Source organism: Oryzias latipes, chromosome 24, assembly GCF_002234675.1.
Source record: "Oryzias latipes chromosome 24, ASM223467v1".
Taxonomy (NCBI): Eukaryota; Metazoa; Chordata; class Actinopteri; order Beloniformes; family Adrianichthyidae; genus Oryzias; species Oryzias latipes.
In genome coordinates, this window is record NC_019882.2 from 11,158,124 (window position 1) to 11,281,863 (window position 123,740).

The following is a 123,740-nucleotide window of genomic DNA, read 5'->3' on the forward strand; positions in this document are numbered from 1 at the left end:
AGGCTGACTGTGCAGGACTCTAACGTAAGATCACTGGATTCTCATGAATTTTAAGCCAGTGAAAGTCTGATGAATCTGGAATGACGTGTGCTCTTTTGCTACTGTGGTTTAGAAGATTAGCAGCAGAATGACAATGTGACCAATCTATTTTTTATTCAAATATACACCTTGTGTGCTGGAAGATTCATAATCCCCATTGTTAGTCAAATCTGTCCAACACAAGAAGCCTTCAGCTCTGATCTGTTTGCTCAGCTGTTGGACAGGACGAGTAAGGAGTCAAAAAATCTACGGGATGTCAACAGTGTATGTTATTTAGACCTCTCCAGCGACAGCTCCGGTGTTAAAGCTTTAATATTTAACATTATGACCAAGCAATATTCCACAGTCTGATGGCATGAAGAATACCAAGACTGGGATGGACAGAAAGACCAAAAAGAACCAATGCTCTTTTTCTCAGGAATAGTGACTGAAGTCTCTGACTTGTCTGTGAGCTGTAAAATTCACCACATATCTCACATTTAATAGCTCTACATAAAACAGGTTTTCGACTCTTTTTACAGGCTCTAATCTGTTTCCCTGCCTGATCAACCACAGGATCCTAAACAGACGAAACCGTCTTCTAAACTCTTTGAGACTTGAATGTGCTCGAGGCGTCATTATTGTAAGGAGCTCCATTTTTGCAATGCCTTTACATTTTCTGGTACTTTGCCTGAGGCAATCGTTACAGTTTGCATAATAACCACTAGAAGTCCCAGTAAGCAGCTGAGACATGTAGAACAGGTTTCCCTGAAAAGCCAGTCTTTAACTTAACCCTGTCTATACAGCCAACCACACCATTATAACACCACTACTGTGCTTCACTGCTTGATCTCTTCTTCTCTGTTTTAGTTGCAAAAATGTAAACTGTCTCTAAACATAAACTTGTTTTGACATCAGGTTAGAGCCAAAGAACATTTCTGCCTAAATGTCTCCTAAACTAGTATTTTATGAACATGCCAGTTTTTACTGGAAAACAATGAGTCATTTTAGTTTGAACCTGCAGACGCAGATTTTGGACTTAGTCCAACCATAACTCTAGCACTTCAATGGCACATTTATGTTGGAGTAATGGTTCGTTTCCTTCACCTTTCAATATGTCAACTGCTCATTAATTTTTTCAATTGCTTCCTCATTTGATTGTTTCACGTCAAAGAAACGCACAAATAGGGTCCATGTACTATGTTTATATGAGTTCATATAATACTTTTTTTTTCATAAAACCGGTCACCCATTCACACACACATACATGCACATACATGCACATATATGGGACTAACCTGTAACCACCAGGAGCAATGTGGGGTTCAGAGTCTTGCCCAACGACACTTGGACGGACCTCTGCACCACAGCCTCACTGTGTTCTAGAAAATATAAAATCATTTTCTGGCATTTATGTCACTATAAAACTTCAGGTTCTATTTGATCTGATTAAAAATGTGAAGATTGATGTGTTTTCATTGTTTATATTTAACTGATACTATCTTGTTTTATTCTTATTTTGTTGCTATTTTATTTATACTTAAGTAAGTTTTTAAAAATCTCACCAGTGTTGTAAGAATGCTAATAACAAAATATATATATATATATATATATATATATATATATATATATATATATATATATATATATATATATATATATATATATATATTTTTTTGACTTGTGGCTTTTTTTCTTGGCTTTTTTTATCTCTCATGTTTGCTTATGTTTTTGTTGATCTTTTATAGAAAGACCAATTTCTTGATTTTTGAATCCTTTATGCTTTAGTTTACTAATTAAATGTGCATTAGAAACAGAAATATTTTAGGAGAGCATTATAAAAACAGAATGTTCACTTACCTTTTTCTAATTGATGAAGCTGCTATATGGCCTTTGTCCAAAAGCCCTGTGCAATTTAAAAATTGGTTTTAGCCCTCACCATTTCAGTAATCTTAAACTTGTGATGGGATGTTGGTGTCACAGCAAACTTCCACCTGAACACGTTTAGTGTTAAATGAATGTGAGCAGCAAACTCAGTCACCTCTGTTCTGTTGCTCCGCCTCCTTACAACCAAAAGCATCCCAGGAAGTGTCTGTTCATATTTGAGGACCTGCTCTGGTGGTTTCTCTGAAAATCGATCCTTGAGAAACAAGTTTTGAATGTGAAATATTTTGTATTGCTTGGAAGATTTGTTCAAATTTTAGTCCAGATTTTCAAACAGGATACAGTTTCAATAATAAAACCAAGGGATTCTGTAGGTTTTTTTTTATTTTGGATTTCCTTTTTTAATCAAATACGTTCTACATCCGGTGTAAAACCAAAACTTGTGACATCTTTAAAGACAGTATTTTGGTTTTCAGTGAGTCACCCTTTTACAAGGAAAGAGCAGAGCTGCAGGAACAGAGTTTTGCTGCTGCTGGGTAATACTTAACCCTTGTGCTATCTTAGATGACCCAACCCTTACATTGATGTGTTCTCCCTACAATGAGAAAGGTGGATAAAGGTGAAAAGATTTCATGTAATCCATGGACACCAGTGAAGATCACAAATCATTGAAGAAAATAGGTTCAGAGCACTGTCTAGTGGGTCCAGATGACCCAACTCCCAATTTTAATGTCATGGCACGGCAATGCTAGACAGACGCAGATGCTGAAACCCGGAAGGAAGACAGGAGGTATGTAAAGGTAAGTTATAGGGTTTATTGTTGCGGTGGTTGAATTGTCCTGTTGTGGCAGGGGTCGGCGAGAACGAAGCACCGTCGGCGATCCGAGGCGAGTCTTTGGACTCGGTGATGGTACCGGAAGAGTCGGACGGCTCTGCAGCTCCTGACGAGATGGTGGATCTAGACGTGGCTGGAGATTTGACTGTGGCCCGTGGCGTGGCTGGAGGTTCGGCAGTGGCTTGAGCTGAGGCCTGATGTACGGATGGAGCGTGGAGAGGAGGTAGGTAACTCCGGGAAAACTCCGCTTGGGCAGAAGTAGATTCAGGCGTCCACTTATGGGGTATAAAGGTCCTGGACATAGAAAGACTAGAGTTCAGGCGAGAGCAAAGATTCGTAATAAAGAAACTTGAAAGAGATCAGACTAGCACCATCAGGGGCAACAAACTGGCGTTGAATTCTGGTCCTGGCACTCCTTAAGTAGAACTGGCAGGTTGATGAGGTGAGTGGACGCAGCTGGAAGGAATCAGTGGCCAAGCAGAGAGGGGAGGGGGAAGATAGCTGACAGAGGCACCATGACAGTTAAGGTGCCTAGGATAGCACAAGGGTTAAGCATCATTAGGAGAACACTGTTGTAATGCTTTGATCAATCCCAAACTTCTAAATATGAAGTCATGGCACCGGTATCCCAGAACCAGAGAAGATCGTTAGTGACAACAAACACTCTGCAAGTATTTTTGTAGAATCATTTTAAACTAAAAAGTCAATAGTCTTGTTTACCTTTATAAAATCTGAAAATAATTTTTAGAAGAACTAGCGGGCAAAACAATAAGATGAAAGTTGGGTTTTCAAAAAAAGACCAAACTTCTGTTTAAAGCCGTTTTCTTGTTTTTATTGTTCAAATCAAAAAACAATTTTTTGATTTCTATTTTTCAATCTTTCAATGCATAAATGAGGCTCATGCTATAGAGCAGGGGTCGGGAACCTTTTTGGCCAAGAGAGCCATAAACGCCACATATTTTTAAATGTAATTTCGAAAGAGCCATACAATAATGTTGTGTCCCTTTCCCACACTGAGGCACGGAGACTTAACCTCTTTTAAGGTTCTTTATTCTGGTTACTGCAGACCGCAACAAACGCCGTTCAATTAATTCAGCAACTCCTTATTCTCTCCCGCCGAGACGAGAGCGCTTCTCCCAACTTTATATTCCCCCCTCCCGCTCCAACCCCCCCCATTTCCCTTATTCGGCCCATAGCTGAACCCCATTGGTCCAAACTCCCTAACAACAGGCTGAGCGACAGAACTGAGGGCCAATCAGATCTCTGCCTGATCGATGCGTTCCATGAACTCCAGAACTTTTAACGCGGCCCAACAGCCAAGTTAAACTCAGTCCGCGACAATATGTTTAAAACTAAATATTCAAGTGAATGTGTGCATTTGATGTAATTTCAACACTTTTAAAGTACAATAGGTCTGTGAATTCTTTTTAATAACATTGTTATGCTGTTGCTAATAATGATGAGTATTTCTCGTGGTAGTTTTGCTGATGATCTAGTCTGGTTGATACGTGGTGAGTTTCTGCTTCATGCAGGCGTTGAGACTTTAAACGGGATCTTAGGTCTGAATGTTCTTTAGATGTGAGACAGACATGGAACCAAACCAGTGGCTGATTTTGATATGGGCGATATGGGCGGTCGCCCAGGGCGGCTCTTCATAGGGGGCGGCATTTGCCGTGCCTGATGCGTTACACATAATGTGCTACATACTATTTTCAAAGAGGAAGCTTAGAGCTTTTAATTTGAAATTGCTTCAGCAGCCGACACTTAACGCTTTTATGTTGACACATCAGACTCTTAAGAATGTCTTCCTCCTATTTCCTCTTCACACTTATGGCGCAAAAAAAAAAAAGATGAAATAACTCAGGGTGAAACAACGTAAAACAGGCACATGAAAAGGAATTAGGCAGAACAAACATCCGTGCTCAACCCAATTTCGACAAAAAATTGGTGGTGGGCGCAGACCATTTTTTATGGATTGAGGTTTTTTGGAGGATTTCTGCTGTTGGCGTTGCACAAATTTAGGGAAATGCCAAATATTTTTGGAGTAATCACACTGATGAGTTCTAAGATTTAGTCTTTAATGTTTTATAAGACCTAAACATATTAATCACAATAAGTTTTATTTTTTAGATCTAATCCTGATATGTTTCACAAAGACACACACAGGACGTCACACATTAAGAAATTATTGCTAAAAATGAAACAGGAGTCCAGCTCTAAAAAAAAATGCTCTAAAAAATGATGAAAGAGCAAAAAAAAAAATGGAATTATTTGATATGTAATTTCTTATTAATATTTCCAGGCTTTCTTTGTTTTGTCCTACAGCATGTTCATATTTGTATAATTTTGACAGAATATATTTCTATGGAGAGAAAAATATTACAAGTTATTTAGGGTTTAACTTGTGTTCCTGTTTTTATTCATATTTATGTTCAAAAAGTTCAGTTTAAAAGGTTTAAAAGTTTAGCTTTAGTGTGTCCAGTCCAGTAAATGTTTATCTTCTTCGGCCCAAAACCTTAAGCGTGTTTTTAACTTAGGCCCCTGTGTGACTGAGTTTGACCCCCCTGTAATACGAGTCTAGAAAATTAATGCATTTTTTGAGTAAAATGGCTAACTATAAGATAGGGAACACAACGGGATGTTGTCAAATTTTGTATGTGTGCGGGGGGGGGGGGGGGGGGCGCTGGTGGGGTTACTCGCCCGGGGAGTAAGTTAGTGTAGAACCGCCACTGAACCAAACACACACTCACACTCTGCAGTGAGTGACGGGCAGCGGGTTTACGTTTTTACCATCCCTGCGCGATTCACCTGCTGCCGGTGCCCCGTCCCCGAAACTGCGCGCTCTTTCTCAGAGACGGGAGCGCGCAGTTTTAGGCACGGCAATTCACAGGTTTCCGGGTGGTACAAACTCTGTGAAATAATAGATAATTGTAAACTGCAAGCACTCCAAGCACCGCTACTACTGCGCGCCTCTGGCATCCCATCGCGCCCGAGAAGGACTGGTCTAATGAAAAAAAAAAAAGTATAATTAAGGATTTGTCTGCGAGTCACATGTGACCATCAAAAGAGCCATATATGGCTCGCGAGCCATAGGTTCCCGACCCCTGCTATAGAGACAGATGCTGATCCTTAAAAAGAAATATTACTAAACTTAACCATGAGTTATAAAAAATAGTACAACTCATTCTGATCAGATGGTTCAGGTTGTGTTCCAACATTGATTGTATATGAGAACTGGAGTGAGTGTGACGTCACTGGTAGAAAATAGCTTAGTTCTGGTTCCAATTAAACTCAGTCAATTCAGCTACCATTATTTGTGATGTGGACACAGACATGTTGGAGCCAAACGAGGACAGTAAGCAGTGATTCGTCCGAATCTGTCTGAGTCATCATCTCAATGGCAACCATTCTCACCAATCAGGAGAGAGCTTGTTGGAAGGCCACACCCCTTCCACTGAAAGCGGGCTTGGAAGAATCTGTCAATCAGATTTTTCTAATGTAACAGCGGGCACCGCCTACTTTTATTGAGGCATCCAATTGGTTCATTTATAACTTGGATTACTTGCAGAAAAATATCATGAAAAAAATCAGCATTAGAAAGAAAATGTTAAAAAAAATGTTGCAGAACAAGAACTGCTATTCAGAGAAGTAAAATGCAAAGCTGTTTTTCTCTATAGATGTTTGGCTGTTTAAAACATAATAGATCATTGGGTTTTACGTAAACTTTACAAAATGTAAAACACTACAGAAATGATGTAAAGTAAAAAAAAAAAGTCGATTCCAATCAAACTTATGACAATTTGTTGAACTTTAATTTGTTGATCTGAAGAGGTTACATAGTCAACATACTGGCTACATGTGAGAAACTCAATCATCCACTCCACAATCACAAACATTTCACGTCCCACCGTCATCCTTCTACAAATCTTAAGACCTTGCAGCTAAGGCGTTCTCAATTTTTCACAGCCTTCCTTGCAGTCCACAGGTTGTTGCTCTTCTATTTTCTTAAATCCTTAAACAGTCCTTGGTAACGTCATCCTCCAGCCGGTGACAGTTCAGACCTAGCACCAGAGTAGCTGGTGTTTTGCTGCCCAAAGTGTGACAAAGTTTGTGAGTTCTCACTCGATGAAGCTTTTAGAGGATGCTGGATATCGAAAAGTTGTACCATCTTCCTCGTACACAGCTGTGGAATATGAATGTTTATCCTAACTAGTTGTTAGGCCAAACAAACAAAAAAAGCTAAAAGTTAGCGAGAAGTTAGCAAACAGTGTGACAGGGCAGAAGAAGAGAGGAGTGGTGCATCATAGTTACATTTGAATTTTTAATGTACCACTGAAGTAATCAGACATCCTCATCTGACAGGAAACTAAACCAACATGAAGCTCCAAAATAGAATGGAAACACTTTTTCAACTCTACTATTGTTGAGGCAAACGGATGCTAAGTGTTTCTGTACCATTCCAATCAAATCAGGAAGCAGACGCTCCTCTTGCTTTGCTCAAAGAAAAACCGTGAAAAATAGTTCAGAATTTAGACGCACATTGTAATTTCTACTGACTTACTCCAGGATCTTTTTGAATCATAAATTTTGTTTTGGAGCCAGCTAACGCTACAACTTGCTGGTGGTGATAAATGCTTCACGTTCAGACAGGCAAGGAAAGAAAAGAAAGCGCATACATGAATAGGATCAAGTTGAGGCACATTGACCTACAGGTCAGTCCACGTCGGGACAAAACTATCTGAGAATGTGGTTTCCAAGAACCTTAAAATCAAAGAATCCCAGTGTCATCGTGAGTTATAGCTTATTTACCACTGTGTTTCTTTAGCTTCCTTTCATGCAATCAGGAATCACTGACTGTTGAGTTTCTGTTTTTCAATTATTTTAGTCATGTTAGAGGCAAGAAGCCTGGATGATTGGCACAAAAAACAAATCAAACAAACAAAAAAGGGAAACACCGGTATTATCCTCTCAACACAAAGTCATTGGCCCTACAAGATAAATAAAGTGCTATTCGTGTGGAGTCAATACATCTTATAGATCAGCGTTTCTTAATAGTAAGAGTCTTAAGATCACAGTTCATATTTGTTATGTTGACCTTGTTAAATGTGTAGAGGACAGGATGCTGTGAAGGAATAGACACAAGACCATTGAAGTAGTTTAGATTTTACAGACTCCTCATTGAGAGAAAACCTAAGCTGAGATCATGTTAGAAAATGACATGAAGACTCAAACTTTATCATATCACAGATCTGAGCTAAACTCCAATAAAGCTACTTCAGATCTATCTGCCCCCACTTTTGCATGCTTTGATTCCTTTCCGGACGTGCTCCTCCTCGTTCCTCTACTATAATAGGTCAGGGAGGTGGCTGTAGACAGAGTCCAGCAGCGTCTGGCTGGCCTCTTGACTCTTGGTCCCAGCAATCTCAAAAAGTTGGTCTAGCTTGTCCTCAGCCGCTGGGATCTTCTCAAGAATGTGCAGCTCTTCTGGGTGCAGAATGTGCAGCATGTCGTCAAAGATGGGCTGCAGGTCGCACGGGTCCAGACGCACCTGTCGTAGCACCGTGTCTTTTTTCTCTGTTGGGAGTTAAAGACCAAAGCCTTTATTGTCATACTGCCTATATTACTCAAACAATTTTGATAATGAAGTACTTTGTCATGCCAATTTAGCATCCATCTTTTGTATCAGCATTTGTTTAACATTATTTGAAAATCCCTTTGTGTCTCTTTAACCCTGGTGCTATCTTAGATGACCCCACCCTTACATTGACGTGTTCTCCCTACCATGACAAAGGTGGATAAAGGTGGAAAGATTTCATGTAATCCATGGACACCAGTGAAGATCACAAATCATTGAAGAAAAAAGGTTCAGAGCACTGTCTAGTGGGTCTAGATGACCCAACTCCCAATGTTAAAGTGCCTAGGATAGCATAAGGGATATAAAGTGGTCGCGGTTCACCTTCTGCTGTCTTACTGTTATTCATACAGTAAGGACATTCTAATGGTCGTTAAGTTGCTAACCTCCTTGGAAGATTGCCAATAGGACAGCTAGATAAGAGAATTTCATTGGGACTGTAGTCCATGGTTTGTTAGATATGTTAGTAACTTCTCTTGACTTCTGGAAACCATTACAGAAAACAAAATCCTTTTTTTTAAATGAAAAATATCCTTTACTAAAACTTCAATTATGTCTAAGTGAATTTTCCAAATTGTCTATAACAATGCAGAAATGAAATAAATGAGGGCAAATTGGTATGATAGAGCAACGTCCTTTTATTTTTCTGATCTATAATTAAAGAGAGAAACTTTATTACTTTAACTTTTATACACTAAATGTAAACTGTATTTTAGATATGATGCAGTATTTTCTTTTTTAGTTTGACTTTCATTCTTTTATTAACATTAAACTTTACCAGAGGAACAAAAACATTTTAAAATATTATTATAATAGTAAATTTTAAAAGAGCTTAAAATAAAAACATCAGAAAGCAAGATAAAGAAAAAAGAGGGATATCAAGATTGACCACCTGAGGGCAGTAAAATCTACATGCGTGTTCAGATCACTACTTAAATGTTGAGTCATGGTATCAGACCTCCTTTGAGGATAATGATCTGTTTTATCCTGAACAATTCTCATATGGATAAAATACTTTTGAAGATCAGCAAAAGTAACACATTAGATTTCTGTGTGTTTCAATGCATATGGTGCTTTCAACAGAAACTGAGAGGTTTGGCCGTAACATTTTACTTCCGCTTTTTGGAGGCACAAGCACCCCAAATTTAAGTAGTTTAATTGCAGCAGTGTCCTGTTTGTGCATGATCAAATTCCTTCAGCTACATTCCTCTGTTGTTAAATGCAACCATTAGCATTTAATTCAAATATTTTTAACTTTAAAGAAAATGATCTAGACTGTATTCACATGCAGCAGATATCTAGTCTTCCTGTTTAATTGTTATAATTTGTGATTTGCATGTTGTATACAGAGCAACAAGACCTTAAAGTCCACATATTATAACTTCCTGAATGTAGCATGTTACAAAAACAAAGTATTTGGAGCCAGGTCCAACTACAAATACTTACCCCCTGGTTTTAAAAAGGGTTTTCACCTGCTGTTAACTTTCAAATCTAGGAATTTTTTGTTTTTTTACATTCATTTTATCAAGATGTAATTACATCCTTTTAAACAGAGTAGAAATGAAAATAAAAAAACAACAACATGTTTCTGCTCTTGCCTTTGGTAATGAAGGAGCCGTTCCTGCTGAGGGCGGAGTCTTTGCTGGAGGTGGAGTCACAGCGAAGGAGGGGCTCCGATTCGTCGGGAAAGAAGCCTTTAGTGCGGTCAATTGGCGACTGCTCCATTCCTATGCCGCTGACTCTGCCAACGCTGCCGATGCTGCCAACGCTGGTGGGAGACTCCAGCGGCTTGTGGATGGGACTCAGGCTGTGGCTTACATTCACCGAGGTCATCAACTGGTTTGTGTAAAACTAAAGAGAAGGTAGCAGAAAAAAGACGTTAAATAGATGTAAATTAATCACTTTAGCCACTAGAACCGCTTTCTCGTTTATCAGTTATTGATCCTTACACAAGAACAGATTTAGAGATTATGAAACGCATTGTACATCTATCTAATGTATATCTTCTGGTGAAGATAATGAAAATGAGATTTCCAACAATTGCCAAATCTTGTAAACCCTGAGCCGTCCAAATAATTTTTTTAATAAATTATTGGGATATTATTGGAAAATATACTGCATGTTCACATTTAAAGTCCATCTTGAAGTGGAAAAATATGACAATACAGAGGTCCCTGGTGGCAGTTTTACTGTTGCACAGAATTTTTTCGATGCAATTTTGCTTTTTTCTTTGTTTGTTTACAGTTATTCTGTTCTGCATCCTGATTGGCTGTTGACATTTTCAATCAATTTCCTCCGTGCCATGTCTGCTGTGCCGAATACGTTCAGCTTGATGAATCTACATAAATATTCTCCATCAGATCTTTGTTTTCATTCTATAATACTGGACTTATTTGTCTGTGAAGGTTTGAACTTTTGAAAGTTTATACAAAAGATAAACGTAAAAATGTTCATGTCTGCCTGAGAAAAGTATTTACAGTGTGTAGTGAGGGGTTTTACTCCCTTAAAGCATCTGTAATTCTAATGCACAGATTTAGTCTATTACGAGTTATTTATAAAACTAACAAGGGAAACTGTCAATGGAAACTACCTACTACTATTAATCCAATTGCTGATTGAGATCTTTGAGAGGATGCGTAAAGTGAGCTCTCTTAGACATGGTTAGAGAGGGAATAATGAAAAATGTCTTACTTTATTAATCTGGTCTGCTTTCACACTGCACTTTACAGTAAGAGCTGCTCGTTTCTAAAGGTGTTTTACCCAAAACAAGCAATAAATAAATTAGAAAAGCATGTTTTGTCCATAAAGTCCGTAATCTGACCATCAACGCCCACAACTGTTCTCCTTTTTTTTTTTTTATGTTCACTTTACCAGTTTCAAGCTGTGGGTCTATTTCTTCTACTTAAAGAGCCAAACAGCTCTTCTGTTAAATGGAGCACACCACAAGATGCATGTTGGGTTTTTTTTCTATCATTTTGACTCATTTCTTCATCATCTAAGATCCATCTTAACTGCAAAAGTGTGTGTGTGTGTGTGTGGGGGGGGGGGGTCAACTTTATTAAGTGACTCATCGCCTTCTAATGGAAGAAAAAGTCTGAGAGCTCCAGCAATTAGAGAAGCTAAACTGGCAATCCCCTCCTGTTGGTCAATCTATAGATTTGTATTGTTTCCAGTCATTGAATCCTCTCAGGTTCTCTCAGCCTTTGTCTCTCTGTTGCTTGAAATTTGCTGCTTTAGTTTCTTCCCTCTGTCCCCCCCTCCCTTTCTCTTGGACCCCCCCCCCCCCCCCCCTTTAGTAATGAACCTGTGGTTTGAACCAGTAGCAACTGGTTTGGGGATGAGCTCATGAAAGGACGTCTTGTTTTTCACTGCCTGAGTCCAGGCGCGCTGAAAGACCGCAGCACGGGTCATGGCTTTATTAAAAAGTTACAATGTAAAGCTGCACATTAGCAAAGGTAAACATGTTTAATCTATAAAGAAACATCTTATGTCGCTGAAAAAGAGTCTTTTACTGTCTCTGTTTCCTAACGGCTGAACTGAACGAGGCTGATCCTAAAAGAAGGATCCCTCTGTGTCACAAACAAAGACGTCCTCACATACATGGACATTGTGACTAGCACTGTTCCTTCCACAGTCCATGATGTGACTGGAACAAATGGTAATGTGGCTTTTTTTTTTATTCAGGACAAACAGAACCACCAAGGACACTCGAACCACCTGTGTGGCTCAGACGCAACAAACAAGAGCCACTTCATCTCTATTTGTCAAATTGCTGTCTCACTGCACATATAGAAGATACAATACACAGTTAGCAAAACCCATGACACAAAATGGACCCATTTTAATGGATTTCTTTTTGCAAAAATTCTAAACACATTAAATTTATAATAAATATGGTCAAAGATCAAAATCCTTATTTGGTGTTTTGCTAAGTATATAAGTATCATTTGCAACACTCCCAGTTTAATAAATGGTGTCATTAAAGGTGTTTTTAATCCTTGATGGCAGGAGATGTCGGACTTTCTTAAGCAAAGGTTGACCACAGCGGGGCGGTGCAGCATGCAGCGGGGTTGTTCGTCACACCTACATCATCTACTGAAATTCATGGTGTGGCTGCTGTACTGCTTAGAAGTAGCCCAATAAGCGTTTCTGTCTAGTCAGACAGATGACTTCGATTTTTTTGGTTTATTTATTATGAGAGTTTCTTAAACAAAACCCCAGTAGAGAGCTTTATTTTACCACCATAGGAAATGTCCAGGAGTGTTTAATCTGGCCAGGAATCTGCTGAAAAACTGTTGCAAACAATTTACGAATAGCTGTTTGTAATGGAGATAACTGTAAGCTGCTTTGATTTTCTACATATACAGTACAGACCAAAAGTTTGGACACACCTTCCCATTCATTTGAATGGGAAGGTGTGTCCAAACTTTAGTCCAAAATTACCACTAAGAACATCTAATAATAAGGTGTATAACTTATTTATAATAAGCTACACTTATCTCTAAAGTCTAAACGCTAAAGTGTTTCTTGATCTTTCCACAAAGCTGTGTTCTATGTTATTCTCATCATCAAAGGTAAAACGATACTTTAATGCTTTACAGTGGGCCTTTTGTCATTTAATGTCGTAACGCCAGCAGTTTTTTACTTAGAGAAAATATTTGGACCTAAAACGTCTGAACAGATCATGGCCTCAGTCTGTCTGTTTACAGATTTGCCCCCAAATGTCTGTGTGTCTGTGCAAACAGCAGCTCGTCCCTTCAAGGAGAAAGACACGACAGGAAGTCGGTTTATAGTGAAACGTTGGTTACCAAGCAAAACAGACATAACACTACGCAGACAGGGAACAACTGCATACGTGATGAAAACGGCCAAAATCAAAGGACATCGCTTCTACAGAGTGGCAGAAGTTCATACGAAATTGATTCATTACTATTTGAATAAAGAAATAAGAAATGCAAACACAATTTTATTTGCAGTGGGTCTTTAAAAACAAAATGATGTGGCCTCTTCTATCTGTGTAAAGATAAAAAATGAAAATAATTTGATGACAACTCTAATATTACTGTTGTTTATGGTCTTTTGTTTGCGTGAAAACAGTGACACACCCTGTTTTTTTGGTTTAGATAGACTGGCAGCTGCGCCTCCACAGAACAAAGAGCAGAACACACCTCCGGGGCAGAGGAGGGTCTTTTGCTATCATGGATTTCTGCTGTAGTTTGGCGTGAGGTGACCCATGAAAGCAAAGCGTGTTCTCCTGTACAGAGCCCTTCTTTTATTGCGATCTCTTTGAAGTCTTCTTCTGCCACTAACCTCCCACAGAGCTGCTGAGGACGGAGCCACAGTGAAGGGGTCACCGAGAGGAAGAGCTGATTGTTCCAGAAAGTCCCACTGCTTAGTCATGAGGGAAAAACGCGAGTTGCTGACGACTCCTGTCAGCAAAACGCAAAGTGCCTGCAGCCCGTTTATTGGAAGGCCCACATTTAAACTGAGCCAGCCAGCCTTACTTTGGCACAGCTGATAGACTGCAGCAGTATTAAGGACACAGGGGACAAACACTTTGGGAATATTTCCAGTGATTAGATTACAGGAAAGAAACGTCTGTAGTTACTGGGAAGAGAAAGAGGCACTGTGGTTTAAACCAAGCAGCCCAGACTACACAACGTCCAGACCTATTGATTAAATGATATTTAAAAGAATCAAAACTTTATAAGTAGTCTATGTTCTTTTCTAGAGAAGTTGGTTTATGTTGTATCACTTAAAGGGTCTATATCATGCAAAATCAACTGTTTTGAGCTTTCAAGTATATTATAATATTAATTCTGCAATATTTTGATCTGTTCAGGCATTTCTGAATCTTCCTCTAAAAACCTGCGCTCTGAGCACCACCCCCTCCCAATCCACGAAAACGTTGTGATGTAGATAAGTGAGGGACAGCCCCTTCCAGGAAGAGTCTGCGCTGTCAGCACCGCCCCCAGGCTAACACACACCCACTTTATCTACTGAGCTAGCGGTGATCAGCTAAACTGTTTCCTTTTATATGCGCAATATGCACCTGATCCATCTTTGCAAAAGTTCGGATGTTGTTTGTTGACCCGCTGCCGAGGCCAGCTGTAGGTTGACGTCATGACATGGGCGTCACCCACAAGGGGCGAAAGCCGGTGCCTCAGACATTGAGCCGTTTTACTTCCGGGTAGAAATATGAGCTGTGAAAATAACTTATATTTCAGAGGCTTAAGAATACCATGATATAGAACCTTTAAAGGAGTACAACCTGAAAGCCTCTTCTAGGTATAAACTTGTACAGACGGGATTAGGGCTGCACGATATGAAGAAAACTTGCGATATGCGATATGAGGGATTAATATTGCGATAACGATATAATTTGCGGTATATAAACAAATAGCGAAACAACCAAAAACATTATTCCCATTTTATTGCAACAGTTTAAGAATTGTACTCCAAATGACCCTCGTTGACATAGGATGGAACATCTAACATAAAAGGGCTCCATCTGATTGGTCAACAACGCTAAAGAGTCTATCCGATTGGTCAAATGCTTAAAGGGATTAATTTGATTCGTTAAATAATTTAAGCTGCCATAAGATTGTTTTAGCACATTTAAGGTAACCATTTATTGCAATTTTTGCTGTGTTTTGCGATATGCATATTGCACAGCTTGATCTTGCGATAACGATAAATTTGCGGTATATTGTGCAGGCCTAGACGGCATCATCTCTGTTTTGTGCTTCTAAAATGAGGAAAGTCTTCATGGCTCTGATTTGCTGACAGTCGCACAGGAACTCCATCCGCCGCAGTCTCCAACATCACTCATCCAACAGCAGCACACCGCCCTTTAGTTGGAAACAGTGTGGCTGCTCTTTGGTCAACCTTTATCGATCAAAAAAAACAAAAACGTGCCCTCACATTTAATTTTAATATTAAATAAATAATGAATGAATGAGTTTTTATGATGGATTTTTCCATGATCAGGTGTTAAATAGCAAACTAAATCTATTCCTTTGTTGTGGCTTTTTTTCAGACTTTCAGACTTTGAAGGAAACCTAAAAAGTTGATCCTTTAGCTAAACAGAAAGAAAAACAAAAGCGAGAAATGTTCTGTCCTGTCTCAGATCTCACAAGGCAGCGGAGCCAAAAATAAATGCATCTATCAAACAGCTGATGCTTAGATTTATTCCAAGTGGGAATACTGCTGATACTTGACGATGCAACATGCAGTCTCAGATTTCGTTACATAACAGATGAATTGACAGGCTTCCCTTTGGTGAGTTCACAGCAGCTGAGACTTAGGACAAATAATCGACTTTTTCCTCCGTACAGGGATATGAATTTGTGGCTGTTTTTTAAGACTGTTTGTTTCACCATGAGATGTTCCACAATACTGATAGACATCTCCACTGAAACATTAGCGCACTTTCACACTAGGCTGTTTGGTCTGCTCCAGCAAATTTGAAAGGTGAAACATTTGTTTGTGTGTAAACTTGGCGTAGTGAGAAGTTCAAGGTGCTTAACCTTTAGAACTGGAGCTTTACTGCCAGTGGTTACATTCTTTGTAACTGTAACTCTTCAACCGTTTGTGCAATTTCCCCCATTCCATATGATTTAGAAGCAGAGAACAGCAGCTTTGTGCTGAAACAAATAAAGTATTGACACAACCAACGTAAATCAGTCATGAAGAGTAGTGGTTTTGCACCAATACGCAACAGTTAGTAATGTATTGAATATCGGTGCGAAGCCAAAAAGAAAAGTCTCTTTCACTGCATCAGAATCCGCTGATTCACATTGATCGCATGTTATTTAGGTGTCACCAGCTACATCTCCAGTGTTAAAGGATTCATCGTTTTCTGTTTTGTCTGAGTCGGTGCTCATTTCAGACATTACAAACAGTTTTAATATTTGCAGTCTTGTCTTCTGTCCTGCAGATCTGATCCATTTCTTTAGAGGGTTTAATTAAGTGGTGATGAAAATAAATGTTATATCACCAATGTTCCTGTAGCTGAAATGGAGTACTGTTGCACAGGACTGACCTTGACACAGCTTTCAAAAACACTAATTTATTAAAATGTAATGGGAGACGCAGCAGGAAGTCAAAGAGGGCTGGAAAGTAAATGTTGATGAAGGATCTAGTTTGTCCTCGTGTGATTACACTGTAAGGTTAATACCACAGTGCTCTCCAAAAGTCCATAAGTGAAGATGAACATAGTCTGTTGTCTATGTGCTACAGACTGCATCACATCACAGCATATGTAGAAGGTTTGGGGAGGCTGCTCACAATTTGATCAATCTCTCCTTCTATAAATCAAACATAAAGGGAGGTTTTAGTGGTTTTTGGTGATTTTAACAGCACTGGGTTTGGTGATGTGTCCTCATCCTCAAATCACGATCACAGTCTTGAACTTTTTTTGTGGGTGTTTCATTAAGCAGGACAAGTGGACTGCCACAGCAAATCCTGGGGTTTAACTTGAATCTGATATCTCCAGTGACCCCCTGTCGCTGTCTCAATCAAACAGAAATCTGATCTTATACACTTCTATCTTACTGATTCACTTATTCCAAAAGCAATTTTCTAAAACTTTGAGGTTTGAAAGGAACGAAAAACCTGTAAGTCTCAAAATGAATTAGTGTTTCATGGAATGAGTGCTGCTATAAGATTCTGTCTGAGATTAAATGTCTGAGGAAAACGTCCCTGTGATGCTGACAGATCTGTTAACCAGAGAACAGCCAAGGTCACACGCTTCTGCTGCGTTTTCTAATTAATAACCATATTGACTGAAAGAGAAGGTTTCCAATCTACCTGTGGGTGGTCCTCCATGACGCAGCGGATCTTCTCCACCACATCGATGCGGCGCTGCCGGTGGAGGGCGTTGATCAGCTTGGCTAGGTTGGCGTCGCTGTCCCGGATGGTCCAGTGCTGCAGGGCGGCGTAGGCTCGCTCATGATCTGACGAGTAGCCATTAGAGAAGGCGGCCACCTCGCGCTCCGTGGCGTTGGCCAATGACTGATAGATATCGATCCACTGGGCGCCAACTTGGGCTGCCACCAGCTTCAGGATGTCCACACCTGAGCAGAGACAGAGATATAACAGAAGAGCATAAATTTAGATAAACATTTAGCAATAGATCAGTTCTACAGAATCGGTATGTTATTATTATTTATCTCGCTCCTGTAGGTAAATAACATTTTAAATGGTTTTCTGCATCAAGCTCAACAAATAAGTGTTGACTTTCTTTTTTCTTTTTTTTTTCGCTTCTTGGCCGGCTGATGTGGGATTACAGCTGATTTCCCTTCATGCCCTGACCCCGTTATTTCTAGCGATGCATAAATGTTCCACTTTCAAGCCCTCTCTAGCGAACGCGCACCTCATGGCATCTTTCATCTGTAATACATCCCAGAATTTTCATAGTTTTTTTTTTTTTAAGGACAACTATGCCAACCATCCTCCAGCCTGTCCCATTTCCTCACAGACTGTTACGCAGCTTTACTGACATTCTAGTGGCTAACATGCTGACTCATCATTGTGAAACAGAAAAACACAGAAGCTCCCTTGTTCTGCTGGATGATGATGAGTGTGTGTTTTCTTTTTTTTTCTTTTTTGCAGGCTTGTTTTTGTTTCACAGTTTCAGTTGTGTCACAAGTGGAAAGGACAATTGAACAATGAGGTCAGAAAGCCTCCCCCGAAACAACAGTGCATGTTTACTGACACGGCATTTCCAACTAAACGCTACTTATATTTCAAGGTTCATTTAAAAAAAACATTGATGTATCAAATATATCTAGCATTTCAAGCAACAATAGGGCGGTGTTTTGTTGATACTAACCTTCTAGCTATGGTGGTAATTCAAAAAAACAAAAAACTTCTCAGAATCCTGTAAGGTTTCATGAATCTCTGATTTATAAAAGAGAGTTGACTGAGGAAGGTGAAAAACTAGAAATTTGCATAAAACAGAAATAAAGGAAAAACACTGCTGAAATCCTTCCCCTAACGTGGTAACCCCTTTTTTCACCTGAATTACCGTATTTTCCACATTGTAAGACGCACTTATTAATCGTATTAATCGTTTTCAGAAAACTATGTGTGGAAAATACAGTAACATTAGTTTCACCAGCGCATTTCACATCCATATAAAAATGATGATTGGCAGAATCAACATTGTAGCTCTGGACATCATTTACTACACTGGCTGTCCACTGATTTAGTACAAATAAAATGATTGGAACACAATGACTTTAGTAGTAATCATCGATCTGTTTATTGTAGATTAGAGGGTCACCTGTCATTTATTCCTCTTTTAGAAAACAACAACCCAACCAGGTATGAAAAGTTTGACTTTTCATTGTCATTTTATGAAAAAGTCACTCCTAAATTAAAGCTCTCCACCATCTTTAACATATCATGGTTAAAGACTGTTTAAGTGCGTCTCTAAAGATATATTAAATAATGTTTAATTCACCAATGTTTTAACTATCTTGTAAACACCATTTAGGTCTTCCAGACTATTTTTTTTTCCCAAGGGAAATCTAAAACGCTGGTCTTAGTTAAACCTTTGACCTAAAATCCTAACCTAAAACTTAGCAATCTCACTGAAGTCAAAAGCCCTTATACCAACAAGCTTCATCTGACCTCCTTTTACTAAGCATTAATGCTCTATATGGCGTCAGGATCAATCATAAAAAAAGTGTACAGAAAATCCCCTGTGTCTGGCCAGCCTTAGTAAAGCCGTGGGATTCTGCAGGAGGCCAGAGGTGCTCGCGTGCCAGCCTTCTGGGCTGAGAGCCTGTCTAGTATCATCCACCTCACTGGCCCCAACACATAGCGACAGTGGAGAAATCCCTCAGCCCTGCATGCTTCAGCCAGCTGGGCACATTAATGTGACCTATATAAGTCTAGTGATTACTCAGTCTGGTGATTCATGTTTAAATTCTTGCCTAGGGTAGTAGCATGACAAGTGAACGTATTTCTGGGTATCATTTCATCTGACTTAAAAACAGTATGGATTTTAAATATTTGCTGCATTATATCAATTAATGAGTTTGTGCTAAGTTAGGCGAAATGTCACTCAGTTGTGTTGCGTCCTTGACTCACTGTGTGCTAAAAGGATTCATGCCTCTATGCAAGAGAAATGATTCGTGCTATGGTGATATTTGCTTATTAAAGTCATTTACATCGATCATCCATGACTGAAAAAAAGCACAGCGCCTGTGTAGAACTCTTTTGAACAAGCAACAAATGTCCTACTCTAGTTTTAAATGTATCCTCAGTGTTGCAGAGGTCTAAATAATGAATACTATAAACTGTACAATGTTTAGAGTTATAGAAATAATATCTAGTTGTTTTGAAATCTAGAAAAGGTTGCTTGTAAAATAAAAATAAAAGAAATGACCCTAAATTCTCCGTCTACCAACATTCTGATAAAAAGCCATTTCAGTTCGGCTTTGATACCTGAGGAAACCCCAGGTATAGCTGGGATATCGTGTCTCCTTTCCATCTAATGCTGCTTGTCGCCGTCACCATGGAAACCCAATGTGCAAAGCATCTCCAATTTCTTTTAATCTTGGAATGATTTCCCCTGCGTGTATTCTGAGTAAATGATGTCTAGTTCAGCTTATACAGATGGTTTAAGTAAGAGTTGAAAGAGATGCGTCACAAGTGTTTGTGTTTGTTGTATAGACCCTATGGGCCACCGCCGTTGAAAATAGCAAGTCAAAAAGGTGAGCAGTTTCAAAATATATCTTGATAAATAAGGATAGTTTGAACAACTTAGAGAAATAAAATTCTACAAAAAGAGATAGCTTCTATCCAAACTCTGCACCAAAAACAATTTCTAAACAGAATTGTTGTATTAAAGCCTTTACCATAAATCAGAAAACGTATGGAGGACCACTAGAACCTATGTTGACCAGATGTGAGTTACAAATGCTCTTATAACTGAAGAAGTACTTTTATCAGTTTACTGGAAACACAAACCTTGTGGATAAATTATCAATATGGCTTCATTTTTACAGACTTACTGCCTTCTTCATGCACAAAGACATACATAGGTGGGATAGTGAACATACCGACACCATGCTTTAAGTAACGCATTGTCCTAAAGTGTCCACACACACAGACTTTCAGCAGACCCCTGGAATACACCTGTGGCTAATCCAGCTTCACATTGGCTGTAACTAAACAGGTCAAGCAGTTGTCTGACAATTGGTTGGTCAGTGTGTCAAATTTAAAGCTTAGTATGAAATCTTAAATCAAAAGCTTAGACAATGTACCGTTGGCCAAGACACTTAACATTGCCCCTATTCATAAGAAATATGAGTCCCTTTTGAGTGTTCATGGCAAAGTTGTCCACCATGAAATAGAGCAAAAAACAAAACTTCCAAAACATGAAAAATAAACTGCATCCACTGCTTCCTGGCATAAATACCCCTTTAGAAACAATATGACACTTCTGTTTTTCACAATTCAATTCAGTTCAGTTTTATTTGTATAGCCCAAATTCACAACAACAGTCGTCTCAATGGGCTTCGAACCAAAGAATTTAACCTATGAATTTCACCAAGTAAATACAGAAAGAAAAAGAACTGCTGTGTGTTGCATTACAGATTTATTAGTTGCTTGTCTGATATTTTATGACATCAATAGTTTAGATTGGACCCTGGAAAAAATAATTTAAATTGAAACGAGAGAGTGAGGGGAATACAATTGTTTTACTCAAAAACACTACAACTTTAGATGTTTAATTTTTGACTTTACTATTAGTCAGAAGTGAACCCCTTAAATAAAAGTTTTCATGTGAAACATAAAAATTCGGGCTCCAACAAGCAGTCCCATCTACCAACCCTATTATTGTGTGTAGCAGGATGTGAAACAGTTGTGTGCATCAGCATCCTAACAAATATCTTTCAGTTAAATGGCATGACATCGTCCTCCCAACATTCCTTCCAATTAAAGAACATACAAAGTTAAATTAATGAAATGTGTGCGTGGATCTGTGTAAGCGCAGCAGGCGCCTTGTACCTCCAACCAAGCAACAAACCCCTTTCACATTCTGGGCTTCACAATCAGTCCCAGGCTGTAGTGAGAGCAGGCTACCCCAGCCCACCCTGATACAGCAAAGAGCCGTATATTTGAACACATGGCTTCCTGCTGGGCTTGGATGTGGAACTTGGCCTTATTAAAGGTGTAGATGTTTAATGAGGAAGGATGGTGGGCAGGTACATTGTTGTTTTCCCAAATGTTTTCCTCTACACGCTGCATCTCACTTTGGAAATATATGTTGTAAATAATATAGCTCTTAATCACATTGAGTGCAATCTGCTTATACGCCTTAGTATGCTTATATTCCCTTAAATCCACACAGTGGTGCTTATGGCCAAAGCCAACAAGGATGCCTATATGGTAAAACCAAGTTTGTGGGGTTCTCTTTCTTTTGTTCTTTAGTGTTGAAATATAGATGTAGATGAAAAAAAAGATTTTGTCATTGAGAATAGGAGTATAGTATCTAGTTAGGACTGGATCAGCTATTAATCATTTACACAAGACGGCGTAAACATTCAGACGATAAAAACAGGGTGGAAACCTGTTTTGGGAGTTCTGCGAACTTGCTATATGCTATGTTGTGCTCTACAAGATGGAGGATGGAAGAAAATGTAACATGTGTTCTTTGCATTTTGAGAGTGATTGATTATTTTCTAAACAATGATTGCACTTTTACCATTCTTTGTTTTTTTCTTACCGTCAGATAAGAAAAACCAATCAAAAAAATGTATGCTGTTATCTGCTATATTAGGGTTATTAAAAAAAAAAAAAGTGGTAACTAGAGCTAAATTTTTTTAGCATCAGTGAGATATTCCATCTGAGAAAGCCATACTTTTGGGCTTTCACAAGAAAATGTGGCTCAGACTACAGTTGCGGGGCAACTGTGGCGAAGAACTTGAGTGGCTGACCTCTGATTGCGGGTTCAATGATACCAATGTGTGTCTATGTGCCCTTGGGTGGGACACTGAAACCCATATTGCTTCTAGTGGCCTGGCTAGTGTCTTCAGTGGTAGTTCTGGTGGCATTGGTGAATAAAGGTGCACATAAGCAGGTGAAAGGTGTTTGATTTCTCAAGTGCTTTGGTCTATGAAAATGGTGAAAGGTGACATTTACTATCCTTATGATTGACCAACAAGGCCTCAGGATGGAAGACTAAAGGTTAGGTCCTAGACAGAATAGATTGGTGCAGAAAAAAGAGACCTTGGACCATTGACAATACCACCGATGGTGGTTGACCGTTTTAGCATGCCCTGTTTAACCAAGTTGGCTGTCTGTACAGTGGTGGCTGCCTTTACCATGTAAGTTTCACAGCTATCTAATGAAGTACCTAACAAAAGAAAAATGTATTGCTTCAATTTGTATTTATATGTAAGGTAACTGATTCCCAAAAGACCCAACAGTTCATATAGCTATCATAACTGTACAATATATATCTAAAAATTTCAAATTCAAGTCAAACTGAACAAGAAATGGTTGAATCTGGCTGTACTGGAGAAACCTGCAACCAAAGGATACCGATAATACTTTCAGGAAGTGTAGCATGACAGGTAAAGGACAAATTTAAAATTATAAAACGGAAATTACGGGGGAAAATGGATAGCTAAACCCTCAGTTATGATGTTTTAAAGTTAATTTATAGTAATTTGCCCCTAATAACATTTTGCCCCCTCAAACACATAGTAAAATGAAAATGTATCATCTCTCTCCCCAATAATCTGCTTTAACAATAGTGCTATTCTTTAAAAGAAAGACATAGATTTTGGAACTGGGTAAAAAAATCCAGAGGGTCATTTTACTTCCAATAATCCCAAATATTCTACTGTTTTGAGTCTTTTATTCCGTCAGCTGCATCCTTCTTTAAAAAGGACTTGCACAGGTCACATAAAGGCTTGCTGTGTCACCCTGGAAAGCCCCACTCAGCTCTGATGCAGAGGAGTAGCAGTTTTCACCATTTCCTGACCGGCTCTGTGCGATTGCCAAACTCTGCATGTGTGTGATCTCTGCTTTGACGTTTCCCTTTTTTTTCTCGTTTATTGCCCAAGTGCTTTAACAGCTCTAGTAAAGGGGCATTACAACCTTTCAAGAGGAGCCAGGCATGCACCTTGGAAGGATTAAGATGTGGGCTTTTTTTATGTTCCTCAGAGTAAATAGCAGTGTAAACTAGCTATTTGAGTTGCATTCGCAAACATACATCCACACATAAATGCATACACATGGGCAAAGGATTCCTCACACGTGAATACAACAAATACATCTACAGGAGTTTGTAACCAAAACCAACCATTTGTCAACGCTTATTTATTTTAACCCAACAAAAGATTCTATAAACATTTTATTTCCACCTCTGTTTTGGTATCTATCAGGTTTTCTCTTTGGTGTCAAGCTAAAGCCTATTTTATCAGGAAATTTAGACATCCAAGCTTAAAAAATATTGCATAGTAACAGCGATGCCACACATACTTCGTCAACAAGACCTTTAAGTTCAACGAGACAACCCTGTCCCGCACACACACGTCACCCTAACAGTTTTTCATTCCCTCTATGTATCTTTTTCTGTCATCTTGTAAGGGATCCGACTGACCCACTAGTGCACCTTGCCAACCGAACAACAACCGGGATGCAGCTGAGACCAGATTGTTCCAGTTCTCTGTGGCCACATAACAATGAGAGAGAGAGTGGCTTAGCTTTATCAAACATGCGTAGTCTGAATTTCAAAGTGAAGACTTGTGCACCTTCAACAGATGAGTCAGCATCTGTTTCTCTGATTAGCCTGTAAGGAAGAGTACAATATTAATTGTTGTTGGACAATGACAGCAGGGTGGGGCTACGGAACGGTCATGTCGATCTTTGTTTCACCACTACTCTCCACACCATGTGTCCTGGGATAGAATTGATTGGATGAGAGGCCAACAGCAGTTCAATGCCATCAACAGATGGCTCTCTGCAGCTCAGGTCAATCCAGCATCAGAACACAGCAACAACCTTTATGTAAACTGCAGATGTAGAGCACATCCACCCTAAAGCACAAAATGTTTTGACTGTTTCCTACATCTGTGTGAAACTCAAAAGACCAATGACATGCACTCATGGAGAGTTGTTTAGAGGAAGAATTTTCTGTTAAAATTGTTTTCTAAAATATTTGCCCCTATACAACACATTTGTGAAGTTAAACTAGCAGAAAACAGTGATAAGAAAGGTTTAAACAAATGCCTTTTGCAGTTTGTTCTATTGGTCTGCATTGATGTGATCTGATGGCTAAACTATTGGTCAAAATCAAAGGCTTACCCTGTCCATTGCAGCAGTAGATCCACTTTTCTCTGATTTGTGTCGGGGGTGCAGAGGATTTCTTCTGGATTGACTTTTCCATGATGCTGCTGGGATCCTGCACGGGGCCTTTCTTCAACACCCTGGAACTCCGCTTCACGCTACATACTACAATTACCACCAGCACCAGCAAGAGCAGCAGGACTATCATCCAGGGCAGGTGCTCGTTGATGTCAAAGTGATCGTGGATCGATGGCTTCGGGGAGCCTCTGTGAGAAGGTCTGTAGTAGTTGGAGACCCCACCTCCACTCCCCTGGCCTGCTGTCTTACTTATACCAGCCCTACCTGTTTCAGAACTTTCTAGACCTTCCATTGACTGCTTTCCAGGCCTTGGAATAGAGTCAGAGTTTTCTTGCTCAAATTCTGACCCCTGATCTTTGGGCTGCTTGTGAGCTGAAGCTAGCAGAGTCCATAGAGGATCCTGATTCGGCGGGGTAGGCGTGTCAGGTTCGTTAAGTAGTTCTCCCTCTGATTTTTGGTCTTCCCCACTCCAAGATTTTTGCTGAAGGGATGCCAACTGGCTGTAGGTCCCTACGAAAACCAAAGCAATTGTTTAAAAACAGCTAGAAAATTTAAAAGACAAAAAACAACCAAATTAGGTTCAAGAGCAAGCGTTAGGCAGGAACAGAGACTCATTTCAACTCACTCAGTAGACCAAAGTACTTAACCCTGGAAACTTAAACAGAAGGCAACACAGGAGGGAACACTAAAACTTTAATCCATGCGAGCAATCTGCTACACAAATCGTAAAAAGACCAACCAGCCGTTATGTAGGTTAAATAGGTTATGTTTTTTTATTGGCTAAAATAGACTTGAGTCTTTCATAGCTAAAGAAAAAGATGATTTTATTGACTAATTATTTTTACTAACTTTTTCTAAAAAACCCAAAACAGAGAAAGATTTAAACATATGTTCCTGTTACAAAGTGACCAAAAGGAATGTTAATTAAATAAGGGAAGAGTCTCATTTAATTTATTAAAGGACTTGATATTTTTCCTTATGGAGTTGAAGTCGGACTAGCCAAGATTTTACTCTTGACACATTCTTACAAAAAGTTAAGATCCGACTAAAAAAAATACAAACATGTAACTTTAACATGATGCTTTAATACAAATAGTATTGAAATTGCCCTACTGGATAGAATTGTGTGTGAACAAAATTATTATACAATAAAAGTAGTGTACCAAAACTGTAATAACTTTTGATGTTAGGATCCATGTATATTCAACGATAAATTATTTTGCTGTAGTGTGTAATGTAGCTTTTGTGTTTGTGGTGATAAGTCATCCAAATCTTATTGTACATACAACAGTTGGGTATTATCTGAGAATAAGCAAATTGAGCTAATTTTAGACGCATCTTAAAAATTAATTAATCTGTTAGACCAAAACCCCAATGATCCACATAATTCACCCAGAACATGAGCTAGAGATACTTTGTCCAGAGTACTTTAAATGCAGTTGACTTTAAGACTAGAACCATCAATTTTTAAAAACATGGACAACTATAAGTATCGTAATTAACATTTGACTTTGTAATAACTTTTATGTTTGCACTGGTTTGAAAAAAAGGCGCATTGTCAATGAATGGTCTATTTTCATACTTCTGCCATATAAAAGTCACACCGAACTATAAGACGTATTAGACAAGACAACAGAGCACACTCCTTCAGCACAAGACTGTTGCACCCACAGTGCAAGAAGGAGCACTACCGCAGGTCATTCCTCCCCACAGCCATCACACTACACAACACCGTGTTACAGTGACACACTACCGTCCCACGGTTTTTCTTTCTTTCACTCATTTATTCATTTACTTTTGTTGCAGTTGTTGCTGTTTTCAATTGTTTTTGTTCCTAAACGGTTGCTTGTTTGGCGTGTACTTTATTACTTACTTGTATTTGTATTTACAGTTGATCACATAATTGCAGTGGATCACATGTTTCTTACACTTTCGCAGGTGTATTTATTTAATATTTATTTATTTAATATGAACATCATTTGTGATGACCTTTTTTGATGTTATTTCTGAATGTCATTATTGCTGCCACAGATAAATGAATTTCCCCATCGTAAAGTCATCTAATCTAATCTGAAAAAAAAAAAAAAAAAGAGTCCGAAAAAGGTCTGTCAGTCAGTCAGACTTTATTAACTGTTTACAAAAACTCTAGAATTTGTTTTTATAATGCTATATATTTGCCACGTTAGCATGTTGACAATACCTGTGACTCCCAACCTTGTTTGCAACAAGTGCAAGACAGACTGATATTTTGATAGAGCGCTGTGTACCTCTCGAAATCACTTCTACATCAGTAAACACAACCAGAATAAATCTATATATAAGGCGCTCTGTCTTTTTTTCTTTTTTTTTTAAACTACAGCGCGACTTACAGAGTGTAAAATGCGACACAACCAAGTTCAAATGAGGTTTTGCAACAATTCTTAATCTCCGTCCTCATACTGCTTTGCTGCCAGACCCAGCTGTTCTCTTCTTAATCTCACAGTAGATCTCTGGATTGCTCATCTCTCAGTCTCCTCCTTGATTATGTTTGAGCTCAAGTGAAATCTCTAAAGATCTGAACAAAAGCGCTAAATTTTACAAATGTTTTCATCCGCCGTGCTGAGCAATGGGCTGTTCAAACTAAGTGACAGCAAACCTGGCGATGGCAGAGATCCTCAGCTGCATTGTAGCTTCTGATACTTCAGGGCTGCTTGCTCTGTGCTTTTTTCCTGTAGTTTATAGTCTATAAACATCAATGTTTCTCTGATAGTTCTTTTGGTGAGTAAAAACAAAGCCAAGTGGTGCAAAAACTATAGAACTGAGAAAAGAATAGAAGAGAAGTGGATTTTCTGATCCTATAAAGCATTCAAACAATGCCATCTGTTCAGAAATCCTTGTTTGGTTCAGAGTTTCTAAAGACAGACATGAACCAATTCAATTGTTCTCTTTTCTGAAACCTTAACTGATATAATGTAATGACGCAGGAGCAACAGATAGGGCTTGATAACCCAAACAATGTTACCTCACAGCTCAGATATTTTCACTCCCTTTGGGTTTTTTTCCACTGTCTGCTCTTCGGAAAGTTTTCCTGTGTTCATAATGAAGGGAAGTGCATCAGGGTATGTTTGCAAGTGATCCAACCACCATGGTCTCAAGAGGACTAGGGTTCTCTTTCTTGAGTTCTGGTGGGGTTCCACACCCAAAACTAAACAAAACTATCCCAGGAAACAAACCCTGGTGCAAATAAAACCTCCCAGTCAAAAAGTGACACAAAGTGCATTTAAAAAATGTATCTTGTGCACTTATGCCACTGCGCTATTAGCATAGCCACAGTAGCTGAAAAAGACAGTCTGATCGTTTATTTTAATTCTTAATCTGACCATCAGCTTTCAGTTTCTTTTGGTAAATAAAGAAATCTTCAATCTTTAGGATAATATTTTCCTCAATACTTTAAATTTGCTAGAAAACAACATTTTTCCAGATCTTTTTTGTCTTTCCAAGATTTTCTTTATAAAAGCTTAAAAAACATTCATCTTCTGTTCTAATACATGTTTGTATTCATGCTTTGCAATCCAGTCCCTATTTAATTTCTGTCCAGAATGCAGCTCACAATCTCTCATGCCAGTAAATGAAAGTATGTAGCCCCCCCCATCTCCTCAAATCCACCATACCCACACACAACTCACATGGGGTCAAATTAACTGTCTGTGCGGCTGTAAATCCCACAGCACAAACAGCTCTGACAGAACAGTGTGTGGAGGCGTCTTTGTGGGAAGAGAGAACACGCTGGCCATGAATGGTCGATTCTAAGAAGTGACCCGGAGACTGAATGAGACAGTGCTGACGTGGAAACAGTACCAGAGGTCAAGGCAGAGCGAAGGCGGATACAAACAAAGGGAGGAGGCAATGTTTCTCATGTTGTTGTTTGAAGAGAAAAATAATCATGTGATTTTTCAACATTGAGTTTTCCTGAACTAATGTTATAAACACACGGAGCAGGTACCAGAGCTTCTCTCTTTATTTAGGACTTTCCCAAAAGAAAAGTGCTGAGGTCATGAACCAAGAACAAAGTGATTGATTAAGCTTAATATTGGGGCATCAGTGTAATACAATACAAAAATGATATACAGTATTGATTTGTAAGGCCAATTACTTTCCTAGGGATGCATTTGCTACTACGTTTCTTAGTAGATCACCTAATATTTTTTGCCAAATTTCATTTTTACCTTTATAATTAAATAATACACTAAGAGATTCCATTAAAAACAAAAAAAATTACTCTAGAAAGTTTCAAACTTGAGTACAAAGAGCTTATTTGTCTTATTGTGGTCTCACCTTTATGAGCAGGTCCATAGAGTATTGATGTCAAAGTTGAGGAAATGGGTTCCTGTTTAATTGCAGCATGTTCAGGGCCAAATGAAGAGGATGGGGGGAACAAAGATGGGGTAGTGGAGGGAGGTCCACAGACATTATCAGTTTCTCTAGTCCCTGTTGATAGAAGCACTAACCCCAGAGCTCGACAGTCTGTATGATTCCTACACTTTGTTGCTCTGGATTCCACGCTGGAAAATGTCCCCTTGGTACAAGGTCTGCAGAGGACGTCCTCCGTCTGAGTCCCCCGCTTTTTCACCCGAGTACCCGGAGGACAAAGGGAGTGGGGTTTACACCCTCCGTCAGCACCCCTTGGAGAGAAGCTATTGGGTGGACATGCACAGACCCGGTCCTGGGTGGTCGTGCAGGGCTCTTTCTCGGTGAAGCCCACAGGGCAGGGAGCCCGACAGCGATGGCATTGCTGGACTCCATTCTCACCCCGTGTGAAAGTACCCTCAGGGCAAGGAGTGCACTCCCTCACAGATGATGGGGAACAGTGAGTTGACACATAGGTGCCAGCTGGACACTTGTCACATGCCAGCTTGGTGCCCGAGCTGGGGTCAGTGTGTTGATAATGGCGTGCAGAAAGGGTGGGCTGGTCTTCTACGCTGGTTGCAGTCAAGGCCCGAGCTGAAATATCAGCCACCATTGAACATAAGAGCTGAGGGAAAAGAGAAGAATAAGTTATTATAGGTAAAACTACAAAGAATGATACTCACTAAAATATGCTCTGGTTTAGCAACCATGAACCATAATAACACAAAATGTTGGTATGAATTAAAAAAGCGCAATAAATCCTGAGGAGATCCTCAACATCAACACACTACTGTTAGTTTTGTCAGGAACCTGGGCCACGTCCGACCCCAATCCTGTAGCATCCCAAAATGACACTGTTGTATCCTTTACAACAGCAGTGGTGCAGCGGTAGGGCGGTCGACCCATGATCGTAATATTGCAGGTTCGATTCCCGCCTTGCACGCCCATGTGTCGAAGTGTCCTTGGGCAAGACACTGAACCCCACCTTGCCTCTGGTGGGAGGTTGGCGCCAGTGTTTGGCAGCGGAGCCGCCATCAGTGTGTGAATGTGTGTGTGCATGGGTGAATGGGACTGTGACTGTAAAGCGCTTTGGGCCTTCGTAAGAAGGTAGAAAGCGCTATATAGGTATACGCCATTTACCATTTACCATTTATCTGCAGGTCATTCTGAAGTTGTGTGGAAGTTAGTCAAAGTTCCTCATGTTGTCACTTTTCATTCATTTTCCAATTCTATCCACATCCAGGCAGGTTAGCTATGCTCCTATGGGCTGGAAATCCCTTGATGATACATTGATGGACAGTGGACACAATAAAATCAAGACCTCTGAAGATGAACTTTTGCCCTTGAGATTTTCCATGTTTTTTTCATGTTTTTCTCCCAAATCCCCAGATTTCTCCATGCTCAGTGCAACACTCAACACAAAGATTCACAGGAGCATGGAATGCTTGAAAAGGAATTATTTATTTCACATTTTTAAAAAGGTGCCAAAAATGTTGTCCAGTCTATTTGGTAGTTCTGGATGAATTTGTGTTGTTTCCCCTGCTGACAGAACCCCAGCCAGCTGGTGCGTTTGGTTTGCAGAGTTTTTGAAATCAATTCATCGTAACAAACCCCTTTTTACATTCAATAATGGTAATGGCGTTGGAAAAACTGTTACTGAAAGATGGATCAGTATTTGGTAATGTCCCTACATTAAACAGTATAACTACAAACACTGGTATGAACTCACTACTGCATGGATAATGGAGCAGAGCTACTTCATTTAAGTTTTTCTGTGACTGCTACATTTCCCCCTCTCTTACTATTGATGCTAAATCCAAGAGTTTATCCAGAATCAGTAAGGATTTAGAAGAAGGATGTAGAACAGATGCAACAATTTGATTTTGCTGCATGCGGGGACTTTCATCTGTTATTGGAAGCTTGGGAGAGGAGGATAATTGACACTGCCCTGATGCCTCCGAGACTCTCTGACAGGGCAGAAGGGGCAGATCTGAGGGTGGAGGCGTCAGTCTGGCAGCTCTTGTTTACATCCTGAAGACAAAAGTGTGGCACCACTGCACCAAAACTGCAGAGCTGCTTTCTGTTGAGCACACTCATCTACACACACACACACACACACCCACACACACACACACACACACACAAAGCCAGCTCTCTACTCCTTTGACATTAAGTCTGTGAGCAGAATGTAATTCTACCTTCATCTGCAGCGACAGTGTAGGCTGTCTGCTGACACGCCCAGAGACCCATCTGTATGACCTGGTGAAGGACTTCTTTAGGAGACAGGTGGCTGAACATGTAACATCACCTCTGGTTGTTAGTTCTGTGTGCGTCCATTTAAAGCGTGTAACGAGCTGCTGTGGCAAATTTTTATAGGATGTTTGATTATGGTTCTCATTTGTAAAACAACCCAGACAGACAGACACCCGTACTGATTGATGGATGCTTTTGGTACTCATAGAAACATGTAGTTTGAGTTAAGGCACAGAGTATTGAAGACTTTAACCCTTGTGCTATCTTATGGGGACCAGATGACCCCACCCTTACATTGACGTATTCTCCCTACCATGACAAAGGTAGATAAAGGTGAAGAGGATTTCATGTAATCCATGGACACCAGTGAAGATCACAAATCATTGAAGAAAAAAGGTTCAGAGCACTGTCTAGTGGGTCTAGATGACCCAACTCCCAACATTAAAGTGCCTAGGATAGCACAAGGGTTAGACAAATACGCAAAGCCATATAATATTCATAAATATGAAACAATAAATACTTATCCAAACATAGTCCTAGAGCAAGGATGGGCAGCTCTAGGCCTTAAGGACTGGTGTGTCAGCATGATTTCCAGAAATCTTAGCCCTACTCATGACGGATTACCTAGTTCAGGTGTGTCCAGCCAATTAGAACATGGAAGAGCAGGGGATGTCAGTAAACATGCAGTAATGTCACCCTAAAGGCCTGGAGTTGCCCATCCCTGCACTAGAGCAAGTGAATAATAAACAACACGGATGAAGCATGCCACCATGGGGTAAAATACTCTGTATTGGCCTCATGTGGAGCCAGTTTTTTAGCTCTGTGGTTGTTGCTAGGGTTAGGCCTCAAGCTAGGTTCACACCGAACATGGTTAGTGCATCAAATTTGGGTCCACCGCCTCTGTTTTGATACCATCAAATTCACTGCTAGAAGCTTTTTATTAGGGTGTGTTTATAAACCTGACCTGACACATGTGGGAGGAGCTACTGTCACTGCTACATTGTGGAAGACACGGATGATGTTGAGAAAGAAGCTTGGCTTTATTTATTCTGGAGAGCACTATAAAGGCACCGGCAAGCATGTTGCTATGTGTGGCTTCATGATCCCGTTAAACGGACACTCCCAATATGGTGAGTTTACCATCAATGTCTTTGCCACTACAAAAACTGATTCAAAGCTGAGTTCCTGATTGGTTAACAGTCTTCATCAAAGATCAGCTTTTTAAAATATGGACGCACCAAGAAATTCCCACAAACCTCAGAATTGTTGAGACCCTGTACTGCCTTTCCATGCAGAAAGCGTCGTTTCACCAGCCAGAAAGCACTACCTCTTGAGAATCACGACGTTTAAAAATGCACCGCAGGACCTCCCACTTAACAATGAAATTTGACATGCAAATCAGATTTGATGTGAAGGTAGCTCAAGTCAAATCCAACTTGAGGTATAAACACAAGTTATTGAAGCCTTGTTGTTCACAGAGTAACCACAAGGTGGCTTGTTGTGCAACTAAGTGGTTCCCCCATTCACGCCAGTATTAGTTGATCAAACTGTACAACACCAGTAAAGTGAGGTACAGATCATCTGTTAAGATTTGTTCACCTCTTTTGTTACATTTATTCACAATTTGATGTCAAAATTGCACTTAAGCTGGAACATTAGCTTTAGATTTAACCATTGAGTCATTAGCTTGGAACAACCTTTAGGCAACTGTGAGGCCTGCTTTTCCTGTATGTTTGATCCTTTTCATACAGTAAAAGGAAATATCTTTGCTTGTGTAACAACCCGCCTACTTTACATGGATGAACAACCTTCATCTACAATTGTTCTGACACGGACGGCCAAACAGTAAAAACATGCACTCCCACACGGACTGTAAACTTGCATCAGCACACACTCACGCTCATTCAGTACCTGTTGCTGTGTGGCCCCACCTCAGAGAAAGAGAGTCTGTTTGGACTCAATCGCGCTAAATTTATTTCAGACAATAGCCTGAAATGATTGCTGCTAATGACTCGAGCCGGGAGGGCTGTGGGTGGGACTGAGGTCATCTTGAAAGCATCAGCCTTTGGTGGCTTGGGTGGTCTTTGATGTAACGTTCTAATCACAGTGAGTTTTGTTTAGCGAGACTTACAGGAAACCTACACTGAGTCACAATCAAGAAAATAATTATAAGTAAAACCAAAAACCATAAACTAGGCGTGGAGGTAGCCGTTTTGATCTGGTAGCTGGTAAATTAAGCAGCTTGTCCAACCAACAATTGGGTGTTTTCCAAGTTTGAGACAGTCAATTCCCAAAGTTTTTTAATTTGAATTATATCTTAGATGTCTAGAACATCCACTTTGATAGAGAGTCATTCAAAGACATTGAACAAGTTTAGCTCCTTTTATTGGTCTGGATCTCACTGAACTATGTCCTATAACTAAGCTAGAATGAGAAGGTTGCTACACTTTTGTTTGTTTGAAGGGGAACTTTATTTACCTTTATGAAAGCATCTATGGCTCACGCGATTGACGCTTGGTTCAATACAACCCACTTTCAACATCAAAGGTCATTTGACAGACCTTCACAAAAGTTTTATTATATCTGTGACCAATAGTTCCAAAAATGAAGGATGCAATGTTTAACGTTCACTCAGATGAAAACCACTGGAAACATAAAACTACAAAATTCTGCAAATGCATTCCAACTAACTCACAATATAGTAGACGATAACGTGCTGTATGGTCTGTAGAAATACTGAACACACTAGCAATGAAAAAAGGAAATTAGATATGATCACAGGTGATGAACCTTTTCGCGAAAATACTGCAGCTGTCGCCAAAATAACCTGCATATTTCAATCTGCAACAACTCTTCCACCGCTTACAGAATTCATGTAGTTCCAACAGATCCTGAGAAAAAAAGCTCTGAGCCAACATGCAAAAATATGCTTTTCTCCACATCCAAGTCGGTTGGTTTACATTAATCGTGATACCACTTTACTGCTGTGAAGAGTTGCATATCAACACAAAGCAGCGTTTCTCCTCTTCAGAATTTTTTTGGAATTGCGTTAATAGCGTAAACATTTGAAGAGTTAAGGTAGTTCAACGCCAATGGCAAAGAATGACTAAATATTGGTCGTAGTGACTTAGTTGTAAAATATTTTAGGTTAATGATGCCTAAAGACCCGTATACACTGGGACGAATATTCACCAGGCGTTATTCACCAGCGTTTTTCGCCACGTTTTTTGTGTTCACACCCAGGCGATTTTCGCTGACGATGAGCCGAGCGAACATGCAATTTCATTCATTAATGTAAAACAGAAATACTCCTGTACACAAGGTGGCGCTGCGCAACTTTACGCTTCTTAAAGTCGCTTTTCACTCAAAAGAAGAGGGCAAGTATTTACGCGCTTGTCAGAATAATACAAAGAAAACATGAATATTTCAAGCACCAATAGCTCCAACTGGTGCTTGGTTCGGGGATATTTTAGAATGTCCGTCATTATTTCTTCGCGGCAGTGTAGACGCTACTTGGCGTATATCTTCTTCGCTGGTATGTGTGCTCAGCAAGGCAGTTTTGTGTTTGAGCGCCCCCAAGTTGTGTTTTACTGTAACTTCAGAAGCTCCAGACACGTGTGCAAAAGCGCCATTCTCATTGGTCGAATAGATTTCGACGCGAGACGTCAAAAAAAAAAAACGAACCCGAGGCGTTGTTTTTTTTTTGACGCGTGGCGTTTTTTCGCGTCGGTGTGCACACTAACATTGGTGCCCTGTGTTTAGTCACGAGGCGTTAAATTCGTCCCGGTGTGAACGGGCCTTAACACTGGCTTACTAGCAGTTGTAAGTTGTATATTGTCACATGGCCCAAAATTTGTATACCCATCTGACAAATCTTGAACAAATCACTTCTGGTGAAAATGTAAATAAAAATTATGCTTTCAGTGCTTTGTCATGTTATCTTCTAAAAAATCTTTTATATGTTATGCCATTATAGTGTATATAGTCTAGATTCTTCTTGTTGTTAAATGTTATTATCTTTGCATTTTTGCACATTTTAAATGCCCTTTCATTCTTTTTACACATTGCTGTTGTTCTTCTTTTTTCTCTATTTTGGACTGAACTGCTGTAACAATTGAATTTCCCCAACGTGGGATCAATAAAGAATAACTTATCTTATCTTCTTTCAAATGAACTTGCTGGTTAGATAAACATAACTTTCATTAAACATTTACAAGGGTTATGCATATTTTTAGACTTGACTAAGTATAAAAAAATGCTTTTTTTTCCTCTCTTTGTTCAATCAAAGTCTATTCGTTTTTGAACATCACATTTGAGTTTGCACTTTAGGAGGTATAAATCTGAACCTCCTGCACAGAAACCACAACTTTGCACTAAAGTTTCCCGGGTACTATTTCCAGACCGAAAGACTCTATTAGGGTGAAATTTAAAAAAAATCTAGAAAGCATGGAGTACTGTAGGTCATCTCATGGGATAAGCTCCAGCAACCCTCACGGTGACAAGGCAGGTGTATGTTGGATGGATGGATGGATGGATACAGATAAGCCGCACCTTCATATTCCGTGCACATATGTTCACTGTCTGCTATATAGGGCTGCATGTGGACAGTGCATACAGATCAGTCCTCATAGACATAACCGGTTTGGAAAAATGAATTCGATCAATAGAAATGCATCCACAATCTGCAGTTATTCTGCATTTCCTACTGCAGTGGACTAACCGTGTAACTTTAAACCTATTCTGCAGATTTTTGAGGATCTTGTCACTTAAGTGTCCCTTAATGAAAAGGATAATCAGTACAGTTCTTGGTTAAATAGATGTTTTCACTGAGAATTATCAGTTCCACACGACTTAAAGACAAACAAACCAAAAAAAATGGAGACTGGCCCTTTAACTGAAAAACCTCAATCAAGAATACACAACAGGCAGGGAGTTGCATGGAAATGTCAGACTCACCACTGCAGACACACACATGACAGGCATCATCCTGATTTACAGAAGATGTTGAAGGTTCGAGCAAACGAGGTCCAAGTTGGCTGCTTGAGTGACACTTTTCATCTCTGGGTGTTTGTCATCATCATCATCATCATCATCCTCCTCAGTTGGGAGGGAAGCTGAGCTCGTCTGTGGAGCAGCGGCAGCCTCAACTGCAGCGTTTTATAGTCTGTGTGTTCGACTGACGCGCTCTCAGACGGAGGAGGGCTCGCGCAGCTGAGCACGCGGTGGTAATTCCCATAGCGACGAGTGATGAGGACCGCCGCCGCGCCCATGTGCAGCTCTGCCGGTGTGCAGTGCTGCCTGTTCACTGACCGCTGCGGACCTCCTGACGGCGCGCTGACGTCAGCCGAGTGGGCGCGGCTTCTCGCGGCTTCTCGACCAATGGGAGCGCGAAGGTGGCGTGTTTGTTAGAGGTGATCCAGACTGATATAATAATGTCATCATGTCCTGAAAGAGCAGGGAATCTGAAAAAGCCTGACGTTTACGCTCTTATTTGATTTTTTTTTTAATAAAAAGAACTTAGAATTAGGGGTTTGTCATGAGAATAAGAACATTTTAAAAAGTCTACATAATAGTATATTGATGAGATATTTTTTTCTGAATGAAAACACAAAAAAGCATGTTTTGCTGTGTTATGATTTTACTTTTCTTGCTTTATCTCACACTAGATTATAAAAACTACGTTCTTTTTTGGAGATTATAATGGATTTACTCTGCTAAATCATCTGCATTCTGTCAACCAAGTTTTATTCTGCTAAAATTTGTTGACAAATATTCTATTTCATCAAGAAGAATCACCATAAAAGTAATGTTTAACTAAAAAGAAAAAAAAAAAGAACTGAAGTCAAAGACTGCTTTGATTATGGTAGTGGCCATTTGTTGGCAAGATTTGTTGTTTACTAGTTGGTTGACATGTTCATCCGTTAGTCAAAAAGTATTTGATTGTTTAAACTTTTCAGTGTAAAATGAGTCATTGATAGCAGCATTGCTAATTCTCCTTTAGTAGTTGTTTACTATCGTTAAAGACCCACTTGGATGAAAATTGTAATTTAGGTATTTTTATTATGTTGTTGCATTTTTCTGATGACAAATATTAGGAAAACTAATTCAAAATTGGATTTCTAAGTATATATTTATTCAAATTGTTTTAAATATTAATTTTTGACTACTAGCGTCATGAAAATAAAGATTTTTGCCGATGATAGTGAGGAGGGGGGTGTATAGTACTCACTATACTCACTACACTTCATCAATAATTTCAATTTTGACTAGATTTTTACTTGTTTTTTAACCACTTCCATCGTTTCCAGACAAACTGTTCCCAAAAAACATAAACATGACCTTTCAGCTTTTATTTTTGTTTTGCGAAAAGTTAACATTGTCTAATTCTTCTGTTTTACCAGCCAACGAGAATGTGTGGCTGAAAGATATCTGAACATCTGATCCTACTAAGTTTGTAATTCAAAGCCCTTAGAGTGACGAATATATCTTATTTACGGTAATATTGTTTCATTTCAATTTGAAACCAAAGATCAACACAAGTAACCTGGATATGATGAGTTTCAGGAGCCAAATAAACTTCCTCGCAAACCTACATAAGAACCTCAGCCCATTTTTTAGTGTGTTCATGTCTCTGGTTTGGTGAAACCAAGTCATAATGTTGTCCCAGTCAGATCATCATTTTGACTCTATCCTTATCATTTATTTCAGTGCTCTTTATGATCCAAACTTTGTTTGAATGCAGAGTTTTTATAATAGAGCTGAAGATCCGGATTGGGGTTCTTCCAGGAAAGCTTGCTTCTGGTAGTTGAGGTTGAGTAGATAAATATTGTCATCAAATCAGAGGACTTGGGATCTCCGGTCTGAGAGTCATCAAGTCCCAACATGTGAGTAACATCTGTCTGACCACACTGGAGGCCTGCTAGTGGGACAGCTGCGCTAATGAGTGTCACGACGTAAACTTCCATCCAAAACCTCTGAGGACATGTGGACCTTGTTGGTTTTTATTGTGCTTGTGGTTTTCTGTTGAAGCCTGCATTTAGGTATTTTGGATGTAAACAGATGGGATTCAACAACCGCTTGATTGCCGTTTTTTGTTCATTCTAGCTTCTTTGCAGGGTTACTTTGATTTCCTCACTATAAGCTAAAGAGGTGTACCTTACATTAATAACAACAATTTAACAAGTTGCCTCTGGGAGACTTGTCATCATTTTTGTGTTTTGGTTTCCAGTAACGTTTTAACAACAAACACAATCTAAAGGTCAGAGTCAGAGTTTGCTCTGACTCAGCAGCAGTTGTCCACCCCCAGTTCCCAAAAGTTACCTTGTTTTAATCAAAAATGTTTCTCATGGGGTCTTTAAAGGGAAAAAAGGCTCAAAGAGTGTATTTGTGGTTGTGAAAGGCTATAGAGTTTTATTTTGTTCTCAAAGGATATTTATAGTTGGCAGCAGCGGATGCAGTTTATTTTTCTCAAACAGAATAGGGGCTGTGGAGATTTTGTGTATTTGGATTACATCACAATTCAATTCAATTTGATTTATATAGCCCAAATTCACAAACAACAGTCGTCTCAATGGGCTTCGTACTGGTAATTGTAAGGTAAACATAAATCTGAAAGGATCATAAATGCATAGAATTCAATAAGAGAATACTAAACTTTAGCTAAACAGACTAAACCAAACTGGCATCCCTGCCCTTCGCAGAGGTCATTGTTGTGTATAAAAATTGATTTGAAGCTATATTAGTGTACATTTTGCTTTATTTCTGTGATTTGTATCAAACATGTAAAATATTTCTAAATTCTGTGGCACAAGAACACATCATTACCCGTTAAGAACAACACAATCTGACCCAATGAATCGAATTTTACATAAAAATCTTTTGTGAATTTAAGCGCTTTTAGTTTACACTGTGTTTAGTTTCTGTGTCACACTTTGAGGTGAGTTTACCTACACAGGACTGTAAATGAGTTGTTGTTTTTCCCCATTACTCTTTTGTGAAATGACCCTCACAAAGTCCAAAAGGCCTTTGTCATCAGATTTGTGACTCACTCACCCCTAAAGTCAGCATAGACATTTTTTTCCGTCTTATTTTTGTGAGGAAATGCTTACTAATGGAGTACGGAGTATGAATAATTGAATAGGCCTTGTTGCTCACAGATGAATCCCAAGTTTTGATGGCTTCCAAGCTTGTGTTTGCCAAGAAAAACATTTGTACTACATGAGTAACACATGTGGGGATCTGCTTTCTGACATGTTTTAATGCTATTTCTGCAAGCATAAGGAAAAGCAATGAAAATGACTGATAAAGAGGTTGGTGCGATTCTACAAAGCCTGTTGGATGACATACAAAAAATAAAATAAAATAAAATGTTTCCTCGAGATAGTTAATTCGTACTAACAAAATATTATTTTGCGACCAAGAAGTAGTTAATTCATATGATAAAAATTTTTATTTGTGCCCAAAAAATAGTTAATTTGTACAAACAGAATGTTAATTCATGGCTAAGAAATAGTTAATTTGTATGAATGAAATATTATTCGGGATGAATAAATAGCTAATTTCTGCGACTAAACTCTTAATAAGCAGCTAGGAAATAGGTAATTCATATGAACAAAATATTATTTGTGACCACAAAATTCTTCATTCATAGAAACAAAGTAAAAGAATTTATTGTGTCATCAGAGTCTGCACATTTATAAATAGATCTATAACACAAATTAAAGCCTTAATAGACCAGAATCATGGTAAAGGTGCAGCAATAAAATGATTTAAATACCAGAAAACATTGTTTTTTAATATTTCCTATTTGAGTGGGAAATGAATCTGATATGGTGCCTCTGTCAGACTCCTCCCCCTCTCCTCTCCACTTGGCTGCTGATTCTCCCCAGCTGCGGCCACTTACCTCATCACCTCATCCACCTTCATGAGGAGCTCCAGGATCATCAGTCTTCGCCAGTCCGTTGCCCCTGATGGTGCATAGTTGGTCTTATTGTCAAGTTATAGTTTGTCAAGCTCTAGTTTCCACGCTACGTCAAGCTTTGTCTAAAACTCTCTTTCTGCTCACCTCCAGGAATGCCACGAGTGGTCGCCAGAATCAGCCTCAGCCCGGAACCCCCACTCTGTCTTCTCCTGCGGTCACACCTCGAGCCTCTGCCGTTGCCTCTGTTCTTTGGACCCCCGCTTCAGACGGCTGCTCTTTCCTGTGGAGGAACCCACCAGTGACGCCACCAGCATCTGCCTCTCGCCAGGGACCTACCTTTTGTCCTGCTCACACTCTGTCTCCAGAAACTCCCATTAAATCTCTTACCTGCCACGCTCGTCTCCCGCTGTGTTTCCTCCGGGTTCCAGCATCTGGGTCTGAAAGTGTTCTCTAGCCATGACAGAATGTTTACATCTTTTGTTGGTTATTCTGATTTTTGTTTTTAGACAAATTGTTTAAAGTACACATTTGTTTTCTTTTAGTACATCTTGTTTCATTACATTGTTTCATTTAGAAAGAAATGTAGATACAAGTTTTTTTTTTCACTTAAAGTATTGTAAAATAAAAATTTACCAGATTTTTACCTAAAAATAGCTTTTATCAGGGCTGCACGATATGAGGAAAACTTGCGATATGCGATGACATGACGACATAACTCGCAGTACATGAAAAAATAGCAAAACAACCAAAAACATAATTTGCATTTCAATGCAATAGTTTAAAAAGGACATTCCAAATGACCCACATCTACATAGGAGACGAACATCTAACATAAAAGGGCTCCATCCGATTGGTCAACGATGTAAAGGAGTCCATTCGATTGGTCAAATGTATAAAGGGGGTTGTTTGTTTCGTTAAATACTTCAAGCTACCATAAGACTGTTTTAGCATGTTCAAGGTAACCATTTATTGCGATTTTCGCTGTCTATTGCGATATGCATATTGCACAGCTTGATATTTGAAATTCTTGAAATTTGCGATTTATTGTGCAGGCCTATATTTATGTATATTTCCTGCTTTGTAGGGCCCATCGAGTTTGATCACCTGTTCATTTAAACACGCCAACTGTTTCCACGCTCAGTAGAAACTTTGGGGAAGTGCAGTAAAATCAAGGGGTTGATGGGAATTTTCCATTTTCATCTTTCTATTCTCGAATGATTGACCTGTATAGTGCTCAGTCACCAAGTGTGTCAGAGCAGCACTTTTCCAGCTCAGCTCAGCCACCCAGTCACCCGTCCTGTAATCCATACGTTCACCAGGTCGCTCCAGACAGCACGCATGCGGCGTTATAGGCCCCGTCAGGCAGCCAGTTAGTATGCAGTCTGCGTACATGCACGCCCAGCGGGCTTGTCCCCTCAGACGTTTCTACAAATAGCAGCAGAAGACAGCAGAGGGGCCGCCATCTGCCCCACACGTGCAGAATACCAGAGTGGTCTTCTGCAGAGTATGCTTCTGCTTTTGAGATTAGGCGAGCCGGTTAAAAGGGTTAGCGCATAATCCCTCAGAATATGAACCCAGAAGGAAAAGCAGATGCGGGAGCCTTTAGCGGAGAGCATATGCTGCACATGCTCTGTTCAGTGGGTCAAACAGGCCTACAGTTAGTGGGTGAAGCCGCCTTATATAGAACTGAAGTAAAAACTGTACATAGTGCAGGGTAAGGGGATTTGAGTGTTGCAAGCAGAAAGACTTGGCGAGAAGCAATGAGCGTATGCTTCCAGTCATCTCCCCGTTTGCCTTTAATGAGTGCCTCATGCATCCACACATGCACAAAGCCTCAAAGCATGCATGCAGCTATTTACTATCAGCAGCCACAAACCAGCAGCCCACCCGGCACAAAAGCGCGCCACTTGGCAAACACTTTAATCACAGTAGTTGTAATTACTTTAAAAGGCTAATTCCGATTTATGAGCCTGCAGATTTATTATTCTTTTAGATTTAGCGACATCTGAAAGAGATGACAGGTGGGGAAAGGAAACAAACAGGGGAAGCAAACGTTTTTTTTATTTTATTTAATGACCATGACATCATAGAGGTGTACTGCTTGTTGTGCTTTTGTTCACAGAATTGACTGGTTTAAGAGCAACAAAGCCTGGATTGCTATAAACTACTCTTTGCTACTAGCTAGCTATAACTAGTTCGTAGCAAACAAATCAAGGTCCAGAATAGTTAGAAGAAGATTTGAAAAGAGCCACTAAAATAACTTTCAAGTAGTTAGATTAGAAGCACGTAAACTAATACATAATATACTGTTTCTGTTTCTTGTGGTAGCGCCCTCTGATGGACTAACCTGTCCAGGTGTACCCCGCCTTCGTCCGACGGTAGCTGGGCAGACTCCGGCAACCCCGTGTTGTGTTGGCTGGTAGTAATGCCTTAGTCATCACCCGCAGGGGGATTGAGCCCATACGGTTGATGAGGTATTACCATGACTGAGGCATTGCATTCACAGTAGGATTCATCACCAAATTCCCCTGCAAAAGCTCACATTAACCTTACCAAAAGGTCTGAGTGCAGACAATCACTGCTTAGATGTTTTCAATTTTGAATTTGATCATGTATTTTAGAAATAATAAACCAACCTGGGGTTGCACTGTGGTATGGTCGCTAGCACTTACACTCCAAGGTGAGAAGGCCCTGGATCAGGGCTGCTCATTCCTGGTCCTCGAGATCTCACCACCCTGCCTGTTTTCCAACTCTCCCTGCACTGTTTGCTGCTGATAACCTGGACCAGGCGTGTTCATTCAATTAGAATGTGGAGACAACTTATTGAGCTAATGGGCAGCTAGCAGGACTTGGAGATCTGGAAAACAGTCAGGGTGGTAGATCTCGAGGACCAGGAATGAGCAGCCCTGTTCTGGATCAAATCCCCCTTGGGTTCTTCTACTTATACATGCATCAACATTACTACTATTGGCCTTAGTAGTCAAGGGCATGGTGTCAGAAAAAGTTTATTCCTTTGAAAATATATATACAGTACAATTGTCCCACAATACATAGCGGTTAACCTTTCGCTCTCTCCCTGTTTCTTCATGTCTTTTTTTGTTTGTTTACAGTTACTGTGTTCCGTATCCTGAAAATCTTCATTTCTGCCTGAGTAGGCTATAAAGTGTGTAGTTAGGGGTTTTACAGCCTAAAAACTTTAACTGATCTCTAATTCAACTTTATGGATTTCACCTATTAGAGGTTGTTTTTAGAACCTAAGTCTCGCAATAAAAGCGAGAACACTGTATTGTCAATATTGTGGGGCAGGAAGATGAAGTTGAGTATCGTCTGCAAAGTAGTGTTATGAGAACCAATGTGGGTGGAGGATCTGATCCAAAGCAAAAAACACAAACAGAAGTGGCCTGAGGAAAACAAGCAGGTACAAATTCTATTAAATGAGAAGCCTGACTGAATATTACAAAGTTAAGAGGCACATTTTAAACCTGCTTTACAACTGTGAAAACCTAAGTGAAACCATTTTTCCAATGTTTCCCTAGGATGGTCAGGTTGAGTGAACACGATTCCTGTGGTGACTTTTTACTAGGAAACTGTGCAAAAAAACACTTTTCAACTCCACACCTTAAATTCATCATCACCATGAAAGACAACCTATTGATAACTTTATTTATTGCCTGTTGAAAGTTTCAGCACATACTGTTCTGTTGACTCTGTGAACCTACTCAGTAGTCAAACAAAGCACAGGGACAGTCTTGCACCAAACATGCATAAAACTGTTATTTACAAAAGAGAAACATTAAGCTGCTTGTCAAGCCCTCCGTTTGAGTATCAAGGTTGGACCCACCTGTGTGAAGGTTTTTCCTTTTCTTGTGATTCACAGATTTGCTATAGACAAGTCTTTACTCTTGTTTCTGATTTCAAAGTCAAGCAAACACCAATGTTTCTCAGAGCTAAACCTGATTTTTCTGAGGACTTACTCTTTGACTGTTGACTCCCCACTTTAGAGTTTAAAGTCTTCCCTCCAGCAGTTACCTGAAACACGACCCAAATCAGGACAAGTTGTTGATTTCAAAAGGTTCAAAACTTCCCAACAGCCGTGTTTACTTGTACTTGAATGCCACACGGCAATGATTTATAGCCAACTACTGAATATAGACGGACATGGGGTGTGTCACATTACCCATTGGTTTGCATTGGCCCATTTTTCAACCCTGTGCTCATCCCAGCTTGATTTGATATGATATAACAGAACCCAAATTGAAAATAAAAAAGGGCAACGCGGACATTTAGAAGATGCCAAGTAAAAACAATCTACAGCCAAAGATTAAGCTGTCAGTCAGATTGTTAAAGCCTAATTTTCACCACTAATATTAAACAAAATAGTCAAATTTAGTCACAGAAACATTTTATTGAAATCTGATAAGGTGCATAGTAAAGAGTGAATGCAGAATGATATGTTTGTGTTTCATGAAGCCACCTAGTGGTTCTTTGGTGAACTGTAGAAACCTTTTTTATTTTAAACCGCTTTAAACAGTTAGTGAGTGTTTTTTGTGAGTGTTTATTGATAAATTAAGCAAAGTTTCTTTTTGAACATCTATCCATCCATCTCTTAAATCCTTCAAAGCTTGGTTACCATAACTATGTTTACCTGCCAGGTGAATTCTTACCAGCAGATTTCTGCCAGGAAAACAACATTTCTCCAGCAACACCTATAGGTGTGGCAAACACTTTCAAACTTCTAATAGATAAAGAGGGCCAATTGCTTTTGCACGATTAAAACAACCAACTGCTTAGGTTACCACATCTTTGGCTTTTACATAAAAAAGAGTTCAAACAGCCAGGATTCTGCTGAAAAAGCAGGTGAGTCTGTTTGTAGAAATGTACGTGTAGATGTGCAGAATGACAGAAGATGCTTGCTCTTTGTTTTACTTGATTGAGAGAAAAGCTTACCTTTGCTCATGGAAACAAAAGAAAAGGATTCCTCTGGTGGCCAAGTTATCCCTCCCTTGGTTATTTGGAGAAGCAGGTGAACAAACACCAGTATCACAGTTTTGTGGCTTCAAAGACCCACCCATTGTTTTTTGGTGTTTTTAACATGTTTTTGTGGTATTTTTCTCATGATGGAGGACGTCATAGATAAAAAAATAAAACTTATATTGTATTTTCAAGTACTTCTTTAGGCAAAATTGAATCGGTTAGTGCAAAAGGGGCCCAAGTCCAATAGGTTTGTTTTTCCAGGAAATTATTTTAATTGCATAGCTTAAAGGGAGGCTACACCAAATGGTTAATACTTTACCCAGATTTAGCACCAGTTCATAGCTTACAAATGCTATAATATGAAGCACCTCACTTTTATCATTTCAAAGGACTAGCAAACTAAAGTCTCTGGACTTGGGCCCTTCTTGAATTAAACAGGGGCACTGCCATATTGGATAACTAGTGCTGCCATCTATGGGATAAAGCAAAACCCGCAAAACCCACACAAAAGAGGCCCAAGTCCAGGAATTTTGCACTTTATGCATTTTAAAATCAAGCATAGTCGATACATTATAACGGACTTGGGACTTTTTTGCACATAATCAGACATCTTTTCCCTTGAAGACCATTAAACATATAATATCTCTTTTTTGAAAAATTGTGGATTTGGGCCCTATTGTACTAACCAATTCAATAACTCAATTGTTGTGGATTCATAGCAGACATAGTAACAGATGGAAAAAGCGTGATGTGCGAGCTACAATCAGCAGCTCGCAAGCTCCAGCTTCCTTCTGATGCATCCACCTGTAAACGACTAGATCCATGTGTGTCTTTGTTTTCCTCGTCCGAGCTGGCATCTGGCTCTAAACTGTTCAGCTGGATAGCTCTGATACTGCTTGCCACTTTTTGTTGCACTGGAAATGTTAGGTTGGGGATGTGAGGGGCTGTAAGCTAGCAGGAGAGAGTGTAAACAGAGGGATGATGGGAAATGGCCGCATACTTACTCCATGCCAATATTTCCACCACAATTCAGAGGTGAATTTCTAATAAACTTCTGCCTCTGCAGAAACTATGTCCTAGAAAATGGCACAGATTATTTTTTTCATTTTGGCTAAAAACATTATAATGAAAAATAAAAGACCACTGAGTATGCTTTGAATATAGATCAAAGGATGATCGGAGTGGGAGTTTAAGCTTTTTAAAATAATTAGGAGTTCGTGTTTGCTGAATTTGTGGATGTTGACAATGGTACTGAATATTTTGTTCAATTTAACAATCCTTCTCAATATAGAATAAAAATCTTGCTTAATTTTCCCACTAAGCTCAACCAGAGATGCCACTTGGACCATGGTTATAATATGTGTACATGTTTAGATTTTCATAAAGAGTGTGTTCAGTGTTTCTCCGTACCGGATCCCTTTGTGAGCTTCATTTTACTCCAGAGAAACTCCATCAGAAAGTTCACTACGACCTCTGCTGGACAGACTTTGCAATTGGAACTAAAATAATCATAAAATAACCTGCTGTGAAAAAGACAATTTGACACATACACACACACAAAAATAAAAAAAAAACGTTATTGTTGGTATTTATTTTTCGATTTTTTTTCTGATGTCCTGTAGTAGAAAACATGTCAGGAGGTCTTGTCTTAAATATTTAATGTTCAGTTAACCTTTTGACTGAAACCTTAACTGAAACAAGAGCATTAATTTGACATTAGTGTGTGTCATAAAGTGCTGCAAACGCTTTAGTTGCTGGTTACGTTGTCTATAAATATTACAAAATAACAAGCCATTCATTTCTTACCGTCATACTTTGTAACATATTCTTTGGCCAAAAAAAAAGTCAAGCAGATCAGAATGTGTTTAGTAATGAACTGATACCAGGAAGTTGCTCAAATCAGCACTAATGAGATATTTATAGCAACTTTGACAGGAATAAGTGAAGAGGAAGTAAGAACAAATTAACATTTTTAAAAGTACAATTGTTTGTATAAATATACAGATTGTATACATTTGAATCAAACTTGCAGCAAATGACTGAAACTGGGAAACAGTTCAGCCCACACAAATCACAGGCGCTAACTGTTTGCATTTGCAGCAGGAAATCCACTGGAGAGTCAGATTCATTCAGCGGATCCAACAGGCTTTATTTGTGTGTGTGTGTGTGTGAGTGTGGTCAAACACATTTGCATACAGTTTGTGTTTTCAATTCCCCTATGAAAGCCTGTTGACAGCTCTTCTGGCAGGTTTCCCATGTGGAAAAACCTTTCCTCCCAACAACTTCCTTTTTTTGACGGTTCACTCTGCGGCAGCACAGAGATAAGTAGCAGACATACTGCACTGCATGCTGCAGCCTCAGCTGTGCAGCTGCATGCAGGGAGGGGGGGGGGGGTTGTTGTCAAGCAATCTAACAATGCTTATTAGTATAGCTGAAAAATAAATAATGCAAAAAATATTTTTTTAAATCTGAATTTGCACATGAGTGCACATGATTATTGAACTGCTTTTTTTTCCAACACATGTTTACCTGTAAGCTATAGATTAACTTTCTTATTTCCATTTTGACCTTTGTGTTGTTTGAGTTGTGGCCTGAATGTATCAGTTATTATTAACCTTTTCCTTTTAATAACATGAAGGGTTATTACTATTTTCTTAGCTTTTGTGGCTCCAACTGAATTTCACTAATCCGGTATAAATGTTGCTTTTATGTTGTAAAGATAATTTCTTTAAAATTCTGTGTGGTCAAGAGTAATGTTCTCCTCCCAGGAAAAAATGAGAGTTTTTTGATTATGTACAAACGGAAACTTACCTCAAAAGTAAAGAAATGTGTCATTGGTGCTCTTTGTTGATCTGGATTAACTCCAGTTTTCAACAAAACCAAGTTGGAGTAGAGTTTTGGAGTATTATCTCCACACTGAAAACTAACCTCCACTTTTCAGCAGATGTCAACATCAGACCCAAAGGCGACCTTCTATTGATTTACAGCTATGGTATTAATGCATGTTATGATTGACAGCTCCCTACCCTTGACAATACAGAACAGAATGCATGAAGATGGCCTCTGACCCACCATAAGTGCTCCACTGTCCGTCAGCTCAAAACGTGAAATAAAAAAATCCGGATTCTGTAGGATGGTATGTCAAATGAGTCATGTGTTCTGGTGAAGGAAGGGTGATGGTTGGATTAGCTTTTTACATGCCTGAGTGACCAACACAAACAAAACAAAAGTCATGTGATCAAGCTGGTGAAGGGAAAGTGCCAGGCGGCCAAGACTTTGTAGCTACTAAACGTCTCAGATTAATTGTTGCACTATTAGAATGTCTTTGCAAACTTTAGAGTGGTTTTTTTTAGCAGATTTTTCACAGAAATATACCATGTTCTCAGTTTTGCTGCCCATTCATTAAATGTATATTCTTTACATATAAAAAGGTAATAAAAAGCTTATAAATGCACACGATTTATGACCAAGGAGCGTCGTTTTAACCTAAAAAACTCATGATTATATTCTATAATTTGATTTGCTGTGCTAATTTAGATTTGAAGAAAAAAAAGGTTGGTTCAGTCCACATTCCTCTCGCGGGACTCTCTCCTAAAACCTCGCGACGTTTCCGGCTGTTTTGGATTTCAGGCAGCTGGAGTCCAAGAAAGGTGGAGACTCCCGATGAACTTCCTGCACGGCAATCTGACTTCAAGATTCAACGGAGGAGGCTGCCGCGGATGCTGCTGGATCTGATGGATACTCGCCTTTTTCCCCGGCCGTGAATCAATCAAAAATAGGACTTTGTGATTGCCTCCTCCTCGTACCCTCCCTCTTCTCCCACACACCTGACTGCTAGCGGCGAAGATTCCCGACGTTTGATCGCGCGGCGCAGCGCAAAGGGAGGAATGGGTGAGTTTTCCATGATGTGGCACTCCTTTCCGGATTTTCTGCTCCATATTTTTTCCAGGTTGTGGAGGCTGACCCGGGTGAAGCTTTACCCCGCATGTCGCCACCTGAATCCCGGTCATTCTTTTCGGGATACCGTCTTTTAACTTAGCCTCCCCGTAAGCTAGCTGGTTAGCTTAGCGTGCTAGCTCCTGGGATAACAGGATAACGCTACCTCCATACCTGGATTTAGTTGACTATTGAGCTCATTTTGATTTAAATTAGCACCTTTTTATGACAGTTTTCCTGCTGGAAATCAGCTCTGTGACCTGAAGGCGCTGTTATACGATAGTAAAGGCGGTATTTCCTTCAAAACGAGCTCGCTGTTGACTAACTTCCTAAGAAAATAACTCACCAGAAAACTTAGACTTTTTTTATTTTTAGGAACGTAGTCTTGACAAAGAATTTTAACTTCCGTTTTTTTTATTTTTGTGGCTTTTGTGGTTTTTGTCATTGAACTTCTTGGTAGTTTAGATTTCAAAAGTGCTGCAAAAAGGCAAGCGCTCCAGTCAAGCAGCACAGGGAGGGAGGATCACCGTTACTGAGGAAATGCTGAGCCTCCTCTAAAGATTGCCAAATTCTCTGCTCTGAATCATGACCCTGGCGCTTGTATGCAGTGGGACTAGTTCAGGCACTCTTATGTTGTAGAACAGGTTCCAAGCTTATCCTGGTTTTACCTTCAGGCGTGCTTCAGCTACAATTTTACTTGTGGGATCCTCTTGGATGAAAACTTTGATCTATTTTCTGGTGATGAGTCTAAAAAAAGGATCATGTGGGAACCTGTCCACACACACACTCCTTTGAGGGGTCTGCTCAGTCCCACCAAATGAAAAAGCTCTGTTCTTTGGGTTCTGCAGCCAGGGCCGTGTTCAAACATGTTTGTTTGCTCTCTGGGAGTTCAAGCCTCACACACAGGAGCAGGTTGTCGAGCTGCATTCCTGCAGCTGAATTCTGGTCTCAAAGGCCAGCATGTGGTCCAAACAGGTTCCCACCTCTGAACCAGAAACTGCTTCTGCCGCCGTCGGCCTTTTATACTTGGAAGTTAAGTAAAAAAAAATAAAAAATGGAAGGATATGCAATCTTTTTGCCACTAATTCCCTTGCGTAGGAGTGTTGAAATTAGTCGTCTCATAGGAGTGTGCGCATTTTTGCCCCGTTTCTTTTTTTTAAAGGCAAAGTCACAGCTGGGCTACAGAAACTAAATATAATTGTGTGTGTGTGTGTGTGTGTGTGTGTGTATATATATATATATATATATATATATATATATATATATATATATATATATATATATATATATATATATATACATACACACACATAGTACACACAACCGTGAGTGGTGACAGAATTGTTTGTTTTGGGTTCGTTTCAAATCTTAAAACTGTTTTTTGCCTGTAGATTTGTCTTCTTATCAAAGGTTGAGTTAAAGATCCACTCCTGCAAAGTGTGTTTTTCACATATTCTTGTGGCATTTTTCTGATGGCGGAGGACACGTGTAAAGAAAATTCAGCTTCAAATAGTGTTTCTGAGTATTTCTTTATTCATATTGTTGTGATTCAGGAGCAGACAAAAACATTGCTGTTTGTCACTTAGAAAACACACTGGGTGGGCACAAGCTCCATTCCGATCCATCAGCTTGGAGAGGACTAGACACATGCACGTCTTCTTTGTCCTCGTCTGCGCTGGCTTAAAAGTGTTCGGCTGGAAAGCTCTGATATTGCTCGCCATTTTTCTTGCACCGCTTATATTAGGTTGGGGGTGTGGGGGGGGGGGGGGGGGGGGGGGGGGGCTGTACTCCTATGAGAGCGTATGCTGCGCCAACAGTTCAGCTACATTTTTAAAGACATTACTGCTGCAGAAACTGTCTTAGAAAAGGACACAAGTTATTTAATCTTGGCTAGAAACGGCATTCGCAGAATTCAAAGACCATTGGAAGCGCTTGGAAAATGGATGAAAAGATGTTCGGAGTGACACTGGAGGCAGACTCTCTTCCATGAGCTGCTGAGCAGACGTCTGCTACATAGTTTGAATACTTTAGTGTAAAAGTCTGCACAACCATTTAACTGTGATTGGATTCATGCCCAGAAAGGGGGTTTAAATAATAAACCAATTTCCCAGTGACCTCAGACAGGGGTCATTTTCTTACTATTGTTAATGGAGCTGATGAATGTCAGTTTAAAGCAGGGCTTTCATTAATGCTTAAGCAGGGGTATTTCTAACTGCCCCGTGCAAACGGTTAGCAATCAAAGAAGCTGTTGTGCTGCTTCTGTTGAGGAGGTTCTTCTGTTCCAGGTTTTATCTGATAGACGCACTTTATCGGCCCGTTTAACGGCTTACAAACAACGCACCGTATAAAGCTCGTCAAAGTGAGTTTGTTTGCTAAAATTGTACTTTTTTGGCTGTTTGCAGTGAACAAAGTCTTAATTTAATTCGGTCTTGATTTTGAAATAGCTGTTATTTACTTGGAAGTCAAATCTATGAACAATACAAACATCCATGCAACGATTCTTTAAATGTAAATAATCAAAAACAAATTGCAGAAATTGTGAGAAAATAAAGCAGGGGGAAAAAGTAATAATATTGTTCAAATAAATAAAATAAAAAGCAGTTATAGTGGCCACAAATGCTATCAAGATGATGCAGAAAATTGACTGAAAGTAGCTAAAAATGCATGTCAAAAGCGTAAACCTTAGTCGCATTCACCTGTACGGGTGCTTCATGTTTTTGGGTTGTCCAGGCCCATGGAGGGTCGTAGAGAGGAGTGGTCACATCTTAAGGTCAGCGCAGGTGTGTCTTGCAGTTCCCTTAAGGTTCGTAAAGCCACCTTAAGGGACGCCACGAAAATGGAATAGAATGTTAGGCGTGTGGTAAGTGTATCGAGAAGTATTTGTCAGGGTAATGTGTGTTGCAAGCACTTATGACGTACGGGTGATTGTATCATACGGTGATTGTGCCTTACACCACACTGTAGTCCTTAGTGAGGTGTGTGCACTGGTTCTTTACTGACCGTGTGCAAAAGCTGCACGCACAGGGAGTACAGATAATGCTAAAATACCTGTAGGACGCCCACACAAATTACTCTCTGATTGCTTCACAGTCAAGCTGCACACAAGGACCACACATGTATCACATGAACAGCACTAATGGGCTCCTTGGGCTAGGTTTGGGGGATTAAAAATCTGTGTGATGTATCTGCGTCTCGCCTGTTGTTCGCAGCATACCCATACAAATGTGTATGAACGTTTTGGCTTCATGGGCTTACTGAGCACTCCACAATATTGACATGTCTTGCAGGCCACCTGTATGCCCCGTACAGGTTTTTCCATCTTTTACCTGCAGACAGCCCCTATCCACATGTAAGGGTAGTTGTGACTAAGGTTGAACTTTCTCACTGCATGGCGTGAAGAGAAAGTGGTCTTTTACAGCAGGTACGTTTATGATCAGATGAAGCATTTGAATGCTTCCTTTTCTGCTGCCTCTGAAAGGGGCGATGCCTTCAATGCCTCGCGTTACATTCTAGGCTTATGTGCTGTTATCTGTTTTTTTTATTGTGCTTCTGTTCACTTGCATGCTGAGGTGCAGTAACAGTAGAAATGAGTCTGCTCTGAAGGTTTTAAAAAAACCAACGGGGCTTTTAAAGATGGCACCTCTGCCAGAGAGAATTTGAACCTTTTCTGTTCTTACAAACGGAGCTAGCTTCATTATTGATGTCTTCAACTCTTGAATATTTGCTTTTTTTATGTATCTCTTTGCGGTACGAGGGGAAAAAAGGTTACAAAGACAAAATGATCCTCTTCACAATTCAGGATAGTTGATTAATGTAGATGGTTAACATGCAGATCTGGTGGAATGCCTAAGTATTCTATTATTACCCTGAATTAGCATAATTCTCAACATGGAACAAAATTTCATAAACACAACCAGTTGACCTGCGGGAAACTCAAAAGCTGTTCTTTTTTCCATTTATTTACTTTTTAATGGTAAACCCACAGGAGGAAGCAGGTCTAGTGTTGGTTTCTCAGAAGACTGGACTGCCCCACCCTGATTCTCCTTATCCACCCCCCCCCTGCTCGTTTTTCAGCTCTCCCCGCCCCACTTGCTGCTGATGACTTAGCTCAGGTATGTTCAGTCAATCAGAACCTGCAATCACCTGACCCAGCTGATCAGCAATCAGGGTCGTGGTAGACCTTGAGCTCCAGGTGGTGGGTCGGAGGCCTGTTACTGCTTCTGAGATGACCCTCTGTGGGGCAAAGGAGGGTCCAGCTCTTCCGTTATTATCGAAGGAATCAGATCTTCACTCAATGAAACGTTTCTGCTCATGTCAGCATGCAGAGCAGAACGTGACTTTCAGGAATTAAAGTCAAACAGACGTGACGGTGTCTTGCTTGAAAAAAAGATCCTCAAGAGCATTGCCTCAACAGCTTTTCCCATGATGCATTTCATCCTACTGGAGCCGGTAACCTTCAAGTGAGGACGAGGAAGTGTTGGTGTTGTGTTGAAGGTCAGCACAGTAGGTTTCATGTCCCAACAGGAACTTGTTTGTGTGTCAGTTGTGTTTGTGCCGTCTCTTTAAATCTGTGCAGGAGTTTTTAAAATATTCCAGCTTGTTACATAAGCTGAGGCCTTATTAGGATGCAGAATGTAAATCACATGATGGGTAGAAGAAGCAGAATATGTTACAGTTCGATGATGCATGACTCCTCATACAACTCTGGATTCTGATGCTAAACTCTCCAAAATAATGGCATTTAACTTTATATTTCCTCCTTCTGTTTTTATAACTTTGATGCTGTTTGCTGAACAGACTGATCCTGCTGGAAAAGGTCCAAACGCTGGTTCTGACCAGACGAGTGGGCCCGAAACCAAGGGTCTTGATATACATACATGTAAACATTGGTTTGGGGACATAAGAGTTTAAAGAACGGCAAATGATGAGGCTTTTAAAAAGAGGTGTAAAGCTGTGGTGAGGCGGTGAAGGTGTATACCACAACAGGGCTCCAGACAAACTTTTTTAACTAGGAGCACAGTGGCCCCTAACTGAAAATTTTAGGGGCGCAACCAGAAAATTTAGGGGCGCATACCGTAAATCAACATGCTAACCAAATCTACTAATTTCCACTGTATTACGAATAAATACTTTAATAATAGATGCAGAAATTACAATGCGCTTTTTCTAATTCAGTGTCACATTTTATTCTTCACTTATGAAAATGCAACAACAGGTAAACTGACATCACCATCGCTGTCATGACAGTACAAATAAGTAAAGAAAACGGATGGGAATTTATCTTAGTGACACCAAATAGGTGCAGCCAAGATGCACAATAACCGTGTTTGAGATCACCCAGGTGGACGCAACGCTGCGCAGATCACCTGGTGTGAGATGTATATTTTTGTTTTTGCTCCAACATCACCTGTCAATCAAAAAAAAAATATCACGAGAAAGGGGTGGGAGCAAGGGGCAAACCTACCAGGACACAGCTGAAAACTGAACTGACTGAAAGCTGCCCTACAGACTACAAAACAATGCATTATGGGACATGTGTCCTGATGGTTTTTGTAGTTGAGTGATTAATTAAAATAATTTAAAATACCAATTCATTAAAAAAGGCTGCATACATCACAAAACATTAAAATAATCATAAAATAAATATATAATAACACAGATCACACTAAGGGGGAGAGGAATATTAAAACTAAATTGAATTTTAAGGACAACTCCAACTTCCTGTTGTCCTTCAGTCTTGCTGCAGATTCGCCTTCATCTCACAGCCCCCCATCCCACCCCCGGCCTGGGGGGTGGGGGGTGTGAGATGGTAGGGGTTCATCTCAAACACGTCTATCGTTGCATTTTCCCCACGTATTTTCAGTGAGTCTAAAACTAATGTTGTTTTTGCTGGCACGTGTCTAAAGTTTAAGCCCCGTTAGCTGTCACGCACGTACGTGGGGGACATTTATTCTCCTCAGCTGACCATCTCCCGCGGGAGCGGTGTGCTGCCGTAACAGCCGTTCATAAACCGTTTGATGCGCCGCCGTAACCGTAACCAAAACTTAACCTTCCTCCGGGTCTGTGTGACCCAGAGAAAAGTTCTTTTTTTTTTTCTTTCTAACTTGTCCTGTCCAACAGCTGGGCAGACAGATGAGAGCTGAGGGCCTCTTGTGTTGGACATATTTTACTTTAACAAGAGGGGTTATTAATCTTCAGACAAACCAAAGGTATGTCTGAATAAACCCCTTTTGTAATTGAGGCCAAACTTTATTAATTTCAATCATGTCTGAAAATCTTTGGTGTTGGACCGGACGGAAAAGGAAAGAGGGGAAGAAGAGAGAGGGACGTTAGAGAGAGCGGGGGTAGGGGGTGATAATAGGAGGGGAAGGGGGATAAGACCATGAAGCAGCATAAAGCAACAAGTTTACTGGTTGTTAATCATTATGGTAAGGTTTAAATGCAAAAAAAAAAAAAAAAAAAAGGGCGGAGCCTGTCCACACACACACTCAAATGTTATAAACACACCTGTTAGTTGCAAAAATGTCCACCTGTCCACATGTACACAAAACAGATAGTGTTCACACGCATACTTATGCCTTAAAACCAACTAGTGTGAAATATTTCAGTCATTCAGTCTGTTGAGCCAACACTTGTGCTCAGGTGAGTGTTTATGTTCTTCTAAAATGGATGGTGGAACGTGAAAAGAAGGAGGGAGAGTGCCCAGCCAACCCCACCCCAAGACCCCCACCGCACCAGCAGCGGCAGCCGGAATCCCCCCAACGCCACACGGGAACCGGCAGGGAACAACCGCCGCCCGGGCGACCAAGCCCGCCACCCAGGCCAGGGCCAGCAGGGCCGCCGCAAGGCCCCCAGAGCCAGAGAGCAGGGAGGCACGGAGGGAAAGAGGGCGCCGCCCCAGCCCAACCAGGAGAGCAGCCCCCCCGCCGCGCCGGGAGAACCCAACGCAGGGCCCCACCGGAGAAGGACGCCCACAGCCCCAGACGAGCACCCCACCACCACCCAGGAGTTCCGGGCATCCCCCCGCCCCAACCCCAGGTACGAGCCAGGACCCCCCAAGGGAGACCCACTCCGCACTCCAGGCAGCCATCCGCCCGTCCCACGGTTGGTCCAGGGAGGAGCGAGGCAGGGGCCCGCCGCCCCCGCCCAGGAGGGGGGAACCCCGGGGAAAAAAGAGGGCCCACAAGGGGTGTTGTAAATATACCAGTGACCCAGAGAAAAGTTCAGCACGGACTGCATGTATTTAGAAAATTACGAGCGAATAAATACGTTCAGAAAGGAAAGTAAGGAACTCCTTCATGTGGTCTGGGGAGGGGGCTGTCAGGTGTCCTGCTTTCAAGCCCTGTCATTGTCCCGCCCCCAACAGTCATTTAACCCACTGTGATTGGTTGGTCATCTCCGTGCACGACAATGAAAAAGTGTCATTCATTAAAACTGGCGGGCTGCAGTAACATTAAACCTTCATATTAAGGCGGGGGCCGCAAAATATCATCTTGGGGGCCGCAAATCGCCCGCGAGTTTGAGACCCCCGCTGTACACTTTGGCACTGGTACACTAGCCGCAGGTCGGAAGAACGGATCAATAGTTCACTTACTCATAGCTCAGACGGACATATCAGGTTGTGATGATATTTGTCTCCATTTCCTTCCCACAGATGTTTACGCGCGCGCAAATATCTCTAGGCCCCGCCCCCTCCACATATTTTAGCCACTTACAGTGACTTATTCTTCTCACAGACGGGCATCACGCGAATGTCTGTGCTCGCGTTTCCTGAGTATGTGCGCGAGTGTGTGTCTGCCTGCGTGTGTGTGCGCTCGCTTCTCAGATTATTTCATTGATCATTAACGTGCCCCTTCCACATTTAATGTATAAAGAAATACGTAGGGTGGGGGAGGCAAATTTACTGGATGTAAAATTTAGTCGCACACTCTCAAATTTTGGTCGCAAAATGCGACCAATTGCTCGCAGTCTGGAGCCCTGCACAACCAGCAGAGCTATCCAGTTGAGTTTTTCCTGTTTAAAGACCCCCTCTGCTAATCGTTTCATCTATTTTAAAAGCTTTTCAGTGGTGGTTTAGTTATGATTGTTGGTTTTAGCCAAAAAAAAAACTGTCCTTTTCTAGGACATAGTTTCTGCAGAGCGGCCGTAGTTCATGAGAAATTAGTGTTTAAAAATGCCAAAAATCCAATTTTCATGAAATGTTTCTGTCCCGCTGGAGTATTGAACACCAACAACCTGATTGATGTGTGTTAAATAACATCAGAAGCAATAGATATGGGTTTGGATTGTAAACCTTCCTCACATTTCTGCTATTAGAAGTGTGTTGGGTCGGCACGGAGGTAAAACGCTTTAGTGTCTCAGTGAGAAGGCGCTGGTTTAAATCCCAGCTGAGGCCTTTTCTGTGTGTGTAGTGTATGTTCTCCTCGCTCATGCGTGGGTTTTCTCAGACGCTCTGGCTTCCTCCCACTGTCTAAAAGCATGCTTCAGGAGTTAATTTATGTTTGGAGATTGTCATGAAAAATGAATGTGTGTGTGTGTGTGTGGTTAACTAAATATAAACACAGCAACAGAGCTGTGCATTGATTTCATACAGCAGACTTCTGCACCAGCCATACTTGTTTGTTGGTGAAAACATTTTTTATTTTCCTAACTGGTAACAAAAAAACAAGCTAATTCTTTAGTATTCTTGGATTGGATATGTTGTTACTTTCTTAAAGATCCATTTCAATGAAAACTGGGTTTTTGGTGTTCTTTAACATGTTCTAACATTTTCTCAAGATGGAGGACATAACAGAATTTCAGATTAAAACTGTGTTACAGAAAATGTATTTTTCTTTATTCTTATTCATTTTTACTCAAGCTAGCTAGCTTCTAAAACATCTGCTGCATTGCTCTACAAACATTTTTACAACTTGTATTAGTAAACCTTCATGTTGGAGCCCATTTCCAAATGAGATGTTAAAATAAAATAGTTTTTGTTAAACATATTCCATAGTTTCTCGTATTTGGTAAAGAAAGGAAAAGCGGGGAGAAAAATCTCAGATTAAATTTTTTTGGTCATATCTCCCAGCTGTAAAAGCGGGAGAAAATGTAAACAAAGGCATGATGGGAGATCAACGTAGGGTTACTTCCACGCCAGCAGCTCCCCCCACTACTCGGATAAGAATTTCTGATGAACTCCTGCCGTGCTGCAGAAACTATGTTTTAAACAAATGACGTGTTTTTGGATTTTGGCCAAAAAGGACATTATTACATTTAGGATCTCTGGGAAGGCTTTTACCATAGATGAAATATTTACTTGATTGGTCTAATATTGGAATTTCAACATGATTCAAAAGCTGACTGAATAGAATTCTCTCTGATTTGATCTTCAGCCAGCAGAGGAGGAAGACTTCAAGCACAGGTGTCAAACTTCAGGCCTGGGGGGTCGCTTTCCTGCTGTTGCTATTGTAGCAGGTTAGATAACCACACCTGTTCCAGGTATTCAGCTGCAGAGAAGGCTGGGTTTCTGAAAGACTTTGAGCTTTGAATGGATACAAGTGGCTTCACTGAGGCTGCTCTGCAGGGGGGCTGGCTGGATGCTCCAGGGTGAGGAGCTGGAAGGAGCCACTGCTCCTCCACAAGGAGAGAGGCCGGTTCAGGTTGCTGGCTCTGGCGTCTCTTTTGAGTGCCTCCTGAACGCCTCCCTGCAGAGGTATTCTGAACCTGTCCCACCAAGAGAAATGCCCCAGCGAAGACCCAGAGGTGCTGGAGGGAAGTTTCCATGGAGAGCATCTCAGTTTTAAAGGCTGCCCCTGTGACTTGAATCTAGACCAGGGGTTAAAGATGGTTGTTCAGACCGGCCCAAACCCAGATTTCCTTTAAGGTGGCTGGACCCATTTTAGTTCTATATTTGAACCTGAGCTTGTGTTGTTTTCTCTTTTTTGAAGATTAATTTCATCCAAGGAAAAATAATTGTTCAATTTAGTTTGTTTCAAATGTTGCTTTAACCCTTGTGCTATCTTAGATGACCCCACCCTTACATTGACGTGTTCTTCCTACCATGACAAAGGTGGATAAAGGTGGAAAGATTTCATGTAATCCATGGACACCAGTGAAGATCCCAAATCATTGAAGAAAAAAGGTTCAGAGCACTGTCTAGTGGGTCTAGATCAGTGCTCCTCAACCTTTTTTTCACCGCGGACCGGTACAAAGCAAGACGCGTTTACTGCGGACTGGTTGGGGCGGGGGGTTGTTGAGGTGCAACGCAAGACACGTTTACCATGGACCAGGGGTGGTATTTTCTCTTTAGTAATAATAATAACAATAGTAATAATTGGACCGTTTCCCCTTGTCAAAGCAACTTTCTAAAGAAGCTTGTTTTTTGCTCATTTTGTTTTTTTGGGTATAATTATAGCGGGGTGGATCACGTGATGTTTGGTGTTGCGACTTTGACGTGCGTTAAGTGTGACGGATGTAACAGAGAGAATCCGGTCACTTTTCAAAATAAAACGTTTTTTTCGGGGGGGGGGGGGGAAACAATAAAATGGAAATTATTTTTTTCTTTCTGTGCGTCCCGGTGCCAAAATTTCCCGCGGCCCAATACCGGTCCGCAGCCCGGTGCCAAGTGTCCCACGGACCGGTACCGGGCCGCGGCCCGGTGGTTGGGGACCACTGATCTAGATGACCCAACTCCCAACGTTAAAGTGCCTAAGATAGCACAAAGGTTAAAGACAGCTGTTGCCAGTTTTTTGTCTCCATTGAGACGGATTAGATTGGTTGGTAGTTTTGAAAGTTGAGTATTTATTTCGGCTTTAATTTTTTTAGGCTAAAAATGACATAATCATAATGCAAAGACCACTGGGGGTGCTTTTACAATAATAGATCAAGTTGTGATCAGAGTGGGACTTAAAGTTTTTTTGTAGTTTTTGCACTTCTTACACAGCTGTAATATGTGTTATAACAACCGGAGATGTCGCCTGCGACACCTAAACGCCCTTAGCTGCTCTTTGACCATTTACGCGTCAGAATTATCAGCCGATTCTGATGCGGAGAAAAAAGGCTTTTCGCATCGGCTGTCCACCAATATGCATAAATAACTCACAAAAAATGTTGCTTAACGGAACAAAGCTGCTTTTCTTTAGCTTCAGAATCCGCTGGAATTACGTTAATTGTGTACAGTTACGGTAGTCGAAAGAGGGTCAACACTGGGTCTAAAGCACCGGTGATAACGGGTTCAATGAACAGTTATTCTCCGCACTGTGCGCCTGGTAACTGAAAGACTGACGGTGAACTTCTTCTAGTGCCTGGATATTTCATAGAAACCTTTCCTCTCATCATATCCAGAGCCTCTGATCAGTGGAAAAGGAGGCAGATATGAGTTTCCTCCACACTGATAGTGTGTGTGAGGAAACTCACATCACACTTATTCAGGCGGACTGCCTGGCAGTTTACTCGCCTGCATAGCCTTGTGGAAAGCCCCCCCCCTTCCTCCCACTCCCTTTTCACTGCAACATCCTCCTGTCTGTCAGTGGCTTATGTAACATCCACTCCATGTTGCAGCCTCTACCACCCGGAGCCGTCGACAGGAAACCCAACAAACCCAGCAGCTCTGAAAATGAGAGATCGAGGGCTGCTTTCACACCGGGCCGCTTAGTTTGGACTGGAGATGGCTTTTTTATTTGCCAAGTACTTAAGCTACAGCCAATCAGGTTGCAGAAACCATGTACTGTAAACAGAAAAAACGGGAAAAAATGGCATCTAGAATTGTACAAAAAAATCAGCCAAGCAGCGAAACCGCAATAAGTGAACCATGTTATTTATTGGAAGAAAGCTCTATATTGATAGACCATAAATGTTTTCTATCGTTGTCAGCAGATGCCAATATTATTGTCCATCCAAACCCAATCACTAGGGCCCATCTGACAGCAAAGGTCAAGGTTCATTTCCAAAGCAACCCTGGTGATGGTCCCTGTGTCTAAAGTGGACTGTTTTTCCTGAGTGTCAAAGAGAAGACACAAGCCAAACCAAACGCTGTCTGATGAGAATGTATTTTGCGTGCAAATTTAGGGGGGGGGGCACATTACTAACATTACATTAAAATTACTAACTTCTAGCCACAAAGTATTAATTGAAGGAAACTTTTTTTGTTGTTTTTTGAATGCAGAATCCTAAGAAACCTGTTTAACACGTCTCTGTTGGACTGTCTATTGTTGGAGACGGCTGGAACATACCACCTTGTAACTTCCACTTTACCTCCTCGTTTCCTCTTTGCACTTATAACCTTTACGTCTTTGCATACATAGACTATTGCACACACTTTAAACTGTACTTGGAGATGAAGTGCAGTATTTTTGTCACTAGATTTTTCAGCAGTTCTCCAGGGTACAAAAAAAAGATCACGCTGCAACCTCAACATTTATGTAACCTGACGCATCAGCTGGTGTTTGTCTCGCTGCAGATACCAGAGGATGTGGTCTGAGCATGTAGAGTTGACATGCAGCACATCCAGTCTTGACGTACAATTGGCAAGATGAGGAAGTTTCACATGCAGTGTACTGTTTTCATTTTTAGATTTACTGTTCCATGCACAAGTTTTAGGCAGGTGTAAAAAAAAAAAGATTGATTCTTATTGTTACACCTACAAAACATCGGGATTTTTAGGGTAATAATCAGATTTGTGATTGACCAATTCTACCTAACAGGTGCTGATGATCATCAGTGTCGCATGCAGGCTGAACCTCAGCCATGAACTGAAACAGAAACGGCTGTTTAGGAGGCTTTAAACTCTGCTTTCAATGTGAGGTTGTGAAATACAGTTTCATGTCACGGCAAGAGTGACCGCAGCGACAAGACACAAGGTACTTCTACTTTATGGTCAATTTCAGACAAAGATTTGAAAGCAGATTGGTTTTTCCAGCTCTTCCAAAGCAGCACAAAGAAACGAGAAACATGGAGGATCATAGATGTTGTTCCGACACAGTCTGTTCAGTTTAGACGTTGTGGTTGGCTAAGGAATTTTGTGTAGTAGATAACACACATCAAACTGATTATCTTTCAAAATAGTCCAGCAATACCATCCAGCCAGAATTGGCATAAACCAGTGGGACTCTGGTACACTCATTTACCGTCTGGAGAAGTCTGGACAGAATGTTCTTCTTGGAAGAGTTGCAGCCAAAAACACCAAACCTTTGACGTAGAAACAAAGTCTTTCTACTTTCAGTTGAACAAGGGTGCAGAAAAATAGCAGCAAGAGAAAGAAGGGCAGTTGGTAGGTCAAAGGGCTGGAGGGCTGTACAGTTGTCTGCAGGCAACAGTGAAGCATGGTGGAGGTTCCTTGAATGTTTTTCTTAGTAAAATTTTAGTAATGCAAGTAAATCCCAGGTTGTCACCATTCGTGTTTGTAAAGGCAAAAATAACTTTACAAAGGAATAAAACAAATGTTGGTTTCTTCAATGTAGACCTACAACAGCACTGATGCTAGCGATGCTAACAGCAGGTGAATGCTACATGGATATCAAACCAGTCTTTACTGCATGGGTTCATCAAATCCATGGCATTGTTTTTTTTCTTTAAATTAATTCTGGTGCTTTCTTTAAGGTAGAAACATCTTTCTGTTAACTGCTACAGAGAAATGCTATTTTTAAACACAAAAGTGTTAAAAAACAAAACAAAAAAATTTAGTTAAAAAATCAAAATTGGTTTTTGAAAGAACGATTTTAGACTAAATCAGTCTAAATGTGTGGGAAAGTGAATCGAAAAATTATTTTTTTAATTGAACCATTGACCCTCCCCCCTTGTTCCAAACAGGAAGTATCTACTGGCTCCAAGAAGCCAAAATCCCATAGACTTCTATAGAGAAATAAATAATAAATTACTCAGTTATTCTATTTGTCAGAATAATCATTCTTACTCTGCTAATATTTTTAAACAGTCTATTTTTTTCTCTAGTGCAAATCTTCCAAGTTAAAAACTGGCCAACCAGATGCCTCAATAAAAGAATGTGGTGTCTGCTGGCCCCCATGTCAAACATTCAAAGTGTTTGACAGATTTTGAGTAGCCCCCTTTTAAGTGGAGGGGAATGGACTTCCAATAAGCTCAGTCCTGATTGGTTAGAGTAGTTTGAGCCAGAGGTTTATCATGATATACGAGTTACATCACATTCACTCAGTCCAGTTCTCATATACAGTCAATGATTTGAATTGGAACCAATTCAGTATTTTAACAGTGTAGCCCAGTCCTGATCCTAATGTACCCTCTGACCTTTTCTTATTATATAAATGAGGTCAATCTTTTTCTTTGGCGAAGGTCTTTTAAATATTTGCATATTTTTCCCATGTGAGCTTTGGAATGTAGTTTCACTCATCTAGATTGTTTTTTTTTGCTCTAAAAGCAAACTTGCTTATCGTTTGATCATAAACCTGAAATTCCAGCCGTTTCAGAGGTTTTCCATCAACTGAACGAGGGAGAACACTTGCGTCAAACAAAATGCTGCAAAAAAATACCCAACAACTGATTTGTTTGGTTAATAATAGATTGGCAGCATTTTATTTTTTGAGAACTTAAAATCAAGCAGGATTTTCAAAAACTTAAACATGAATTATTTTGTTTCTATACAGTTTTCTTACCTTATTTTCTTTTTTGTGCCATTCCTATCCTTACTGCCTCTTTGACTTCTTCCATTTATCCCTATCATCACTTCTTTTGTTTATTCTTTTTTTTTTGGTCATCTGTCCGGTGTAGAGGTGCTGGTGGAGTTCGACTACGAAGCGCTACATGATGACGAGCTGACCCTGCGGCCGGGGGACGTCATCAGGAACGTGCGCTACATAGAGGAAGATGGCTGGATGGAAGGGGACCTGAACGGGAAGAGGGGAGTTTTTCCGGACAACTTCGTTAAGGTGGGATAAGAAATGTCTGGAATGGAGAAATGCATTTTGCCCGCCGGTTGTTTATGTGGACTTCTGGCTTGTTGGCTTGATTTTCTGTGTGGGGCTGACTACATTCCTGCTGAGGCTTTGAAAACTCGTCTGCTGCCAGTAAGAGTTTCCTTATCTTAAGTCAAGCTAGAGTTTGTTGGTGTTCTTTAAGGTTGTGTCTGAATTCCCTCCCTGCATAGTGCACTATGTGGGGCGTTTGTTATTTTTTGGAGTGTCCGAATCTACAATTCTAAAATCCAGTGCCCTTGAAATTCCCCAGAAGTCTCTGTGGAAAAGCTAGTCTGCATTGTTCCTTAAAAGATTAGGGAATATAGACCACAATGAAATGTGTTTAAGTAAGTTTTGTATTTGTTTTCATCATCAGGAAACAGTGGATTCATAAAAAGTATTTGTTAAAAGCTCATATTTATTAACTTTTTAAAACTATGTTTTTTTAACATTTTTTTGCATAAAGAAATGTCAACATTTTACCACATTTAGAGATTTCTACAATGTCCTTATGTGTATTTTTGCTCTAAACATCTTTAGAATTACATTTTATAATAATAAATAATGTGAGGATGTCAGCCGTATCTTTTGAGACCCACTCTCATCTGCAGACTGTCTGAAGAGGCTTCTGGTAGCTCACTTGCAGACAATAAAACCCATGTGTCTTCGAGGATGTGTCATTTGTGGTTGTCGAGATGAACCGCAGACTGCAGGCGGCTTTGTTCAGTCTGTTGCTACACACCTGCCTGCTAAGGCTTGATTAAAAATTTGAGATGGTGGCTTGATTGTAGAGGTTCAGTAGAACAGCTGGAGGAAGATCATTGTTAAACATTCATTTCGTTGAGTTTCTGCAGGGTTTTATTGGTCTTCTTTCTAATGTGTGGAACATCTCAACATTACTTCCTTTACTTGTACTTAAAGAAAACCAGTTTCCTCTGAATTATAAGCTTTATTACATTTGCCAAACCTTCCACAAAACATTTAAAAGACTTAAGGATAAAAATAGGCCACTCAAATAAGTATAAGAACAATGCCATAAAAGTATAAAAATCAATGACGTAGGAATATAAAAACAATGACATAAAAGGATAAGAACAGTAACATAAATAGGTATCATGAACTTAATAAAAAGACTAAAAAGATTCTAAGCATCTTCCTGTTTCTTATGCTTCTTCAGGAGAGGAACTAACTGTTTTGGCTCTAGCATTCACACCACATTTGCTCTAAAGTATATTGTATTTTTAGAAGTGATGACCTCCTATGATCTATTTAATAACATGAATAATAATGAATTGGCTTTATCTCCGCTTTTCCAGACGCTCAAAGCTCTTCCAGTGTGTCCATTATTCATGCACTCCTCATTCATACTTGGTGATGGTAACTACTGATGTGGCCACAGCTGCTCTGCGGCAGACTGACAGAGGCATGGCTGCCAGTTTGCGTCTACAGCCCCTCTGACCATCAACGGGACATTCATACGCATCGCCGCACTGGAGGAGGGAGGGTGAAGGGTCCTGCCCAAGGACATGATGACAGCTGGCTGGGGGGAGCGGGGATCCAATGCTGACCCTTTGATTGTTGGCCTACCTGCCCAAGCCCCCCCAGGTGGTTATTTAGAGCAGCAGTTACCAACCTCTTTAGCGCCATGTTGTCGCGGTATGACGTCACACAAAGTTGTCATGGACCGGTCTTTAAGATGTAGGCGGAGGATTATTGTGGCAACGCTACGCTGAAGGAGGAACAGATACGTGACGAGACAAACCCCGAGCTTTTATTTTGACACGGAAAACATCGAACATCGCGCAGGTGTCATCATCGTCTCCCCTTCCGACACTCATCATGCAAAAAAGAAGTACCGGTACTGTCTATTAAATGTAGCTTTCTTTTTTTGGTACTTGAAGGCTCCTTTTCTGTCTCCTGGCTGGGCGTTTTCCCTTTGGCAAAGAAACTTTCCAAAGACGTTTGTTTTTTACTCTTTTTGCTAGCTCCTGGTTTTATTTTAGCGGTAATCTATCACATGACTGAGAAGAGCGCCTTGGCCTGCGTCAAGACTGACATGCGCGGATTTAACAGAGAATCAGGCAATTTTTCAAAACAAAACATCTTTCAGATTCCGAAATAAATAAAATGGTATTAATGTTAGTTATTTATTCTTTCTGTGTGGCCCGGTACCAAATAACCCACGGACCGGTACCGGGTTGGGGAGCGCAGATTTAGAGTAATAATAAAAGAAAGAATGCAAAAAAGAAAAACCATAATGACATTGAAATAAAAAAGCAGCCACGAAACATATTTTCTACTGATGGCAGTAAATGTTAAGGTAGCAAAAAGAGTCTTGATGAAACTACCAATGAATTGACAAAAGAAAGTACATTTAAAATGATTTTGGAATTGAAATTTCTTAAACCGCAACACCAAAGTTGTATTTAAAGTACAACTTTTTTACTTAAAAAGAAATATTGACGAGAAAGTGAAGTGAAACAAAAAGCAGTTTGGTACATACGTCAAATCTACAAAAATTCGGTGCTTGGCAGTTGGCAGCTTTTAAATGTTGAAACCATTTTTAAATGTAATACATCCGTGTAGCTGCAGCTGGTCCGGTTTGTAATGACAGTGGAATGCCATCTCCTCTACCTCAACAGTTTCAGTTACAGACCAGTCACTGGTGCAGGAAACTCAAATGCTGGTTTCCTTCAAATTTTAATGACAAGATTACCTTTGACATTGGCACAAATTGTAATTTTTTTTTCTTTTCTTCTTTTTCTTCCAGTAAACCAGATAAAGGTATAATGTTTGGAATGAATACCGATTCAAACTGAGAATACATTCTAATGTAACAGCACTACATTGGTGTTGTTTTGAGTGTTAGCTCACCCCCTTAGCCATTTTTTATGTTCACAGGTGTGGGTTGTAATCTACATGAACTGATGTAATGCCATCACATAAGTTTACTGCTTTTGAAGCCATGGCTGTTTTAAACTGCTGTATTTTTGTATATTTTTTAAACAGTCCTTGCATGAAGTGGAGATTTTTTGTCTTATTTGGTTAATGGAATATTCTAGATCAATTCTAAGATTGCAGTTCTTTTCCATGATGATTTCATGTTTATAATGGAAGTGCTGAGAGGGCAGCTGGAGCTTCATTTTTTTTGATACTTTCTCCTTTGAGTCCTCTGTCCTCTATGGAATCTAACTTACTTGGACACACCTGATTCCACTTGGCCAAATCTGAAGGGCGCTGAAAATGAGAAACTGCTATTTCTCATTTCTTTTTCTTTGGTCAATTTACTGAAATGTCCAGAAAACTTTGGACTTTTGACAACAGATGTCCCTGGCAACACCTAAATAATCTAACATAGCATAACTCTTTGATTGTTTATGCCTTTAACAAGAATCAGCTGATTCTGACTCGGAGGACAACGACTTCATATTAGCTGTGCAACGATATGCAACATATTTCTAACATAAAATAAAAGGTAATCGTATCATAAAAGTGTGAAAGAAACCAGTATTTGTATTTCCTGCACCAATGACTGGTCTATAACACACACTGTTGAGGTAGAGGAAATAGCATTCCAGTATGATGAAACACACTACAAACATAAATTGTTGCATAATGCCGCAAAATCGCTTTTCTCTGCAACAGAACCAGCTGGAATTATGTCAAGTGCATAAACTTTTTAATAACTACAACAGTTGAAAGAATGTAAAGACTGAATGTAAGGGTGTATTCAGTCTTGACGCACTTGGTCCGCTTAAAGTGAACCAGATAATCCAGAACAAATTTTCCGTCTGAATACACCCAAGGAGACCCTGGTCTGGGACCAGGAACTGCTCTCTGACCCATCTTTGGAGGAGGTCTCAGTTCGTTTCCAATCAGACTGAGCTTTGGGTCGCTCTGAGATTCCTCAGTCTGAATACAATCCGTCTTTTGAGCGGAACAACTGAACCAAAACGTCCAACGTAAACAGAGTAGGAACAAATGAGCCGCGGACAAATGTAAATCGATTGTTGTCTTATTAAACAGAAAAAAGGTCCAACTGTTAATTCATTTATTTAATCATAGCTGAAAACGCTTCTTACATGCTGTTCTGTGTCTCGATGTGCAGCACGCGCGCTGCACTGCTGTAGCATCTTCCTAAAAGCTACCTTGTAGTTTCGTTGACAGAATTCTGTGTGGAAACCCTTTGAATTTAGCAAAGACATGTGACCATACAGTGTGGTAGAATGTTCTAATAATTGATTATTTTGATTTAGAAAAACAACAGTGGGCTGAACTTTAGGAAACTATAATGTGAATAGATATGTCATCAATTCTTGTTTACTTGTTTGTAGGGCTGCACGATATGAGGAAAACTCGCGATATGCGATATTGGTGATTAATATATTGCGATAACGATATAATTCGCGGTATATAAACAAATAGCAAAACAACCAAAAACATAATTTCCGTGTTCACTGCAACAATTTAAAAATTATACTCCAAATGACCCTCGTCGACGTAGGAGGCAAACATCAAACATAAAAGGGCTCATCTGATTGATCAACAACGTAAATGGGTCCTTCCGATTGGTTAAATGCATAAAGGGATTTATTTCATTTGTTCAATATTTCAAGCTGCCATGAGATTGTTTTAGCACATTTAAGGTAACCATTTATTGCGATTTTCGCCGTCTTTTGCGGTATGCATATTGCACAGCTTAATGTCGCGATAACGATAAATTTGCGGTATATTGTGCAGGCCTACTTGTTTGTTTGTAAATATATTTTATTTACACTGGAAAACTTCTCCAGGGGGGTATTCCAGGAAGCATGTTTAAACTACCCTGACTTTGACCCTGAACTCGGGCTGAAATCCGCCTGAACTTGCTTACTCTGGGTATGTCGGTTCCAAGAGGCCGGATATGAGTTAGCGTAATTACGCTCGACTTGGTAACCCTGGGTTAATGCACGTGGAGGGCAAGTACATAAAGACATTCTCAATGGATCACCGATTTCCAGAGACGCCATGGAAACGCGTGGAGAAAATAAGGGAGCGCTATACTTTAGTGAGACGGAGTCAGAGATTTTAATTTCGGCGTATGACAATTATACGGCCATAAAAAAAGTAATATGGCTGCATCATCAGAAGAGAGACTTTCTGCTTGGAGAATAATCACGGACAATGTAAAAATAAGAGTTTCTGATCTTATTTTCATTGCGACGCATATATATATATATATATAGAACAAATTCAATTGGTAATAAGTAATTGAGTTTAATTTATTCAACCTAATTTCTTACGTCTGTCCAACTCAATAGTTGTTTTTACAACTCAAATTTACATATTTATCTAACTAAATGAAATATTACTCCAATTCAATTATCTGTTTTTTCATAGTAATTTATTCTACTTCTTGAACTCTCATATGTCTAAGTTTTACGCCGCAGATGTTCTCATTTTTATAACATTAAAATAAATCATTCAATGTGAATTTACAACATGAAGAATATTTTCATATATCATGACTCTGACTTTAACTTCAGTACTTGCAATATAATAAAGCACTTGGGGTGCTAAATAAGTTCACCATCCTCTCCCTCCCTCTCACCCATGATGCAGAAAGAATGAAACATAACAAGACAAAATAACTCGGTAAAACTCAGTAAAACAGCTACAACTAAACATATTTAGACAATACCTACACTTCCCAAATCCGTCCAGACAGGCAAAGGGAATGATATCCCACAATTCCTTGTGCTGCCAATCTAACAGCAGCACCAAAGTTACACCTACTTAATTGAATTAATTTGAATGAAAGTAAAATAAATGTCTGATAACTGTGTTATTTTTAAGATGACTGAACTAAAAAAATGATTTATCTTAACTGAAGCAAATATTTAAGTTAGATCAACAATGTAAAAAAGTTTATTTTTCCAACATCCATACGTGGTCTTATCACCCTGTCATGGTGGAAAAAGTATTATCTGAGCTTCTTCATCCACTAAATCATCTTCAAATGGACAGGCCATGCTGCTTCACCTCTCTGAAAACAAACTAAGCTTCAACTAAACCTGCTCCAGACCAGGTTATGTTCAGAACATGAGTTCCTATGGGAACTTGACATACTGTGAAACGTACCTGTTTTTGGAACCGAAAGCTGAGGTTATCCGCTTCCTTAGCCTCAAACTTACCGTGGTAACTCACATAACCTCCTTTTTGTAATACCCCCCTGCACTGTTCAGTTCCCATGTATTTATCTGAGTCACACTGGTTGATTATTTACCTTAAAGATGTCCTGGATCTATTTTAGATCAGTGAATCGGATTATTCAAAATGAACCAAGATCCACTGAGTCCTTTTGTCAACCACAAATGATGATATGAAACAAACTGTTGTCGACATGAATCATTACACCCTGCCTGCAGACTTTTCCTCTCATCGTCCTCCTTTACTTGCTTCTCCCGACCATCCAATCCTGTTATCCCGCGTAGTGAGATAGGTAATCTGCTAATCTGCCTGGCCCTGTCGCTGGATGGATAATCCTGTAAAAAGCCGGCTGTTGAACTTTGCTCCTTACAACCGGTCATCTGACATGTCGTATTTCCTCTGTGGCTGAGTAATTGCGAGACGGGAAGCATGTCCAGGAGAGACGCGGTAAGACTGTTGATTGAATCTCTGACATCACAGTTTAAGTGTATTTTCTTGATTGTTTTGCATTTCTCAGGTTTATGAGCGTCCATGTGGCATAGCTTCACCTTTCCAAAATTCTCTGGAATCTGTAGGACTTTTCGGTGTTTGTCCAGTTCAGGTTTTCAATGCTGCTGTTTTAAAAGTCTACCAATGAAGGAAACACCCCACATTCTAATACTGCACTTCCGAGTTTGAAATGATAGAATAATGATTTGGTCTAAATCTTCTAAAATTTGAAAGGATAAACGTTGTCAAGGTGGCTCAGGTTCACCTAAACTAAATGTGAATGCTTGGTTGGAGGACCATAAAAGCCAGTGCACTAAAATGATTTGGATCTTAGCGTTTTTCTTGAGGGATTTTTCCTGCATCCATTGGAAAGCTCACTTAAATTCTGATATGGACCAAATAAGCCAAGTGAACTTGTAAAATCCCACCCCTATTTATGTTTTTTATTTACATAACATAGTTGCCATAATCCGGTTCTTTGCATTAATTTAAAGTTATTAACCTTTTTTAGTCTTAGTGCATCTTATTTATCAATGGACAAAGATGATGCGCTTATTATTATTGGAAACTATAACCTTAATCCAGGAATCAATATTCCACGTCATGTAACAAAAATGGATTTGTCATTATTATCAAGTAATAAATATGGAGTGCCGATCAGTCACGTTCAATTGTTTCTAACAGCGGACAGTGACGTGGAATTGGTTTGAATGGAATGCTACACACCCTGGTTTGTTTTCTTTCACATGTGGCTCTCTCATAAATAAACTAAAGACTGAAAGATTCCAAAGTGGCTGGAAATATCATTCAGTACAGTAGTTAATTCTGCTCAATTGGTGGGGGGCTGGGGGTATGTACTAGACCAAGATGAGGGGGTAAAAGCAGAGAAGAAGAAAATCATCTCGCTAAACTACTGGTAATCCTCATCATCTATTGACGCTTTTGCACCGGACGTTTAGCTCCACTGTTGATATGCTTTAGACTACCGTAACACTTCATATTTCAAAAAATTTGACTATTTTTTAATAATAGATTTTAATATTGTGTGTTTTTACGGTTTTATTCTTTTTATTGTGTGGGGTGTGAATGTAAGCAGCTGGCCGTTTTTTAATTTCTATTGGGATTAATAAAGCTTCTTCTTCTTTTTCAACCGTTAACAATATTGACGTAATTCCAGCGGATTCCGGCGCTGGCAAAAGCAGCCTTGGCCTGATCTGCAACACTTTAGCAAAATGTTTATGCAACCAATCAGGTGAAAAGTGCGTTTCGCACAAAGCTCCTTTTCTCTGCATCAGAATTGGTTGATTTATGTTGATGGCTTTAACAGTCAAGGTGTGATGGTTTGTGCCAGCGCGTCAGCAGCAACATTTCTGGGGTTAAAGGGGAAATAGGAAACCTTTAACTCTAGAAATACACCTCATTAACCCTGAAACTATTGTTTGTTTGATCCTTGTAGCTACAAACACTCAACCACTTTGCATAAATGTTGGGTTTGTTCATGAAATGTTTTTTATTGATTGTGTATTTTCTACATTTTTGGAAATTTGTCAAATTAGTATTATTATTAGAAATCTTCTGTTGAAACATTCAACCACGAGTTCTCTGAGGATGACTTGACTAAAAGTTGGAAACATTGTGTGTGCAGTTGTGGTCACTGAGCTGTCGATTCTACTGCGTCTCTTAGAGGGAATTGATTTATATAGATCTCTTTTAGAGCCATTGATCCGTCTAAATGGTTTGACACCCCAGGCAGCATTCGGCCACTCACCCTGCACTTACTTTTTCCACAAACGGAATGGTAAACCCGTGTTTTGAGTCTTTGTTAAAAGCTGTAGATTTACAAAAGAGAAAACTGGAGCTTCAGTAAAAGTCTATCAGTTCAAGCATCTTCCTCTTAACAGGCAGTGAGAGCTCAGTCCAAACCTCACATTTAAATTTCGCGTTCCTCTTTCAGATGACTCCAAATTTGTCAGCAACAGTTTCCAGCACAATATTTAATTTACATTTGTTATTTTGAGCATCACTGCTGTAGTTTGTGCTACGATGTTTAATATAGTTCCATTTTGTAATAACATTTGGCTTGAAGGAGCAGATCTGAGGTCATTCACATTTCCTTAACCAAACTATTTTAGGGTGCATCTTCCTCTTCACTACCGCAAAAGAACCCTTTTTAGACATTTAGGTAGTTTATAAATTTGGAGATTTTGAAACCTTACACACATTTTAAAACAAACAAAATGTTTATGAAAGAATTGGAACTGATGATGATCTAGAATAATGATCATTTTGTAGTTTTTTTTCCCCCCTAATGCTTTAAATACTCTTCAGTAAAGGTGTGTGGTGGACTTTGTTATCATCAGGGAGTTTCCCGGACCTGAGCGGAGGTGTCGTCGGTTTTACTGCCCGTCTGGGTTCATAACAGAGAGCTGCCTTTACTTTGAGTGGCTGTAAAGTAATCGCTGCAGCAACCGCGCCTTGTTTGGTGTCTTTCAAGATGTTTAGCTTTAAAAAAAAAAAAGTTCATTTCTGTTCATCTATAGCAACACTTAAATAAAGTAACTCATTAGCTACAACTGTTGATTACATTCAAACATGGTGGGTCTGAAGGTACCACAGCCAAACTGCTGATTTGACTTTGATGAATTAATTCACGTTTCAATGCAGTTCGTTTAAATATTTATTTATGACTGAATTTTCCACTCTTAAAGCAATTTTTTTAAAATATAAAAAAATAGTTTTCGTGTAGCTAGTGATTTTAATAAAAAATGTTAGAACTTTTGTCAAAGTTATAGATTTGTCCGTTAGAATTCTAAAAGCGATACTTTATTGTTTTTGCTTTAAAAAAAAGCTTTTAAGCAATAATTGCTTTGCATGTAATTTGAAGCACTTCAACATGAGATGTCTCCAACAACGCCTTCATAACACACGCTCTTTTAAGTACCGGAACTCTTCAGCCATGTCCGCGGTCAACGTGAAGCAGCCGATTGATGCGGAGAAAGGTGACTCAGCATATCGACACGACGCTGCTTTTCTCCGCTTCAGAATCCACAGGTTAATAGCAGAAACGGTTGAAGAGTCTTGGTACTTCAAAGATTTTCAACACACCGGTATAAGAAGTTAAGCCGATATAATCCCATGTGTGATAAACAACCACCAAAACGATTGATCATAATGACAAATAAGCCCTACTTTTGAGTTGAAGTACTTTAAGTTGTGAAAACAGTCAAGTTAAATATGTTTTAACAAACATTGGCCCTTGTTTTTTTTATTATGTTCCATAGTTTTGGGATTATGAAGCACATTTGGCGAATCAATTGAAATATGACTCCACCAGGGTCCTGACTACAGGAGCCATAAAGGTCCAACAAGCCATCAAGCGATAGGACTTTATAGTTTACCAAAGTTGTACTGAAACATTTGGACGGATTGCTGAGCACTCAGATCCACAGAAAACTAGCTCCAGGTCAGTAAGCACATCCAGAATGAGTAAATCATTTGTGAGAAAATAAAAAGTTGTATTCGTGCCTTATGGTCTGAAAAAACTGTAGTCTTTCCTTTTTCCCTCCATTTCCATTCTGAATCAAACTACAACAGATTTTTTTTAATAGGTACTTAAGCATTTTATTGTTTTTCACAATATAAAGCTTTTTTTATGTACTAGTATTCATTTTTTTTATATAATGAAGGTTGGACTTAATTGAACTAATTTTTCTTTAAAACTTAACTTGCAAGGTTTAAAGGTTTAAAAAAAAAAAACATTCTTATGTTACCATGGCATTTAGCAACATTCTGAAAATAGCTAGGTTAGGAAGGTAATGTAGAATTTGGGGCGTTGTTATAATTTTTCAAATTCTTATAGCTTTCTTTAGCTAGCTTAACATTTACCAAAACAAATTTGTTAGAAAACCCAGGAGTTATTTTTATTTCTACTGGATTCTATTTTGATTTCTCAAGCATGTTTTTTGTGTGTGCCTTTTGTTTATTTTAGAGTTTTTCATTTTTCATGTGTGTGTCTAGAATTGATCTTTTTTTTTTTTTTTTAACTTGTCCTGTCCAACAGCTGGGCAGACAGACGAGAACTGAGGGCCTCTTGTGTTGGACATATTTTGCTTTAACAAGAGGGGTTATTAATCTTCTGACAAACCAAAGGTATGTCTGGATAAACCCCTTTTGTAATTGAGGCCAAACTTTATTAATTTCAATCATGTCTGAAAATCTTTGGTGTTGGACCGGACGGAAAAGGAAAGAGGGGAAGAAGAGAGAGGGACGCTAGAGAGAGAGAGGGGGGGGGTAGGGGGTGATAATAGGAGGGGAAGGGGGATAAGACCATGAAGCAGCATACAGCAACAAGTTTACTGGTTGTTAATCATTATGGTAAGGTTCAAATGCAGTACAAAAAGGGCGGGGCCCGTCCACACACACACTCAAATGTTATAAACACACCTGCTAGCTGCAAAAATGTCCACCTGTCGATATGTACACAAAACAGATAGTGTTCACACACGCATACTTATGCCTTAAAACCAACTAGTGTGAAATATTTCAGTCATTCAGTCATGCAAGCTGTTAGTGCAAAGGTGAGCTAACACCAGTGCTCAGGTGAGGTTTTATGTTCTTCTAAAATGGATGGTGGAACGTGAAAAGAAGGAGGGAGAGTGCCCAGCCATCCCCACCCCAAGACCCCCACCGCAGCAGCAGCGGCAGCCGGAATCCCCCCAACGCCACACGGGAACCGGCAGGGAACAACCGCCGCCCGGGCGACCAAGCCCGCCACCCAGGCCAGGGCCAGCAGGGCCGCCGCAAGGCCCCCAGAGCCAGAGGCCAGGGAAGCACGGAGGAAAGAGAGCGCCGCCCCATCTAGAATTGATCTAATTCATTGCTCGACATTTCTCTCCAATCCTTCAGCATCTTTACTGATGAGCTTTCACATGTGGATTATTATGACATTTGCTTCTCACTTCTAAGTCTGGTTCCTGTAATCGAGGTGGCTTGACCAAACTTTCCAGCAGCATTGTGCAAGTGTGGTCAGTGACATGTCAAAGCTGCTAAATGGCGTATACATGTATAGTGTGTTCCTACGTTCCTCGGAGGCCCAAAGAGTTTTACAGTTCACCCACACATTCACACACTGATGGCGGCTCTTCTGCCAAACACTGGCACAGACCTATAATCACCAGAGGCAAGGTGGGGTTCACTGTCTTGCCCAATGACACTTCGACATACATACAATTAACACAGCGCACTGTCCTGCGTCCTGATCGGTTGTAGACAATTATTGTCGAGTCTTTTGGTCTCCTCCAGCTCCCGTCTGACTCGATTGACCATGTTTTCCAAAGGACATGGAATCAACTCCATCACTCATCTACTTTGGCAGATAGTTGTCTGATAAATGATGAACATGACAGGTTGAATCCCTTAAAAGACATAAATCAGAATTTTAATTGAACATTTCCAAAAAAAACTTAACATGTCGAACACATCTCAAAATGATCTTAAATTTAACTTAGAGCATTCAACATCAAATACATTCTTAATTCATTATTAGTCCATACCGGTTGTGTTTTTGGTTTCTGGAGCTGGAGTGGAATCAGACCAAACAAACATGCAGGTGTAAGTTTTTTCAGTGATGAATGAAATGGGGTAGGTCTTTGTTGTTTTTACATGGCATGTCTGGCCCGGGTGGAGACGTTCCCAATTGCTGAGATGTTGAACGTCACAATTATCAATCTCCTCCATGCTGTGTCAGAATATACTATACAGAATAAGCTCAGTTTACAAAATAGATACATCTTCTACCACAATCAGAGCTTTACTTTCTCCATATAAATCTGGATTTATTTTTCTGAGAAGGTTTGAACTTTGTGAATTCAATCAAGAGAGAAAACTGTGAAAATGTTTGCCTGAGAAAAGTAGATAACGTGTTTAGTGAGGAGTTTTACAGCTGTAAGCATCTAAAATAATTGTAGAAAGTAAAGTTTACTACTTTGCGAATTTCACTTATCGTGGGTTATTTTTAGAGCTTCTTGCGAATAACGGGGGATACAAACTTTGAAACAAAACGGAACTCTTCAATTTCTTCCCCTTTTTTTTCTCTTTGGTTTTTGTTTCCTTGGCTTTATTTGTTCATGGTTTTTTCTTTCCATTTGTTGTTGTTTAGGAAATAAAAAAGGAGAAGGAGCCCAAAGAAGTCAAGGAGACGAAACATGAGCCGAAAGAAGAGACCTCCGTGCCTCAGAAGAGGGAGAAGAGTGCCCACGTTGCCAACCTGGTCCAGAGGATGAGCACGATAGGCTTCCCCACCGGCGGCTTCCAGCCTCCCACAACAGTAAAGAGTAAGAACAGTCTCTTGTCTTTCGTTTTCTCGAGCTGTCTGGGAGATTTGGCTCCAAATATCGCCTCATCTCTGTCTTCTGACGTGAACTGCGGCGCCTTTACAACCTCAGACGTGTCCATTCCTGCTGAAAGATGTCAGCCGGAGTTTCCCCTGATGCGAGCGCCGCTCGATCCATTTGTTCAATGCATTCTTGATAGCAATCTGTATTTAACACGATCAGAATGCTGTCTTTTGACTATTATTATCAAGTCCAGCTTCCACTGCTGTCAGTGCGTCATGATCACCGTCAGTCTCTTGGAGCTGGGCTGCAGTGTCACTATGTATGTTGTTTATTTTCTTGAAACGTTTGTAGATAAATAAGAGCACTTGCTGCTTCATTTCTTTTTAAAGATATTTTTCTTTTGTCTGTTATTTTTGCCTGATAGTTTTTATCTATTTCACTCATTTTTTCATGATTTTTTTCACTTTAATTTTTCCCATTTTTTTTGTTCCTGCATGTTCACGTGAATGCATCCGTGTGTGAAAACATGTCTGTCATTGGCTGTTTGAACGCATTTGTGTGTGCGTGTGTGTGTGTGAGTGACTGTGTGCATGACTAAATGGGACTTGTGACTTAACAAAGACAGAAGAGACTTTTTGAGTCCAAGAGCTTGAGCAATTGGTGGCTGAATAAATACTCTTTTGCCCCGCTGAATATAAATGTTGCAACTCTAGGTTTTCGTAATGTATTTACATATTTCTATACTCTAAACACTTTTTTTTGTATGAAAGTTAATTTCTGATTTTCTGATCATTCCTCATTCCATCTTTTTTATCTGCTTTTGCCTCATGGGAGAGACAGAAAGGAAAATGTTTCTTTTTATTTTACAACAGAATCTCCTCTGACCAAAGCCTGTCTTTCCTGCAGAGCCCAAGAAGCGGCATTGCAAAGTGCTGTTCGATTATCAGCCGCAGAATGAAGACGAGCTGGAGCTTAAAAAAGGAGACCTCATCGAAATCACAGAGGAGGTACCTCAAATATTTCAGGCTTTCATTCTGAAACCGCTGAAGAAACGAACGGTGTATATTAAAAAACACTGAAACATTTTCAAAAAGCAGGTTTCACTTTTATAGCTTTGTGTTTTAGCGCTTAAACTTAACTGGATTGATGTGATGTTGACAAGTCAACATGTGGAGATGACAGAACAAAGAGTCAAAGCAGAACAATGCTTTGAAGATGGAGACGTTGTTTTTGTCGCTGAAGTCGTTCAAGCTGATCTTTGTTCATATTGTCTCTACGCAGGTGGAGGAAGGCTGGTGGAGCGGCAGCCTGAACGGCAAATCTGGACTGTTCCCATCCAACTTTGTGAAAGAAATGGATGCAGCTGGAGAGGACGTGGAGTCCAGCGACGCCACCCCTGATGACGCCGGTAAAGACGCCATGAATCCTAACCCTCCTGAGATGTCTGCTGGAGAGCAGGAACAACCTGCAATGAGAGCGAAATCATGGAGCCCCCTCCTGAAATGAGCCTCTGCAGGCTTCAGGCTCAGGTTTAGACGCTCACCGCCGAACGTCATGTAGCCGCTGGCTGGACCAATTCAGGATCTCTGAAGGAAAAAGGTGTTCAGGGAAGTTATTGATTACAGATTTAAAACCTTTACACGCAAATATTAAACCTCAGCGTTATTTATGAAAGCACCTCAAAGGAAAACCACATGCAGAACAATAGATAAAAAACTAAAATAGTTTACTGTTTTTTTATTTTTATTTTTTTATTAAGCTTGAGTTTTGTTTTTCTTTTTCAGTCATAAATTTCTTTGTAGCATCTGTATTAAGATTCTTTTATCCATCTTTATTTTGTCAAAAGGGTTTGCCCCGCCTCCAGCACTTTGCTTGGAGCATTATATTGTTCTACCCAATCGGTACCAGAATCCTGATGGGTCCACCGTACGGGTCGGGGATGCTTGGCCTCTGCTCGTCTGTCTGGCTTCCTCCACTTTCAAACGTCCTTTAGACGCTTTTATTTTCTTTCTTCCTTTCATCCAGTGTGACTCAGAGATAAATACCTGGGTATTGAACAGTGCAGGTGAAGATTTCCGTATTTCTTGCAAAATCCAATCTAGTTTAAATCCACATGGTATTTTCCAATATCGATATAATTGATTGATACAATTTTGAAATGATTTTATAATGGTAGAGTCAATTTACAACTTGCCTCAGATGGATGGATCTGGTTGGATCTAAGAGATAGAAATCTATTAATCTGATTAATGGTTACTCACTAGTAGCAGATCATAGAGGCCTCTTTGACACTTGTGTCTTCTCAGAGGGAAGTGGAACAGATGGAGCCACCACCCCCACCTCACCTCAGTCCGCCTCCGGGAGCGGAGCCATCGCCCAGCCCAAGAAGGTCCAAAGATTCGGATACGGAGACATTTTCAAAGAGTCGTCCTTCAAGCTAAAGGTAGGAATGCCAAGTCCGGAAACAGACGAGAAGAAGATGAAGGTAAAGCTTTGTTTGTCCTGCTGCTCTCAGTGATGTGAGAGCGGAGAAGGGCTTTGTTTAGCTGAGACTTTAAAACAAACCCAACAAAGGTTGGCCTTAGACACTAGAGTCAGAGGAAATGAAGAATCAGGAGCTGAAGGTGTTGAGCTTCTCCTGAGGAAGAAGAAGAAGAACATCAGAAGAAAAGCTCACCAAAGATATGAGTGCAGAGAAGTCAGAGTGAAATGGGTTGGACATGTTCAGACAGAGGAGGAAGAAGGGATTCTGGGTAATATGATGTTGAAGAGGGGGGGGAGATCAATAAATGTGGCTCCACAAGAGTCCGAGGCGTTCTTTCTCCAAACAAGAGTTTTATGAAGGCAAACGGTGATGAAGAACAAAAGCTGGACATGTAGGTTTGTTCATGTTTTCACTGAAGAACGGGTCTGGGTTCTTTGACCCTTGAATGCCTGACCTCCCACATACGACCCCGATTACAATCAAAATACTTGCATGCGAGTTGCTGTGTAAAAATGACCTCCTGAGTTCCCAGGAGATCCCATTTAGAAATGGTTGGGGTCATTTCTGACCCCACTTGTTGAAAAGTGGAGTAGTGATACAAAAGCTACAATTTCTTAAAATGTACAAATGTGTCTTTAAAAAATGTATTGGCTTCATGTAACAAACATGTTTTATGAGGACTAGATGAAAGATTTAAAAGAATCAAAACCCATAGGGTCTTTTTTGACCCCACGTAACCCCCATGGAAGGGTTTCCAGTCTGCTTGAAGGAGCTAGATGTTTGATTTTTCTTTTTCTTTAAAGAAGGATTTCTCAAATGTAGCATCAAGATCATACAGAAAGACACACAGAAACACATGAAGGCCCTAAAGTGGTTTGTCTTGAAGATGGGTTTCCTAAGCAGCAGCTCTTCTGAACGTCTTCCTTCTCCTTCTTCTCTCCTCCCCTCGACAGCTCTCACTTTGCCTCACCACTAACTCTGCTTCCTCCGCTCTGCTCATCACACCACATGGTCCTCCCCTCCCAGCAGCTCCAAACCTTTGGATTGGAGCTGTCTGCTCCCAGCGGCGGCCAAAGCCCCGCCCGCTGCGCCTTAAAGCGCCATCCATGCTTTCCCTTCTCTGTGTTTCAACATTTTTCCTGTCCTGAACCGCTAACCTCCCGATTAATGACCCCATCCATCCATTAGAGGGCATTTTGATTTGGAAGTCACGTCAATCCGCTCCGATGCCGAAACGTCACACATCCAGTCCAGTGAGTCACTCCCATCTGTGTGGTTTGCTTCATTTTAGCCAGTGCCATCATTACCATCCTCTGCAAAGCCCACCCCGCCCAACACCACCGAGCCACCGAGGGCGGAGGCAGACGCCAAACTCAAAGGTAAACAGCTCCAGCGGTGATCAGTGCATGACAATGTTACTATGGGGGATGAGGGGGGACGATGTGAAGGCGAGGAAGACGATACGAACCGTGGGAAGGAGCCGATGATGGGATATCAGATTGAAGATTAAGATAGGGGTATGGATAGCTGGGAGAATCCAAAGCATGATAAGAATAAAGGGGATTAAAGAGGATCATGATGGGGAGAAAGTTATGGATAACAGGGACAATCTAAGGAATGATGATGAATATTACGAGGATGATGGGAATAACAGTTGGGATATTTTTCATCAATGACTTTTATCTAAAGGCAGTTAGAGGTTGTAGACATTTTATACTCATTTCTCCTTTGTGATCAATTTTCAAACGGTTGGTACTTCCGTTCTTTGAATAGCTTCATAACCAAATCAGAGTTCCTGATTGGTCGAAGTTCAACTGGTGTAACTTTCAACGCACACTCAATGGCGGCATGTTTTGTACGCAGAGGCTGAAGACGCACTTAGAAGCTTGCAAAGTGACACGCAAATGCAGGAGTTTTCAACACACAAGCCCAAAATGCACAAATACGCCTGTTTACATAGACTCTTGAATGCGTGTTTGTGAGCCCGGTGTGAATGTAGCACGAAAGTCCAGCTAGATTTTAGCAGCATCCTTAGTAAGTTTATTACAACATTATATTGTCAAAAAAGTAAAATGTTTATAAAAGTAAAAAAAGTTGGAATGTTGAGATTTGTTTTTATGCTTTTATTAAAACTGTAATATTTAAAAAGAAGTTTTAAGTCAAATGGGACTTTTGGTCGCTTGAATTTAATTTCCATTTGGTAACATTTCCTGAATCTTTTATTGTGTTTAGTTAAATGACGGATTTGGTAAATGTTACCAGATAGAAAAAAGGAACTGAGGTAAAAAACGGGATTGTACTTAATGCAATTAGTGATTGGATTTAGTTGGATATCCTTAAACAGTGATTGTATTTAGTTCATCTTCAGGTTATAGAAATGAATCCTCGTCCAGCAGATGTTGACTGGAGAGTTGGAGCCAAAAGAATCAGTTCTGATTTTAAACTTCTGAGGCTGCTCTCACAAAAGCTTCATACAAAGAGCAGCATAGATAGACGCTGATGCTGAAAAACAGAAGGATACAACAGTCGCACATAACATCTGCTATTCAGATGAAAAAACCATCAGGATAAAGTGGAGGAAGTGTCATGATTAGGAACCGCTTAGCTGTGTTTAAAGAAGTGATTATTGACGCTAATCATTCTGTCCTGAAGTTTTCTTTGTGGTTTTTTTCTGCTCTATAATATACATACTGTAATCCAGGGATCTAGAAATCCACAGTTCTCACATGTCAATCTTTTTTTTTAAAATCTATTTTAGACTTTGACTTTGTTGGTTTTCTTTAATCTGCTGTGGTTTCTGTCTAACAGATGCCAGTGTTTCGGTTCCATCGGCGAAGGAGTTCTGTAGGGTCATGTTTGCCTTTGAAGGAACTCATGAGGATGAACTGAGCCTGAAAGAGGGAGACATCGTCCAGATACTGAGCAAGGTGAGTTAGTGGGCGGAGTTACAAACACACTGACGCTGGAAAAACAAAATAGAAACAGATGATGAGCTCAGAGTTTAAATGCTTCTTTATCTTTTTAGTTGCTTTTTTGGTTTCCATTATCTCAAATTTTGCTTTATCATTAATTAAGAATATTGTTGTTGTTTTTTTTTTTTTCTTTTTCTTTTTTTTTTTAGAAATGAGTGTCTTTAGTTTCACTAATTTACAGTTTGATTTGTTATTTCAGCCAATTTTAATCTATATAACTACTTTTTTCTTTTTCTGATCCTATCTTTTCTTTTTTTTAAATGAGGGTTTTAAAACCAGATTACAACAAAGCTGAAACTTTTATTGTGAAAGTTTGAAATTTGTACCAAAAAAAGCTTCTTCTTTTTTTAAAGGTATAAAACACAGTAAACAACTTGACTGAACAATGGATGGTTGGTTTGGATAAATCAAAATTGCAAATATGTTTAACTATTGGTTGAACCCAGTCCAGTTTGTTGCAAATATTTGAAAAAACTTCCATGTTGCATTTCATCACAACGCTCATGGAGGAGTTGTTGAGCAACGTCCCGCTTCAGGCTTGTTGTTGGCTTGGGTCGTCTCTGTTGACTGACGTGGTTGTGACTCAGCGGCACATGCCGACAGACGGGCTTTACTGGCAGGGATGAGGAGTGACTAGTGATGAAGAGGAGGGACGTCCACTGCAGGTCAATCCTGACAGCGGAGCAACAAACCAGAATCGGCTATGAAACTAAAGGGTTTCACAATCTAGTTAGGTTGAAGGTTTGCTCCATGTGGTGGTGATAAACTTTGCTCAACGGCTGTGTTGTATTAGAACTGAGGCAGAATGAATTACAATGGATTCTGGGGGGAAAAGAATGAGAATTTCTGCCTTTTTTTGTGTTTTATTTGGTATTTGTGTGTTTAAAATCCCAGAACTTCTGTAACTTTTCTCCCTGGAACTTAAAATGCCTTGATAGTAATAGATTTCTTTTCTCTAATTCTATTTTGCTTAGTGTAGGAAAAATTAAAACACAAAGAAAAGCAGTTTCAATAAATTTAGAATCCAAAAAACATAATTAGTAATTAAAAACTCTGTAATTACTGTAATTAATTTTTTTGCATACATGAAGTTTTTTTTTGCAAACAAAGCAACAGATTTTTCCAAAAATGTCATTTCCATTTCATGTCTTTTAAAAAAAAATTCATTAATTGTTATTGTCAGCAGTTTTTTCCCGTTCTTGATTTTAATTTCCATATTTTTCTTTTTGTCCTGTCAGGTGGAGGATTTCCAATTAGCTATTCTTTGAGTTTGTGTCCTCTTGACATGCGTAATCTTTAAACTTTTATTTTGAAATAAAGTAAATACGTTAAAATAATCCTGAATAAGCATTTTAGTTTATTCAGTTCTATGTTTTTTATTTTAATTTTCTTTTCCTTAGCCACTCTTTTTAGTTTATTTATTTTTTAGTATTTTTATTATAATAATGCATTAGTCCAGGTAAAAATAAAAAGGCTTTCAAGCATCTCCTTCTACTGCCTGCATTGCCTCTGCCTCCATCTAGTGGACACTATGGGGAAGTGCTTGTTACTAAAAGTACCAGATCATTTGCTGTCGTAGGATTGTAAATAGGAGGGTATAAGTATGGAGAGAGGATTCATCATTGAGCCTAAATGTCGACGTTTACTTTGTTTGACTGTCAGGACACGGGGGAGACGGGCTGGTGGCGAGGCGAGATCGGAGGGGAAAGAGGCGTTTTCCCCGATAACTTTGTTGTTGTCATTTCTGAGACCGAGAGGGAGGTGAGATGAAGCTTCAATTTTTTTTTTATTTAAACACGTCTGTTTAATCATCTGGGAGGGAAAAATAACCATCTTTACTTTATTTAATTTGTCTGTTTTAAAATTTTTTCCTGCTTATGGAGATGTTTTTTGTGCCAAAAATTGAGTTTTTTTTTCTATTATTCTTTTTCGAGTTGGTTTCAAGGTTCCTCTTCAATTTTGTTAAAAGGTTTTTACAAAATAAAAGCTGCAAAAAATAAAACGATATAAAGTCAAAAGAAAATGTTTAAATTGGGGGATGTTAAAAAATTCTTTTGAAAAATACAAGTCACTAGTATTATAAACATGCAATGATTTTTACCCTGAAGCTAAATGCTGCATAAATGCTTAGCGAAAAGCAAAATTTCCATTTAAACATAAACGGCGACAGTGAAATGAAAAGAACAACTAAAGCGTATATTTAGCGTTTTTCTGCTCATACCGACTTTCTGAAAGCAAATGTTTTGGTAGCTTTTTCAGATTTGTGTACAGATTTATACAGTATTAGATAATATCAGATAATATCTGAGTTATATGATTGACAGTCATTTGTCACAGTCACCTGTAATTATAGTTTACAAAACACCTGGGAGATGAGACCCAGCTCTAAATCTGTGTGATGTACAGCTTTTATATGAATTCCTCCTCAAACCTCTACTTCCTCTGAACGTCTGTTGGTGCTTGGAATGAAATGTCTTCGTTTTTCTCTTGAGTTTCTGCTGTGTTTCACTGGAACCGGATCTTTCTGTTTTCAGAGTCTGATGTCGAGAGGCTCCATAAAGTCCTCGCCAAAGCAGGAGTTGGACCCGGTAAGACGCTGTGTTTGTCAAAGCTTTTATTCCAAAACGCAGAACAAAAAAGAAATTCAGAAACACAAGACATCAGCGGTCAGAAGATCAAAGTCTGGTTCTGAAGTGAAGCGGGCCCGGATCGAAGCATGGGCAAAAACAAACGCTCTCTGCTCCCTCTGGCTCTCATTTGAAGTAGCTGCTATTGCAAAGCCGGACTGAAAATCCGCTTTTCTCTGCTCCAGATTCAGCTGATTCACATTGACCGTGTAAAAGTGGCGCCATTTCAAAGAGTGTGTGTTATTTAGGCGTCTCCGGTGTGAAAGGGTTTAGAAAAAAATGAGCAGAGATAAAAACCAAAAAGTCCCGATGTCCAGTTCAGAAGACGCTGAGAAAATGGAGCATTTGAAGGAACCAAAAATCGGATCTGTTCTTAAAAACAACTGTTCCTGAGAGTTTCAGTTTGAATGAAGTAAAACCTAAAAGCAAAATCTGTTTCAAGTGGAGATTGTTACTTTGTGTTTTCATCATTAAATGGGATTTATGACATTTAGGCTGTTTTTATATGCAAAAAGCAGTAGAAGACTGAACCAAAGTCTGTCATGTATATTTACAGAGTTATCTGCATTTAATGTTTGGTTGTTTGTTTTTGTTTTTTTAAATCATTTTGCACATTTTAACCTTTCATTTGCAGAAACGGAAGAAACCCCCTCCACCCACAAAAGCCACAGGTCCGAGGCCAGACATCCCCTTCACTGACAGGAAACCTCATCCAATCAAGCCTGAGGAGAAAGGTAAAGACAACCCTCCGCCCAGGTTTTAGGACACGCCCCTTCTGGAAGAAAAGCCTCACTCCAGCCGATGGCCGATGGCTGGAGTGAGGCTTTTCTTCCAGAAGGGGCGTGTCCTAAAATCTGCTGCTCCCAGCAGGTCACATCCACTAAACATCCTGATTGGCAGCAGGTGGTGCTGCAGGCTACATTCATTTTTAGAGGGAAAGAGTCTTCAGACCCGTTGATTCTGTTGCTTCTTTCATTCAGTTCCTGGTGAATGTTGGGGCTGAAGCAGATCTTTGCTTAAAGCTTTCAGCAGGCGACTGTCCTGCAGCAGCTGCAGCTTTAAGCAGGAAAACGTTTGGACAGATGATTTTAGAGAGCTAAACTGTGATTTTTAGTTCTCTTTTCTTTACTTCAGCAACATCTCCAAGTGTTTACTTGGTGCTAAATGAAAAGAAGTTGATCCAAAGAAGATTGAAACCCAGTTCAAGGAGAATGAAAGCTCAACGTCTGAGTCAGTTATCTGTGAAATCTCACTCTTTCATTCTTGTTCTTTAGGAGCTCCTGCTTTTCTTTTGCTCTTCTCTTTTTTCTTCTAAATCCTTTGGTTTCTCCTCAGTGTCTTCTGCTTTTTTTTATTTTTCTTCTGATACTTCAGTTTTTTTCTTCTCCTTGCTGACTCCTCCTCATATTTTTGTGGATTTTCTCTTGTTTTGTCCAAGTTTTTAAATAAATCTGTTACTTTGGCTTCTTTTTGTTCTTCGTATCTTTAATTGTACTTTGCTTGTCTGTGTTCTTTGGTTTTGATGCAAACTTCCAAGATTTTTTCCCCCACTTTTGCTTCTTCCGTTTTTATTTTATTTTATTTTTTCTTCTTCTTCTTTCTATTCCTTCTGGATCATCATGATCAGTGTCTCAAACAGTAAACAAGGAGGAAACCTTCAGCTAAATTCCTCATTTTGAGCGCTTTGGTTTGCAGTGGAGGTGCCGTCATCTCCTCTGAACATCAGCTGCTCTCTCCATCCTTTAGTGCTGAGATGCTCTGCAGAACATCTTTCTGTTTTAAGCGGCGGCGTTGCGCGGCGGCGTTGCACGGCGGCGGCGTTGCACAGCAGCGCGTGCAGCTCGCTCCGCCCTGGAGCGTGGCACAGCTGAGTCATGGCAGAGTGCAACACTCCGACTGACAACACAATGACAAAGCCGAGGAAAAAGCCTCAGACTGATCTCAGTTGGTGGTTTTAAATAGATCTCAGTCTGTTGTGTCAAAGGAATGCAGACAAGTTGTGTTAAACATTAAGACCTTTAGGGTAAATGAGAAGAAAAAGGATCAAAGGAGCAGATAGAAATAGGAGGCATTTGGAATCTCAGTGAAAGACATTTGACTTTTTTTTTTCCTCGGCTTTTGTGTTTAGATCAAAGTTAAGGAAAAAAATGTCAACATATGCGGATAAACTTGTAAAATTCTGAGAAAAAATGTCAACATTTTACAAAAATGAAGTTAAAAAATTAATAGAAAAGTTTTAAAATGATGAAGAATGGAGTTAGCATTTTATGGGAATAGTCAAAAAATCTGAATTTTCCAAATATATTTGAACTAATCATTTAAAAAGTTGTAATTTAACTACTCCATCGTAGAACTTTTTTAAAATTACCCTTTAAAATAAAAAACAAACAAAGGCATCTGTCAAAGTTTGGAACAAAGTCAGTTCAAGAACGGTCATTGAAGTTCATCACAAATGAACAGAAATAGCTTTGCTGAGCATCAGAATTGTTCCTTTTCTTTTGTTGGATACGTCAGACTCGCCGCAGTGTTCCTCTTCCAGAAAATGAATTGCAGAAATGAAAACCTTTTTTCCAGGTTTCAGTATCTTCTTGGTTTCTTGTTTTCACATCCTGTTCTTTAAATATGTTTTCTCTCCTGTGTTTCAGTGGAAAGGCCCTCTCCAGATATCAAAACCCACAAGCCGGCGCCCGTGGTCCCACCCAAAAAGCCCCTCCCACCAGGAAAAAATAAACCTGCAAGTTTCCCTCCAAAGAGACCCGAGAAGACTTTTGTCCCCTCAGCAAGTTTCAGGTTGGGGTTCCACTCCTTTTTCACATACTTAATCATTAGTGTGGTTATTTCAAAGCTGAACTATTATAGTGTGTTGGCCAGCGCCCCCTTCAGGCATCAAGTTGTAGAAACCCTTTGTTTGGTTTAAAACTCTGACTTTTCTAAGATTGGAGACAAAATTTAACAAAAAATGGCAACCAGCCTCCTGTGGTCATTTGTGGAACTGCAGCATACTTCCGGATTATCCTTCAAATCTGAAAAGTTGGGGGTTGATGCTAATATTCCCATAGCACCTGACTTTTACACCATGATGCTGCCACCTCCATGCTTCAGAGTGGAGATTCTTAAAAAGATAAATGTCCTTGGTATCAATCAATGTTGAGCATAAATTCATTTCTACCACCTTTTTATTGTGTGAAATGTCTTTCATGTCCAAAATGCATTGCAGAAGTGGATCTGCATCAATAAATGAAGAAATGCACAAAAATATGTGCATCAAACGTCTGTGGAAAGAAACATTTGCCCTGTCAGGTGTTTAAAATAGGTTTTTGCTGAACAAACAGGGAGGCGTTGGAAATCTCACACATTTCACAATAAGATTCACCCCAAAAAACTCAAATGGAGACTTTTTCATTGTTAAATTCAGTATTGTGCATCTTTAATAAAGTTAATTTGAGATGTTTTTCATCTTTCACATTTGTATTAATTGTGTTTATTAGAAAATACCTTTTGTTACTTTTTTTCCAATAAAAAACAACTTCACTGATCAAATAAATGTGTATTTTTTATTCTTCTTTTTTTTAAATGTAGAGAAAATGGAGAGGTGTCCTCCTCACGGCAAAAACCAGAAGTGGAGCCGCTGGCTCCCTCCAAACCCAAACCTTTGGCAGGAAACATGGAGGAAAAGCCCCCTGAAGGGACCAAGGACCAGCTTCAACCAGCCCCCCAAACCCAGGCCCCACCCGCATCAGGCAAGTTTGAATTTGAAAACCCTTCAATGGTAGGAGACATTAACAAAGGCTCATTTAGTTTCATTGGCATTAGTGTTGTTTGAAGTTCAATAACTGAATGTTCCGTCTTAAAACCCTTAACTAATAACTGGAGCAAAAAAAATCGCTGCAGAGAACTTGTGTCTTTAAAAATGCATTCATGTCAACATAACCGTCCCAGCCTGCTTTTCTGTATGTTTTCTGCTGCGGTGCTTTAGTCGACGTTCTCTGCAGCAGAGCTGCCGGCTCACTTCCTTCTGAAGTACCGAGCAGCCCGTCCAGCGCTGGCATGTTGCTGTTATGACAGCCTGTAGGGATCATGCATAACCTCTGGGTGACATTCTGAAAACAGACGGCATTTCAAAATAAGAGCGGCCGCATCATTAGCAGGCAGGAAATGAGCCACCCGTGAGCAATAACACTATTAAACGAGTGAAATGAAATCAGAGGAGTCACTTGTTCTTCCACTTAACAGTCATTCCCTCTGGTTTTTGCTCCTCCTCTCTTTTCCGCAGACCTGATGAGTTTTGACGACTTGTCGGCTGCGTCAGAGAAGCTCTCTCACCCCACGGCTAACAGACCCAAGATGCTCGGCAGGAGGCCGCCCACCCAGTTTGTGGCGGAGAAATCGGTGAGGAAGCTGCGAGCGAAAATAATCTGTCAGAAATCTCAACGTCTGAATGGATTTAAGCAGAAGAATAGAGATTTGAAACCCAGAAGATTGCCTTCTCTCTGGTTGACATGTCATCTTTTCTCTTTCCAAAAATATTTAAATAGATATTTAATACGCTTTTTTTTTTTTTTAAACCTCTAAGCTGGAATACGCCTCATAAAATAAATCCTACCCTTTTAGATCTATGGATCAAAGTTTCATCAAAAAGAAGACTCAATCAGTTATTCGGGATCAATATTTGTGCAGCATTTGGGAAAACTTAGAGTCTTGCTTCTTTAATTGGAGCTCATTTTAAAAATATGGATTAAAATCTAATTCTTTTTTTATTTTTAATAACCAACACTGATTACCTAAATCTTTTATTCAACTGCCTTCTGATTTTTAGGGAAACAAATGCTTTTCTGTCAGTTTTTGATGTAAAAATTCAAAATTTATGCACCAAAAGCTCTTGGTTTACTTTAAATGTCTAGCTTTGTGTAGAAAAAAGTTTTGTTTAAGCTTTCTGAAATGGCTATAAAAATGGAAATGAAGAAATAAAAGACATTGTCTTAATGCACCCCCCCCCCCCCCCCAAAAAAAAAAAATAATGTTTTTAAATCTGTATATCCTTGTTTCTTAACTGTATGGGTAAAGCTTAAATACAGTTTACTGAAATAAAAAGGCCTATAAATAGAAAACTTTCCAATTTAATAAAAATATTTAAAAAAAAGAAGGAAATCTCAATAAAAGCTCAAGATGTTAGTTTAATTTAATTTCTACAATCATGTGACCAGGACAATTTAATTTATTTTATTTTATTTGCTGACACTTTCCTTTATAAGCAGCGTTTAGTCGGGCTTCACTGAACCTGTTCGCCTTTTTTAGTCCGAGAACAAAGTAGCAAAAGATCCGCTTGATGTTGCTCCTATTAGGCCTTTTGGCGTCCGTCTGTCTTTACTGTTGAAAAGTCTGCGTGGCATCAGGACGTCACGCCTTTCCTGTTCTCTTGCAGCCGACAAAAGATACGATCGTGGAGAAGTTCTTCAGGCCTGAGGATGAGGAGGCAGCAAAGCCAAAGCTAACCGAAACCAGGAAGGTAAGGACCACTTTGACCGCCAAAATAACAGATCTGTTATCGATGGCGATTTTTTTTTTTTCCCCATTCAAATCCACCTTTACTTCTTGGTTAACCGTTTGAGACGTCAGCAGCTAAATCATACTCGCTCTTTGACCTACCGTTACTCTTCATCCCTTACATGATCAACGGGAATCAGCTGATTCTCACTGATTCTTTGCGCAGCTATAAAAAAAGCCGCTTTTGTCCACAACAGAATCTTTTGGAATCACGATGACTGCATTTATTAATCCTTTAATAAAGAAATATTCTTACTCTTCACTGAATTCCCTCATTTCAGTTCTAAAAATGAAAACAACTTAATTAATGGTTTAAAATTTCTAATATACATTCATACAGACATGCAGTGGGGTAAAAGGGTATTTAGTCAGCCAGCAATTGTGCAAGTCCCTCCACTTAAAAAGATGAGAGAGGTCCTCTCATTTTCATCATAGGTACACCTCAACAAAATGACAAAAAAAAGAATTTATTTGTAAATGGTGGCAAATAAGTATTTGGTCATCTACAAACGAGGAAGATTTCTGACTCTCACAGACCTTTAACTTCTTCTGTAAGACATCCTCTGTCCTCCAGTTGTTAGCTGTGGTAACTGGTTATCTGTGGAAAAGACACCTGTCCACCACCTGAAACAGTCACGCTCCAAACTCTACGATGACCAAGACCAAAGAGCTGTCTAAGGACACCAGAAACCAAATAGTTGACCTGCACCGGGCCGGGAAGACTGAGTCTGCAATACCAGCTTGATGTGAAGAAATGAAATGTGCCCCAAACAAAACCTCACTGCTCTAGAGGAGATCTGCATGGAGGAATGGGCCAAAACACCAGCAGCAGTTTATGAAAACTTAGAGAAAATGTTTGACTGCTGCCAAAAAAGGGTATAAAACAAAGTATTGAGTCGAACTTTTGTTTTTGACCAAATACTTGGTTTCCACCATAATTTACAAATAAATTATCAGACAATGTGATTTTCCCCCCCCCCTCATTTTGTCTCTCATAGTTGAGGTTTATTTATAATGAAATTAGCACGCCTCTCTCTTTTTTTATGTGGGAGAAATTGAACACTTGGTGGCTAAATAAATGTTTGTTTGCCCCACTGTATATATATTCTGCCACAAAGACAAAACAATATGATTTACTGAATAAAAATCTCTTTGGTTAAAAAAAGAAATAGATCCTGGAGTTTCTCTGGAGCTGCAGAGTCATCAAACCTGAAACTTCACCAACAGATCCAAAGAAAATCTGTTTTTATTCATTTGCTGTGTCGACACAAACCGATGATCAGCAGCACTAAAGACCCACAAACGAGCTGGTGTTGGTCATTTAATTGGCCCCCTCCAGACCCCGCTCTGCCGCTAAGAGAGCCCCCCCACCTGCTGCCCCTCCCCCTCTTCGTTAATTGCTGTCGATGGCGTCTGGAGCGGCGGTCAGCAGAGGATCGTTACCTGAGGACTGCGAGCCGCAGGTGCTCGGCTTCAGAGCGACCGCACGCCGAGGGGGGGCCGGGATGAGCCTGAAGTCCCCCCCCCTTCCATATGTAATTATAGTATGGTCACAATGGTATGGGGGTGGGGGGCTTAGATGGCAACAGTGTCCGGTACGTTGTCCACCCGGTGGGGTCGTGTGCACATGGAGAGTGGGAGAAATGCAGACGAGACTCATCAGGAGGTCAAACGGAAGATCTGCTGTGGACTTACGCCGCGGCGTGAAATGTATGTAGCGAGTAGCTCAAAAGTTCAGAGCAGCGTTGCATTAGTCGGCAAAAGCCTCAAATTAAATGTCGCCTAAAGTCACAGCAACAGCGAAAAACTGTACAGATTGAAGAGGTAGCTCAGATTTATGAGCGGACCTCCAAAACTGGAAATTGACGTAATTCCAGGCTGTTTGAGCGCAGGAAGTGCTGGTTGGACAATTAAACGGGAAGAAAGGGTTTCTATAGAACACTGGATCAGAGTCTCCTGCTTTGTCTGTCACAACATTGTTGTAATGGCTGCATTTGGACTCACACACCGGAGTGTGTTTGTGTGTTTTTTCTCTTGCGGTGCTGCTTTGTGTCTCTGTGATCTGCCCAGCGACTGCGTGGCAGAGCGGGATCGTCCGTCTGTCAGAGCAGATTGATGAAGCAAAATCATCATCCTGCTTTTACCTCACTGGTTTCTGATGAAAGCTGAAGCTTTGAAATATTTCTATTGCTCAAAAATATGTTTGTTTGTTTTTTTATAGACACATTTAGCTAAAACTAAACGATTGTTGAGAGCAGACACTAAACAAATGTCTCATTAACTTAACGTCCCCCATATTTTACCCCCTTAGTGGCAGATAAAATGTCAATTAAACCTCATAAATACATGTTTCTACTTGTTCACATTTTGTCATTTAATCCATTGCTTTCCATGTAAACTTTTCACACCAAAAAATTGCTGTGAAAAAACTACAATTTTAAGTTAAGTTAAGTTTTTCTTCATGGTGGTTTTATTTTGAAAGGATTGATGTAGAGCCGCTAAAAGTTCAGTTCCATCAGTTTTGTTTTGATTTCTGCTAAACTCTCATCCAAATGCTTATAGATGAAAAAAATTTCATTTTTTTTTTTTTTTACTTTTTCAGGTGACAAATGAGGAAAATGTCCTAAAATTCATAAAAATGATAGTTTAGAAAGAGTAAAAGTTGTTCATGATTCATGAAAAAATCTGGATTTAAATTATATATATAATTAATATAATTATATATAAATTAAAGTTGAGTTTTGCACATGGCAGAAAAGGTGGCAGACTTGAAAATAAAATAAAAAACGGAAAACAGTCTGAATATTTAAAGAATAGATTAGAAATCTTTAACGATGTATAAAAGTTTTAGCTAATTTAGTCATCAAGCTGGAACAAAACAAAAGGTTAGTTTGTGGCAAAAGAATTTCTCTTGCCCTCTCATTCTGACTGACTTATACTTGCTGGAGGTTTGGGTTGCCAGATCTTTGACATTCTGCAAGCGCGTTTGATGGACAGCTGTCAACATTTTTCTCCTCATCCACACAGCCTTCCATCAACAGCCTGTCGCCGCTGCTCAGCAGGCCCGCCGAGGCGAAAGCGGCCCCCGCCACGTCTCCCGGGGTGGACGCCAATGCCTCGCAGAGCGGCAAAGCCCGGCTGGAGCCCGAGGAGCCCAACGCTCAGCTGGAAGACCTCAGGGGCCAAATCAAAGACCTGCTGCTGACTGTGGAGCTGCTCAAAGTCCAGCAAACGTAACCAGAAAACATGTTTTTATTTGTAAATCCTTCAATGTAAGCTGAACTTTTGCTTTTTGAGCTTATATTCGTCCTTTTATTAGAAATGTTCATAAATTGATAATTCTATCAGTTGTATTTTGTGGTTATGAACGTCATGTTGGAGGTCAGAGAACGGCGGCCTCCTGCTGACGACTCCTCTCTGTTTGTTTCCAGGAAAGAGATCTCGGAGCTTCGAGTAGAGCTGGATGAGGAGCGGCTAAAGCGCCTGACGCTGCAGGTAGCATCGATGGCAGCGGAGCCACACGCTGAGCCGTCTGCGTTCAGCTTAAAGCACTTATCGAGCGTTTGTGCGTTCATGGTCAGATCAGCCCTGCCTTGTTTACGCTCACTGCTCCTCGCTGGCCTCCAAATGTACCGTGGTCCAGGTCCTCTAGCAGACTTTTCTTTAATGCCAACAAAAACTTCATAAGCTTCTATTCATAAGCAGCACATTTCCAGCTACTCAACGAGTAACAGTCGGTATTCGTTCAAGATGCTTCTCATCATATGAGTGAACACAGTGATTGTGTCAGAGTTTAGGGAAAATCATCAAAACTTTTTTCACTTTTCGAATACATTTTGAAATGTAGAGGATCCTGGTTTTCTAAAAGTTTGGGCTTTTATTCTGAAAGAGGGTTGCAGCGCTGAACTGTTGGGAATCAAATCCAAACTTTATTTCTGTGGCACTTTTCCGACTCAAAGGGTTTTACAGAAAAACAAAATCAAATTTGAAAAACAAAAGCCATTAAACAAATACTTAGTGTAAAAGCCATCCAATAATCTAGATTCTTCTCTTATTATAATCTAAAAATTTCTCTTTTTTCTCTCTCCTCCCCCTCTCTGATTCAATCATAGGCGTTCTCCTCCGTCACGTGTCTTAAACACAAACGCTGTTTTCTTATGCTGACCGCTAAAGGAAAGGAAAAACAAGACTCTTTGGACAGTTTTTTTGTGCAGAAAAGAGTCGGAAGGAAACAAGAAGAAAAGAAATTTCCATTTAACAAAATAAAAAACCGTTCTAGTTTGAACTGGAAATATGGATTTCTTGCTGCAGTTGTTCCGTCCCACCAAACCCACTCTGTAGAATATTCTGCAGCTGCCTCTGTTGTTAAGAAGATGGGGCTAATAAAGTTTCAAACATGGTGGACTCTTCTTTATTATCATGTATTTATAAAAATGTTCTCAGTCGTATTCATCCGTTGAGGCGAGGCTAAGCGGGGCGGTTCTTATCTTCTGGTTTGACTGTGTTGTGAAGGCTCAGCCCATTGTTGATGACATCACAGGAAGTGATGCCGAGTTCCTTTTCTTCTTCGGTGGTTTTTCTGGATTTGTTGAGCTAGTTCCTGCTTCCATGTGCTCTGGACCAGCAGCAGAGAGAGAGACTTAAGTTGCCAAAAAACCTTGTCTAACACCACAGTTCATTCCAGTTGCTGTATTTCAATATTAAGTAACTGAGAAAACGTAAGTGTTTGAATCCATTGTTTTATATGCTTCGCTCGTTTTATTCGTGCAGTTATTTTTCTCGGCCGCTAGGTGTCACTGTTGTAACTGTTTCTATGAGGTTTAAAGCAAATCTGATTATATATTTATATATTTTGCCTATTCTGGAGGTTGCCAATTTACCTATCATTTTGCCTATTTGGAGTTTATTTCATAATGACATACTGAGTCAGTTTTCTTGTTTTATGTAATTTATGTATTTACAGCAGGGCTATTTGTGTTATTTATTTAGTGATGAGAGGATTTTTGTTGTTTACAGACTAAATTGGAATATTCAGCAAAGGAATAAATGCAGAACGTCTGACAAGTGGAGTCACCTCTCCTTTTTCCTCCTCCCTGTGTCCTGACCGATACCCCATCTTGTTTACGGTTAAACTCCTAACCCGAATCAGCAATACAGTCCTCCTTCCTCACAGTCCTCCCCAACATTCTGGTCCTTCGAGCCGGATTAACAGTACTCAAGATGGATCTCGCAGAAGAGATGCACCCTGATGTAAGGCCCAAGAGACAGTTTCGACGTCCTGTCAGTCTTCAAGATTATGAAGTAGATTATGTGGGATATCAGCCAAGAGATCTACCACAGTGGAGCTCACCACCGCCACTGAGGACTCTCGCCCCCCTGCAAGAGGACCCAGCCCAGATGAGTTTCTTCCAACCACCTCAAGCTCCCTCAGGAAGCTTCATGGAGAATGCTGCTCACTCCGAGACGCCTCAGCTAGCCCCAAGCTGCTTCCAGAGGAGAAATAGGGGATGGGAAACGCTGTCTGCACCCACACGCTCATACCAGGCTGGACCACACCACGGCCCCCACTTCTCTGCAGAGATCAGAGCTATTCAAGAGGAGAATGCCAAGCTGCTTCAGTCACAACAGTGGATCCAGTCGGGCTTAAAGGACCTGCACGAAGCTCGAAGCGAGATCAAAGAGCTAATCAATGTCGCTCGGACACTGAAATCAGAAATTGCTCAGTCCCACAGTCCAGCTCAACATCTCAGAGTTGAAGTTCCCCAGATATCCTTTCCTAAGCTAGAACCTCAGGAGGAGAGTGATTGGCCTGATCCTCCCCCCTGGCCTGAACCTGAAGAAGACCTGCAGCAGGATATGAAGCAGCTAAAGATTGAAGGGGCAAGTAACCAAGCATATTACTCTTTTAGAGACTCTGATAATTCCCCCCAGTGGCCTCCTCCTCCTCCACCACATATACCACTGGCTGCAGCCTCTGTAAATACAAAGCAGTCATTCTTTCAGCCAACTCAGCCCCCATCTCCAGCTATGAGGGCAGCACCACGCATTCAGCCTGCTAACCCCCACATGCCACCTGCAGTACCTGAACAGCTCTATAGAGGTCCTCAACCTACCATTCCTAAGTTCACAAATCCAGACCCCAGTGAGTTTGCCAGGCTCCGCATAGCCCTAGAGAACCTGCTTCCTGCTAACACCACCGAACTGTTCAGATACCAAGTATTAGTAGACCACCTTAAGCTGGAAGAAGCCAGGCTTATAGCGGATGCTTATCTGAACTCTCCAACCCCCTACACCGACACACTGGCAGCTCTCCATGATAAGTTTGGCCAACCCCATCAACTTGCCCTCAGAAAGATAGCCAGTGTTCTCGATGCACCGAAAGTGAAGCGTGGAGATATTGCTGCATTTCAGAAGTTTGCCCTCCAAATACAGTCTCTGGTGGGGCTGCTGCAAACCTTGGGCCCTGAAGGTGAAGTTGAACTGAACTGTGGATCACACGTTGCACGTCTCCTCAGCAAGCTTCCACCTGAACAGTGTGCTGATTTCCGCAGACACCAGTTTAAGCAGGCAGGAACCAGCCACACCTTAATTGACCTGTCAGAGTGGTTACGCTATGAGTCCTGGTGTCAAGGGTTTGACAACCAAACCACTCCAAAGACTTCCAGAGACAGGCCGAGCATGAAGAACGAGACTCGTACAGCCAAACAAAGTGTGATGGTCCTCCATGGCGCTGGTGAGTCAAAACCAACCTTGTCATCTAAAGCTGGTTACATGAAAGAGAAGTTTAAGAGTAAAGTGTACTGCGCCTATTGTGACAGCAATGAACATTATCTCAGTCAGTGTGGTGAAGTTGCCAAACTCTCCAAAGAGCAGCTAAAAGACTGGATTCAAGTCAATAGGCGTTGCTGGCGTTGTGCACGAACCCACCTTGCTGCTCAGTGCACATTAAAGAAACCTTGCAGCTTGTGCAATGGAAAGCATCTCCTGCCCCTTCATGAGATTAATGCAAAGACTGAAAGAGTTTCTCATGAAGTAGCCAAACAAGAAAGCTGCTTAACCAGCTCTGCCTCCAACACCCTCTACTTAGATCGACCAGGAGCAGGAAGCCGAGTCATGCTGAAGGTGGTTCCCATCCTCATCCATTATGGTGGACGGACCCTGAGCGCATTTGCAATTCTGGATGATGGGTCTGAAAGGTCCATGCTGCTACCAACAGCAGCCAAAGCTCTGGGCATTAAGGGGACACCTGAAGATCTTCCTCTCCGCACAGTCAGACAGGATATTCAGGTCCTGCATGGATATGGTGTGACCTTCCACATCTCCTCAGTGGCTCGGCCTCACACCAGCTACAAGATTGAGGGTGCCTTTACAGCTAACCATCTCAGCCTAGCCCAGCACACCTATCCCATTGAACGCCTGCAGAAGAAGTTCAGCCACCTACGTGGTCTTCCTATCCCTGCTCTTAGAGATGCAGAACCGTTCCTCCTTATCGGTTCTGACCAGCCTCACCTCATCACACCAATTGAGCCAGTCAGACTCGGTCCCCCCGGCAGCCCAGCAGCAGTTCACACAAGACTAGGGTGGACCCTCCAAGGCCCAGTTCACCTGACGGGGCGGCCTACCAATGCAGTGCAGTGCCTGTTTACCTCATCCCCACCAAAGTTTGAAGAGCTTTACAAGCATGTGGAGAGGCTCTGGCAAATGGACACCGTGCCGTACCGACCTGAAAAGGAAGTTGTTCGCTCCAAACAGGACCAACAGGCTGTGGACATGCTCGAAGCCAATACAATCCGCACAGAGGTGAACGGCATCAACAGATATGCCACCCCATTACTGCGCCACCCAGACATGCCACTGCTAGCTGCACCCAAGGACTCTGTCTTGGCTCTGCTGCGCAGCACAGAGAGACGCCTTCTGAGGAACCCAGAACAAGCTGAGGTGTACAAGAAAGAAATAAAGAAACTCATAGATGCAGGTGCTGTGAAGGAAGTCCCTCAAGAAACCTTTCACCAAGAGGAGTGGTACATTCCCCATCATCTTGTTAGCCACAATGGGAAATCCCGGCTGGTTTTCAACTGCTCTCATGAGTACCATGGACAGTCCCTGAATCAGTTCCTCCTACCGGGCCCCACCCTCGGGGCTTCATTGCTTGGAGTCCTGTTAAGATTTCGAGAGCACCCCATTGCAGTTAGTGGTGACATCAAAGGGATGTTCCACCAGGTCCGCCTCCTTCCTGGCGATCGCCCCCTCCTCAAGTTCCTGTGGCGGGACCTACGAGTGGATGAACCTCCGAGAGTTTTTGAGTGGCAGGTCCTTCCCTTTGGAACAACATGCAGCCCCTGCTGTGCCACTTATGCTCTTCAACGCCTCGTCGCAGATCAGAGCCATCCCATTGAGGACCTGAAGTTTTCAGTGGAAAATTGCTTCTACGTTGATAACTGCTTACAGAGTCTGGACTCATCAGAGGAAGCCAAGTCCCTCGTGGATCGTCTAAGAGCCCTCCTAGCATCAGCAGGCTTTGATTTACGCCAGTGGGCCTGCAACGATGCAAGTGTACTCAGCCACTTACCTCAAGATGCCAGATCTGAGAGCCTGGAGCTGTGGCTCGCACAAGATAAGTCAGATCCACAAGAATCTACCCTTGGCCTCAGTTGGAACTGGGAGACAGACACCCTGGGCTACAAACATAGGTCCGTGACCTATGAGAAACCAACTCTCAGGAACATCTACAAAGTCCTAGCATCACAGTATGATCCCTTAGGTTATCTGTTGCCCTACACCACCCGCGCAAAGCTCATCATTCGGCAGTTATGGGACAAGAAACGTGGTTGGGACGACTCCAACCTGCCCTCAGAACTACTTCAAGCCTGGACCAGTTGGGAGGCAGAGCTTCAGTTTCTACCTCTGCTGTCTCTCCCACGGCCTTATGTGCCTGTAAGTACAACCTCAGGAGAAACCACGCACCAAGTCCACATTTTTGCGGATGCCTCTGAGCAAGCCTACGGAGCAGTGGCCTACCTGCGAACTCAAGACAGCAACGGTGAGGTACACCTGTCCTTCATTCTTGCACGATCACGAGTGGCTCCTAAGCGCGTCCAATCGATTCCCCGTCTGGAACTCTGCGCTGCCCTCACAGCTGCCCAACTAGCTCATGTCCTGGAGAAAGAACTCACCAGGACAGTGAATCAGATGGTGTTATGGTCCGACTCCACAACAGTTTTAACCTGGCTGCAATCACAATCCTGTCGCTATAAGGTCTTTGTCGGAGGAAGAGTAGCCGAGATCCAAGAGCTCACAAAGAATGGTACCTGGCGCTATGTGGATTCAGTCAACAATCCGGCGGATGACCTGACCAGAGGGAAACCCCTGAGAGCCCTCACAGAGCATAATAGGTGGTCACAAGGACCTCCTTTTCTTCTCCAAGACCCAGACACCTGGCCAGAGAGACCTAGCACAGAGCCACAGGAAGACTCTACAGAGCTTCGGAAAACTGCCTACTGTGGTTTAGCAGTTACTTCACCAAGCAGCCAAAATGCTACTGTTTACAAGACCTGGCAGGAGTGCATCGAGGCTAAAGTCCATGCCCTCCATGCATCGAGCCCGTCAGATTCTCCTCCGATCGCCGAAGAGTATCGCCAAGCGGAGAAACTTGTCATACAGCAGGCACAACAAGAGTCTTTCCCAGAGGACTACAAACTGTTAGCAGCAGGGAAGTCAGTCTCATCTAGCAGCCGCTTACTTACCCTCTCTCCTGAGCTGGACCAGTCATCAGGCCTAATAAGAGTAGGTGGTCGGCTGCGTCGGTTAGAGGGCCTTAGTGACTTAACGTTGCACCCGATCGTCCTAGATCCGACACATCCAGTTACGCTGCTGCTGATTAAAAGGTACGACCAAGACCTCCACCATCCAGGTCCAGAGCGGGTCTTTGCGGAGTTGCGGAGATCATTCTGGATATTACGTGGCAGGGAGGCCATCCGCAAATACCAACACACCTGTGTGGAATGCCGGCGCTGGAGGGCCAGACCAGCCATCCCTAAAATGGCAGACCTGCCAGCTGCTCGCCTAAGAATATTCAAGCCAGCTTTTTACTCCACTGGTGTGGATTGTTTCGGTCCAATGCTGGTTAAAGTGGCTAGACGCCATGAAAAGCGTTGGGGAATAATCTTCAAGTGTCTGACAACCAGAGCAGTGCACCTGGATCTCCTGAGAAGCATGGACGTGGACGCCTACCTCATGGCCCTAAGAAGATTCATCGCCAGACGTGGGACACCAGCGGAGATTTGGTCTGATCGGGGGACCAACTTCAAAGGTGGAGAATGTGAACTCAAGGAGGCCTTTACAAGCATGGAACCTGCCCTACAGCAACAGCTTGCTCAGCAGAAAATTAGGTTTCACTTCAACCCACCAGCAGCTCCACATTTTGGTGGTGTGTGGGAGCGGGAAATTCGTTCTGTGAAGACGGCCCTATACACATCTGTTGGAGCCCAACCAGTCTACGAGGAAGTGCTTCTTACTGTGCTCTTGGAGGTGGAGATGATCCTTAACTCTAAACCTCTGGGCTACGTCTCTGCGGACGTGGCAGACATTGACCCTGTGACACCTAACAGTCTCCTGATGGGGCGGCCTGACGGATCGCTGCCTCAGGTGGTCTATCCAGACACTGAGATCCTGAGTCAGAGACGTTGGCGGCACTCACAGGTGCTCGCCGACCACTTTTGGGCAAGATTCCTTCGGGAATACCTCCCCACCTTGCAGACCAGGCAGAAATGGCATTCAGCCACCCCAGAACTCTACATGGGTGCAGTGATCATGTTAGTTGATTCTCAGCTGCCCCGAGCTTCCTGGCCCATAGGAAGAGTTGTTAAGATTCATCAGAGTGATGATGGACACATCCGGTCGGCTGATGTTGAGATAAATGGACATGTGTACACCCGACCCGTTGCTCGTTTAGTTTTGTTACCTGCATTGCCATCTGGGGAAGATTAGTTTCAGTTTGCACTTTATGTTTATTTGAAGCAAATGTGCCTTGCACATTTGGGGGCGGCTGTTGTGAAGGCTCAGCCCATTGTTGATGACATCACAGGAAGTGATGCCGAGTTCCTTTTCTTCTTCGGTGGTTTTTCTGGATTTGTTGAGCTAGTTCCTGCTTCCATGTGCTCTGGACCAGCAGCAGAGAGAGAGACTTAAGTTGCCAAAAAACCTTGTCTAACACCACAGTTCATTCCAGTTGCTGTATTTCAATATTAAGTAACTGAGAAAACGTAAGTGTTTGAATCCATTGTTTTATATGCTTCGCTCGTTTTATTCGTGCAGTTATTTTTCTCGGCCGCTAGGTGTCACTGTTGTAACTGTTTCTATGAGGTTTAAAGCAAATCTGATTATATATTTATATATTTTGCCTATTCTGGAGGTTGCCAATTTACCTATCATTTTGCCTATTTGGAGTTTATTTCATAATGACATACTGAGTCAGTTTTCTTGTTTTATGTAATTTATGTATTTACAGCAGGGCTATTTGTGTTATTTATTTAGTGATGAGAGGATTTTTGTTGTTTACAGACTAAATTGGAATATTCAGCAAAGGAATAAATGCAGAACGTCTGACAAGTGGAGTCACCTCTCCTTTTTCCTCCTCCCTGTGTCCTGACCGACACCCCATCTTGTTTACGGTTAAACTCCTAACCCGAATCAGCAATACAGTCCTCCTTCCTCACAGTCCTCCCCAACAGACTGTTTAAGGAAAACATTCGAATGTTTCTGTCCTGAAATCTAGAGAACAAAGAAAGAATGGAGACAAACCTTTCCATGAGACTGATCTGTGTGCAGATATTGTAGAGGACAGATTTTATCCATAGATTGTAATAATCCATGGACTGAAGGAGCCGGCCTTCTCTGGACTCACCAGTCAGAGTGACAGACCGCCTTTGCGGTGATGTGACGCCTCGTTGTCATTGGCGCCCGGTCTGCTGCCTTTGGTCCCGTCCTCATTGTCAGTCACTTTGGGGTAATCCCTTCAGCGAAACACCGCACGCCGCCTCCATATCTGTGATTCCCAGCAGGAAGGATGACTTCAGTGCAGCCGAGTCTCAAAGATAAACCAGCTTGTCTGCTTTTTCAGAGTCATCAACCAAGAAAATCGCCTAGAAAACAAAGTTCAGTGGTTTTCTGCTCATGCAGAACATACTGTTGATGCGTTCGGGACTTTGTCACTTTGTCTTCTAAACCAACAAATCTTTGGGTTTTACTATCATTAAATGTACTTTTCATGTTTGAGTTTGTGTAAAATATTATCATCTGCGTACAAATATTTACATTTTAGGATGGAAAATAAAACAAAGTAATGTTTTATAGTAAAATCTAGTCAGGTGGTCATACAGGAAGTATATGATAATTGTTTGCAGAGAACAGGAAGTGATTCTCAATGTTCCATGTGGTTTTCTCTCCTCCATGATGATCCCCTTTGTTTGTTTGTTTGTTTGTTTGTGTTCCTCCCAGATGGAGATAGAGAAGCTAAAGAAAGCCATCCATTTGACGTGAGCCCAGTCAGCCTCCGGCTCCCAGCCTGTCCACCAATCAGAGAGCAGGAGCATTTCCCCGAGCCCCCTCCAGCACCAACTCTTCACCGAGACAGAAACTCCTCCCCTGCTTGTCAGATTTTCCGTTTGCACACTGGAGCCGGTGGAGTTGGGAGTCATTTGCTTCCAGATGTTTAACCTTTGCCAATGGAAAGACTCCGAGGCCTTACCGCTGGAAACGTCTCCTGCTCTCTCCAGGTTCTCTCTCAGTACTACTGACGTGACAGAAGGCAGGGGGCGCTCTTTCCTGGTTGCCTGTCTTCTTTTCTCCCTTTGTTTGTGATGCACAAAGAATAGATTTTAAAAGCTAAAGGTTTAAGCTGTTGGTTTGGGATGGAGACGGTTTCCTGCCTGCACGGCGCTGCAGCGCTTCACTTTCCACTCTTTTATATGTTTTCTAACATTCCTATCCAGGGTAACACTACTGTGCCTGTTCCACTCAAATGTTTTCTAATGGGATGTTGAATATTTGCAGCCTGGTATATATAAATATATATATAAATATCTATATTTTTAACCTACAGACATGAACAGTCAAATGCTATATAGAGGGCATTTTTCTATCCTATTTTTGTCACTGGGAATGCTGTCAGAGGTTAAAGCAGAGTTCTAATGGGATTTCTCTCTTTTTCCAGCCTTTTCTCTTATCTGGCACTTTAGCTCTAAATGAAATCCTGCTCTAGTATATTGTTTTTCCTGCTGGATAACGTCATGCATGAGCTGCACAGCAGGCACCTGCCCCCCCCCCCCCCCCCCCCCCCCCCTCCCATTCCTCCTCACATTCCAAACGGGAGCCTCTTCCCGATGTTGCACAGCTGTGCCGATAACCCGAGCGCAAAGAAAATGAAGTTTGCGGCGAAATGTGAGGATTCTTGTTTAGTTTGAGCATTTCAAAATAGGCGGAAGGATCTTCCAGTCGATCCCACATCCGATGCCTGCAGATCCGACCTCAGCTGATGCTCCTCCAACCTTCACTTCCAACTGTGATGGCAATCTCCTCCAACCTTTCACCTTCTCTCCCAGACGTGTGCTGAAGAACATATGCTCTCACGTTGCTCAAACGCACATTTTTGGCTCTTTATTTCACCTTTTTTTTTTTTTTACTGTCGTTTCTCATTTTTATGTATTTCACAAATGTCTTAAGAGTTTGTTTTTTTAAGCTTTGGGAAGAGAGCAGAAATCTGCTATGAGGCTTTGACCAGCTGAACATTCCTGACTTTAAACAAATTCTTTGCTGTATTCAGTTCTTATTTCCAGTGACTTTTGTTTACAACAGCTGTATTCATCGCAGGAATGAATAAATATCATCTCTGTTTACTCGGACTCTTTCTTTGCTCGTCAGAAGTTTCTAAAGATGTAGAGAAAAGAAAAGGCAAAGCTTTTTCCCTCCCTGTTTTCCCCGAAAGGTGTGTTCTTAGAAATCTGGAGTGGAATGTATCCACTCATATAGAGAATTTAAGGATCTTTTTGTCAAATTAAGGGAATCATTTCTGCAAATTTTAAGCTTAAAATTTGAATTGAGTGACTTAAAATTTGCAGAAATGATTCATGTACCTGATGAGTTTAGAATTTTAATTTCCAAAGTTCCCAATCTACAATATTATCTGAAAATAAGAGAACCTCCAGTCCATTTTGGAGGAAAATGTTTATTCTATAAACCAACTTTCTGACTTCCTGTTTGAAGCACATTTCAAATCTAAAGTCGTTGGAGACATGTTAGTTTACCAAATAACCACTAGGTGGCATTGCCTCAGAACAAACTAAGCTGTAAGGTTCAAAGACTTATGTCTCCGTAGGAATCCGTACAAAAAATTCCTCCTAAAAAGAAGTTTCTAGAGGGAAGTCGGCTTTTGAAGTAACTTTAGATTCACAAACGCGCTTCTAATCCTAGAAAAAAGGGGGAAAAAGCATTCTTCCTCATAAAATCCTGCTTTAATCCCCCTGGTGGGCAGGTCAGACTCTCAGGCTTTATATAATCCAGAACCGGCCGTGAACATGTTCTGGCTCCGCCTCCTGAGATGAAATGAACGGATATTTGTGAAAAAGAGGAATCCTTTCACTTTATGTGTCAAAGTTTTTACATTTTATGAAGAAACCTGTTCACTTTTGACCTCTGATCAGATGTGTATTTTCTTTTTGAAACCGGAGGCTCTGCTGAGTTTCCTCTGACATAACGCCACGTCGGGCCTTTTAGGCGATTAAACGGAAACGCTCATTCTCTTAAGTGCGTCCGTTGTCATTAGCAGCGTTTCCATAAAGGCCCCCGCGTTCAGGAGGAGTTGAGACCCCCACCTGAATGGGTGAGACATCCGGCTCTGACCCGTCTGCGGCGCTTCGATAACGCACCGCAGCTTAAATCCGGATCAGACCGAGAGCAAAAATCCTTTGATGGATGGAGAACATTCATTTCCTGCAGAACCCGGCGCTGGCGTTTGTCAGAGTAAAAGCCCACGAGCGTGAAGGGCTGCAGGAGCCGAGGAAAGTTTTCCCGCAAAGCACCGGTGCATCAAATGATAAAAGACGCCACATTTATTATCATTATCATCTTGGCACATTGCAATTTTACTCAGAGCGAATCCAAAAGCTCCGATCTTAAGGTCTGTTTTCTTCAAACTTCGTTGACAGGGTTTTTGAGGCAGAATCGCTTTCACTGTGTTTGTAGTTTTGTTTCTGGATGACTGATCTGGAAAACTCACCCCCTCCTTAGGCTGCATTCCTCTTTCAAAGGTCAAAAGGTCATGATAATCTGCGTTCAAGTGACTTATCATTTGCTTGTTATCCGTGTCTGAGCCAATTTTAGGAAATGAGCTTTTAGTTCTGCTACATCTTCTCCCTGAGACTTGACAAACTCAAATAAAGCTGTCGTTTTATTCCTCTTAGTACTTTTCATATCTCAGAAGAATTCTTTCACTCCTGACTCAAGAGTTTTCCAGAGTAATTATTTATTTTTCTCTTTTCAGTGTGATTTTATAAAAAAAAACCTTTAAGCAGTTTTGATTATTTAGTTTCATTAAAAAGAAGAAGCTTTTTAATTTCTCCAAACTATCCATTTAAAAAAAATCAATACTTTGAAATCCAAATCCTTTTCTTGACATTTGACCTGTTTTTTCTCCAAATAGTCCCTAAAGGAAGCAGAAACTTGAAGATGAAGCTGTGACATCACTTCCTACATTTTTTGGTTTGTTTTTGTTCAAAATGAATATCTGACTTCCAAAATAAAATCAATTCAAATATAAAATTAGACTTTATTATTCAGCAATTTAGCAAACAAAAGTTATTTTTGACCTGAAACTGCAGGAGTTTTATATTATTTAATGATTATTGATATGATCAACAACATATGACTCACACTGCATTGATTTTACTCGACATCTTCTAGAAAAAGAGAAATAAGTCACAGATTTTGACCCAAACATGTCCCTTTATCTCAATACTGTTTGGAATTGGTGCCTCGTCTAAAGCTGTCGAGGTTCAGAGAGCTGTCGCAGGAATCTGTGCTTTGTGACCTGATTGTGAACCGCTGAAAGGCTCCATTAAAGGTGTGAAAGCTGAACAGAGAAGAGGGAGGAGCCACATCTGCCCACGTGCCATGGAGCCAGTCTCCCGAGAGGTCGGCAGGTTGAATGAAGACCGGCGCTCTGTCAGCAGGAAACGAGACGGACTAAACAGAACCAGGGGGTTCAGTGGGAAGTTTCTGTCCAAAAAATACTTCTAGATCTCAGTCTCTTTAGATTAAAAGGAGGTAAGAATGTAAAATATTACAAATTAAACTTTATATATAAAAGACTTTTCAGTCTAAAGTAACGCAGAGGGATTTACAGGAAAAACAAAAATCAAGACAATAACCTCAATTGAAATTATAAAATGAATGAAAAAATAAATTCCAGTTGATGGCATACATAAAAACATGACAAATTTTTGAGATTTGGATAAATAAGCTCAACTGTGTTGTTTTCTTTCAAAATTGATTTGAAAGGAAGCGTAGAACACACAGAAACGGATCTCACGAAAAGGAAAACATTCAAACCTTTTAAATAAATAAAAAAATCGACATTCTAAAGATTGAATTATGACCACTCTTTGTTGAGACACAATAGCCAGAGCACAAACTAACTTCACTTTGTTGTCCTTCACAATAAAAGTCTGTCACTGTTTTCATGCCTCGCTGTAGTTTTTTTTTCCTGCTGTCGAGCATAAAGAAGAAAAAAGGAAATCAAATTTCAGGAATCTGTGTGGCCCTGCAACAGACTGGCAACCTGTGCAGTACTTACCCCGCCAGCAGTGGCGGTTCTACACTGACTTACTCCCTGGGCGAGTAACCCCACAGGCGCCCCCCCTCCCCCCCGCACACCTACAAAATTTGACAACATCCTGTTGTGTTCCCTATCTTCTATTTAGCTATTTTACACAAAAAAATGCATGAATGTTCTAGACTCATATTACAGGGGGGTCAAACTAAGTCACACAGGGGGCCTAAGTTAAAAACACGCTTAAGGTTTTGGGCCGAAGAAGATAAACATTTAATGAACACACTAAAGCTAAACTTTTAAACCTTTTAAACTGAACTTTTTGAACATAAATATGAATAAAAACAGGAACACAAGTTAAACCTTAAATAATATGTTGCTCCCCATAGAAATATATTCTGTCAAAATTATACAAAAATGAACATGCTGCAGAACAAAACAAAGAAAGCCTGGAAATATTAATAAGAAATTACAAATCAAATAATTCCATTTTTTTTGCTCTTTTATCATTTTTTAGAGCATTTTTTTTTAGAGCTGGACTCCTGCTTCATTTTTAACAATAATTTCTTAATGTGTGACGCCCTGTGTGTGTCTTTGTGAAACATATCAGAGGGATTAGATCTAAAAAATAAACTTATTGTGATTAATATGTTTAGGTCTTATAAAACATTAAAGACTAAATCATAGAACTCGTCAGTGGGATTACTCCAAAAATATTTGGCATTTCCCTAAATTTGTGCAACACCAACAGCAGAAATCCTCCAAAAAACCTCAATCCATATAAAAATGGTCTGCGCCCCCCCCCCCCCCCCCCCCCTTTCCCTCTGACACACGCGGCTCCGTCTCTATGACGGGAGCCGCAGCTGCGGCTCAGAGTTGATTGTCAGATAGAAAAAGACTCCCCTCACGCCTGTTAGTGTGATTCAGCCAGCCACCGGCGAGTTGCGCCCCCCTCTCGAGTTTTTTGACTAATGTTCCAAAGACTACAGCAAAGAGGTGTGGCCGCAAGCGTCTTGCAGCAGAGGGCGGTGGTCACGTGCGTGTCGGGTCTGCCGTGTCAGAGCAAAGTATTGTGGGAAATAATCCCCATTGCCTGCTTTTGTCGAAATTGAGTTGAGCACGGGTGTTTGTTCTGCCCAATTCCTTTTCATGTGCCTGTTTTACGTTTTTTCACTCTGAGTTATTTCATCTTTTATTTATTTATTTTATTTTTTTATTTTTTTTTTTTGCACCATAACTGTCAAGAGCAAAGAGGATGAAGACATTCTTAACAGTCTGATGTGTCAGAGTAAAAGTGTTAAGTGTCGGCAGCTCAAGCATTTTCAAATTACAAGCTGCCAGCTTCCTCTTTGAATATCGTAGCACAATATGAGTAAAGCATTTGAGTAACGCACGCATCGGGCACGGCAAATGCCGCCCCCTATGAAGTGCCGCCCTGGGCGACCGCCCACATCGCCCATATCTAAAACCGCCACTGCCCGCCAGCAACCCCCGACAGGGATCCAGCGGGTTCTGGAAATGGATGGATGAGTGGTTGGATGGATGGATTCTGCTTATGATGCAGGAAATCCTCAGGGCTTCATTTCTATTTAGAGGACGTTGACTGGGATCCACATTATCATTTCTGGTTTAATTCTTTTGGTCTGATTTATGGGGTTTGCCATCAGCCTCTTTCAGGCTACTGCTTTTGATGAGTGCATGGGGGGGGGGGGGGGGGCATCAAATCTTGACTTGTTCATTTTTTGGACTCTCAGAGCAGACGCTGTCAGAATCCATTCTTTTCTGTTTACTGCAGGAGAACAAAGATCGCTGCTGGATATTTTTGAAGTAAACTGAAAACATGAGAACCTAAAGGTATGAGAACTTCAAAACATCCATTTATGAAATATGAAGTGAGGAAAGAAATCGTGATGAGAGTAAACATGGATTGAATAAATAAATAGTAAACACAGATTCTTGTGGACTTTAGTAGGGAAACTGTCTGTACTTTGGTGTCACTAAAGTGTTCAGTAATGCTTTAGTCACATGCACTCTTACAGGGGGTTGACCCATTCGTGGGCTGTTTTTGGGTTGTATGGGCCCATAGAGGGTCGTGGAGTGGAGGGGCTGCATCTTAACCCTTATGCTATCTTAGATGACCCCACCCTTGCATTGACGTGTTCTCCCTACCATGACAAAGGTGGATAAAGGTGGAAAGATTTCATGTAATCCATGGACACCAGTGAAGATCACAAATCATTGAAGAAAAAAGGTTCAGAGGACTGTCTAGAGGGTCTAGATGACCCAACTCCCAATGTTAAAGTGCCTAGGATAGCACAAGGGTTACAGGGACCACAGGTGTGTCTTGCAGTTCAGGTACATCATGAAAATGGAACCATTCTTGTGCAAGTAGTGAATGTATCTTTTACTATTTTTATTCAATTCTTATCTGTCTTTTATTGCCTGTTGTAATTCTAAGCTGTTGTTTTTTGTAGTTTTGCTCTTAATTTGCACAATTTTAATTATATTTTTTTGTCTTTTTACTGTAAATTGCTTTGGTACCCTAACAGTATTGTATAGTGCTATATAAATTTATTCATTCGTTCATAGTACATCCATCCATCCATTGCCTAAACCTAAACTCCATTTAATACCTTTTAGGGGCACAAGGTAGCTGGAGCCTATCCCAGCTACTGTTGGTCGAAGGCGGGGTACACCCTGGACGGGTCCTAACAGCAGGGTCTGTTTTATACTTATTGTTGGAAAAAAGTTAATAAATATAATTAAGAATTCACCAATAAACAAACAACTTTTGAGCCAGAAACCTTTAGCAATAAACCTGAGCACCTGGAGATCAAATGGAGATTTTTCTGAAAAGGATTTCTAACAAAGAGGAGTTCCATTTGGCGAAAAAAAGGATCTTGACCAACGTTTGTCACAGCTGCAGCTTTGTGCAGCAGCTGGGATGACAGTGGCAGTAATCGAGTGCGGCGGTGGAGATTGCAGCTTGATGACAGTCTCACATTTCCAGCGTGTCAACAGGTCGCGCTGCTCCTCTGACCCGCCTCGTGCTCTCACCGATTACAGCCTCCTCATTATCGGCTCGGCTTGTTCGCACCTTTCGCGTTAATCTGCCGGTTCACGGCCGACTGCTCGGATCTTTCCTTTTAATCATCCGCTTGCTCTTGTGTTTGCATGTCGGCACACTCATTAAAGGTCACGGGCTCCAAACAGCAGAGCCGCCGTCCCCTGCTCTGCCTGACAGAAAGAAGACGGGGATTTGGAGCGCCATGAAAACAGATTCTGTTGCAAACTCAGCATTGATTTTTTTTTTCCCCATTGCTTTTATGTAACCATGTGTTTGTGTCAAACATTTTTTTGTTCTCATTGTCAAAGCAATCTTCTTTTTCAGGTTTTTCTAACACAAACGTTGAAAATGAAACTATAAACACACAGCAGCTTCTCCAACCCTCTGGCCATAATTTCCTTTCATAAGAGTTTTCTTTTCGCTGCTTTTCATTTAAACATCTCTACAGATTTTCTCTGAAAGTCATGATAAAAAACAAAAACAGTATTTCCACAGATGTTAACAACTAAAAAAGGACAACAAAAAACTACAACAATAAACCCCAAAATTTATGAAAGGAAAATATAAAACCATTAAAAAGACAAATCAAAGGATGAGCAATCAATAGATGACCTCTCAGTGACCTCCTTGCCTATTTTAATTACACACACCCTTTACGCTACAACAATATACACTCTAAAAAACACCATACATATACATATTACACAAGGTGGGGCCCCTGATCTTCTGTCCCCTAGGGTTAGGGTTAGGTGAGGGGGACCTGGGCCCTCGGCAATGGCAGCCGAGTCCCTTGGGTGCAGTGGCCTTCTCTCCACACAGGGAGAGAGGCACCTGAGTTATCTGGGGGTGGGTCTCCCTTGGGGGTCCTACATTGTGCCTGGGGTTGGGGGATTCTCAGACCTCCCAGGTGGTGGTGAGCTGCTTATCTTTGATTAAAGAGGCTCCCCTTGGCGCAGTGGGAGGACCATTCCTCTGGCTGGGTTGGAGCTGGCAGTCTCTGTGCTCCTGTGCCTCCCTGCTTTCTGGCGTTGGGGGCCCCTATGGCGGCCCTGCCGGCCCTGGTGTGGGTGGTGGGTGTGATTGCCCGCGGGCGGATTTTCTCTAGCTGCTATCCCGTGAGGGTGTCGGGGGGGTCTGGCTGCCACTGCTGTTTTGGCGCGGGTCTTGGTGTGGGGGTGACCGGGCACTCTCCGTCTTTTATTACATTCAAATCGTAAACACTCACCTGAGCACAGGTGACAACAACCCAAACATAATGTAAATAAAGTTTAGCCTCAATTCAAAAAAGGGGTTTATACAAATATACACCCTGTGAGTCCCCTGTTGTCCAACACAAGAAGCTTTCAACTCCTATCTGCTTGCTTAGCTGGAAAGGAAAAGTTAAAACAATTGAAAAAATAAAATAAAACACATATTAAACATCAAAAGAAACAAAGAAAAACCTGACTGAAAGTCTGGGTTTTTACATACTTAGAATTATTATGCAAAAGAGAGTCAGTGATTTAGTTGTCACCGGCAATATCTCCGCTGTTACAGGGTTAAGAAGACATAAAAAAAATGGCTCAAAAACAGGCCCTTGGGGAACACCACAAGTAAGTGCGGTTCAAGGAAAGAAACCAACTAGCTTCTTCGCTTGTTGCTTTGAAACTGTGAAACAAAAGGCAAGTCTGGAACATCGACATACCTATGGACTCTTTTAAGCATTGTTTATCGGACTCAACTCAAATAAATTGGAAATGCAAAAAATAAAACAAAACCTTTTCATGATGATAAAGATTCAGCTTTAGGAATTTATTGCAATTATTGGCCAAAAAGGAAACTTTTCCTCTCAGTTTGTGCCTTCTTGCTGTTCCTGGTTATTGAAACGATCACCTGGAGTCTCAAATTTCACTTTTGTCTTTTTTTTTATCTTTAGAAATTTTAAAATTTAAAAGAATTTTTTTATTTTTATGTTTTAAAAAGTAAAGACAATTAATAACAGAATCTCAGATGAATTTATTTTCTCTTCCCAAGGTAAATCTTGATCAAGAAAATACGACTGGCTTGTTTTATGACCTGGAAGGAGAATGGGGTGATTTAGATCTGAAAGTGGGAACTCATCAGTTGTAAACATTCCAGGATCCCATTCTAGGAATTTCAAACAATCAACAGTCAGTGTGAATTTTCCGACCCTGAATAAACTGGATGGCTGAACAAGAATCCTCTCTGTTTGGATAAGAAACCATGACCCAAGCGACGATCACAGGATGCTGGTCCAATGTGCTTTCTTCTTCCAGCTCTGGATCCGTTTTGGAAAAAAAGAACAATGTCCCACTTGTTTGTGCTTCTAGTGTGACAAATAAGGAGACAGTGACTCCAGGCGATTACATGTGGAGACGGCTTCTTCGTTAAAACTGCTTCACATCCAGATGAGACCTGAGGAAGCTAATGGGCGGATGGAAAAAAGCTGCAATACGGAGAAAGCATCCCATCATAAATGAGAAAGACGCTCCAGGTCACACAGTCCAGACGTTTTCTGCTGGGTTTGACATAAACCATGAACTCTGAGGAGAGGTGGCTATGAGCTCCTGAAAGAAACCCCATAAACACAAAATCACTGCGTGTCTTTTTATGAATGTCAGTTTTCATAGAAACGCAGGCAGATGATCTGCTCTGGTTTAGTTCTGCAGACTCACTGATGTCCTCCGTCCCATAAGACAGCAACTGTTGCATAACACCAAGTAGGATTTTGTTTTTTCTCTACTAATGCAACATCTGTTTGTTTCCTTTAACAGATTTGTAAAACTCTGAAGGGAGAAGAAAAGTCACAAAGATTTCAAGATTAAATGAAAAATGACCAAAAAAACAAACAAACAGACACATAGGGGGAAATAAAAAAATGAGTTAAGACAAAAGAAATGAAACAAGGCAGCAAAGAGAGAGGAGACAAATAAAAGAAATAGTAAAGAAAAGAAAGATAAAGAGAAAGCAAGTGTTGAGTAAGAAAAAGAAATAAGAAAAATATAAAAACCCGAAAGGAAAACAATAAAATAAAAATAAATAAATGAATTCATGGATGATTTAGAATAGAAAAAAAAGAAGAAAGAAAGAAAAAAGACACAAAAAGGTGACACTGAAGTAAAAAAGGATAAGAAAAAGTGAAAAATTAAAAAGAAATCTGAATGAGTGTCAGGGATTGACTGAAGGACAACCCAAATTATGACATGTCCTTTAACGAATTTAGTGGCTTTGTACTCCTCGTAACACACTTACCACACCTCAACAATCGTACAGAACGTCCCATGAGGTGACTGTCTGACTCTCAGGTAAACTGCAAGACTCACCTGGGCTCCCCTTACGATGCCGTTGCTCCTGTCTACAACCCTCCATGGTTTTGGATGACCCAAACACACAGCATCAGGTCACAGGTCAACACCAGCACCCCCACTCGGAGACAAGTGTCCTTCCTCCTCTAATCACTGCAGTCTGCGGGTTTCTACATTCTCATTGAAAACAAGTTGGATTTTGAGGTAAATGACATAAATCACAAGAAAAGACAGGAATCAAATGTATTTGTCCGTCTACACTAACAATGACGGAGCACAAAAATCCAGTGCTGTTCAACAGACTCACTGATAACCTGATTAGGATGCTTCTCAACCGACAGATTAAAGTTAACTTAGACTGTAGAACATTCTATCTAGGTATTTATTTTTCCCCCAAAATATCAGAACTGGTGCTGCTAAACTACACCCCATTACTGAAAAACATACAGGACGATCTAACAAGCTGGACCAACCTGCCTTTGTCCCTTATGGGCAAGGTAGCCACGGTTAAAATGAAAATCTTACCCAAAGTTAATTATCTCTTCTCAATGATTCCCACACAACCGCCATTAAAATGGTTCAAAACATTAGACTCATCCATATCAAGCTTTCTATGGAACAATAAACCTGCAAGAATTAGTCTAAAAACTTTAAAATCTGCAAAAAGCTGTGGAGGATTAGAATTACCTAACTTCCACAATTACTTTCTTGCAAATAGATTACAATACATCTTAAAATGGTTAAAAAATAATCCAGAAACCAACTCATGGTTAGACTTGGAACAGGCGTTATGTGGAAAGATCAACCTGTCAGATCTTCCATTTATTAGTCAAATAGTTAAAAGACAGGATTGTTTCAAAAGTATTAATATAAATGCCACTTTAACAGCCTGGTGGGAATTTCTCAAAATATCAAAATCATCAATTCAACCGTGCAAAATGACACCCATCTGGAACAACCCAGACATCCTCATAAACAAAAAAATTATCCACTTCCCAGCTTGGCAAGCAGGGGGCATAAAACAACTAGAGCACATAATTATTAATAGAAGATTCATAACTCCCCAGGAACTTCAAGACAAACACGGAATATATAACTTCTTGGAATATCAGCAACTTAAATCAATTATTACTAAAAAGTTTAAATACAGAGACAACGATTTAAAGCTACCAGATGTAGTTACCACTCTGATCAATTTCTCAATGAATAAAACTCTCTCCAAAATATACAAACTTTTATGTAATTTAGATAACAATATTTCACTTCCGACAACAAAATGGGATGCGGATTTGAGCATCAGCACAGATGAAAGTTTTTGGTCAGAACTTTGTCTAAACACCTTTAAAATGACAAAAAATCCAAATCTGCAGCTAATCCATTTCAAAACTCTTCACAGAATTTACTACACTGGACAGAGGATGTTCAAGATGGGTCTCAGTAACTCAGACATTTGTCAGCACTGTGACAGTAATCTACCCGACAATTACATGCATGCACTATGGTTCTGCACGCCTGTCCAGGCTCTCTGGCAGCAGGTATGTGCCGATCCATCAGTCTGGCTTAAGGTTTCAATCACAGCTTCATCGTCACTTTGTGTGCTTGGTGACATGAGTGCCATCGATGTAGAAGGAGGATTAGGCTCTATCATTTTCATAACTCTGCATTGCTAAAAAAACTATTTTAATAAATTGGAAAAGCAAAAAAAATATAAATATAAGTCAACACAGAAATCTGCTGCTTGATCATATCAGCTTGGAAAAAATGTCAGCCCAAAGTTCAAGTAACTTTGAAAGAATTCGGTCTCTCTGGTCTCCCATAGCTAACTCCGTGACTTAGGGGGTGGGGGGGGGCATGGTCGTCGCTGCTCCTTGCCCTTCTGCCGTGGGCCGGGGTGGGGGTCGGGGCCTCCGGTGCCTGGCCGGGGGTGGTGGGGGCTCCGTTGGTCGGGGGGTCGGGTCCGGCGCCTGGGTGGGGCGGCCTGGGGCGCTGCGTGGTCCTCTGGGCTTGGGTGTGGGGGTGCGTGGTGGGGGGGTGGGGTGGTGGTCTGGCTTGGCTTGGGGGGGTGGTCCCTTTGCCTGTGCTGGGGGGGGTTGGCGGGGGGCGCTGCTCGGGGGGGGGGGCCCAGCGGCGCTGGATGGGCTTCCCGTCTACACCTGGGGCTGGGATCGGCCCTTCCCTGGCTCTGGGGCGGGACGGGACAACCCTCTTGGGGCCCCCGGTCGCTCTGGGTGTCATCCGCTTCGGCTGCGGGGTCTGGGGGTGGGGTGGGGTGGGGGTCTTGTCGGCCCTGTCCTGTGGGGGGGCATTCTGGGGGAGGGGGGGGGGCACTATTGGTACGGGGCAGGGGGGGTTGACGGGTCGGGGTCTCCGCTGAGGCCATCGGCGGTTTCCCCGGCCGGTTGGCTGCCTCGGTCCCATCGAGGCCTGACCAGAGCTCTTCTAGGGCCGGCGTTTGGGGGTGGGGGCCTGGGCTTGCTCCGGGGGGGGCCGGCGCTTTCTGGCTCCCCTCTCTCTGTGTGGGGGTGGTGGTGCTGGGCCTGGGGTGTCTGCGCCTCCGGGGGTGGGGCCCCGGGGCTGGGTGGGCCTGGCCCCCTTGCTGGGGGGGGGGCGGGGGACGGCTGTTTGACCACCGGGGGACAGTCTATCATCTGTCCCCAACTTACCCCCTTCCTCATATAACCTCATAATAGGGTGAGGGGGTGGGGGGCTTAGCCTGCGATGAGCCTTGGGGGGGGGGTTTACTAGGCAGTGACCCCCCTCCTGTGGTTGCCGTATGGAGTGGGCCCCCCCTCTTTCGGTTTTATTTGCACCTTAGACATGTAGGGCCCTTGGTAGGGGGGGTGCTTGGACATCACTGCCAGCAAGCAGCGGATGTCCTCCTAGCACCCTACCCGCCAATTTTAACCGCACCTTAGACATTTAGGGCCCCTTGGTGGGGAGGGTGAGGGGACGTCACTGTGAGTAATCAGGAGACGTCCCCTTAGTGCCCTACCCGCCAATTTTAACCGCACCCCCCTTAGTACACACACCCCTCCCCCCTCAATATATACATCCCAACATAAACACACACACATGCACACACACACTCTCTCAAACACACATACACGCACACACATTTTGCAAGGAAGGTGGGACCTAGGACCATCTGTCCCCTGCCTCTTCCCTGGTGGGGGGTACGGGCCCCTTTGCAACGGCGGCTGTGTCCCCGGGGTGCCGGCTTCCTGGGCCCGGCGGTGCTCTCTCCGCGCGGTGGGGGGGTTCACATTACATCTGAGCCGGGTGTGTTCGTGTCCCTGGGGGGTGGGTTCTGGTCCTTGCTCCTGAGTGCTGGGCCCCGCCAAATTTCCAACTGTGGCCGAGCCTGGTCGGGCCATATTTACAACACCCCTTGTGGGCCCTCTTTTTTCCCCGGGGTTCCCTCCTTCTGGGCGGGGGCGGCGGGCCCCTGCCTTGCTCCTCCCTGGACCAACCGTGGGCAGGGCGGATGGCTGCCTGGAGTGCGGAGTGGGTCTCCCTTGGGGGGTCCTGGCTCGTACCTGGGGTTGGGGTGGGGGGATGCCCGGAACTCCTGGGTGGTGGTGGGGTGCTCGTCTGGGGCTGTGGGCGTCCTTCTCCGGTGGGGCCCTGCGTTGGGTTCTCCCGGCGCGGCGGGTGGGATGCTCTCCTGGTTGGGCTGGGGCGGCGCCCTCTTTCCCTCCGTGCCTCCCTGCTCTCTGGCTCTGGGGGCCTTGCGGCGGCCCTGCTGGCCCTGGCCTGGGTGGCGGGCTTGGTCGCCCGGGCGGCGGTTGTTCCCTGCCGGTTCCCGTGTGGCGTTGGGGGGATTCCGGCTGCCGCTGCTGGTGCGGTGGGGGTCTTGGGGTGGGGATGGCTGGGCACTCTCCCTCCTTCTTTTCACGTTCCACCATCCATTTTAGAAGAACATAAACACTCACCTGAGCACAGGTGTTAGCTCAACAGACTGAATGACTGAAATATTTCACACTAGTTGGTTTTAAGGCATAAGTATGCGTGTGAACACTATCTGTTTTGTGTACATGTCGACAGGTGGACATTTTTGCAACTAACAGGTGTGTTTATAACATTTGAGTGTGTGTGTGGACAGGCTCCGCCCTTTTTTTTTGTTTTTTTTTACATTTGAACCTTACCATAATGATTAACAACCAGTAAACTTGCTGCTTTATGCTGCTTCATGGTCTTATCCCCCTTCCCCTCCTATTATCACCCCCTACCCCCCCTCTCTCTAACGTCCCTCTCTCTTCTTCCCCTCTTTCCTTTTCCGTCCGGTCCAACACCAAAGATTTTCAGACATGTTTGAAATTAATAAAGTTTGGCCTCAATTACAAAAGGGGTTTATTCAGACATACCTTTGGTTTGTCTGAAGATTAATAACCCCTCTTGTTAAAGTAAAATATGTCCAACCCAAGAGGCCCTCAGCTCTCATCTGTCTGCCTAGCTGTTGGACAGGACAAGTTAAAAAAAAAAAAAAAAAAAAAAAAAAAAAAAAAAAAAAAAGACTGTAGAACATTAAAACACGTTATCGGAGCTCCAAATACGAGTTTCTGACAGGCACAACTAAAACTGTCCGATAAAAACCAACGCAGACAGTCTGTGTTTTGCATTTTCGATTAGCTTTTTCAATTAAATTTTAATTGGATTATTCTGCTCTTGCAGCTGTAAACATAATAATGTTTCATATGTTTCCAGAATAATTTACATGAAGATAAAATGAATAAAAGAAAACAAGCTCGGCTCAGAGCTGCTCTCAGTCACAACAATGTTGTTTTTTCCAGTGACAAATGTGGATTTTTCTTCATCTTCCATAATCCTCGCTGCTTGCAGGCCCAAGTGTGGAGTCTTTAAACATTGGGTTCAATTCTGCCTTTCTGAATCCAAAGACATTCAAGCGAAGTCGAGCTTTATACAGTGAGGAGACCCCTCCAGGTGTGTGGGAAGAACCTCTGGCAGCTGGAGAGGCAGAGGCAGAAAGGACGGATCGCCAGGACTGCATGGTCCTGTGAAGAACGGCCGTTTTCAGGTTTTATTGAACCAAACGCAGAACTACAGCTGAGCCGTGTCCTTTATCCACAGCGGGGAGGAAATTAATTGGGGATTTGGTGAGCACAGATTGGACACGGCTGACCAAAACGCCGCTTCTTGAATTTTATGTGACCACAAACCACTCATGTGGAGTTAAACGATGAAAACAGACTATCATTTACTAATGTTTCCTAAAACAGACAACAGCCTCCATGGTGGCTTTCACCCGTAGTGGTTTGGGGTTAGAGTCTGGTTCTTTGGTTTTCCACTGATAAACTAGTGAATCCAACTTCTCAAAACTGGTTCTTCACAGGCACCAACATTCCTCTGGGTCAAAGTGAAGAACAGGGAGAAGAAATAAAATAAATATAAAATTAGAGGACCTTTTTATTATTGTCTTGAAAGATATAGAGCTCAGGAGAACAAACAGCAATAATCAGATTCTCCTTCAATCATACTTTGAGTTCCAGATTGGTTGAATTCTTTCTGATGCTACGTTCAAATCAGGCATGTGTCGTACGCTCAAGGAAGTGCTAAACCTGGGTTCTTGAGCTCACCCTTGGCACATGCTGTTCACACTGGACTGTCAAAACCTGATGTCCGCCACCTACAGTTGGAAAAGGCTTGGTGCAAAATGTGGTCGGGTGCAAACCTGGTGAATCTCACTCCAGGCTTTTTCTTTCACAGCTCTATTCTGATACATGAAAGACTTGGTGTCGTATAATTCCTGCTGGGAACAAATTGCTGCAGTTATTAACTTCTCCTCCATCATCAGTTTTTAAACGGTTGGCACTGCTGTGAATCAAAAAGGACGCTACCCATACGTTGCTATAATCTAAGTTCAACCTGGCTTAACCTGCAACAAGCATTCAATGGGGTGCGTTTTTCACATAAAGCCCCAAAACGGTCGTAGAAGCTTGCTTAGCGTCATGTGAATGCAAGGGTTATGGAGGCAAGAGAACGAAAAGCGCGTTTACACACATAAACATCTACATCGCAAGTGGTTGCTTGAATACACGCTACAGAAGGCAGTGTGAACATGGCTTTGTGCTCAAAGTGTTCTGCAGGACTTTTTTTTCCCGCACATTGGTTTAACTTTTGCACGCAGCTTTGGAACTGGCCTTTGTCATGTTTTTTCGTTTGTTGGGTGGTATGGACCGTTCATCTCCATTCGCACTGTTCCTGTCAGATGTCAGGTTAATTACGTCGTTCTGCTCGCTGGTTCAGGAGATATTTACCATTCTTTACACGAAGTAAACATCTGAAGAAAAGTCAGTCAGAACTCTACGCTTTTTTTATATTTTTTTTATTTTTTTTAACTTGTCCTGTCCAACAGCTGGGCAAACAGATGAGAGCTGAGGGCCTCTTGTGTTGGACATAGTTTACTTTAACAACAGGGGTTATGAATCTTCTGACAAACCAGAGGTATGTCTGAATAAACCCCTTTTGTAATTGAGGCCAAACTTTATTCATTTTAATCATATTTGAAAGTCTTTTGTGTTGGATCGGACGGAAAAGGAAAGGAGGGAAGAAGAGAGAGGGATTGGGGGGGGGGGGTAGGGGGGTAGGAAGGTAATTTTTGAAAGGGGGGAGTAAAACCATGAAGCAGTATAAAGCAACAAGTTTCTGGATGGTTATACTCATTACAGTGAGGTTCAGATGCAATACAGGTCTATAACGGTTGTCTGGTAACAGTTGCGCCAACTGAAGTGGCAGCAAGTTCGTGTAGCGCTGTGTTTTTGTTTTGTTTTTGCTCTTAAAAGTAGCTTTAATGTGCTTTTTCTTCTCATCCTTTTTGACCGAAATGTGCATCTACAAATACTCGAGAGATATCCTCCTTCAATTACGACACACATCGAACGGATGTAAACATCTGATTCCTCCGGAGATTAAGAAGCCCTTCCGTGGATGCCGTGCTGGAGCTAAAGTAAAGGCTAGAAGGTGGAGAAACAAGCCCTTCGTCCCATCGATTATCATGGGGAATGTAAACTCTCTACCGAACAAGTGTGAGGAGCTGGTGGCCTTGATAAGAACTGACGAGGCATATCGTGTGAGTTTATATCTGCTCACGGAGAGCTGGCTGACTGACGTGATCCCCGACTCAGCTGTTAGCATCCCGCACTCGTCAGAGCGGACAGAGAGGTGGAACTATGCGGAACCCCCCCCCCCCTTGGTAGGTCTGATCATAACCTCATTCAGCTAAAACCATCATATAAGCCATGTGTGATGAGGCTCCCTAAAGCTACCAGATCCTTTAGGCAGTGGACTCTTGAGACAGCAGCCATGCTAAGGGACTGTTTTGAATCCACTGACTGGGACTTGCTGGTGGGAGACAGTGACAGTGACATCGATCAGGCTGTGGTGTGTGTCACTGATTACATCCACTTCTGTACAGATGTGGCAGTGCCTCTGAAAAAAGTATGCTGCTTTCCCAATAACAAGCCGTGGATTAAAAGCTGTATGAAGCTCCTGTTAAATCTGAAGAAGCAGGCCTTTAAGACTGGTGATCGGCACAAAGCGAGGGTGGCTCAACATGATCTGAGAAGAGCCATAAGGCGCGCCAGGAGGGATTACAAATCTGGGTTTGAGATGAAGCTGCAGAATAAGAACACTAGGGAGATGTGGAGCGGCATGAGAGGCATTACTGGCTTTGAGGAGAGGGGAGAGGAGAGGGGATGGACTGTGCCTGGTGATGTGGCCAAGGCGGATGAGTTCAACCATTTTTATAATAGGTTTGACTCAGTACACGCTCACCCATACCCAACCATCAGTGACTCCTCCACCTCTGCTTCTGTGACCGGCTAACCTTTTCCACTCAGTGGCAGATCCTTGACTTCTGCTGCTGTGACTGGTTCCTCTACTCCACCAAGTAGCAGCTCCCACACCTCTGCGGCTGTGGCCTGCTCTTCTCCTCCACCCAGCAGCGCCTGCTCCAGCTCCAGCCCTGATGCTGTACCACCTATAAGTGTAGAGGAAGTGTGCATAGTGCTCAGGAGGCTCAATGGTTGGAAATCTGCTGGTCCTGACGGAATATCACCACAGTTGCTAAAGGACTGTGCATCAGAGCTGGCGGTGCCTCTTCGAACCATCTTAAACAGGAGTCTTCAGACAGCATGTGCCCCTGGCTTGTGGAAGACCTCATGCCTTGTCCCAGTGCCCAAGGTGACAAGGCCTGCAGGGATGAAGGACTATGGACCAGTTGCCCTGAGATCTGTCATAATGAAGACTTTTGAGAGGCTACTACTCCGGAGGCTCAAACCCCAGGTGGAGGGGGCGCTGGACCCCCTTCAGTTTGCCTATCAGGACAGTATGGGAGTGGAGGATGCAGTCCTGTATATGGTCCATAGGGTGCTCTCCTTTCTGGAAGGGACTGGCAGATATGTGAGGGTGATGTTTTTCGATTTCACAAGTGCCTTTGATACAGTCCAGCCTCAGCTGCTGAAGGGGAAGCTCGAGAGGATGGGGGTTGATCCAGTTTTTGTTCGCTGGATCCACAATATCTGACTCTTAGGTCACAGTTTGTCCGACTAGGAGACTGTGTATCTGGGACATTGATGAGCAACACCGGAGCACCACAAGGAACTGTACTATCGCCTTTTCTATTCACACTCTACACTGTTGACCTTAATTATGCATCTGCAGCTTGACATGTCCAGAAGTATTCGGACGACACTGCTATTGTGGCGTGTGTAAAGGGAGGGGATGAGAGTAAGTACAGGGAGCTCTTAACCAGATTCACCTCCTGGAGCAGGGACAATGGTCTTGTGCTGAACACCTAAAAGACCAAGGAGATGATCATTGACTTTAGTAGGAAGTCCTCCCACCAGCCAGTGATCATTGATGGTGGAGGAATCGAGGTGGTTGACTCCTACAAGTACTTGGGTGTGCATCTTGACCACAAACTGGACTTGTCGGAGCAGGCTCATGGTCTGTATAAGAAAGGGAAGATGTTTGTTGTGTGTGGTTGTGTGTTTTGCTAAAAATGTTCACATGTCAACATGTACACAGTACAAATATTGTTCACACATGCATACCTATGCCTTCAAACCAACTAGTGTGAAATATTTCATTCAATCACACAAACTATTAGTGCAAAGGTGAGCTAACACCTGTGCTCAAGTGAGTGTTCATGTTCCTCTAAAATGGATGATGGAATGTAAAAAGAAGGAGGGAGAGTGCCCAGTCATCCCCACACCAAGACCCCCGCAGCGGCAGCCAGAACCCCCCAACGTCACACGGCAGCAGATAGAGAACAACCGCTCCCCGGGCGACTACATCTGCCACCCAGGCCAGGGCCAGCAGTCCTGCTGGGGCCCCCAGAGCCAGAGAGCAGGGAGGCATGGGGGGACAGAGAGTGCAGCTCCGGCCGAACCAGGAGAGCAGCCCCCACCGCACCGGGAGGGCCCAACGCGGGGCTCCGGCCCGACCAGGAGAGCAGCCCCCCGCCGCACCGGGAGGGCCCAACGCGGGCCCCCGCCCCAGAAGAGCACCCACACCCCCAGACGAGCACCTCATCACCACCCAGGAGTTCTAAGCATCCCCCGCCCCAAACCCAGGTACGAGCCAGGACCCCCAAAGGAGACCGGCCCCGTGCTCCAGGCAGCCACCCACCCTGCCCACGGTTGGTCCAGGAAGGAGCAAGGCAGGGGCCAGGCTTCCCGCCCAGGTGTAGGACACCCAGGGGAAGAGGGGGTCCCCAAGAAGTGTTGTAAACATGGCTCGACCAGGCTCG

General features: G+C 41.4%; 2 protein-coding genes across 6 annotated transcripts; one reads left to right on the forward strand and one right to left on the reverse strand.

Moving 5' to 3' along the window:
• Positions 1–6,523: 6,523 nt before the first annotated feature.
• On the reverse strand, positions 6,524–36,760 carry tnfrsf21 (TNF receptor superfamily member 21). Its single transcript, XM_023952993.1, has 6 exons — positions 36,357–36,760; positions 29,076–29,772; positions 24,702–25,271; positions 17,181–17,446; positions 9,968–10,220; positions 6,524–8,311 (listed from the first exon to the last, which is right to left on the reverse strand). The coding sequence occupies exons 1-6, from the start codon at positions 36,384–36,386 to the stop codon at positions 8,082–8,084; spliced, it is 2,046 nt and encodes a 681-aa protein (XP_023808761.1). The 5' UTR covers positions 36,387–36,760; the 3' UTR covers positions 6,524–8,081.
• Positions 36,761–48,914: 12,154 nt separating this feature from the next.
• Positions 48,915–104,669, forward strand: cd2ap (CD2 associated protein). 5 transcript variants are annotated; one of them, XM_023952734.1, is made up of 18 exons: positions 48,915–49,185; positions 63,952–64,109; positions 76,972–77,146; positions 78,056–78,156; positions 78,431–78,557; positions 79,456–79,592; positions 80,926–81,013; positions 82,443–82,561; positions 84,269–84,367; positions 85,141–85,194; positions 85,868–85,967; positions 87,879–88,023; positions 88,813–88,973; positions 89,507–89,622; positions 90,656–90,739; positions 93,805–94,010; positions 94,209–94,272; positions 103,273–104,669. In XM_023952734.1, the coding sequence occupies exons 1-18, from the start codon at positions 49,182–49,184 to the stop codon at positions 103,312–103,314; spliced, it is 1,980 nt and encodes a 659-aa protein (XP_023808502.1). In that variant the 5' UTR covers positions 48,915–49,181; the 3' UTR covers positions 103,315–104,669. The 5 variants fall into 5 exon arrangements, 2 of the variants coding, with proteins under 2 accessions (XP_023808502.1, XP_023808503.1); XM_023952735.1 differs by lacking the exons at positions 48,915–49,185; positions 63,952–64,109 and adding an exon at positions 70,706–70,772; XR_002872850.1 differs by lacking the exons at positions 48,915–49,185; positions 63,952–64,109; positions 76,972–77,146; ... (13 more) ...; positions 94,209–94,272; positions 103,273–104,669 and adding exons at positions 94,279–95,495; positions 95,794–102,038; positions 102,337–102,512.
• The last annotated feature ends 19,071 nt before the right edge of the window (positions 104,670–123,740 follow it).

Excerpts from the sequence above, each read along its gene's own strand:
- tnfrsf21 (XM_023952993.1), bottom strand. The coding sequence starts at position 36,386 with ATGATGCCTGTCATGTGTGTGTCTGCAGTG. Across the intron at positions 25,272-29,075 it reads CTATGGACCTGCTCATAAAG|GGACCTACAGCCAGTTGGCA; the intron begins GTGAGACCACAA and ends TGGTTTTCGTAG. Across the intron at positions 17,447-24,701 it reads CTACTGCTGCAATGGACAGG|GTGTGGACATCCTGAAGCTG; the intron begins GTAAGCCTTTGA and ends GTCTCTGCTCAG.
- cd2ap (XM_023952734.1), top strand. Across the intron at positions 84,368-85,140 it reads TTTCTGAGACCGAGAGGGAG|AGTCTGATGTCGAGAGGCTC; the intron begins GTGAGATGAAGC and ends TTCTGTTTTCAG. Across the intron at positions 94,273-103,272 it reads TAAAGCGCCTGACGCTGCAG|ATGGAGATAGAGAAGCTAAA; the intron begins GTAGCATCGATG and ends TGTTCCTCCCAG.